This window comes from Cornus florida, unplaced genomic scaffold (assembly GCF_030987335.1).
Source record: "Cornus florida cultivar Cherokee Brave unplaced genomic scaffold, ASM3098733v1 CherokeeBrave_3.0.0_Hap2_Chr06, whole genome shotgun sequence".
Classification (NCBI taxonomy): Eukaryota; Viridiplantae; Streptophyta; class Magnoliopsida; order Cornales; family Cornaceae; genus Cornus; species Cornus florida.
In genome coordinates, this window is record NW_026775576.1 from 96,749,209 (window position 1) to 96,884,128 (window position 134,920).

At 35.2% G+C, this 134,920-nt stretch overlaps 10 protein-coding genes across 13 annotated transcripts; 4 read left to right on the forward strand and 6 right to left on the reverse strand.

Moving 5' to 3' along the window:
- Nucleotides 1-901: 901 nt before the first annotated feature.
- Nucleotides 902-2,170, reverse strand: LOC132313138 (histone H2A). The gene is made up of 2 exons (XM_059811811.1): nucleotides 1,845-2,170; nucleotides 902-1,325 (listed from the first exon to the last, which is right to left on the reverse strand). The coding sequence occupies exons 1-2, from the start codon at nucleotides 2,052-2,054 to the stop codon at nucleotides 1,086-1,088; spliced, it is 450 nt and encodes a 149-aa protein (XP_059667794.1). The 5' UTR covers nucleotides 2,055-2,170; the 3' UTR covers nucleotides 902-1,085.
- Nucleotides 2,171-17,664: 15,494 nt separating this feature from the next.
- LOC132313141 (uncharacterized) lies at nucleotides 17,665-24,090 on the forward strand. Its single transcript, XM_059811813.1, has 3 exons — nucleotides 17,665-17,877; nucleotides 20,678-21,199; nucleotides 23,208-24,090. Exons 2-3 carry the CDS (start codon nucleotides 20,735-20,737, stop codon nucleotides 23,622-23,624), a joined length of 882 nt encoding a protein of 293 aa, XP_059667796.1. The 5' UTR covers nucleotides 17,665-17,877; nucleotides 20,678-20,734; the 3' UTR covers nucleotides 23,625-24,090.
- Nucleotides 24,091-24,516: 426 nt separating this feature from the next.
- Nucleotides 24,517-36,476, reverse strand: LOC132313139 (arginine biosynthesis bifunctional protein ArgJ, chloroplastic). Its single transcript, XM_059811812.1, has 17 exons — nucleotides 36,279-36,476; nucleotides 35,698-35,823; nucleotides 34,923-35,046; nucleotides 34,644-34,717; nucleotides 33,524-33,568; nucleotides 33,195-33,245; nucleotides 33,026-33,094; nucleotides 32,785-32,843; nucleotides 32,446-32,515; nucleotides 30,330-30,410; nucleotides 30,160-30,246; nucleotides 27,831-27,953; nucleotides 27,650-27,712; nucleotides 26,981-27,058; nucleotides 26,730-26,875; nucleotides 25,573-25,643; nucleotides 24,517-24,834 (listed from the first exon to the last, which is right to left on the reverse strand). The coding sequence occupies exons 1-17, from the start codon at nucleotides 36,339-36,341 to the stop codon at nucleotides 24,752-24,754; spliced, it is 1,413 nt and encodes a 470-aa protein (XP_059667795.1). The 5' UTR covers nucleotides 36,342-36,476; the 3' UTR covers nucleotides 24,517-24,751.
- A 2,460-nt stretch (nucleotides 36,477-38,936) lies between these two features.
- LOC132313142 (actin-depolymerizing factor 1) lies at nucleotides 38,937-41,032 on the forward strand. 2 transcript variants are annotated; one of them, XM_059811815.1, is made up of 3 exons: nucleotides 38,937-39,093; nucleotides 40,181-40,446; nucleotides 40,540-41,032. In XM_059811815.1, the coding sequence occupies exons 1-3, from the start codon at nucleotides 39,091-39,093 to the stop codon at nucleotides 40,688-40,690; spliced, it is 420 nt and encodes a 139-aa protein (XP_059667798.1). In that variant the 5' UTR covers nucleotides 38,937-39,090; the 3' UTR covers nucleotides 40,691-41,032. The 2 variants fall into 2 exon arrangements, with proteins under 2 accessions (XP_059667798.1, XP_059667797.1); XM_059811814.1 differs by lacking the exon at nucleotides 38,937-39,093 and having other exon boundaries at nucleotides 40,159-40,446.
- Nucleotides 41,033-43,277: 2,245 nt separating this feature from the next.
- LOC132313143 (short-chain dehydrogenase TIC 32 B, chloroplastic-like) lies at nucleotides 43,278-48,166 on the reverse strand. Its single transcript, XM_059811816.1, has 8 exons — nucleotides 47,809-48,166; nucleotides 45,946-46,177; nucleotides 45,761-45,840; nucleotides 45,513-45,666; nucleotides 45,238-45,316; nucleotides 44,614-44,698; nucleotides 44,479-44,525; nucleotides 43,278-43,702 (listed from the first exon to the last, which is right to left on the reverse strand). The coding sequence occupies exons 1-8, from the start codon at nucleotides 47,924-47,926 to the stop codon at nucleotides 43,529-43,531; spliced, it is 969 nt and encodes a 322-aa protein (XP_059667799.1). The 5' UTR covers nucleotides 47,927-48,166; the 3' UTR covers nucleotides 43,278-43,528.
- Nucleotides 48,167-68,330: 20,164 nt separating this feature from the next.
- LOC132313145 (probable ADP-ribosylation factor GTPase-activating protein AGD6) lies at nucleotides 68,331-77,380 on the forward strand. The gene is made up of 3 exons (XM_059811819.1): nucleotides 68,331-69,525; nucleotides 69,633-69,722; nucleotides 76,636-77,380. The coding sequence occupies exons 1-3, from the start codon at nucleotides 68,725-68,727 to the stop codon at nucleotides 77,137-77,139; spliced, it is 1,395 nt and encodes a 464-aa protein (XP_059667802.1). The 5' UTR covers nucleotides 68,331-68,724; the 3' UTR covers nucleotides 77,140-77,380.
- An 844-nt stretch (nucleotides 77,381-78,224) lies between these two features.
- Nucleotides 78,225-83,009, reverse strand: LOC132313144 (cation/H(+) antiporter 20). Its single transcript, XM_059811818.1, has 4 exons — nucleotides 82,624-83,009; nucleotides 81,340-82,362; nucleotides 79,005-79,928; nucleotides 78,225-78,902 (listed from the first exon to the last, which is right to left on the reverse strand). Exons 1-4 carry the CDS (start codon nucleotides 82,801-82,803, stop codon nucleotides 78,531-78,533), a joined length of 2,499 nt encoding a protein of 832 aa, XP_059667801.1. The 5' UTR covers nucleotides 82,804-83,009; the 3' UTR covers nucleotides 78,225-78,530.
- Nucleotides 83,010-92,406: 9,397 nt separating this feature from the next.
- Nucleotides 92,407-103,607, forward strand: LOC132314670 (mitochondrial inner membrane protease ATP23-like; the record flags this gene model as incomplete). The annotated part of the gene is made up of 5 exons (XM_059813501.1): nucleotides 92,407-92,431; nucleotides 100,798-100,910; nucleotides 101,771-101,908; nucleotides 101,998-102,081; nucleotides 103,599-103,607. Coding segments are annotated over 5 exons (369 nt in total), but the record flags the coding sequence as incomplete, so codon positions are not given.
- A 2,395-nt stretch (nucleotides 103,608-106,002) lies between these two features.
- On the reverse strand, nucleotides 106,003-106,558 carry LOC132313146 (histone H4). The gene has a single exon (XM_059811820.1). It carries the CDS (start codon nucleotides 106,473-106,475, stop codon nucleotides 106,164-106,166), a length of 312 nt encoding a protein of 103 aa, XP_059667803.1. The 5' UTR covers nucleotides 106,476-106,558; the 3' UTR covers nucleotides 106,003-106,163.
- A 2,196-nt stretch (nucleotides 106,559-108,754) lies between these two features.
- LOC132313147 (kinetochore-associated protein KNL-2 homolog) lies at nucleotides 108,755-119,340 on the reverse strand. 3 transcript variants are annotated; one of them, XR_009483394.1, is made up of 11 exons: nucleotides 118,902-119,339; nucleotides 118,714-118,799; nucleotides 117,592-117,736; nucleotides 115,526-115,661; nucleotides 114,914-115,401; nucleotides 114,654-114,800; nucleotides 112,901-112,982; nucleotides 112,439-112,497; nucleotides 110,825-110,879; nucleotides 110,302-110,395; nucleotides 108,755-108,989 (listed from the first exon to the last, which is right to left on the reverse strand). XR_009483394.1 is itself a non-coding variant. In XM_059811822.1 (11 exons), the coding sequence occupies exons 1-10, from the start codon at nucleotides 118,971-118,973 to the stop codon at nucleotides 110,352-110,354; spliced, it is 1,314 nt and encodes a 437-aa protein (XP_059667805.1). In that variant the 5' UTR covers nucleotides 118,974-119,340; the 3' UTR covers nucleotides 108,755-108,989; nucleotides 110,316-110,351. The 3 variants fall into 3 exon arrangements, 2 of the variants coding, with proteins under 2 accessions (XP_059667805.1, XP_059667804.1); XM_059811822.1 differs by having other exon boundaries at nucleotides 110,316-110,395; nucleotides 118,902-119,340; XM_059811821.1 differs by having other exon boundaries at nucleotides 108,755-110,395.
- Between the last annotated feature and the right edge of the window lie 15,580 nt (nucleotides 119,341-134,920).

Here is a 134,920-nt window from a genome sequence, read left to right on the forward strand (position 1 = left end):
CCGTATAGCAGGTCGCCAAAGACGGCTCAGTACAACTTATGGGCATCTCTTCCCTTGAGAAAATGAAGTGATGGTGAACAGCTATTGTTGCAGTCAAATCCTCTTGTTTCACATGGGCACATTATCAAACTTTCCTCCTGTAGTTAACAAAGTTCAAACCATCTTTGCTTCCAATTTTCACAACTTATCCTCCGGCTCCCAACACATCTCACTTTTAGTTGCAATTGAAAAACCTTATAAGTAATGTTTGAGAGCATTGAATTAGTGCTTGGAGGGAATTTGGTTCAAACTTTGAAATTTATTAAAAAAAATTTCCAATTTCAAATTCAAATTCCCAATTCAAAACTTTCAAATCCAATATTAGAATATTGCTATGGTTGCCGATCAGTTTTTAAAATAGTCTCTCCTTTCAAAATATTTAAATTAATGAAAACAAATTAATAAGTTTTTAAGATAGTATCTCCTCTCAAAATATTTAAATTAATGAAGACAAATCAATAAGTAAATACGTATCTTTTTATCATTTTTCCAAACTTCAATATTTATCAATCTGAAAGCAAAGTGATTGATAGATAGATACCAATGAAATTATACATGCGAGACATACATGTTTATTGATTGTTGGTCATTTTATGAGACCGTGAATATGTTTATTTATTATTGGTCATTTTCTTCAATTCACATTTTATGGTCAACAGATTTTGTCAAACTGAAAAAGTCTCTCCCCTTGAACATGTACCAATAAATGGTAAAGAACTTGTACGTTTCTCCATAATTACCTTACCCATCCCTCCAAAACCAAGAGAAATTTCTTCATTCCATGTTTAGTATGAACCATCCCCGATTAACATCAAACAACAGTGCCCAACCACACTAATAATCTAATTGACAACAAATGGGATTTGAGATTGAAACCAACAATTTCATTTCCTTCAAACCAATATAAGTTCTAACAAGTTCGTGGAAACAAGAAGAGTTCAATCAACCTAAACACTACCCACATAAAGCTTTTTCCTACACAACAACAACACATAATCAAATTACATACAAAGAGAGAAAACACTTTCTTCCACACTACAAGAACCCTAAGCCTTCTTAGGGGACTTGGTGGCCTTGGAAGGAGACTTGGGTTCCTTTCCGGGCTTCTCAGACTTCTTTGGCAGGAGAACAGGGTTGATGTTTGGTAGCACACCTCCATGAGCAATCGTCACTCCAGCGAGAAGCTTCCCAAGCTCTTCATCATTCCTCACTGCCAATAGCAAATGCCTTGGTATTATCCTGTTCTTCTTGTTGTCCCTAGCTGCGTTCCCAGCCAACTCTAGCACCTGAACACATTACAAATTTTCAAACCCACCACAGTCAGCATAAATCACATGATACCAAACCAAAATCCACAATTAACTTCTGTTTGATTGCTCAGAAAATGTATGAAAGGAAAAAAAAGGACTAAGATTCGTCCATCATGTACTGTCAAAATTTGCAGAGAACACCAAATTAAAGAACAAAATTTAGCTCTCATCATCAATAGAAGTACTAAAACACAAATAGAGTATATCGTGTTCAGAAATCCAATAAGTATCAAATACTTTTGTCTTATTTTCCTTTGCTTTCTCGGTAACCAAACGAAGGTTTAGGGCTTCAAATGATTTGAATATAATTAAAGAAAATAGAAGCATGATACATAACAAACTAAAACTGGTAAAAAAATCAATTTTACGTACGAACAACAGAAATTGCTGCACAGGAAATCTAGAAGTTCGACAAAATTATACCAAAGCCAGAAGCTGAGATGCACATACATACATGAAAAAGATGCGTATACGTATCTAGAGAGAGTGAGTTACCTCAGCAGCGAGGTATTCGAGTACGGCGGCGAGGTAAACCGGAGCGCCAGTTCCGACGCGCCGAGAGTATCGGCCTTTCTTCAGGTACCGGCCGATTCTTCCGACCGGGAACTGCAAGCCAGCTTTGACGGACCTGGAAACCGGTTTCTTCTTTGGACCGCCCCCTTTCCTGCCTCCGGCACCTTTCTTCGCCTTTCCACCGGTATCCATTTTAGCAGAACGAGTGTCTGGAGAAAAGAAAACGATTTTCTCGAGAAGCAAACACACTGAATGAGGAGATAAGCAAGTCGTGTTGTCCGGACCCAGCGCAGGATTGAGTGCTCGGGGTGTTGGTTATAAATGGTGAGGCAATGAGGTGTTGGTTTTGGTATTGATGGAGTGTTGAAATAGTGACCGTTCGATGGGGATATGATCGACGGCTGTGGGTGATTATTTTCGCGATCCGTGTGCTTTGAGAAGGACCAATAAGATGAAGACACGATAGCATAGTAGCTTATAAACAATGTTGAATGGTGAAAAGTAAAAGTAAATAAAAGTGGAGTAAATAAAAGAAAATTATATTTGGAAAAATTACCTCCTCCTACTTTTTAATCATAAAGCCAAGTAAGCCTTAAATTTTTTTGATTAAGATAAAAGAATTCTTGCTTTTGAAATTTATTTTCAATAAATTTTATGAAAAATATAATACCTCTTCCACCCTTTTCATATATTATTGGGTGGATTGTATTGGGTGGATTGTTTTGGTTGGCGTTCTTCATTTTTATCGACAACATTAGTTGAATTATAGTTTACTAATTAGCTCACTGTTGTTCATAATTTTTTTTTTTTCTTATTTCAGTTTTTTTTTTTTTTTTTTTTTTTTGGTAAGTACAGCTTCATCCAACATATTAGTTATAGCGAAAAAAAAAAAATCTCCTTTTTTATCTTTCCTAGGTGAAATTTCAATTCTACTTTCAAAGTCATGTTTTCATTAGATCCTCTTATAGAATTTTTATTTTTTTAAAATTTTTTTTTAAAGGTGCATGTTTTTCTTATATATGGATATTTCACACATAAGTTTCTTTAACTAACAAAATTTAAATCATTAGATGGATAATTGTTCCATTTTTCCACTTCAAATTATATTTGAACTTTATCGTGACGTTCCGAATTTTCGCAAACCTGGATAGTCGATGTGACCTGATAACAGATCCCGAATGCGGAAGCGGAAAAAAAAAAAAAAAAAAAAATGCAGAAACAAAAAGGTGAAAATAGACCAAGTATGTCCCTGAGGGCAAAATGGTCATTTCACATGCAAACAAAGTCTCAAGAGTTGTACGTCATCCTTAAGACACAAACATGGCTTCCCATGAAACCACGGAACTTAAAAGAAAACAAAATGTGGAAACGAAGTTTTAAAAACGGACACGTTTAGCCTAAGGGCAAAATCATAATTTTCAAAAGGGTATGGGTGCCACCATTAGATAGATGGCGAAAAATTAACGAAGTTGGACTCAAAAATCACTTGATTCGGAGACCAAACAGAAGAGGACAAGCGAAAACAAAATCGGGCGTTGTCACGGCCGAGAGCACCAGGGCTAAGCCCCATGCGCTTGCGTATGCTGAAGTTGCCAGTGACGTATTTTGAATCCTAGACATGTTTTGAAACCCGGGCATGTTTTAAAAAAAAAATTGATGAAAACAGAAAGCGTTTTGTACCCCGAAACAACCTTTTTTGGGAAAACACGAAGAATAAACCCCTTAAAATAATTTTTTCAAACTGACCATATCGAAAGAAAATTTTATTTTTGACCTGAAATGCCCAAAATACCCCTGAGGTCAGTTTTGAAGAAAAATGTCAAAATGCAACTTTGCTTCAAGTGTTCAAATGACCAAATATGAAGTTGTGGACTAAAACAATTGTGCACGCAAGCGTAATAAATGTTTTAAAACATGCAGAAATGGTCTGTGACCCCCAAATATACCCGATACAAAATTCGATCTATTAAACCTAAAAAATGCCTTAAAATGAAAATTTTGAAGTCTAACATCAACCATAACATGCAACCATGATATTTTGTGCAAAGTAAACATTCTCGCAAACGTAATATACATAATAAAATGCGTCCCAATGGTCCATGATCTCAAAATACACCATATGTAAAAATATGACATGCTTGAACCCCCAAATCATGAAAAATACCCTTTTAAGCACTTTGTGAAGTCAATCATTATAGATGCATTCAAAAGACCGTTTGACCCTTGACCACGCGTCACATATGATACAAGAACATTATGAAAAAAGATAAAACGTATTTCCCACCATCTAAACTGAAATTGACTTGTTAAAGTTTCGCATTTTCCAATTTAATACATTTTTAAGCATAATTTCAAATAACATAAAAGTAAAGCATGAGGTTCTTGACCCTTGGCCTCATCACATACATGTCAAATAGGTATCAAATGATGCATTTAGGTGCTTCTTACATATTCCAAATAGAAGTTACAAGTTTTGACATATTTAATCGAAAATAAGGCAAAATCATGCAAGTAAGTGCATGTAAGGAAATACGCCAACTCATTAAGCCACAAGTAAGTTCTAAGGATATTGTGCATCCCTAAAGTACGGTTCCTTACCTAAAAAATGTCCCAAACAATGAGAGTGAATAAACAAGTTACTCGTAGGAAATGAACATGCGTATAACCTAAAGTTTTGCAAGTTTTTATAAGTTGATATAAATTAATCTATGTGATTCATGCAACCTAACGTTTATGTCCAATGTGAGACTAAAGGATTATCCTAAGTTACATTAGAACATCCACATCATAAACCACAATAAATAAGCAATTAAACAACCTTGAAATATCAAATACAAGGAAAACAAATTATAAATTCACAAAGCAAGTAACTTGAATTTTAAATGCGAAATCAAATAAGTGGAAAGGTTAGGACATGCGGTCACAAGACCGAACAAGTTATTTTGGGTAATTACAACCCTCAAGGAACTACCCAGTGCACACTTTGTGACTAAGGAAGACTTTTATCTCCGTACTAATGCCGAGCCCTAGCCATCACATAAATTATGTCCTTATACGCTTTACAAAATCAACAAATAGTGCACAACAAATATGTACACATATACTAAATGCACATAATTAAATACCACACACAATCAAAATGTAGAAACACACAAGACATGCCCTAGGTCATCAACTACCATAGCATATAACATAATAGGCATTGAAAATATCAAAAGTGTAAATAAATCATAATTTCATTAAATGGAAACTAATTAAATAAAAATTAATTTATTTATTTAGATAGCAAAATATCACCAAATAACATGAAATTAACACATAATAAGTAACATACCATGAATAACTCAAATATCAAATCAAAAGTCTAATTAAACCACTAAAACACTTAATTAATTTTTAATTAACTTAATTAATTAAAAATCTTTAGATTTCAAAAGTCATCTAAAAATTTCAAAAATAATATATGATAAACTACAAGCCATGGGCTCTCCAAATATCATATTATTAATTTCATCTAAGCATGCTTCAACTATGAAATTAAATCATCATTTAATTAAAATAAAAATTATTTCTAAATCTAAACTTTAAACATGCATATAAGTTATATAAATCTCAAAAATATGTAAAATACTAAGATTATAAACATGAAATACCCTCTATCCCACTTTGAGATGAAATCTCAAATTCCACCAAAATCAAATTCCACAAAATGCGACGAAACTTCGGGGTTTTGATAGGAACAACAATGAGAGCAAAAAATCCTCAAGAGACAAGACCCAAATCCAAATTTGAACTCACAACCCAAAAATCAAAGTGCTGCAAATCGAAAACCGATCAGATAGAAATGACTACGTCATCGAGAAAATCAAAAAAGCCTAAACCGCGAAAATGAAAAATCAAAGAGGAAATAGAAGAAAAGAGGAGAGAGAAAGTGGTAGCCTCCAAGCTCCTTCAACGGTGGCTGGTCTGCTTTTACATGGAAGAAAAAGTGAAATAACTTTCTCTCTCATCCACCTACCCTAAATAGGCAAAAAAATGTGTCCCGAACGAGCCCCGCCAGAGTCCAAAAAGTGAAATCAGTGAAGACATGCTCAAATGCAGATGATCCATGAACAAAAACGTTTTGAAATAGAATTCTAAGATCAACGGAAGAAACGAGATCGAAAACCGAGCCCCGAGCGAAAAGTTATGCCCCGAACAAGACTGACGATTAACAAGATTCGAAAATTCAAAATAAATGAAATAAAAATTCAAAAAAAACTCCAAAAGCCTAGAGTTAATAAAAAGTGAAAATAAAATCCTCATAAAATTTTGAACCCAAAACGAGAAACTTTTTCAAAAACTTTCCATAATTACACAAATGCCCCCGACTGAATAATTCAAAAAGTGAATTTCTCAGAAAGTCCAAAATGAAGTGTCATTCAAAAGGTACATTTAAAAGAATCTTAAATACAAAATTTTATCAAAAGATAATTACGAAAAATACCCCAAGTAAAGAAATACAATTTTCAAGAATATTTGCATTTATACCCCTACGGGCAAAAGTAAACATCTAGCATGCTTTTCTACAAAAGTAAAAATGTGGATCACATAGAAATCAAATAAAATGAATGCATGTACGGTCGGAATCAAATCCGAGCACGACCCAAAAGGTTACGCAAAATGAAAAAACAGTGAAAAATGATAAAAAAAAAAATAAATCAGCGGAAAAAAGTTATCAGTAAAATTTGAGAAAATAGAAATGAAGAAAAATGACCAGGTCATTACATTTTATTGTTTGTTTTAATTGCACTAATTTTTGAAACCATGATGACATAATTTGTATTTCATAAAGATGCACACTCCAAGGAAGTAAAGGTGAGTTAACATTAAAAAAATAAAAATAAAAAAGGAAGGTGAGTTAACATAAATTTAATAGTTTGATAAATTGACAACAGTTTTATTAGTATATGACATTTTTTTAATATGTGAAAAAAGAAGAAGGAAATATGGATGAGTTTCATAAATTTTTGTACTCTAGTAATAATAAGGATAATATTGGAAAAAAAAGTTATATTTGAACTTATTTTGAAATAGATCTCAAAAGCAGGACATATTTGTCATACCAAATTTTTATAGGACTTAATTGTTTTTTAAGTGCAAGACTAGGGTGTAATTTTTTCAATATATTTTTCAGTATATATAATTAATAAGAAAAAAAAAATTATAAAAATTACCATTTTATTGTTTGAGTAGTATAAAACTTACCCCCAAAAATGACATTGTTGTAAGTTTATAAAACTTTTTTAAGAAATCAAACAAAATTTGTGTTTTTTATAAACAAAATTTAAGGCAAGTTAGTTGGTTATGAAAAATAAAATATATGAAATCTAAAATAAATAATAATGATTCGACCCCTAAATCATTATTCTTTGTTCAAACATAAAAATAAGATTTCAGTTCAAATCTAATTATTTCCTTTTTCATTTTTTATAACTCAATCCATATACATTGTTGAATTTTAATATTTAATAGTTTAAAAGGGTTCTATTTAAAGAAGCACATGGTTTAATTTTATTTTGTTTGGCTGTAGATATAAAAAAAAAAAAAAAATTAGGAGCCTAACTAATGTAATAATTTCTTGAAGATTCAAACAATCCGAACCTCCGGTCCGAAGACCCACCATATGAGTTCCCAGTCGGAGGTTTCCGCTCCCACTCCGAACCAAGAAAGATTTTCATATAGTCATCATTTTCTCCTTCCAAAAGGTATGAAACCAACTTTCTCAGTTAACATTTGTGAGCTCTTTAACGGATAAAGAAGGTTGGTCGTAGATCTAATAAAGAAATATGGGTCGAAAGTAATAGAACAAGTCTGCCTGGAAGCGATTGCTATTTCAATGAGAGCATGTGTACATTTACTAATATATACTATTCTAATTAATGTATTAAAAATTTTATTCGTTAAATATTATTTTTTGTTGACTTTTGTAATATAAAGCTATTTAAAATTAATCAGGTATTTATTTATTATTTTGCTTTATTAAGTAAAGCTAAGAAGTAGTTATATATTTAAATTGTGGGAAATGAAACACAACCAAAAGTTGGCATTTTAGTAGATTTTCTTCTTAGGTCTCAATAAAACTTTTTATAAATAATGCCAACACACAATCATGCTCACAATAAGCTTGATGGGTCAAAATTCGGCACATCTGGCCATCATGTAATCATTATTGTGCTCACAAAAGGGGAATTCGGCCCATATGGCCCAATCCGCAGATTACAAATTAGAATCGACGAACTCAAATTTCGAGTATGCGGATTTTTGGCGAATTTGCTCAAAAAACGTGGATCCGCGTGCGGAGCTTGGATTCGTGGACCATTTCCACGATTCATGTGACTTAGATCCGAATTAGTTTTATTTTGTTTTGTTTGACTATAGATAATAAAAAAATATATAAAAAATAATAATAATAATAAATAATAAATAATAAATTAGAGCTTAACTGAACACGTTGATTTATTAACTATTCAAAACAATTTGAATAAATCTTTCTTTCTTTCTTTCTTTTTTTAAAAAAAAAACAATTTGAATAAATCATTTAAGCCAAATTTATTCGAATAGCTAAAGATAATTTAAGTCCATTTAGATTTACGAATCAGCTTATTTGAAATACATTATCAATTAGCATTTAGTCTCGTTAGAAGGTAATGACTAAATATCGGATTGAGGTTGTGATACCTAATTTCCATATATAAGTTGGTCAAGTTTATACATAAAAATTAAGAGATAATGAGATATCAAGTACCTAGTAATAAATAAGTACACAATACAATAATGAAATAAATAATGGCGGAGGTCAATACCATCATTAAATGAAGCTTAAATTCATAATCATTATTTACAACCCAAGGATCCTTAAATCCAAATCTATAAATATCCATTATCTATAAAGTATGAAAGAGTAACAAAACAAACGCTGAGATAAAACTGGAAAACAGTGGATGATCCTCGCCAAACTATGGTGAGCTGAATCTTCAACCTTCCTGTCTGGGACCTGGAATATCAATAAAATGTGAGTTAATCCCACAAGCAAGTCCCCTTTACTACATCCCAACAGATAACCCATAAACCTAATTCTCAAATGAAACAACACGAATAATAGGTAGGACATCGATTGATTACCTCCCTCGATAAAATAAATATACACCACCATAATCCATGACATGAACTCCAAACACTAAGGAGTGATCTACTACGTACCGTAATACCCCCAGAAGATCACCTCATTTACATAAACATGTAATCAGCATTTAAATACATAAGGAAATAAGCAACTCAATTATGCTTACAACCAAACCACATACCCAACAACTCAACCATGTTTTAACAAATCAACCATGTCAATAGATACTTGTGAGACTACATAAATAGTCAGCCCTGGTGGTTCTATAACATATTCCTATGCTCATAAACATAGTAGACTTGTTCACATATCAAGCCACCAAAACCATAAAAAGTGTGATAAATATAATTATAACACAAATAACCCAATCCCATCGATAATTCTGGTGTAGCACTAAGGTTCACGCAAATAATTTAACGTCGAGCCTGGGTCAGGGGGCGGCACGATACAGGAACCAGATTTTACCAATAATTATTATGTCAGTTACTAATGCTATAAGAGTTTAATCGAGTTTTACCATATGAAAAATAATCCCCAGATAAAGTGATCATATTATAGAACAAGGTTTTTACTCATCAAAACTTAAAAATTAAAGACATAAACCTTAAACACAATAATTAATCAAAATTGGAAAAATCCCTTATCAATTATGAATAACATATTAAATCATACGAATAAGAAATAATAGAAATGTATACAGATTTTAAACCAGACATGTCAAAACCGAGGTAATAATAAAAATATTGGAGTTTCTTATCAGAGGTATACAGGATTCCAACCAAAAAACATGGGCAACCGAAATATTAATATCCGAAACATTATTATTTTATACGGTTCAGAATAACATGGGCATTTTCAGGTTTAATCTATAAATTTCACAATCGAATCATAGTTTTTAATAGTGTTTATGTTAACGATTTCGTTTCACATAGTTGAAATGTTTATGGATTCAAGGGGAAGAGAATAATAGTACTTGCCTCACGATTATAGAGCAAAAATACAAATCCACCAGCCAAGAATTTGCAGCCTTATCCTGATTTCTCTTCCAAGATTTAGAACGCACACAGACGAATCTAGACTAAAGTTTTTGTCTCGCTGTTTTTTTTTTTTCTCTCTCTCTATGTATAGTTATCTGCCTTTTCCCCCCATCTAACTAACCAAATAGTATAGCTAATGTTAACAAAATAAGCCCATCAATTAAGCCCAAATCAGATTCATAACTTCCCATGGAATCCCATGACCTGATAGCATAAATCTCAACCCAAAAAACTAGACCCAATGCATTAAAAGTCATAAAATTTAACAAAGTATCACACGAATGCACATAAGCAAATACATAAACAATTAATCTAACCCCAATTTAAAAATTATTAATCCCATTTATTTAATTCATAAAGTCACGGGGTATTACATAAGTGATATCTAGAAGCGACTCAAAGAGATATGGTTACAAATTAAAGTGTGAGATATAAGTCACTACCAACCCCTCTTATGCTCTACTCAGTAAGAAAGAAGGAAGAGGGGTGGAAGGAAAATAGGAGGGAAGGAACAAAATTCATTTGTTCGATAGGAAAGAGATATGGAGAGAAAGGATAATAGGAGAGATGCCTTATTCCTTATTCTTTACAAATTTTTATCCACCCAAATTTGGGTGGAAGACATAAGAGAAAACAAGTGGAGCTATTATAAAAATACTAAATTACAATATTATCCTTCCTAAATATTTTGTTTAAAAGACACAGAAGATTTTGTATTTGGTTTAATATCGTTGACATCATCATCCTCTGTCTTCTATTCCTGTTCGTTGGAAAGCATTACCTTATAGTCCTCTTTACTTCCATAGCTATAAGGAAGCAGAAACACCATTTCCTTACGTTTGCTCCCCTTTATTATATTAGTAGAGTTTCAGGGACTACGTTGAAGGGGCCAGGCATACTTTTAAGTTTCAGAGACTAATCGTTCTGAAGTCCGTAATCATAGTTTGAAGCCGAAAATACACGATTTGCTTAATTTGTATCAAATTAATCTAACTGCTAGGAGTGACATCAAGTTTTACAAACCAGAAAAACAATTCTAGACTATTTAACTAAGGACCTGCCTATGAGTCCCTTGAGTTGAGTGCCACCAGTTGGGGTACTTTTTTTTATATTATTATTATTAATAATAAAATATGATTATATATATATATATATATATATATATATATATAAAACAAGCAACAAATTAGAGTGAAATTAATGGTACTATTCAAATGAGTAGTAAAGATGAAAAAAAAAAAAATTTAATGAAGGGTATAATGGTAAAAATAATTTTAAATTATCTCTTTCATTCTCTCGTAACGAACAAAGAAATTTGGTAGGTTCTTCTCTTCTCTTCCATCCAATCGAATAAAACGAAGGAAGTTCATAATTTCTTTCCTAGTGATGTCTCATCCTTCCCTTCTTCTCTCCCTTCCATCCAATTTTCTTCCTTCTTAACGAACGGAGCCTTAGGGTTAAAAGAATATAAAAGAAAAATAAATTAATATGGATGAAGTTATTAAATGAATTAAAATAACAAAATCCCCTTGCACTATCCAAAATAATCATATAACCCCAACATTATAAAATAGCACCATAACTAATAAAAATGGTCATATTACCCATTCTGTTCCAGATCCGTTAACTCAAATGTGAAAATGACAAAAATGATCTTACTATTTAATAATACAATAAAAAATAATTTTTTTCCCAGAAAGTAAAACGAAAATTATTTTTATAAAATGATATTTTTAACCGATCCATTCTAAATTAATGACACCACTTCATTTGGTCACCAAACCATGATGTCCTTCTTCCTTCGATTTGATACACTAGAATCCCACGCTCACACACACACACACACACATAAGGCGCGAGCTTTAATTTTCTAACGGGCGGGCCTAAATCCATTTTAGAGAGCCCAAGCCCGGCCCTTGGGCTTGACACGCGGGCTTAAAATGAACCGGGCTACGGGCTTTTTATTATTATTATTTTCTTTGTAAAGTAATCCATTATGTTATTAATGCATGAATTTGAATGTTACTTAATTTATGAAACAATCTATTGTAAAACATAAGTCTACAAACTTTACTTTGGTTACTGGGACTTTAAAACTTAAGCATGAAAATTTAAAACAATAAACTTAAGTCTTGTGTAAACTTAACATATGTCTTATATAAAATCCAGTAACTTAAGTCTTATAATTTTTAAAACAGTTAACTTATATTTCAAAGCCTAAACTAATTAATGTTTGAATCCAGTAAAAGGATATGGGACCATGAATAAAAAAAAATTATATATATATTGTTTATATAGTTAGTTTGGAATTTCAATAGTAAAAGAATAAAAATTAAAAAACAGTGAAAAACTTAACACAAGTAACTTAAGTATATAAATATAAACTAATAAAAAGTATCACCGGCTTTGTTGGGCAGTCAAGAGGTGGGGGAAGGGAGAAAAACAAGGGTAAGGTGAGAGGAAATTGGTGGCAAAAACTTGTTATTTCATATGTTTAGAAAGACTAAAATGGTAGTTTCATAATTTTAATTGGTCATCAAAGGGTAATAATATTCATTTGCATGGGTTTGGGGTGTCTTTTTAAACTTAAACCAAAATTAGGGGGTGTCATTGTCCAAATTGTATCTGGGTGCCTTTAACCCCACTTGGAGGGGTGTGAGTGCAATTATTATTATTATTTATTTATTTTATGTTATTGGCAATAAACTCACACACACCACACTATTCACACACCCATTTTGCTCGTTTGGAGAGTCAAACCCTCACCATTCACTTTTAAAGGTAGAGAAGATACCATTGGACTACAAAACTCTGGTATAGTTACTTAAAAAGGATGTATGACTATATGAGATATAACATATGTTCTAAAATTGAAAATATCATAATTTTGTTTTTCTAGACAAGGCTTAATGTCACGGGCTTAGAGTTTTAGCACCACTCTAGCTGCTCCCGTGCGGCACCAAGACGTTGCTTCTACTCTCGCAAGTACTTGGTCAGCCTAACTCCCGTGCACACCTTAACCAACACACTCCCTTCGTGCGCTTACTAGTGTTATAGTTGCCCCCGCCCTCTCCTCACTTGGCTTGCACACTCACATACACTAAGGCACTTAAGTTGGCAAGGAAATAACACTTCTATTACTTCAAAGAATGCTTTGTACAAGGCTAGCACTCAAGCTCTCTACAAGGCTCTCAAAACTCACTCCAGGACTTGTTGGTTGCAAAATGAAGTCCTACTCCTATTTATAGGCATCCACATCCCTAATGGATGGCTAGGATGCATTCTAACCAACGGTGGAGATTGATTCTCTAGAATCTTCTTCCACCTTCTACACATCTCCTTACATATCTACAACATTCTAGAACCCTCCATACTACTCCACACAATTCTGGAGAATTCTAGAACCTTCCACACACTTCTAGAATATACTACACATATCTAGAATCTTCCACACAACTTTAGAATACTCTGGAAGACTCTAGAAACTCCACTTGCCATACAGTTGCCATGCAGCGTCCTCCTCAGCGTCTGCGTGTCGCCTGCGTGGCACAACCTTCATAGGTGGGGCGTGACATTCTCCCCCACCCATTTTCGTGACGCCCTCGTCACGGTTTCTTCAGCTGACCCAGCCTCTCGCAGGTCATCAGCACTTGCGCATATGTCCTTGGCCCAAATGTACGCGCACCCTTCGGGAGATGTAAGGTCCTCACGAGCTCCATCGTGTTGATTGCCACCTCTGGACTCTCCTTCCTGCCCACGAGCGGCACCATGCATGCGGCCTTGCCTTCCTCGCCTCCAAGTATCATCAACGCACCAAGGCATGGTAGTGGCGCGGCGTTGTTCCTATCCATGAACTCCAGCCCCAGCACCATGTCGTGGTCGTCCATCTCCGCAACCTGGAAGTCAGCCTTGCCCTTCCATCCTTGCATGCATAGCTCCACCTCCTTGCACATTCTACTCACGCGTGCCTCCTCGGAGTTAACGGCCTTGATCCAGCCCTCCGTCTTATGCATCTCCAAGCCAAGTCGTTGTGCCTCCTTCGGGGTAATGAAGTTGTGTGTAGCGCCCGTGTCTACCAACGCTTACACGGCTTTGCCACCAACCTGCGCATCCACATAGCGCATCCCAGCTACCTTCTTTGCCTTGCCCTTCTTCTTGGTGTCATGCACTATGCTACTCAGCCTCTGCATAGCCCCCATGCACCTATCTTCATCGCTGCCCACATCGTCCACCCTGCCCTTGTCCTTATCCTTCACAAGGGCGCTCATGGTCTTCTTGTTGGGGCAGTGTCGCAATATGTGCGGCCCTTCACACAAGTAGCACTTCGGCTCCCACTTACCCTTATCGCGGCGCTCCCATTTGCCACTAGCCTTGGACCTCTCTCCATGGTCCTTGCCCTTATCATGGCGCGGGCGTCTCTCCTCATCGCTGTGCTCATCATCACTGGACTTGGGCGAGCCCCGTTTCTTGAAGCGCTGGTCTCCCCACATTTGCCGTGGTCTCTCCTGGGAGACGTGGCCCTCTTGTCATCGCGCCTAAAGTCTTCAAGGCGCTCCGCTATAGCCATTGCGGATGCCAAGTCTCTAAGCTCCCTCCTCCTCAGCTCCGTGGCCACCCAAGACTGCAACCCATCAATGAACAAGCACACGCGTTGCCGCTCTGGCATCTCTGGGATCTCCAGCATCAAGTTGGAGTACTTCTTCACATACTCCCTTATGCTGCCCTTCTGCTTCAGGCGCCTTAGGTTGATCATGGCGAGGTCCTCAACGCACTCGGGATAGAACTGCCTCTTGAGCTGCCTCTTGAACTCCTCCTATGTGTCAACTGCTCTTGCGCCTCTACCGGTGAAGCGCTGCCTCCACCATAGAGCAGCAGTGCCCGTGAGGTACATAGTGCCTGTCTGCACTTTCTCCTGATCATCCTCGATCTCCATGCACTCGAAGTACCGCTCCATGTGCCAGAAGAAGTTGTCAATCTGGCGCGCATTCCTTGCCCCATCGTACTCCTTGGGCTCCGGCGCCTTCTTCTTCCTTGGCTTCACCACGACCTCGCGCGCCTGGGAGAGCTCCTTCTTGCACTCGGCAATCTCCATGCGCAAGTCGTCTACCTAATCATACAAGTCCCTTTCCTTCTCTCACGCCTTGTTGGCAATGCCGTCAATCAGCTCATAGAGTTCCGCCATCTTTCTCTCGAGCCTGTTAAACTTGGTCTCTGTGTAGACTAAGTGTGTGGCAAGCTTCTTCTCCAAGCTCTGCTCCAAGACGTGGACTTGGTGGTCTCCTCCGCTAGCCATGTCTACTCCAACAAAGCTCCCTTGACGAACCTGCTCTGATACCAAATGTCACGGGCTTAGAGTTTTAGCACCACTCTAGCTGCTCCCGTGCGGCATCAAGACGTTGCTTCCACTCTCGCAAGTACTTGGTCAGCCTAACTCCCGTGCACACCTTAGCTAACACACTCCCTTCGTGCGCTTACTAGTGTTGTAGTTACCCCTGCCCTCTCCTCACTTGACTTGCACACTCACACACACTAAGACACTTAAGTTGGCAAGGAAAGAACACTTCTATTACTTCAAAGAATACTTTGTACAAGGCTAGCACTCAAGCTCTCTACAAAGCTCTCAAAACTCACTCTAGGACTTGTTGGTTGCAAAATGAAGTCCTACTCCTATTTATAGGCATCCCCATCCGTAATGGATGGCTAGGATGCATTCTAACCAACGGTGGAGATTGATTCTCTAGAATCTTCTTCCACCTTCTACACATCTCCCTACATATCTACAACATTCTAGAACCCTCCATACTACTCCACACAATTCTGGAGAATTCTAGAACCTTCCACACACTTTTAGAATATACTACACATATCTAGAATCTTTCACACAACTCTAGACTACTCCGAAAGACTCTAGAAACTCCACTTGCCATGCAGTTGCCATGCAGCGTCCTCCTCAGCGTCTGCGTGTCGCCTGCGTGGCACAACCTTCATAGGTGGGGCGTGACATTAAGCTCTGGACCCTTCTATTTTTAAAAGAGAAGATTTAAAATTGGGGATGGAAATTAGGTAAGTAAACAATGTTAAAGGGCCTCACTAACATGGGGTGTCTGATTTTTTTATTTTTTATTTTTGGTTTAATATAAAGGTTATCCTTTCAATAACCTATTATATGATCTTAATTATATGTTTGGAAGTATCAAATTAGCAATTTAGATTCATTTTTTCAACTCTTTTAAAAATTTTCTCAATAATTATTAATTAATCGTTGGTAGTTATGAAATTGATTCATTTTATAATTACGAAGAAGTCATAAAAATTTGAACTTCTTAAAGTTTTAATTTGTCAATTTTGTTTTAATATGCAAGAAAAAGAAAACAGTGAGCAATATATGAATTCCATAAAAACATATACAAAATGGGTACATTTGTTTGTTTGGTTTTTTCTAAGGCAAGAACAACTATCATTAAATCAACTTAAGAGTTAATACAATCTATATTAGCCCTCTTTCAATGAAAGAACAAAAAAGGGAGTAGCAAGAACGACTCTCTTTGCACAGTGCGCTCCTATTTGGTTAATATTCTTAAAATTACACGTTAATTAATTACAGGACTACTATGAGATATTTAAAATATAAATTTCTAAGATAAAAATATTATTTTAATTATTTATTCTATACTAAATTGATCCGTATAGATATGTAAACACGCGTGTATTCAATAATATTCTGAAAATGAATTATTATTATTTTTATTTTTTTTGATTGTTGTTGAGAATGGATTATTTTCTTTAATTGTGAAATATATATATATATATATATATACTATATTTGGATTCATAACAAAGAGATAAGATGGTTTGACTAGCAAATATTACAAACAGATACTTTTCTTTATTTATATATATATATATATATAATATGTAAGTCACAAATATTAAAAACGACATTTAATTCGAGACTGGGATAGTAACACTTTCCTCTTTCTCTCACGATTACCCACCCAATCAGCAAATCAATGCTAATTATTCCATTTCCTTTTTCTCTTTATCCAAACACACACCAAGCCTAATTTGATCACGACCTGTCTTAATTTAAACAGCAAATATCTTGTTCCGAGTCTTCCGATTTTAGCTTTTTCCGTTGACCCGGCTCTATGTGATCTATAAATAATCTACATATTACACACACGAATACATATAATACAGTACAAAATAAATTAAATATATATAGTCCATCACAAGCCTTAGTTACGCTAGTCTCTTCGTTGCAAATCCACATCTGTTTCTCATCATTTTAGTTTCTCATCAACGGCGATCGATTCCCATGGGCTGATACAAAGCGACCGCTCTGTGTTCTGTTTCTATTATCGAAATCGACCTGCTTTCTTCGTAGTATGTGCATTGATCTCTCTGATTAGGGTTAGGGTTTTCGCGTGATTTGGGGGTTTTTGGGGTTCAAGGAGCATCGAAAAATGCCTTCGGTGCTCGCTCTTGATTTGCGTACTGGACCTGGTATTCCGTATCTGACGTCTTTTTACGGTGGTTTGTGTTCTCATCGTCTGAAACGTATGGAAAAAAGTGATCGTCGTGGTAATCTTAGTTAACATCTTACTTTCTTGTACTGTTACTTTAGGGCTTCCTTTTCTCTCCACTGTCGTTCACGATCTACACTAGTAGAGAATCCGATTAGTTGCTAAGAATTAAGAATCAGAAATCGAGCCATTTCGAAGTGTGAACTGTTTCTCTCAGTATTGATTTCGTCAGCGAGGTCCCAAGAATTCTGAATTGCTTGGAGGGTTTGTTTGATATTGCTTCAAAGGTAATTTCATTCCCCTGATTTTGTTTCTGATTATTTATAGTTTTTTTACCATCAGGTAGTGTGTGTATAAGGCACAAGTGAAAAACAAATTGGTGTATCCTAAAAGTATATGCACCGTCAGCAGAACTTTAAAAACACATTAGATCTTGGCAACAGTCAACACAGTCCGACAAAATGCCTCTAGATTTAACCTTCTCTCCATGTTCAACATCAATGGACTGTTTGGACGTGGGAGAAGAGAAGGAAGAAAGGGACGGAAACAAAAGGAAAGGTTATGTCATGCTTATTTTGAAGTTCTGCTGATGGTGCATATACTTTTAGAATACACAGATTCGTTTTTCACTTGTGCATTATGTAGCTATATTGACTTGTTGACCATATTTACATGGGCTCTTTACCAAGTCCAAAATTTATAGATTCTATGATATTTGCACATTCAAAAAAGGAAGTCTCTATTGAGATTCAACTCAACTCAGGTCGGCTCAGGAATCCAATTTTTCCATTCCGAATTAAGTCTGTATTGTTATAGTTTTTTTTCCCTTCTCATTTTTTTTTTTCACTGACAATTCAAATGTATGATTTTTGGAATGCTGCTATATGCTCCTCGAGCTGCTAGGAGGTTCTTGTTTACTTGATACAGCCTTTGAAAATAATCTCATGCATATTTTGAAATGTTTGTACGTACTTGTCAACTCTTGTACTTCATCTTGTGATTTAAAATGTACTACATTTGGCTATGTGGCTTCTGTGATCAGTTATTATGTTTTTTTTCATTGAACATAATGCGAAAAAGTTGTTACTTATTACTTTTCTTTCATTGAACATAATGCGAAAAAGTTGTTACTTTAGAGGTTAAAAGTCAAATGTAGGAGTTCTACATCGAGTGTAGCAATGTTTTGCATCAGATAAGAATCCTAAATCCTTGCTAGTATTAGGAAATATTTCACCTTCAACAAATGCACAACCTTGTGCTTGTGTTTTAGCTGCACATGGATTTCATTCAAAACAGTAATTTTTATTCAGATTACTGATCTTCAGAATATATATTGATAAATACTTGAAAGAAACTTTGTCAACCTTCATCCACTGAAATTTGATTTTATACTAGTCTGTGCGCGGATGCATTCATATATTCCTGGTGTGGGACTTGTGAAATATGTGAACTCTGGGTGGCTAATTTAATACAACAGATTCATCCATACCGTATACAGGATTTGTAATATATATATACATATTGGGAAGGAGTGGCTATAGGATATTGTCCAAGAAACATTCATGTGATGGGTTTCATTTCCAGATAAGGAAGGTTTCATTATAGCTGTTGGCAAGGAAGGTTTTTAGAAGTTTCCTTATTCTTGCTGGCCAGGGATGTTCTGGAAGCGTCATGGTGGCATTGTGTACAATTGTTCTAGGTGTTTCTAAAGGAATGGGACAATGACATCATTATTTAAGTATTAAAAGTGAAAATTTATAAGAATGAATTTTTTTATATTTTATTTATTTATTTATTTTTTAAGTTATGAAAATGAGAAATTTGGCTTTCAAAAAGGAGGTTTTAGAAGAAACTCTTTATTGCTTCTTTTGAACAAACTTCCTAAAGATGGACTTCATGAAGAAGTCATTCCTATATGTGAAGCCAAATGTCACATTTTTCTATAGAATGAATTTTGAGGTTGAGAAGGTCTTTTGAGGCTTTAGGAAGCCCTCCAATGAATTTTGAAGTTGAGGAGGACTTTTGAGTCGTTAAAAGGCCCTCCAAACTCCTATCATATATTAAGGAGCTTATTTCCCAATTATATACTAGCTTTTGTTGCCAGCTAGTATTTTGTACCCATGGTAGTACTTTTAAAGGTGAAACTGTTGAAGATACATTATTTACTAATGCCTGGCTTGTCTTAGTAAGAGTGGAAAAAACAGTGTATTTATCTCTTCTTTGCCTCTTTGAACTGGAGAACTTGCTAATATGCTTTCTAAATGCACCTAATCACGTCCGTGCATTGTTACAAGGTGGCATAGTTAGCAAATCGAAAGTGAGTTTGGCTTTTGGCCTTGATTGATTTACTTGCACTCGGTCACAAGAAAAAGAAAGTGAGTTGGGGTCTTTTGGGCTCACTCAGACTGAGTCTGAATCCTAAGAAATAGATGGTCTGGAATAGTGCTTTGGCTTGGTGATAATGTGGGTTAGTTCCAGTTAACACCCACACTTCTTTCTCATCCAGTTGTAATTTCTTACTGTTTGTGATGGGTTCTGTTTAAGCAAAATTATGAACTAATATAGATTGATCTCATAAACAGGGCAGTTGTTATCTCTATCGCTACTTCACATATGGTTCATCTACATTGGTAAAGAAAATCCACAAGGTAGACCATTGGTTTGGTCTGCTACCAAAAATATCATGATCAAATATTGGACCATCCAAAATAAGAATCTTATTGTTTCTTTTCTTTTTCCCCCTCAACAAAGGTCAAGACAGATAGTTTAATGATACTTACTGGAAAAAAAGAAGAAGATAGTATAATGATAAATGACAAGGCCTAAATACTAAGGTATATCAATTGATGGATTAATTTTTATTTATTTATTTTTACCTTCTTCCATTTTATTGTTGAAAATTGCCATCTGACATTTAACAAGTTTGTCCACTTTTTTAGATGTGAAATTTCTTGAATAATTTGAATTACCTGCTTCGCTTATAAAAGCTTGGTCACCTTTTAGATGGACAACTTTTTTTTTGGTCCGTATTTATTTGATTCTTGCTCACTAATGTGTTCTCACCTTTGAATTTATCTGCTTTTGCAGTTTCACCTTTTGGCTTCTGCTTTCGCAGTTTCTCCTTTTGGCTTCTGCTTTCCATCAATGGACATCAGCTGTCCTTTGGACATGTCAGTTTCAGAAGATTTAAACAGGTCTCATGACTTGAAGCAGTTGTCTCTGAATCGAGCACTATGTAATTATGGTGACAGGGGAGGCCTCTCTTGGAATGATATCAGTGATGGTTTAACCGAGTTTTTACATATTCAAGATGATCACAAATCAGCATCAAGCTCCATTTCGGTTCCACATTCTGACAAGAATGATATCAGCAATGCGGAGAAGAAGGATTCATGTGAAAAGGCTTGTAGTACTAAATTGACCTTTGTTATCTCTGACAAGTGCTTGAGCAAATGTGCCAAGTTTTCATGTTCTTGTGAGAAAACTTCCTTCGCTGTGTCTGTGCACAAGGAAGATGAAGGTGATTTAAATGAGATAACAGCTGCAGTGTTGAAAGAAGACGGTAATGAATCTGCTAAGCTGACTTATTCGCAGCCCATACCTTCTCCTGTAAGTTTGCACTTCAATTTTTCTTGAAATTTGTCATTGAACAATATCACTATATTATCGTATGCTGTTCTTTAGATTTCCATCAAGTTATTCTGATGTAAGACAGAGAGTTGAGTTTTATGTTCTAGTATCATCTGTCACTTTCAGTTCAGTCTTTAAAATAGTGAGGCTTTGCTAAACAGTGTATATTCTTTTAGGATAATATGATCATGATGTTGTTAGATGTGGTACTATAAAGCTGTTAGTGGGTTTGCTTCTTGTTTTCTGTTTGTCGGAGGTACATGTCTCTCAGTTTTTTATCGACTTGTAGGGGCACTGAGAGGTGTGTTTGCTAGTGCCGTGTTTTCAGATTTTATTGGAAGCTTGTACGTGCGACGACTGTCTTTTAAATTTTGCATTGACAGAGTGAGGGGCACTGAGAGGTGTGCTCGCTAGTGCCGTGTTCTCTTTTGCTTCTTATGTCTTTTTGCATTTTGGGGAAGGTGTAAATTCTCCCTCACTCTGTCAATACAAACTGAAAAAAGGACAAATCAAGTGCATGAGGGTACCGCCATTGCAGGGTCTGGGGAGGGTGTTAGATGTATGTTGCCTTACCTCCATATGTGGAGAGGCAGGTTCCTTGTTTCGAACTCGTGATCTTTAGGTTGCAATAGAGCACCCTTACTGTTGGGTCAAGGCTTTCCCTCTCTCTCAATACAAACTAAGAATGGAAAATATAAACAAGTATGGAGTTCCAATAGAAATAAGTGCACTGGGAAAATACCAATCCAGCCATAAGCAAACATATATGAAGATTGCATGCCAATAATTACTACCGCTAATATACAAAAACCACAAATCACTGAGCATAAAGAAATGAAGATCAAAAGCACAACTACAATTAGGGAAAAATTCCAAAGTTTATAGCATTTCAAGCCAATGATTGTGAGTTTGTGACCCACTAATAAATTCTTTGAACAGTAGGTTTTATCTATCGGGAAACCCTAGCCATCAGATGAGATGTGTTGAAAAGCCTAATTACAGAGAATATTCCTTGTGGGAGCAAGAGCCAGGCAAGATACAATGCAAAAGAAGAGTCATAAAGTCCCTAGCTGACCATTTTCGGACCCCTTTGGCTTCAACTGGCAAGCTCTCAGCCCTCCTAAGTGCATCCACCTCCTTCAACAAATCGATTTGATTCCTTTTCTCTTGAACTCCTCAACGCATCTGACCAATAGCTTAGAAGATTTGGTGGTGGGAGCTCGTCGGAAAATGCAGCCGATGAGCTCCGGCATCTCGTCGGACCAAGATTTGCCAGAACGCTGCAAGGTGAGGGTTGTCGGTATGTGTGTGAGAGAGTCTGGTGAGAGAGAGCGTGTAAATAGAGAATGGACAGAAAGAAATGAGAGGCAAAAGGGGCGTTTGACGGACAAAATTTATACCCCTTCACTTAACTGCGCAGTAACCCACTAAATTCAAGTCCCATGTTTCTGATCTTTTTACTCAAAACATATGAAAGAACCGTTTTTTGCTTTCATTTTTCTACCTTGTGTTACTTACCAAAAAAAAAAAAAAATTCTACCTTGTGTTGTGATTTGTTTTGGACTAAAATAAAACAAAAAAGTGCACCCCAAACTTGTTTTTGTTGCCATTTCTATGTTTTGCAACAAAACAACACTGCATGCGCAAACGAGGCCCCTTTTGTCTAATGATTATGCTATTGTTATTGTTCTAGAATACCTGCATTTTGATATTTAAGACTGGCAAGGCATCTATAAGTAGAATGTCTAATACAAGATCAAAGTATCAAACATGTCTAGTCTCTGTATTGAATTCAAATGTTTGTGGATATGACTTATGGAAGTATCTTTGTTTCTTAGCCTTTTAGTGGTGAAATATATCATGGTAATCTCGAGCAGATAATTACATTTAAACGTACAAGATGCCCCATTTTGAGAAGAATATGTGGTAGATGAACTACGTTAACAGCTGCATCTGGTCCTTTCCTTCATGTTTTATTTTCTTACAGACTACTTTGAAGCTTGTATCTGCCATGAAAGGTAGCCGTGAGAAACAGGGGATACCACCGAAGAAGCTGACTGTTACATGGGACCCTGATGTGTACGATCCTCCTCCTACATCAGTGTCACATGTTCCAACAAACAAGAAACAACGGCAGAGGAGAGGTGGTAAGAAGAATGGAAAGAACAGACAGAAGGGCAAGGGCAAACCTACCCGAGAAGACAGAAAGCAGGTTCAGAAATCTGGTGGGAGTTCTAAGAAGTGTTTCAAATCGTTCAATAACAATGGCAGATTGGTTGAATGTGATGAGACTTCTGTGGACTTTGTGGATTTTGATGTTGGCATTCCAGATTCACACTGTGGCAGTAGTTTTCTCAAGAAATCAGTCACAAATATGCATTTCTCTGTTGCAGAGGCTATGTAATCCATCATTTGCAGTATGTCGTTAGTTCTAAGAAGTGTTTCAAATCGTTCAATAGCAATGGCAGATTGGTTGAATGTGATGAGACTTGTGTGGCCCCTGTGGATTTTGATGTTGGCATTCCAGATTCACACTGGCAGTAGTTTTCTCAAGAAATCAGTCACAAAGATGCATTTCTCTGTTGCAGAGGCCTTGTAATCCATTATTTACAGTATGCTGTTTTTTTCCCCCTTTCGTGTGTCATCCTTTTGACCGGCAGTGTAGATTCGTAAATTTGTGGTTGGAGTGATCTTGTCATCCGTTTTCACACGCAGTGTAGATAAATAATTGTGCGTTGTAAGGCATTATTTTCTGTTCAACGGTGGTACCGGTGCTTCGAAGGCTTGACTATCTTCCTATGCAGTGCTTTTGTTGATAACTATGAAACTTTGTCATATTTAAGTTCTAAATTACTACTCCGTTTACTGTTCGACTGTTCCTATGCGGTGCTCTTGTTTTGTTGTTTTTTTGGTTTTGAAAGGTATGCAGTGCTTTAGTTGATAACCGTGAAACTGTCATATTAAGTTTTAAATTACTCAACCGTTTACTTATAGCATGCAGGTAAATTATTTGTCTATGTGGCTTTGATTGAGAGAGGTTTTTTATTTTTATTTTTTTATTTTTATTTTTTATTTATTTTTTATTTTATAATTTGAATAATAGTTTTGTGTTTATTTTTTCCTACCATTAACCCCACATATAACAGGGGAAGCACACTGTCTAACACTCAATGGTAACATGAAATGGTTCTTAAGTTGCACTGCTGAAAGAAGTGTAGTGCAGATGACAACTGGGGGTCAACAACAGAATTGCGACTAACATCTATAAATCAGATAAGATTATCGTCGCAGTTGCATTAATTAATCTAAAAGCATTTTTTATTAGAAGAGAGACAATCATTAGCTAATAGCTTTGAAGTCGAGAAACCTCGCTTTTACAATTTGCAGTACCAGAAGCGTCCTGTTGTTATCATAACATGAAAGGAAAGCCAGAACACGTGATAGAAATCTTCTAAGTCAAGGAAAGCCAGAACACGTGATAGAAATCTTCTAAGTCATGAAATGAAAGCCAGAACACATAATAGAAATCTTCTAAGTTGTGTACTCAGCATTTATTTTTACATAATCATAACTTAAATCACAGCCCCATGCTAGCCCACTTCCTGGCCCATCACCTGAAAAAGAGTAGACATTGTAAATTAAGAAAAAATCATTAAAAAAAATAAAAATTGCAAAAACATTACAACCATCTCAACTCACTACAAAATGATGGAAAAAAGAGATACATAACACTATGCAAATCACTGAGCCTCTCAAGTGGTATATCCCCTCATCCCATCATGTGGGATGTGGTGGATTTTGAGCATGTGATTTTACTTTTAAAAAAAAAACTACAATGGAAATTGACGATTACAAAATCATAGATCATGCAAATCTCAAACTCGGGAGTAAAACCAATTACTGGGTAAGAAAGCAACCATACTGAAGCAGACATCAGGAGATGAGCTTCACCAATGATCCACCTCTTCTATCCCCCGCACCCACTCGAGGAACCACCACCTCAACAATAGTGATGGGTGGGTGTAATACATCTAACATTATATACATACACACACACACACACACATATATATATATATAATGGTTAAGAACACAATATATTTGTCAGATATCTTCATGGACCAATGCAAACTTCCCAAGATCACCACGTGGATGAAATTCTTTGTCAGATTGCAATTATCATGAAGCAAAGGAGAGCAGTAGTACTTGGATAACTGAGTGATTAGGCAGGCCTAAAGCCTTTTTTGTGATTATTAAGCATCTTACTTGGTACTTGATAATAATCTATGCTGTCCTTAAAATAAACATGCAACTTTCTATCCTTCATGTCAGCATGTTTCTTGGAAACTTACCAATAGAGATTTGAATTTTGACTGTACCATGGGTCTCACCAGCCTTTCTAAGGTAGTTACTAGCTGCAGCCCTGGAAATTCTCAACATTCTTAGATTATGGAAAAGAAAAAAGAAAAGAAAAAAAGAAAAACCTTAAACAGATAAAAGGAAGACAAAAAAGAAACGAGAAATAAAATAGCTCAGTATTAATTCAGGGAAAAAACAAATTGCTCATATGAGTTGTTATCTCTCTTGTAAAGATGACATTGCGAAAGAAATGAAAAACTGGTCTCTTCAGTTAGCTAGCTTGTATTTTGACAGAATAAAAAACTAAGAAGCCTGCTATATCTTGCAGGGATACATATAATCAAAGAGGTATGGGGGCTTCCAGATTTGTCAAGTTTCAGATCAGAAGATGAATGAAGAGATAAATAAATATGTGGCTTTGTTTCTGGACTGATAATCATAATGAGATTCCAACATCCAAATGTTCCAGATGACATAGAATTGATTGCAACTGATCAGAATTCCTTGCAGCATGCAATTCATTCATTGTCAGAACGGTTTCTAACTGAGGTGAAATGCTCGGGCCAAACAGGCTGGTTCAGAATGGAATTGATAGAGTTGGTCAAAACTAAAATTAGAATGGACAGCAAGGTTGAGTTTAATAATTCAGTAGGAAAGAGCAACAAATTGATCATGAATCAAGTCAAACCACATCTTTTGTACGTAAAACTGATTTAAGAAGTGTGTCCTTAACCTGTGGAAAGAATATACCATCCAAAAAATCCAGAGGCTTGGAATCCCAGCTTGACACAAGGATGGGAAGATGGAGACTTATTCACAGTTCTCAAGAAAATATGGCATAAATGCCACTGGAAATAAAGCAGTCACCCTTCCACCTACAGTGAAACGGTGGATAATATCCTTCCATTGAAATCTCAAAAACCGGTGTGTGCTGCAAAGGTTTTGGACAGAGTGGCTAGGGTCTGGAGTCTCAATATTGCAGGTAAATTTAAAAACAAAAATTAATAAATAAACATTTAAAAGATCAAAAGTCACAATCACACACTCTCCCCTAACAACTTTATCCTTCTACCAACATTTTTGGAAATAAAATAAAATTACTTATTATGCCAAAGAATAAGAGCAAATCGAGGTGGAGCCTCATTCTTACCTGTCAAATGGAAGAGGTTGCCCAGCATTCATAAGCAGAATATCACCAAGTGATATTCGGAGCTTGGTTGGGTCAAAAAGAATCCCTGCATAGCCAGCAGCACAAGCAATGCGTCCCCAATTTGGATCCCTGCCATATATAGCAGCCTAACAACATGATTCACAGAAAATATAATTAGCTAAACAGAAACATCAAATACATGAAATTACATCAGATAAGGAGGGATACTTATGTGAGTACACATATCATGCCTTGGTAAGTGAAGAAGATGCCACTGAACGTGCAATCTTTGCAGCTTCAGCTTCACTGCCTGCACCATTTACGTTGACCTGCACATCTAATTTAAAATTAGCTGGCTAATTTAGTATCCTCCTGATGATATATATTAGAAGTTTAGAACTTGAGCCCAACTTCCTAATAAACAAAAGCCGTATCAATAATAATGTCCAGTTACTCATGTCCAACAACAACATAACCGACAGATGAAATTTCAATTATAACAGAACTAAAAAGATTAGAAATGCTTGCAGGATCATAGCCTTCAAATACCGAAATTTAAATTGCAGGATGTTAAAAGTTATCCAGAGCACTCAATAATCAAACACAAAAGAGAGAGAGATTAAAGATATGGAAGGATCACCTAACATATTTGAGAGGGAAAACAATAAAGGATAATATAAATTTGAGCTTTTCATGCTTATTTCTAAGATAATCAATGCTGTTTCAGTAATTTGAACTTAATTGCCGGGGGTTATGACTTGACTTTGCATTTGCATATCCCGTGCCAGTTGCAACTCTCAAGAAAAAAGAACTGAACAAGTGACTCATACTTGGGTGTTATAGTTTGTTCTTGGAGTAAAAATGAATGATATGGGTTAGGGTTAACTTTGCATGAATGAATTTTAGAAAAAGATGCAGACCTCAATCAAACATGTTGCTCCTTCTCCATCCCAAGCAATTGATTTTGCAAGACCCTGCATTACCTGGAAAAGAGAGGTATGTTAATTTTTCTGTAAATTCTGCTGGAGGGAAGGTCAAAACCGGAAAATTCTGGCCTCTAAGCTAGTTGTAAGAATGAAGTTAAAAAGTCAACTGACATACTGCATCAAGGCACAGTTGCAATTGATTTGCCTCACGACTGTTCAAAGAAGTAATTATATTCGATCCAGAGAGCCCACTAGCTAAAGCAACCACAGTATCATTGGTACTTGTATCTCCGTCCACCTGCAGCATATCCAGAACAGCTTTAGGCCTACTAACTCAAAATAAGTCACATGCCTACCATGTGGGATTAACTAAACTACGTCCAAAGGGCAAAGAGTTACATGCATTTTCTAACACTTCCTGGGCACTAATTTGCATGCAGAGAAGACATAATTATGAAAACAAACCAGACTATACACGTGCAAATATGTTACAAGGATATTAGAGGTTTCAACAATGGTTCTTGTATCAGGGCATACCATTGAAAATACTTAATCATGATTCTGAGACTAAATGCTTTCTCAAGATTTGGCTATGGTGATCAAGAGAATAACTGTTGCATCCCAAGATTTATGAACCATATGAAATTAAAAACATAAATTGTAAAATATAACACCCACCCTGAGACTTCCTTACTTCCTCGCCTTCTAAAGTAGAAGGTCAAGAGTTCAAGTCCCAACATGGGTCAAGTAGGAGTGTGAGTTTCAACCAAGGGATAAAAAAGAAGAAGAAGAAGAAGAAGAACCATTCCCCATTTCTGACAGTCCCTAAATACAGCCAACGTTTGTGCAATCTAACACTCATCTGGCCTCTTAACTTTTCTAAGCGATAAAAAACATTTATTAAAAGTTTTTCCTGTCATGAAGAAGAAGTTTTACTTGAGTGACTGCATGTTATGACATTCTAAAGAATTAGCAAGAAGGGCCACTGAGGAGGGGGGCGCCCCCGCCGGGGGGGGGGGGGGGGGGGGGGGGAGGGTGGGGGGGGTGTGGGGTGGGGTTGGTGGGGGTTGTTTATGGTCTTACCTATAAAAAGAACATTAAGAATAATAATAATAAGGGTTAGTTACAACGACACCCCTTGAGGTTTGCCGTATTGACAAGCATATATAAGTTGTCCATTTTTTGAACACTCACACCCCTGTCAGAAATTTAAGCCAAACAAGCCCTTAAAAGTTGTGAAAAGACAAGATTGCCCTTCAATAAAATATCAAAAAATATATATATAACATAATTACCCTTTTAAAATTATATATATATATATATATATATATATTTTCCTGAATAAAATAATAGGTTTCTCTCTCTTCCCTCTGGCTCCAAAAAAAAAAAACCCAAAAAATCCATATTCGTCAAGCTCTTCACCAATCCTCCCGAATTGGTACACAATTGTGAGGTGAATCTTCTTCAATCGGATCGGCACGGCAAGGTCCACAGGTGGAACGCTTAGCATCTGCTTAATTGAGGCTCCTAATGCTCTGAGTTCATTGGGCTCCTTGATCGACTGTTTGGAGAAATATATGATCCCAAAATTCCTATTCTTCGCTTTCTGATCTGTTGTCGTCTCATGGGGAGACCCGATCCCAGTCCGGCTTCTTTGCTTGATTCTCTCGCGCTGATTTGGCTTTTCAGTTGGACAAAGTTTGTGACAGCGAGCGACACCTTTCTGAAATCCAAAAATGGTTGGTGTTTGGTAAGCTTCTTCCTCAATTTCTTAGGTTTCACATCTATATTCGACTAAAGTTTTTCAAAAAGAGACATCGGCTAAATCCCTAGTGGCAGGGATGTGATGTGGTGGTGGTGGGAGTGGGTGTGGCGGCGCCGTGAAGATGAGAGAGTAGAGAGAGAGGCGTTGGTGGAGGTGGCGGTATGGTGATGGTGGCTATGGTGGTGTGACGCCAATGAAGGTGGCAACCACCCTCTTCTTCTCCCATTCTCTCTCTAAATATATATCTATATATATATAAGAGGAGATGATATATGTATATATACACACATATATGTATACGGTGTATGTATACAGTTGTAGTGATGACTGATGAATGGTAAGTTTGGTTAATTAAAATTAGTTAGAAGGTTAACTCTGTAATTTCAAAATCTAAATGATTTAATTGACAAGTCAAAGGATAAATTAGTCATGTTTTTTTTGTGTCAGGGTATAGGGGTGTTTTGTCAACTTTACCAAATTTCAGGGGGTCTCATTGTCAAAAAATGGGCTAACTTATATATACTTGTCAATACGGCAAACTTCAGGGGGTGTCGTTGTAATTAACCCTGATAATAATAATAAAGTTCTGACATTATTTCAACAAAAAAATAAAGAATCAAATAATAAGACTGGAAGGTTCTTAAATTCCTCTAATTATCATTTCAAGTAGCAAAATATGTATAAAAATACAAAGCTCTTTATGGTGATATCACCAATTAAAACAACTAAGGTAGCTTACAGTAATTTGGTTAAAACTTCGGTTAACAGCAATATACACCATCTTCCTCCAAACATCACTGCTAACCACGGCATCAGTTGTTATAACCTGGAGGATATAATATCATTTTAAAATGGAATACGAATAGACACTTTGTAGATCAACTAGAGAAAATAATCAAAGAAACATACGCCAAGCAACGTAGCCATATTAGGATGGATCATCCCAGAACCTTTTGCCATTCCACCGACTCTAATATGGGTTCCTCCAACCTGAACAATCCACCAAAGCCGAGAAGAATAAGACAAACAGATTTGTACCTGGAGAGAACGCTTACTCATACATAAAAAAAATGTTAGAATTGGATACATAGTGCTGAATTAAGGAATTTTGGCTAGTAAAATGTGGCCTAACAATATGGGTTTCAAAGACAACAAAGGTGAACTCATTTGTCATTAATGTCAACTTTCACTTGTTGCAGATTTCAAGAATTTGAATTTTGAGAAAATTTAAAGTCCTGAAAGTTTAATAAATGCATCATAAATAGGCGACAATAAAAGATAGAACTCTTAATACTGTCTGTGACTGTATATACCAAACAATGACAAAATGTAGTGAACGAAGAACATTAATATGATTAAATAGAGTATTTTAGAACTAATTATTCCCAAACACAGTATACAACTCTCCCTTGCACTGCCGTGGATGAGCAAATATCTATCTACATGAACTATATATTAAACTAAAGTGCACAATTTTGTATTAGAATTAAGGGTAATTTACCCTGACCTCCCCTGGGGTTTGAGCTTATTACCCTAAGATGAAAGTTCCGACAAAAATTGAATCAACCTCCCTTGAGGTATGATGAAATTGCAGCCAACCCCAAATTTGTTAGTGGACAGTCAATGTTGTTAGACAAAAATTTTAAAATACCAAAAATGCCCTTCAATTAAAGAGTTACTTTTTCATTCATATTATTCATCGGATACATGTTTAGAAGATGTTATATGTGTGTGTGTGTGTGTGTGTGTGTGTGTGTGTGGGTGTGTGTGGGTGTGTATATATATATGCACACAAATACAGTGTATTACTGTTGACACTATAGTCTCGATCCTTCGACGACGATTACATCAGATACTCTGACGACCTTCCTTTTTTGGCCGATTACCAAGAGTTCTCAGTTGTTCACGTGACGACGACATCACCATCGAACGTACCTCGTATACCCTTGAAACCGACACTACATACCAGCAACTCCTCTGCAACCATTCCCTCCTCCGCCGCCACCATCACCTCTCTCCTCCGTCACCAATTCCCACCCCCACCACCGCCTCAAATCTCCTTCCTCACCCACCATCACCTCTCTGCTCTCGCTCTCTCATCCACCACCAACTCCAAGATTTTTTTTTTTGAAATTTAGGTTAATGGCCTTTCAGAACCAGTGATCCACATTCTCCACTCCTACCCCCCGCCTCTTTCTCCACCACAACCACCATCACTCCTTTGGGCAATTACAGATCCAACTCATCCGTGCAATAGTTTCTTCAGTTCTTTTTATTCCCCAATTGAAAATTGTATTCTCTATATAAAGCTCACTTTATCTCTTCAAACCCAAATTTTCTGCCAAAATCCAATTCCCTCACTTTGAATTAGATAGGTTGGTGAAAATCATTCTTTTCCTCTGAAAATAAAAAACCAAATTTTGGGGTCATGCGGGCAACCAATAGAGGGCTACAATTATATATATATGAGAGAAAATAAAGTGTGGGGATGGCAGAGAAGTGGTGGTCATGGCAGCCAGGAGGAGAGAGAGGTGTTGTGGAGGAGGGGGTGAGTTTGGCAGTGGTGGTGTGATTCGGTAAATTCATTTTATTAAAGATTTCATAAGCAACAAAGGGAAAATAAATACTCATATAATAATGATGAGGGTAGTATGGTAAAATCCCAAGGGACATTTGGATAGTCACTCAAATAAGGGGGTGTCAGAGTAATTTTTTAAAAACTTTCATCTATAGGTAATAAGCCTAAACCTCAGGGGTGGTCAGGGTAATTTACCCTAGAATTAAAGTATATAACAAGAAATCAATAAATTTGACAAGTAAAATTCACATTGCTTTGGTGCTGGATATCAATATTGTATCTGTATTACCCCCAATAAATAAGAAAATCAAGTGTTTTGCTTATGAAACCATAGCAGATTGCTTCCCAGTATCAGTAACAATATTAACTGATACAGATGATCACATCGCTTGATAATTGAAATTATAGCATGCGCACATGAACATGTAAAGATTGTTTCATGTATACCTTAGACTCAACTGCCACACTCTTGCTCACAAGGTCAGTGGTTGTAATAGCCACAGCGGCAGAATCTGCCCTGCAAATCCGCTAATGAGATTCAAGAATGTTTGAACAGAAGAGGACATAAAAGGATACAAAAAGATGATCAAAATTGAAACGGAAAATTAAGGCTGCATCATTCCAGTGAAATAAAAATGAGAATATTAAAAAGAGAAGCCATAAAAGAAAATCAAATTCTCATCACAGATCCTAATAGGTAAAACAGATAAATCCAAGTTCCTTCTTGAGCATGGAATCATATCAAATTGCCAAACAAGACTTTAATGATAGAAGTACCAGAATTACCCCTCAGTAGTTGATGACAGCAAATTAACTAGTTTTGGAAGTGAATTGAGAAGGGCCTCCTGCATACAATATAAATATTATGATGTTAAAAATGTTCAGAAGGAACAAAGCATGAATATGTCAGTTCAAACAAGCATTATGTTTTAACCATCAGCTTAGTTGTTTTACAAGAAAGTAAGACACATAAGTTTGAATTTATGATTATTATCGCAGGAAACATGTACACTTTTCCCTTGTTAACCTTCTTTATTCTTTGACCTATTACACCGGTGGATTCAATCAACACTTCCTCTGGCTTCAGCTGGAGTAGCTGCAATAATAGTACACTGGTATTAACAAGTGTATACAAGTTCATGCCTGTACAGGTTCCCAATAAGAATGAGGCAATCAACAACATTCAGAGTGCATACCCCAGCAAGGGCGTTTGAACATTCTATTACATCTTGGTAACCAGCATCCCCCTGGAAATCATTTCAAGGTCTCTTAGCCACATAACAGTCAGTTCTCTATTACAGTAATAGCATGTTATCAAGGCGACTGACAGAAATCTGCTTGTTTACTTTAGCAGGTAAAACTTAAAGAAAGGAAAACATTCTACATTTGTTACTGCTAAGCTTTATATAAATTGAAACAACCAAAAAAAAAAAGAACACATTAATATTAATTCTTTGACAGACAGTCCTTGCCAGAATGATGAATGTGTAATATCAAGCTATTTCGAGTCTCTGATACAGCTTACCGTTGCTGCATTTGCTTGACCAGCATTTATTAATATTGCACGTGCCTGACAAAAATTGCAATCAAGTCATTAGAAGACAATCGAGAGAATTGACCATTCAAGAGAACCCAAACTTTAATGAAAAATAGATTTAACTAATTTATCAGCATTCAGCCATGAGGACCAGATTTTATATAATTTTTAATACAAACTCACGGTACAGATGTACTTGAATTTTTTAATTAGCTACTTCAAATAGCTGCTTCAGAAAAACATGAACTCAACAAACCTTAATCCTGACTTATAGGATCTGCAATATGAATCCATCTTCTCCAGAAACCTCTTGTAGGGAACACATAAAGGTAGGGGAAGAAAACTGGGGAGGGGGGAACCAAAAAGATGAACAAAATAACAGACAACACTTTATTCATTGGTTCTCTACCATACAAGATTTCTTACCCCAGATAAGCAGAAATTTTAGGTTGCTTGGATGGAAATCATTGAACCTTCATTGCATTATATTCATGCTCTGATAATAGAGAGGAAGACGGTTAAACACACAAATCACCGTCAGCTTTTTATTTTTTTATTTAAAGAAATGTAATGCACCTCGTTTTCACAACAAAGAACATGTACAAAATCTGATGTCACAAAATCACTTAAAAAATTATACGCATACTGCAAATACGGAGTTTTAAGATTACAGAATTAAGGCAAGGATGATGATGATGATGGTGGTGGTGATGATGAAAAACGGAGTTTTAAGATGATAGATGTGTTTAAAGAATCATCACATGGTGGATTAGAACTATTATATCTCCCATGTAAAAGTCGACCTATCAGATAATTCTAACCATCCAATCTGACAAAGGAAAATTATTGTGTTTGTAGGAGAAAGCAATACAACCACGGTATCTGATTGTTAAAATCATACCTGATATAACATGCTCAGTACTTAATTTAACATAAATAATTGGGATGGAACTAAAGGTATGTTGAATGAGTTGAGTTGTGTTATTTGCATGTGACGTTTTTTTTTTTTTTTTTTTTTTTATGACAAGTTAATCCAATACTTTCCACAAGTTCACCATTTCAAACAAAATAATTGAATCAAATAGGCCAATGCATCACTTTGACCCACCGTTGTTGAAATGTTTAATGCGTTTTTGCAGTATAATACTGGTGCAGCTGCAACCACATTTGTAGTAAATGCCCCTGGAAAATATTGTATATAAAAGGGTTAAGAGATGGAATATCACATGTTATTTCCCTTAATATCTTCCTTGATGTGCTGTAAAATTTCAAAAGCATAAAACTCGTGGGAGGTCAAATTGCAGGAAGATATAATCACTGTGAGCCAAAATAAATGCAAGTTAAGATATGATGTCCACATTAGGGTACCATCAAAACGAACAATGACCTGCAGATATGGCATCCACATCACAAGTGATGAGCGCAAGATCAGGCTTCTCCCCTTTGGCACGCAATCCACCATACATCCCTGCAGCTTTGAATCCTTTTGCAGCAGTAACTCCCCCAGGAATCTAGACAATTACAGCCCATATAACGGTAAATGGTTAATTTCTTTAAAAATAACCACGTAAAATCATATATCCTGACAGTCAAAATTTGGAGTCAGAAGCTGAGTATTTTCACAATATTAATGTAATATTAACAACGAAAAATTGCTAAACTTGTAAAAACCAAACCTAATTTGATCCTCCTACATGTAAGAAAGCTAATTCTCAAACTCTCTCTCTCTCTGTACACACGTACAAAACACACACACACACACACACATCAATTTGATAAACTAGTTTTAGAATGCAGCCACCAACACTTAACTTGTGTTTCGCCGATGCCATGGAAACGGCTAGGCCCATAACATGTACTACTTAGTTATCGAAGGTACAAATTCATCATCATACATGGTGGTGCCAGTAGAAAATGGTAGCAATCATAAAAAGAGAGTTAATAATATGAAATGCTGCCTTTCATGGAATCCTAACAAGCTAACTCCATGCAGTTTCTATTTATAAATGTACTATAACAACCATTTTTTTCCTAAATGGCCCCATTATTTGTAGTTTCAGATGCTATGTTGATTATGATTGAGCCAACTAATTGCAAAATAAGGGAAAAAATAACTAAATAAAACTCTAATCATACGAAACTAAAACATCACCGAAATTTACCTGCTTCCATGGCCCTTCGGGCAGAAAAATTGGAGCTGCTGGTATGTGATTTGACATCTCATTTGCAGTTGACGAAATGGTGAATACCCTATACTCCCTCCGAGAAGAACCAAAGGAGCGCAAGTTCTGTAAAATAACATTCCTCTTATATACATATATATGTATAAATAATTAATAAAACCACATGCTACTGGTTTAACCTGACCTACCTTCCATTTGTTTGCTAAGAAAGAAAACAAGAGATAGTAAAAAAAATATTTGAGAATATGAGCAACTCAATTCGAATAGACCAAAATACTCAAAATATATGCTTCCAAACAATTCAAATTTTAATAATTCAATCTCTTGTTTTACTGGAAAGCCCAAAGCTGACAACTTGAAAGCAGAAACCACCCAAAACTCAACAAAACCACTCAGTTGAATTAAGATCAGTTAACTGAAGCAATTTTAGTTCTTTTCGTCCCAAACAATGAAAAATAAAAGGGTCAAGATTTTATCTTATTTTATTTTTATCAGCATTTCTCGGGAACCAAACGGAAAGTGGAAGAAATCAGAAAGAATTTTGGGAAACTAACACTGACCTTTCGACAGTTGTTGAGTTCTGTGAATCTGATGGAGGGGTAGTAAGTAGCACATTGAGACATTGGGTTTGTGAGGATTGAGGAGTGAGAGAGTAATTAGGGTTTTCACAGTGGCTGTGAGAGTAGGGAGAGTTGAGAGAAGTGAGCACTACGATCAGCGAATCAAAATGCACGTGTAGTGTCTTAAAAAAATAAAAGGGTAAAGTGCAACCAAAAAAAACTGCTCTATATACAGAACCTACAAATAGGGTGTTAACAAAAATCTCTTTCATTTTTCAAATTGAGTAAATATGAATAATTCTCCAATTTGAAAGGATGAAATAATTAAAATTTCTTTAAGATAAAATAAAATATGTAAAAAAAATACTAAAAAAGGAAAATTAAAATATAAATAAATAAATAATAAAAATAATTGCATTTTTTTAAAAGTTTATAAAACACCAAAAAAAAAAATTATTTTTTGTTCTTTGTTTTTTGTTTTTTTTTTTCATTTTTAAAAAAATGCCTAAATTTCCCTTAAGGGTATTTTGGAATTTATATATATATAAAAAAAATTTGATTAAAATTTACAATCAACGACAATTTGCTATCAATTTTTTAAATACAGAAATTTATATGCATTTTATAAAAAAGGGGTTATTTCTTGCACATTTTTATATATATATATATAATAGATGTTTTTTTTGCACATTTTTTATATAATGATGATTTTTTTTTCACTTTACCCAAAATAAAAAATAAAGCACATGATTCAATGTGTTTGATATCCAATTGGTGATCAATTGTGGACAGTGGGGTAATCGTGCATACAACAACTACTATTCTTTTAAAGATAAATTTGTTTTGAAATTAAAAATAATTTTTTTTATTCATTAAAGAATAATTTAAGAAAGAACTCATATAATTTATTTGACTAGTACGATAGAGTTGTTTGATAGTTTGAACAAATTGTATACGAATAGATCGTTTATTACTTTAATATCCGCTAAATTCATTCATTGATTATTAAAAGACGACTTTGAATGTAAAAGATAACAATACCCAACTTTTTGACAAAATTTTCATACAAGATAATGGTAAAATTGTCATTCTCATAAAATTTGGTCAAAAAGTTACAAAAGAAAACGTTATGAATATAATTGAACATACCGAGGGTAACATTTTTGACAGTAAAGGTTGGATTTCCAAGCAATTTAGAAGGTCTTGAATACCACTTGCTTATATTATGTGTCACGCCAACTAATTATATTTCGTCAAATAAAATAAAAATGTATCTATTTTAGTAGTCATATGTGTGAGTGATTAATTAATTAATGATACCATGTTATTATATTATCACGATACTTTAAGAGAACTTTTTTGTTGTCAATTTGTATTAGGTGCCTGTTTGAATGTATGTATAAGAGGCCACGTGAGGTAGACCAAGGGGAGGCTAAATTTAGAATTTTGGTGGAACAATTAACAATCACAAGCAGCCAAAAAAAAAAAAAAATCAGTTGTCTTCTTATAATTTTAAAAATACAAAACAAAATTCTAAATGAAGGAATTTGATTATTTGGCTGAAAAACAATGCATGCTACAAGAAAAGACTAGTATGTATTCATGGTTGATTTATTTTTTATTGAGAATGGATCTCCAAAAGTTAAAATGGGCCCGTGAAACTACACAAAAAATAATAATAATAATAATAAAATAATGTATCAACATCTTTGCTTCGGCCGTTACCAGTTGCAATGCTTAATTTTGAAAGTTCGGACTGTGAAACCAAATATATGGCATGGTTTTGGGCTGTTAGTATAAAGTATAAACATTCTCAAAGGACTACATTTATGCCATTTAATATTTGTATTTTAGGTTAGTACTTAGTGGTGGAGAAATTTATACATTGCACGACAATAAGGGTAAAATGGTAAATGTTTTTTGCAATGATTAACAATCCCAATTTTGATCAAATTTTATAGGTGCAAAAAAAAAAATGTCACAGTAATTTATCCTATTTTATAATAATACCGGAGCCTAACTTTGTATTTGAATTTTAACTAGTCCCCTTAACTAAAATGTTCTATTTAGTTAAAATGTCATGTTTGTGTAAAAATTGATTTAAAAAATATCGTTTCAAGTCTTGATTCATTTATAAAATACCGTTTCGTGTTACGTTACTCATATATTAATCGTGTTATGTTCATGTCAAGATTTTTTGACACGTGTCGTATTCTTGTCGACCTATTTAAAAAAATACTCATATATTGACACCACAATAATACAATCCGCCAATATATGAATTGCCATCCTTAATTCATTTAATTATTTTTAGAACAGTTAGTTTTATTATATATATAAATCATTCTTTTTTTTTATTTCCACTATTTTAGTTTTGCAAGCATGGAGTTAACATTTTTCTCAAAATTATGTGTTGCAATTTATTTATTTTTCGGCAAAGATAAAAATCATATAGTGATGATTAGCTGAAGGAAAATGCTACACGATATCATATTCTCGGCATTCGAATGATACGTGACAAAATTTCAAAAAAGAACACAAAAGTGGACTTTTCTATTTATTTATTGAATTTACGACGTCGTGTCTCACCATCTCAACCCTCATCAGCCGATTTCGTAAAAGCCGACTCCTCCAAACTCTGTCATCGGTCCAGATTTCACTCACACCATTCTTTATCTACAACCGGAATCACGATATAAATTGGGGTACAATTTTTATTCACGGAGCCCTCGTTCTCGGAGTCTCTCTCACAATTTTCTCCTCTTCCGCGTATCTGTAGATAGTTCTCTCTACTCCACGTTAAGTCCACAAAATGGTGAGTCTTCAAGCTCTCTCTACATATTTTTAAATTTCTCTGTATATATTTGTACATTGAATTCGGTGTTTGATAGATCGATCTAATTATAAAGCTAATTTTAGCTTAAATTCAAGCGATTTATGTGGATTTTTAGTTGATCGTTATTCTTATTGGTTTTGTTTTGCTAATCTTCGGATCTGATTTGATTTTTGTTTTGATTTTATATACCTGATACCCGATTACATGTATCTGATAACGGTAATAAATACACCTGGAAATGTTGTGGATATATATAATCAATAATCAACTGGTTGGTTTTAACGTTTTTTTTTTTTAATTTATAATTTTCTGGAATTTTTAATTAATTGTTGCTGCTGATTGCTGATGTAATATGGATTTGAAGCATTTGTGATCTGGATGTAAATGAAAAGAATTTGTTCAGCAGGTCTAGTAATAAATTATCTTTCAGGAATTGTGAAAAATGTAGTGGAATGATCTTGTTATCTATTCAGTTCATATTTCCAAGAGGAAAATCCCACTCCAATAGCTTGTAATAAATTAAATATGTGCATTAGGATACAAAGGCTTCTTATTTAAAAGCAGTAGAAGCACTTGTGCATCAAATTGGATCTAATGTCTATGCTAGATTTTTCCTATTCTATTGAGCTTTTTGACAATGTTTGGTGGCTGCGAATGGAGGAAAAGGAAGGGCATGGAATTAAGTTTTGGATTGTTTCTCTTAGTCACTACAAAAAGGAAAGATTCTACCCATCTAAGCCAGATAAGGAGGCATAGACTTTAGTTAAATTTACATTAGTGTTTTTTTTAGTCCTATGTGTATTTAGGAAAATGATGACATTTTTTTCAGCGACCAAGTTACCCAACTGAGTAGTAGTTACATGGATCTGTTTAAGGGAAGAATTACAGCTTCTACTGAGCTTTATGGTCAAATATTTTGAATGGGTTCTTGTTTATGAATGAATTTATGCTCTTGTACTCATTTGTTTAATATAGTTGGTTTTGATATGTTCTCTTCTATTAATGATCAAGAAAAAGATAAATTCACGAGAGTTGATTCACCTTGGCGATGATCATCAATTTACAGGCCAATGCAGCATCTGGGATGGCAGTGCATGACGATTGCAAGTTAAGGTTTTTGGAACTAAAGGCAAAAAGAACTTACCGCTTCATAGTTTTCAAGATAGAGGAGAAGCAGAAGCAAGTTGTCGTGGAAAAGGTTGGTGAACCGGCCCAAAGCTATGAGGATTTCACTGCCAGTCTTCCTGCTGACGAATGTCGATATGCTGTCTATGATTTTGATTTCGTGACTGCGGAGAATTGCCAGAAAAGCAGGATTTTCTTCATTGCATGGTAAAGGAATATTCCAGCAATTCAATTAATTCATCAGACTCCCCTTACGATCATAGTCAATTAAGTTATATTTGTTTTTCTTGTTTGATGAAGGTCTCCTGATACATCAAGGGTCAGAAGCAAGATGATTTATGCTAGCTCCAAGGACAGATTCAAAAGAGAGCTAGATGGAATCCAGGTAGAACTGCAAGCTACCGATCCAACTGAGATGGGCCTTGACGTTATCAGAAGCCGTGCTTGTTAAATATGGTTGCCTATGCATTGTGAATTTGCAATAGGGTATTCCTTGATGCGATCTTATGGGAGTGAAATGTTTATAGTCTGTGGGATGGAGAACCTGTTTAGATATCATATTTGATAAGCAGGTGCTACCATACAGTGTTCTATTACTTTGAATGACATTTGCGGTTTATGGTATATCTTGTGATTTGATATCTGTAGAACCTATGCATTGAGCGGCTTACTTGTAGTCTGACGTCTACAAGCTAATACGTAACAGTTTGTGGGGGAGTAAATGGTGCCTTTAGATTTTGTTTTTCCTTTTTCTTTTTCTTTGTTAAAAATAAATGGATATTTGACCCTCTTATTTTCCTTTTTGGTATGATAAAAATGGCATGTTTTTTTCCCCTGCCAAGTGCTGATATTTGTATGTGCATATTGAGAACCAGATCCGTTGCTCTATTCTTCGTCTTTGTAGTGTTTTATTTTCTAGATGAGATCATCCCTTTGGATACTTTTAAGCAATTTTTTCCAATTTTTTCTGCGATGGAACTTGGAGGAGTGTTAATAACAAGTTGGGTGAGCTTTCTATGCTTTATCATATACTAGTATCTAATGAAATATTTGACCATTTGTCCATATTGATCGACATATTCTCTAAAATATATATAGCTAGCTTATTACTTGATGAGGATTCTAAACCAAGAGACTTCATCACTGTTGAAATTTCCACCAATTTTTTTCGTTATAACTCGTGGAGTTATGCTTAGGCGATTCTCTTCCTTGACGTGCATTTGAGTTCTGATTTTCAAATCTTACAGCTTCCTTTACGTGTTACTTCTCCCTTTTCTTTCTTTCGTCCGTCTTCTTCATCTGATGCTACAACCCAGCTTCCTTTACGTGTTAATTTCTCTCTCTTTGGCCTATCTTCTTCATCAGATTCTACAACCCAGCTTCCTTTACGTGTTGATTTATCCCCCTCTCTCGCCTATCTTCATCAGATTCTACTACCCAGCTTCCTTTACGTGTTGGTTTATCCCCCTCTTTCGCCTATCTTTACGTGTTGGTTCATCAGATTCTACAACCCAGCTTCCTTTACGTGTTAATTTATCCCCCTCTTTCGCCTATCTTCTTCATCAGATTCTACAACAAGACCAATATTTTTTTGTTGTGTGTATTTGAGGTTTGGTGTACACCTTGGTGTATTTGGTGGTTAAATCAACTCCTAATGATTTTTTCTTCTTAAGAAAAAGAGATTCTCTGCTGCGTCTGTGGTTAACTTTCAGGTTGCTGTTAACTCTTTTGAGCAGCCATGTTTGTGTTTTTACAAGATTAAACAGTAAATTGGGATAGTAGATGCTAGCAGTTAACTGAAAAGTGTTGTGGCACCGCAACCCTTAACATCTTCTATTTAATTCCCATTTTGGTCTTGTTTACATTCTTTTCTTGTTTCTTCCATTATATTCTATACCCTATTGGTATGTTTGGGAGCACCAAATATGTCTAGAAGTACCGAAGCGGCTTGAATTTGGGGTCGGAAGCACAGTGCTCCCAAACCTAACATATATGATTTCATTACAATTCTTCCATTGTTTTAGCCTTAGGTATCCTAATTTGATCAGGAGAACATGAGATTCTGATTGAGTTATACACTTGGAGAAGGATGTTGGGGCAATTATAATAGGTGGTGGTGATTTTTGTGCCTCATGATTAAGATGCAACATTGTGGATGGTATGTTAAAAGGGAATGTTGAGAATTGGAGCCCAACAAGGGGCCCTTGTGGGTGTGCCTGTTTGCTTCAACTTTTGAAGAAAAGAAAAATCATTTCAAATTAACATATTTTACGCCGTTGAATTTTATATTATTACTTTTGTCATCTACTTGTAGTCGTTGTTCTGTCATTTAATTAAAATATTAGCTATTTTTTAACAACTAAAGTTAAATAGGCCAACCATTAAGTAAAATCAAATTATTAGGATATTATTTTACCTTAAATCAATTCTTCATTTCTAGGTTAGTTGGCCAAATTTGTTGTGTTTTATATTCTTCCCTTTTTCTTATCCGCAACTTTTTACTATAAAAAAAGGTGGTCATTGGTAGCTCGCTCGCTGACTCTTCTTTCTTTTTGGCTCGTAAAATAAGTCCCTAAGCACAGGCTAATCCTTCCTCCCCCCCCCCCCCCCCCCCCCCCCCCCCCCTTCAGCACTGTCTCTCTCTCTCCCTCTCACTCTCTCATGAAGCACTCTATAGTTTTATTCATTAACTTATAGGTGTTTCTCATAGTTTGTGTGTGTGTGTGTGTGTTTTGGAGAGACAGGAAGGGTGGTGGTGGCAGTGGCAAATTTCCTTCCGTTTTCTTGGTTTCAAATTATAATTGCACTACTTGAAACAAGTGACTATTCACCAACTTAGGCCAAACCAATCCAATTAATTTTGCCTCGGCTCAAATGTGATGTAAAATCCACCACCACAGCATAATCCTCCATAGCTCAGCCAATCCAAAAGTTTGAATACTGTAAGGTAAAGATGTGTTGCTAAACTAGGTGTGTTTTATCCACACACAACAACAATAGATAGGCAAAAATTTCATGTAAACTTTGCCCAATCTCCATAGTTAGTAACTATAGTTGCATGTAATTTCACAAACAGTTTACAGAGCTTGTAGACAAACATACAGATTCACAAACATTTTAAATTTTAAGGAGCTTGTAAACAAACACGCAGATTCTTATACAGAAACCAAATTAAACGGAGACTGAAGCGACACCCAGTAAGTGAATGATGGGAAGTAGTAGGCCTGCTATTTTCACTGCAGATATAAAAAGGGAAATTCCAGAGAGTATAGCAGGCAAGCATGTAATTTTAGTTGTTTTGAGCCGAGTTAACCAACTTGTTGCTGAAGTCCCAGAGTTTCTTAGCTAGCACCTCATCTGTAGCGAGCTTGCTCGGTGTATACTCATTACAGTCCAAGAAATACTTTCCGGTTACACCTTTCAACTTTGGGTGAAGTGCTACATAGCACGTCGTGGCTGCACCCTGGAAATAAAATCACCAAATTTTAGCATCATTTATTCAAATACTTAAAGCATGTAGGTTACCGGAATATCCCTAATCCATAACTTGCTAGTATTGCCGGTATGGTCTTGTCATTACCATTAAAAGCTGATATGAAGTTGGTGATCAGAAAAGGACTAGAACCGGTGTGTAAACTCAGCAACATGGTATCACTATTTACAAAATAGTTCACTTGGAATAAATTTAAAAAATCCATAAAATTGTCGTTATCCAATGTCAAAGTGCAATTACTGATCTTGTTCAATTCTCGTCAACTATTTATTGGATTTAACAAATATATATATATATATATATATTAGATGGTAATGACAGAGCATACGAACTGGAGCACTTCAAGAAAGAAAGAATGATAGATGGTGAATTTAATGACCTAAAAGGTGAAGTGAAAAGGTAATGCTAATGGTACTCTTTCCTTCAAGTGCCTTTGTATGATGTCTCCTTGGAAGAACTAGGTGTTGCATATCATTCAAAGGAACCACTTTATGATGAGCTACTATGAGAAATTTTTAGATGGTCCCCGCCTATCACCGTTGGACAAGTAAGCAAAAAGATGAAAAAAGCTTGCACATTTCCGATACAAATGCTTATGTGTCCAATGGTGATTGGCCCAGGACCCGGGACCAAGTAATAACTCCTGGAGCTACTAAAAAATTAAAGATAATTTTAGCAATCAATAGAAAGCATTCTTGTGCAGAACAACTCTTTTTTTCTTTTCTCGACTAGAGATGATTGATTACCTGTGGGACGTTTTTCCACATGGGACAAGTGAATACCTTCAAAACTCCTGCAGAAAGAACAAAATTGGAACAAGAAAACTTTAGACTCTTCGTTCTGTAGACCATTTTTCCAAAGCAGAACATTGGAGTACATACTCATCAAAAGGGCAGAATGTCTCATGAGATTTGTCATTATTAACCCTGGATGCACTGAGTTGACTGTAATATTTGCACCCTCCTCCTGTCAAGTGAAGAAATATGATACAAAAACTAAAAGCTACAAGATAAATGTTAGGCACCAAAACAATGTTATTTAGAAACTACCACTAGAAAATATTCGGTATTTAGCCTTTTTTCTCAGAAAAATTCTCCAACCATATTATTGTGAACCAACATAGCACAATCATCACCTTTTAAATCTGTAGACCATATTGCCATTATCGAAATTTAGTTGATGACCTTTTGTTTTTCTTATCAGTTAAGGTTATAGGTCAGGGCCTCAACCACCGAAGTTGAAAGCTATGGCACAATTTAGTGAAAAGAAAGAAAAGAAAAGAAGTCCTTTAAGTTTGTACCCTATGATTAACTTCACTGACTTAAATATTCATTTACTGCCACATGATATTCCCCTACTAGAAATTCTGGTAGTCAGAATTTAGGATTTTACATCAAGTTTGTGTTTATCTGTCATAATAAGTAAGATGAATGCTTGAAGAATTATAATTCCTAAGTTCTCCAGTGGGCACTCCCACTTTTAAGAAACAGAGGCAGCAGAATCACCTGCAAACGACGAGATAGCTCGTTGGCATGCAATATGTTGGCTAATTTGGATTGTCCATATGCCTTTTTGTCAGAATAGCTGTTTTGAGAAAACAATGGAAGAGAAAGAACATGTTAAACTTCATATATATATATATATATATATATATATATATATATGTATGTATGTATGTATGTATGTATGTATGTATATTTATGAACAACAAATGGTTCGTACTAATATATTAGACAATGAATAATGACAAGAAAAGGAACCACTTCTCAAGTGGTCGTACCTCCTTTGATCATTAATCTTATCAAATGATATCCCTCCTTCGTAGGTGTGGAGGTGGGCTATAGACGACAAGTTCACAATCCTACCCTCAATACCAGTAGCTTTTGCTGTCCCCTTCATTTTGTCAAGAAGAAGGTTCGTTAAGAGGAAATGACCTGATATAAGCAACCATTTTGAAAAAATCAATCATGAGATGAAGAGCAGACATGAGAGCTCCGGAAATTTTAATCAACACTTCCTAGCACCCACCAAGGTGATTTGTTGCAAATTGCATTTCTATTCCATCTTCTGAAAGCTGGTAGGGACAGAACATTACACCAGCATTGTTACTGAAAACACAATCCTCAATGATTTTAATAAACCAAAACAGATTATTTGCCTTAACACGCTATGCCACACACAAACACAGAGAGAGAGAGAGAGAGAGAGATCACATCAAGACATTGAGGGGAAGATTAAGAGCATGGAACTTGTCAGCAAATGCTCTAATTGACTTCATGGAGCAAAGGTCTAGTTTTAGGACATCCACACGAGCAGTTTCGTTGTCTTTAAGAATGAGATGTTTTGCTTCATTTGCAGCGTCGATGTTCCTCGCGGCAATAACGACATGAGCCTTCCGAAGAGCTAAAACTCTTGCCGTTTCCAAGCCAATCCCACTTGCCCCTCCTAAAATGGCAACAAAATTTTCATTTCTATTTGGTATTTAAAATAAATAAATAAATAAAAATGAACCAAGATATGCCTGAAACAAAATTAAAATGCTTTAATTAACAACATCTGAAATTTCTATCCCAGAACATGTAATGAGTGACAATGGCTTAAACTTGAAGACAAACAAAAGATAACATTGCAGGCCACCACAATTATTATAATCAAATTAGCTATGCAGATCTTTTTCCACCCATCCACTCTATTTGGTCTTGTGCTTCCCCTTGGTAGCATTCCATGCACAACTTCTATTCGATTTCAGTTCTTGTTCTTAAAGTTTCAACACATTCTTAGTAACCTACTTATTGTTGGATATATGAGCCTATATCTTGATAAATGCAACATACCTGAAGCTAATCACAATCTATGCCCATAAACTTATTCCAATTATTTGGGATCATCTCATAACCTATTCATTGTGTCACTTCATATTCGGGTACAGCTTTCTCAAATTAGAGTGTCTTGTGCCGGCTTTCCATAATACTCTTCCTCCAATTGTTGCAACCAGAAATTTCAACAATCAGCTGCAAGTCTTGTCCAACAAAATCTTTTGGCAAAAAAACTTTAATATATAATTCAAATTTAATATATAGGCCATCAAGATAGGATCAGAGGTCAACCTGTTCAACTTGCAAATCAATACTTATCTACCTTAAGCTGCATTACAACCTAAATTTGAAATATTGCTTTGAATCAACTTAAATTTGAACCAAAACCATATTGTTATGTTCAAAGAGAAAAAAATTGAAAATTTTGTTTTTCATCTTAGGAAAAAAAAATGCTGAAGATAATCAGGAGGTAAAATTTTATTACAATAAGGGGCTTCTTAAGGAATTTGGTATAAAGCAGAGTAAGAAAGCTAAATCACCACCCATCTACATCTAGAATGACTTACCACAAGCTAAGTACTCTGCTGGTTTTCATCCTAAATGTGGAGGCTCAAGTCCTCTTATTGCCTTTCAAAAGAGGAGCATCTAAAAGGACTTAAACCTTCTTTTGCCCAATATACTTGCAATTACCGAGAAGAAACATGCCTAAAATGGAATTTCAGAAACCAAAAATAAATCCATGTAAACCCCAAAGATGCAGGGTACAAAGCCCAAACCAATTTGGGGGTTGAGAGAGAGATGGAAAGTAATTTAAAGATGGTTAGATGAAGAATCTAATGTTTGTGAGTTGTGATGAAAAAATCATTTCATCAGAGGTTATGAATCTCATTAGTCACAAATCATGAAATCTAGCAATCTTTTCCTTTTATTTTTGGGCTGAATCAAACTAACAATTAAAAAATAAAAAAACAAATAAAAACCAGCATTCAGGGTCTCTGTTCAGAAAATGATACAGAAACGAATTTTTGAAACACAACAAAATCCGAATCATATGATTATGAAATCATTCCATAACCCAGTCACACCCAAATACAAACATCAGCCATGCAAGAGAGAATGAACTATATACACATTTAAAAACAAAAACAATTTGTTTTCTGAGTTACTTTTCTCAAATTCTAATTTTAATGTTATCATATGAATATAAAATACAAAAAGAAAAAAAAAGAAAAAGAAAAAGAAAAAAAAAAAAGGTCTAACCCGTAATAATAGCAGTGAGATTGGTAGCATCAATCCCATCTGTGACCTGTTCAGCAGTTGAAGCTGATCCAAACCCACTTGGGCCTGCTATTCCAGTCAACAATGAGAAAATACCCATTTCCTAAAATCGCGTAACTATTAGAGAACTTGCTCTTCTCTTTTGCAACACCAGTCAGTGACTACTCTATGTGCAATACACAGAGAGAGCAATATGTAGTATATATAGGGGGAGAGAGCTGTAACTTTTCTCAGTCAAGGGACTAAAAGAGAAATACAGAAGATGTGGGTGGGGAGAGAGAGAGAGAGAGAGATTGGATACTGACACCAATTTGATAAAAAGGTAAAAGAAATTATGAGAGACAGTTGAGCAGAGAGAGAGAGAGAGTGAATGAATTAGAAGAAAAATGAGAAATTATGGTTTGGCGGGTGCTTGGTGGTTGATAAATTCGTTTCACAGGGACAATATGCCCATTAAATGCCACGTCGGTGACCGGCTTTAAATACCCTGACCCTCTTTTTACTGTTTAAAATAAAAACAAATTAGCCTCACCAAACCTCCAACCAACCATCTTTAATCCCCAAACAAGTAACTAAACCCATAATCCGTATATACATATACGCGTAGTCGTATATATACATAGAGAGAGAAAGTAAATGTATATATGCATATATAGACACATGGTTAAACAAGTGATGATGGTATGACTCGTTTGTAACAATCGACGTGTTGCGATTTCCCACTTTGGCTTTAGAGTATATTACCCTGCTAAGAGGGTTTTTTATTTATTTATTTTTATTTATTTATTTTTAGCATATTTTCATTGTTGACGAAGACTAGTCTTATTATTTGGTCCCCTAATGACAATTGTTATGACATCTACATCGTGATGTAGACAATATTAAAACATCTCACTGCAAAAAAAAAAAAAAGCAAAATATTCCGTATATGAGATGATCAAAGAATAATTTAACTTTTGTTATAAAGAATATTTTTTGTGGAATTAAATTTAAAGTGAGAGAATGTAAAAATTTAAGTGGTTTATTCATATTTACACTAAATAAATTTTGATATAAAGAGTAATTTTTGTATGATTAAATGTGTTAAAAAAATTTACAGGATGGACATAACTTATGTTAAGAGGTTGATTGAGTAAATAAATGTTCCTTTTAAAGAATATAACTTTTTAAGATGATGAGTTTTGTTATTTTTTATTGTAATTTATTCATTGTGACTATATAAAATGTGATGATTTAAATTTAAATTTAAATTGGTAATATTATAAAAAATGATACTTTTAATTTTTAAATAAGACATTTATTTTAGAATAATAAAAAAATAAAAAGTTACACGGGTATTAGGAACCGGGAGTGTTTTGAAAAAAAAAACGAAGAGGATGAGCTTGGCTTGTTTTGGCGAGACAATCCAGCTGCATTAATCGGTGACTTAAGGCTTCCCGTCTGACCATTCCTAAAGTGCAATAAATGCATTATTTGGCTTTTCTAATTTCAGTTATGAATCTTCATAGCCCTCATTAATAGCCTGATACGAGTATATCTCAGTTACACGCAGAAGTAGAAATACAACAAAACCCTTGCCAAGAGACAAAACATCTCTAGTTTGAATTGGAAAAATGATATTACTTCTTTAACTAAAAAAAAAAAAAAATGATATTACTTGTAGTTTACTTTTTTGTACTTTATTTTGAAAACTAAATTTGCCACTTCTATTAAAAAAAAAAAAATCAAGCGGAGCGTGAATATATATAAAAAGGTGTAGTATGTGAAGTCCCTCTTTTTCGATAAATTTTTTTTTTTTTTTTTTAAATAAAAAAAAAATGAAGGGACAAAAAAGTCCAGATTGAATTGGGTTAAAAAAAGCCTCCATACTCCACTATTTTTTTTATCATATAAGAAAACAATATTTACATATGTTTTTTTAAAACAATTGGGGTTGTTTTGGAGTTAGACAGATTTTAAACTTTTAAATCAGTCACTAATTCTATTAGGATAATTTCAAACTCATTTTAATTGAAAGGGGCGAATTAAATTGACATCTTAGACAAAATGAAGTTTATTTTTATTATTATTATTATTATTATCTTATCGATAGATGAGGCTTAAATGAATAAGCCCAATAACCCTTTACTTTAACATAATTATTTAAAGGGAAAAAATCACAAAACTCGCTATATTATTAAATTGGTGTAAAAAAATCTCACTAAAATTAAAAATCCCCTTAAACTAAAAAATGTTATCAAGTTACTCCCAAATCGGTATAAAATGACCAAATTGTTCTGATAATTTAATTATTAAAGGGTAAAGTGCAACAAACCCTCATGAACTTTACTCTCTTTCCCAAGAAACCCCCCTGAACTTTTATTTTTAAGTTAAAACTCCCGAACTATCCATTTTTTGGCCAAAAAGGACCAGGCGACACTGTTTCGTCACGTGACCTGAGATATATTTTCAAAATGACAGTATTACCCTTTATTCCTATAAGGATAATATAAAATGGATAAAAGGCCTTTTTCGTGGCAAAAAATTAAAGGAAATACAACACACACACATATATATATATAGCACAATCATTACAGAGGAGTATTGGTCGTGTGCTTTATATATATCATATATGTAATACGTATATGTTATATTGGGCATAAAGTTACAAACCCTCAAATCTTACAATTCATAAATACACACATAATCTGAATGGATATCTTAAGTCTTTAACCCAAATTGTTGATCGCCATCGCCATGTATGTTTATATATATATATATATCATATATGTAATACGCATATGGTATATTGGATATGTTATATTGGGCATAAAGTTACAAACCCTCAAATCTTACAATTGATAAATACACACATAATCTGAATGGATATCTTAAGTCTTTAAATCATTCTTTTGGCTCAATTTTTCAAAAGATGAGAATGGCGGAATCATTTGTCACTGAAGGAAAAAAAAAAACCCAACAATTTTAGTAACATAAAATAGAACATCAAAAGAACCATAACATGAAAATTATCCTCAAATTAATGTAAACAAAAGAACGTGATTATGATAAGAGGACGATGTGTACATAAGGGGGTGTTTGGTGCTAAAATAAGAAGTGGGTAGAACGTGATTATGATAAGAGGACGATGTGTCACACTGCTATTGGGTTTTGAGATTGAATTTGACAAATCATCAACACCAGTTAGTAATGCAATAAGACGTTGTCGTTCTACAAAATGATACATTAGTAATTTTGTATCTCCGGTTACCTCCGGCAATAATAACTTTTGATTTTGTCCTTAAAATTCACTTTTTAAATTGTTTACGGGGCATTACTTAGTTTAGGAGGGTTTTCTGTTTTTTGTTGAAAGTTCAGGGGGTTTATTACCCTTTACCCATTATTAAATTTAGAACTTACAATATTATTGTAAAATTATAAAAATACCCCTTAGTCTCTTTCTAAAATATCCTGTGTTGCTCCGACCTGGAAAACGCGGACACTTATCTTCCACACATCGATAGCTTAAAAACTACACCAAATATAAGAAAAACACAGCTATCTAAAATTCCTCAAATCAAATTTCACGAAAAATTCATAGTGATTGACTCATATATCAAGAATTTGAAAGTTTCATTAACATTGAAAGCCTTTCAACTAAAGAGTTCTGGATCTTCAAAATTAACAAAACTATGAGCAAATCGGAGTAAAGAATTGAAAGCAAAACAGAAAGTACTAATTAGATTAAAATTTAAACTCCGCTTCAATTTTGAACAATTCTAGCTATTTTACATAATATGTAGAGAAAAACAAAAGCAACCAAAAAAAAAAAAAAAATTCCAAAAAGCACTTGAAAGAAACTAAAGAGTTTGAGATTTCGCTATATATAATTGCATAGTTTTGTTGTCTTCTTAACCTTCAAATTTTTCTGACTAAATTTGCATCTTTTGACCCCATCAAAGAAGACCCGGATAAATTTGCCCTACTTATATTTCTAGAACTTAATCTTTGCTTTGCTTGTCCAACTTTCTTGATCCTCTATTATTTAATATCCTTCACTATTGAACTGACATTGTTTTTCACATATTTTTTGTCCAACCTTCTATATTTAGTCCGAAAAGGAGAAAACCCCAAAAAACTTTCTTCAGTAATTTTGTGGTTCATGGTGTTCTTCGATAGTTCTTCGTCTGTGCTAGACAACTTGGTGTCTATGTGATTGACATGTGCTCTAACTACAAGTGAAAATATTAGTTGAAGTGTGTTTGGTTGGTGAGAAAATGAGATAAGAAGTGGAATTTAAAGGAATTAAGAGTTGATGGGCACTTACAATGTTACGAGAGATGGTGTTGAGGAAGAAAACTATGAAATATTTTTGTAATCTTACAATAACATTATAAGTTTTAAATTTAATCATTAAATTATAAGGGCAGTTTTGTCATTTTATACTGATTTGGAGGCAACTTGATAACCATTTTTTAGTTTAGGGGGGTTTTTAATTTTAGTGGGTTATTTTTGCACCAATTTGATAATATAGGAGAGTTTTATGATTTTTTTCCTTATTTAAATAATATAATGATAAATTTGATTTGCTAAATATGAAAGCAAAACCATTTGTTTACCAAAGAAAATAAAATAAAAAATTACAACCATTTCATTTAAATGTCATCAAAAAAAAAAAATATGTATTCCGTCTATCTGTCCACATGACAATGACTCTTTAAACGGTGTGGAAAATGACGATCTATGTGAACAAAAGTATACGTGGACACAGGTGGAAAACAACAATAAATTATCTATGCGTGCACAGTAAATTTCAAGTCACCGTACACAGTAGGAGTGAGAATTATTTACATTGGAGTCTACACTGGGAAATTCTTAGGGGAAGCACCCAAAATTTGTATTAATATGGTGATAGGTTATGGGGTACGTGATAAGTCTATTGAAAGGGGCATCCCAAAGCAATTGTCCCTTGTTTTACCAACATTACTGGAGTAACAATGGCCCATTTTTTTAATTGAATACCTACTTCGTACGATTTACATTATGGGGTGATGGGCATGTGTGAAGCTCATTTTTCTCCGAGCCATAGGCCATTTAATAATCAAATTATTTTGTACGTCTCTCACATCAAATGCCCATTAATTTTACCATGTGCAATTATTTGTTAACTTTTTTGCCATCGAAAAGAGATGATATTTTTTCAAGAATGACATTAAAGATTCACATAGTAATATGTTCTGTACTTTTCATTACTCTAGGAGAATATTTTCTCGAGAAGGAGTGTTAAGAATTCACATGACCATGGAGTTCATGCATTCTATCAAGCCCTATACACCATCAAAAAGAAAACAAAAGAAAACAAGTTCCTTTCACTATAAATGCTTAATCCAAATTGCATGTGAGGTGGAGATTAAATTTGCTATTGTCATGATCGACACTGTCACCAAGTGGTACAAATCAGATGTCGTCTCTAGTCTCTACCATCATCAAAAGAGGTAAAAATTAGATGTACACATTTAAGTAGTCGTTTTCTGGTCGTCAATTCTTAGTACTTGTCCTTAGCAAACAGGGTAATGCCCCAAACATTACAATGTGTACATGAACAAAAGATAAATTATTGAAAGTACGAATACACGACATGGAATGATCAATTCACGCTTTAGTTACCAAAAATAATTGTACACGGTGGATATTGACTTGACATATTATGTCATACCCTATTTTACACAATTTAAATCATCTCATGTGAAATTTGAAGTCCCGTACATTATAAATTGACCATACAACACCTATTTAACGTTTTCATATAATTTATAAAATACATTTACATCGAGAATATAGGCATATGAGCAAAATAAGTTAGTCACTGATTGCAAGACAAGCTAAAATGTATGTTGTTGAAGGGTCCATGGTCCACTCAAGATATGATTCTCTTCTCGCGACTTTGTCTTTAAATGTGGTATTGCTTAAATTACATAATTCTTGTAAACATGTATATTTACTTAAATTTTATGACTTTTACACGCTCACGATTGACTTATTACACAACTCCAACCTTAAATGTGTTTCTAAATAATATTTGAGCATATTCAAACAAGAAGAAACATTGTTTATTAGACAATATTTAGGTCCTCACCAATGATGATTTATATCGTCCTCAGCATTGATATAAACTAATAACAAATAGATAGTATTATTTCATTAAAGATTATGTACCCCCACCATCACTAATTTGGTAAGTGAATATGTGACTAATTTTATAGTTAAAAAAAGATTGCATCCATTTATTATTGATCCACGTCAACCTCTTAATAACTTTTTTTTTTTTTTTTTAAAAAAAAGGAAAAAAAAAAAAAAAAAAAGCTGCTAATAACTTGGTTTATTTGGTTTTGTTTGTCCACATTTAATTGCAATCGTTTCAAACATGGTCCCTTTCGAACCTATACTGGCCAATTCCAAACCCGCCGTATTATATGATTAGTGGCAGTAGCCTTTCCTCCTAAGCCCAGTAGATGTTTTCTCAAGCCCAAATCAGACTGGACGGATGACCCAACCTGAAACAGACTCAGTATTGTTCTTACAAAGGATCGGACTAATGACGTATACCAATTCTTGAATTCTCAATGTAGATGTTACATAGTTGGTTTTCATCCATTAGACACTGGAGTGTGTAATAGGAGCATCTATCGATGGTGGTGTCGGGCCTCTTGAGGTATTGGACTATCCAAATTGGGCTGAAGCAATTCCACCCATGGCTTTGAGTTGGGCTATTGCTATCTAAATTGGGCTGAAGCAGTTCAGCCCATGGTTGTGAGTGGGCAATGATGGGTGGAGTGACAGTGACTTGGACTTTGGTGGTGCTGCAAAGGAGGGTGGTGATTATGTTGGTTAATGTGGGTGCAATGAGGGGGGTAGATGATGGTTCAGACTAAGGTGAACATGGTGGTGAAACATGTTGGGTGGTGTTCGGCAATGGTGGAGCTCATCGTGAATGGTGGTTGATAGCGGCGTTGTCTGGTTAGATTTTAACTCAAATGGCAATTACTGAATAAATCTCTCACAACCAGATGAATCGGTTGGGCCACTAAGAATGCGAAGGATCAATGAAATGAGTTTGTTTCATGAGTAATTTACATGCCTTGTGAGTTGTGACTCTTTAAAGCGATCTTTGCTCAGTGCAAAAAGTAAAAATTTGGACTATGAAATTAATAGAACGTTTAAGGAGGATACATAAAAATGAGAAAAATGAGAAAAATGAGAGTATGTTAAAAATAATGTTGGAGTATGAGCGAGTTGAGCTGGGTCGAGTTCAAACTTGAATCAAGTCAATTCATGAATGTTTAAGAACTTTTGCAAAGTACAAGATGAGCTTGTTATAATTCCAGATTTTATTCTTTATCTTGAGCTCAAACTGACTTGAGTAAGATTTGATAAAAAGAAAAAAAAAATGACAGAATTGAATTACAAAAATGACAATATATTCGATGGTACTATGTACCTAGACATGGGATATTACATAAATATAAATATATGATAAATAATTCTATTATGAAAACATAAATAAAAAAAATTAAACACTATTTTAAATTTAGATTTAGAGGCACGTAATTACTTATAGTTGAGGTCATTCAGAATGTCAAATGACAATACTGTCTTCGGGATTCAATTAAGCCAGATTTAACAATAAAGTAATGATAAGGAATTCGACAATTGGACAAATTCAACTAATTTGTTGTGTGTGGATGCCCATGACATCATAAATATTAATGATATTATCAATCCTTACTCACATAAATCAATTAGAGTTGTTTGACTTTCAAACTTCATATCATTATTCATGCGTCCATAGGGTGAAACTCTCTGTGAACCAACATATTCCCCCATTCAATCATTTGTCCATAATAAAATATAATTTTAAAAATTATATCAGTATATAAATTGGGGTTTAAAAGTTGAAAACATTACCGTGGTGAAATTCCTAAATTTCCCATTATATTACTAGAAAATTGATCGGAATTCAGATATGTTGTCAAAATTCCATCGGAATCTTTCTGGAATCATAAGTTTGACCACCAAAAATTTATTAGAATCTAGCCGAATTCAAAACTTGGTCACCTGAAACTTGATTATCCCATTCGCTACAATATTGGATGGCTTCAAAAATATGACCATGCCCCTTTTTACAAGCTTCTTATTAATGGGTAATCAAATAATGGGCTTAATGATGGAAGTCCAAGACAAGAGTTACACATGTTATTTATGAATGATTAATTAATGTATTTAATTTATTTAAAGAAATTAATGTATTTAATGTATTTATTTATACATGCAACTCAAAAGTTACAAGTTAGGAACAATTTGTCAATCATTATGCGGTTTAACAATCTAAATTACTTCGTCAAGTACTGACCAAGCAACCCAATAGATCAATTATTGATAATTCGATCATGTAACGGATCAAATAATACAATTATTCAGGAGATTAAAAGCGAAATATATAATTTTGAAACACGACCTAACAAAAGTTTGATTATTTGAGCTCAATTCGTTCATTTACCGGAGAAACTTGAAAAAGAATTTAAACTTATTCATTTACTTAATAAGTGAGTTCAAACTGAATTTTAAAATGAGTTTGAAATAGATTTATTCGTAAGTCTACTTGTGAAGAAATAAGAAGAGTACATCATAGTGAAAACAGACTGGTTCATTATGTAAGTTTGTTTATTTAATTGTGACCCATATGATTTGGACATGTAACATATTACTTGGTGGCTAAGTAAATAAATATCAGATTAATATTATATTATATTTTTTGGTCAACTTATAATTACTTTTTTGATAATTACTTATCGGAGTAGTGTTTTTCTTTCATATTCCTTACTTTGATGGAAAGTATAATTATGTTACTAAAAGGAAAACTGGTCCTCTCTCTGCCTTTATAAAAGTGCATATACTCTATCAATTATGTACGCTAATGAAAACAACAAGTAAAAGTTTTATGTATGTAAAAGGCCAAGAGAGATAAACCAGTTTCCACCTTTGCCTGTTGATCAGAGTTACAGATTAGTTCGTGACTAAAGAATCTGGACGTTGGATTTAATCTCAACAAGATTTGATATCGTGAATCGAAGTATTTATATCTAACTAGTATTTATTTATGCATTATAGATATGTAAAAATCATAAAATTCTAAGTTATGAGATTCATGTAAATTTGTGATTAATGGCTTAACACGAATTATTATAATTTAAATATGGTACCAGAACTTATGGTTTAGGAACTCATTATTTTTCATTAATGTTGCATAAATAATATGTTCAAATATAAAATTAAATAATTGTACTACAATTTAGTTTCTTGGAATTGTGTATATACTTAGACGCTTGCAATATGTGTTTATTTATTCTGTCTGATGGGACTATTTGTGAAGTATAAGGGTATTGTCATTCATGCTTATGTGAGATTCTGTTGTAAACTTGTACTTTATATATATATATATATATATATACATATATATATATTTTATTCGAATGTGCTCATATAGTTGATCCATTAACAAAGCCATCATTGATTGACTGATATGCTTTTGCATTCTTTATGTAAATTATTGTGCAGTAATTTAGTTTTGATCAGAGCCTCGGTTTTTGAACATAGTTGAATTGGTTAAAGTTAATTAATGATATATGTATACATACATATGTATAAATAAGACAAACATATTAAATTCATATATTTGTTTTTATTTCCATACATGATAGAAATTGAAAAGTATTTATTCTGTTTGTTATTCTTTTAATGAAGCCAATCTGTATATCAATTACTGTTGGATGATTACACAGATTCTATTTTATTAATTATAAAAAATAAAAATAAAAATATTTAATAAATTATTAAATACATAAAATATATGTATTGATTTATTTATTTTAGGAATTTGAATTTCTAGAATAATTTGTGAATTTAGAAATTTAATTTAATTTTTATTAGACATAATAAATAATTATTTTGTACCCATATATACATACATTAATTGATTCAGTTATGGCGTCCGAGTCTGAAAATAAAAATAATAATAATAATATGTTTTATTATATATATATAAAGTAAAAATAATATTTTTATTGAATTTTTGGACTATTAAGTTTCTGGGATCGAATCTATATTTCTAAACTTGGATTGATCAGCATGAGTATGTGTGTATAATGTTAAATGAGTAACTTAATGATGAATATGTCACTAGATAATTTAATATTCATATTATGTGAAGATTGGTAGCTACCAAAGTGGTCCAATCATAATGATTGATGAATATTAATTTTTGTAGTAGACATAATTAATCATAAATTTGTTACTAACTAATTTAATATTCATATTATGTAAAGGTTGGTAGCTATCAAAGTGGCCTAACTATAATGGTTGATGAATATTAATTTTAGTAGTAAACATAATTGCAATATTTCATGAATTATGATACTTATAATTTTTTGTGATATTCGTGAATATTGAGTTTATTTGATCATAAGAAATAATTCTCCAAAGAGAATTAATTTCCAAGTGATTAAATAAAAATTAAGGGGTTGTATGTATTTTTTAATTAGGTAAATAAAGGATATCCAAAAGTAACTTATTTGTTTAATTAAATAATGCATCACCAATAAAGGTATACATATAAATACATGTAAGCATTATTATTAGTATTTTATAGTTGCCATCCAAAGGAGTACTATAGTTATACATTGTATTTATATTTTTAAGTTATATATATGTGTTGTTAACTAAAAGTATTATTGTTGTGAGCATTTTATCTTATTATATCTCTTCATGCGCATATATGCTACATCTGTTCTGATACTCAATATGACTAACTTCTCATAATGGAATGAGTAAGTTGAGTTCAAAATTTAGATATGTCAAATATTGATTTAGTATTTTAAATTGAGAAACCTACTGTTATTACTGATAAAAGCAGTGAGAGTAAAAAGATTCTCCATAAAGCTTGGGAGAGATCGAACAGATTAAGCATTATAATTATGTGAATAATTGTTTCCCACAGTGATAGTGCTAAAGAATATTTTGACTAGAAGAATGTTTTCGTATTGTAGATAAACATCTAAAATGAAAATTATTAATTTATATCACTACTATGCATTTTTTGTTGGTACTCTTACCATGTATGGGTATGTTTTTTTTTTCCAGATAACTAATGTTGTTACAAAATTGAGAACCTTATGGATGATTGTGAATGAGAATTTTCTGATTCAATTTATTCTCAATTTCTTATTTATTCAATATGGATCATTTAGAGAATTAACATTATTAAGACAAGTTGAAAGTGATTTAATTGACAATTATGTTAATTTAGGAGGATACAAGGCTTAAGTAGCAAGGTAATCATTATGGTCATCTAATTACTCAAGAAGTTATAAATAAATTTTAGGAATAAGTTTAAAAATGCATTAAGTGAGCAACACCCAAAATTAAAAGATTTAGGTCAATCTACTAAAAGAAAGAATGTAATAATGAAAAAGTGTCATTAATGTATTGAACACTTTTATAAATAGTACATGAAATATAAAGAATAATTCAAAAAAGAATGGTAAACTTTTGGCTTTTGTATATTTCAAATTACTTATTGAAATTCTTTATAATACATGATAGGTTGATTTAAGTACTAATGTTTATATTTCTAATAGATACACGAATTTCTTATGGCCTAAATCACAAATTTAAATAAGAATTTCTTATTTATGATAATTGGGAAAAAGTTTTGTTCAAACCATTGTGACATTATGTCTAATGTTAGACAGTGGATTTTATTTAAACTATTTTAAACTTTTTATGTTTATTCAATTTCCCATAATTTGATTTTATTTCAAAACTTTATGTTAATGATTTTTCTTTTAAATTTGATAATGATGTTTATTCAAGAAATTTTAATTTGTGAGTTATGGTATTATTGTTGATGATTTCTGTAAATTAAACTTGATAATTTATTTATTAAAATTTTTTTAATCTTGCATCACAATTTTAGAATTAAGCGTAGCTCAATTAATAGAAAATTTATCTTTCTTGTGGCATAAAAGATTATGTCAATATCTAGTGAAATGTTAGAAAAATTAGTAAAGGATGTAATTCTGCTGAATCTAAACTTTACTGATTTTGGAATGTGTAGATTGTATTAAGGGTAAACAAACCAAACACATAAAGAAATGAGCTACAATAAGTACATAACTTCTTAAAATTATTCATACAGACATTTATAAACCTTCTGATATTCCATCTTTTGGAGGAGAAAAGTATTTTATCGTCTTTATAGTTGATTTTTCACGTTATGGATATATCTATTTGTTGTATGAAATATCTCAAACAGTGGGTACTCTCGAAGTATACATAAATGAGGTTGAAAAACGATTAAATAGAAAAATGAAAATCACAAGGTGGTGAATATTATGGAAAGTATGATGAAACGGGTTAATACTCTAACCGTTTACTAAATTCCTTGAAATGTATGACATTTGTGCTCAACACACTTTGCTATACATGCTACAACAGAAGAGTGTAGCTGCAAAGCATAATCGTACTCTTATGAAATTGGTTAGAAGTGTGTTAAGTAATTCCTCGTTACTCATAATGTTGTGGATGTTAAGTAATCTAAATGATACAAGTTTTACTATCCTAAATATAATACGATAATTATTGAAATCGGTAATGTCAAATTCATTAAGAATGGTGAAGTCAGTGGGAGTGATAAAAATAAGAATGTGATCATTTAAGAAGTTATGATACATATTTATTTACCCATAACTTCTAAAGAAATAATTGTTTCTTTAGTTGTTGAACTGTATAACAACGAAGAATAATTGAATGATCAATAACTCCATGATGAGATTGTTATCAATGAATATATTATAAAAGAATCACATGGAATAACATTAAGACGATCTTAAAAAGGAAATCTGCTATTTCGGATGACTATATGGTATATCTGTAAAAATTTGATTTTGATTGATTTTCTGAATGAGAGTTTAAAAAGAGGCGGTCTATATGGAACAACCTGAAGGCTTTACATTATAAAATAAAGAATACATGGTCTGTAAACTTAATATGTCAATATATGAACTTAAACAAGCTTCCTAACAATTGTATATTAAGTTTAATGATACTATTATTTCTTTTGATTTTAAGGAAAACACTATTGATTAGTGTATATACTAGAAGGTTAGTGAGAGTAAGTTTATATTTCTGATTCTATATATTGATGATATTTTATTTGCTAATAGTGATATTAATTTATTATATGAAACTAAAAGTTATTTTTAAGAACTTTGAAATGAAAAATATGGATGAGACATCATACGTGATAGGAATAGAAATATTTCATGATAGATCACGTGAATTTTTAAGATTGTCTCAGAAAGTATATATTGAAAAAGTTCTAGAAAGATTTGGTATGGAACATTATTAAATCAGTATTATTCCATACATAAAAGGGGATAAATTCAGCCTAATACAATTCTAAAGAATGAGTTAGTTAGAAGGTAAAGAAACGAAAAATATTCCTTATGCATATATTGTGGAGTTTGATGTATATACAAGTTGGTATGGGATAAAAGATTATATGCTCACACTTAGGAAGACATTTTTTAATTGGTTATTTGTTTATTTTGGCTGGAAGAACAATATTATGAAAAAGTACAAAGTAATTTTTTATTACTTTGTCTACTATGAATTTTTAGTTTGTAGCATGTTTTGAGGTTACAATTTATTATTGCAGAATTTATTTCAGGATTTGGAGTTATGGGTACCATTTTCAGATTGCTGAAAATTTATGCTGCAATTGTTGATCTTCTTGTATGAAAAATGATAGGTATTCTAAAGTTGAAATACTTTATCATTAAAGAAAATGTTTAGAAACAACGAATGTCTATTGAATATATAAGCACACAACTTATGATTGCAATCCATTAACGAATGGACTACCACCCAAGACATTTATGGAACATATTAAAAGAATGAGTTTTGAACGTAATTAATGATGATTATTTTTTTATTGTGGATTGCTTAATAGTACTTATATATATATTTGACATTTTGCGTTCATTAAATGTGCTTCTAATATTTCTTATTAATTAATATACATGTACGCATTGCTTTAATAAGTGGTAATAGGAATAGCCTTGGAAAAAATATTATTGTTAGATCATTATTGAAACTTCTCATTTATAGACTATGTTGAATAGGTTACTGGTGTTGTGGTATATAAAAGGGACTGTGTTATTTAGGGACATACAACTGTTATGACTCACATTGGTAGTTTGTTTACCATGGTATTTATGATGACCAACTTAATACCTTAATCTGATTTATGGTGCACACTAATGACTATTTTATTAAACCACTACAGAAATTATCATATGTGCCAAGTGGAAAAATGTAAGATTATTTATTTAATTGTGGCCCACATGATTTGGACATGTAACATATTACTTGGTGGCTAAGTAAATAGATATCAGATTAATATTATATTATATTTTTTGGTCAACTTATAATTATCTTTTTGGTAATTACTTATTGGAGTAGTGTTTTCCTTTCATATTCCATACTTTGATGGAAAGTAAAATTATGTTACTAAAAGGAAAATTGGTCATCTCTCTACCTTTATAAAAGTGCATATACTCTATCAATTATGTACGTTAATAAAAACAACATGTAAAAGTTTTATGTGTGCAAAAGGCTAAGAGAGAGAAACCAGTTTCCCCCTTTGCCTATTGATCAGAGTTGCAGATTAGTTCGTGACTAAAGGATCTAGACGTTGGACTTAATCTCAACAAGATTTGATATCGTGAATCGAAATATTTATATCTAACTAGTATTTATTTATGCATTATAGATATGTGAAAATCATGAAGTTCCAAGATATGGGATTCATGTAAATTTGTGATTAATTGCTTAACACGAATTATTATAATTTACACATTACCGATGATTTAAATTCAAAATCTCTTTAGGAAGATAGTAGTTTGTATGTTGTTATGCATATGCTTTAAAAAAGAAAAGAAAAAAATGCATTGGGCTTTACTATGTATTTGTTAATTGTTACCATATAAGCGAAATGAATATGATACTAATACTTTGCTTTCACTTTCTGACCATTGCAATTTACTTTTTAAATAAGTTTTGTTTGAAAAAACAAAATAACAAATTATTTTGAGAAATAAAAGTTTCTTTGGATGTGTTTGGCAAAGCGGAAATAATTTGGGCATTATAATCAAGGCATAAATTTAACTCATAAAACCCCTCTTGTTTTAAAAAAGTCATATAATCCCCTTAATTATCAAATAACCCCTTGAACTAACAAAAGTTTTTTTCGTGATGATCCGTTAAGTTATTGTAAAATGATAATAATGCACTTGATAGTATATTAATATTTTATTAAATTGAAATTATAGTGTGAGAAAGCCAATTTTGTCATTGTGAATTATAATGTTATTTTGGTTAGCAAAATGATACAACTGTTGCACGTGATACAATTCTGTTAGTTTTAGAGGAAAAACTAATAGGAAATGGGTGATATGATAGACTTTTTAAAATATCAAAATCTAATATTTAGTTGAAGGGGTTAATTGATAGTTTTTAAAAACATGAGGGGGTTATGATTTTAGGCCTATAGTTGATTTGGATATATAAATTTTGATAACTTGAAGATTGGGATGGTTAAAAAATGATATTTAAATAATTTTTTGCATTCTCAATAAAAGAAAGTAACAATAATAACAGTAATAATAAAATGATTAAAATCGTAAAACCCTCTTACATTATTTTTATATGTTACACAACGCCTGTACTATTAAATAACCACCATAATTAACAAAAATAATCATTTTACTCTTATTTTGTAATAAGGCTGTTAACTAAACTAATACGTGAAATGGTAAAATTGATCTCCATGAATAAAATAATTAAACCCTATTAGACTATCCCAAATCAATCAAATAACTCCCTATATCAAAAAAAATATCTAAAAATTTCGTTACTTTTAAAAAAATTATCATTTCACCCTTTTTTTATTTTTTTATTTTTGCTTTCAAATGGTAACGGGACATTAGCACATTCAGGGCCAACCAAGATTTAACAATACACAATTATAAAATCTCAAATCGCAAATACATAACAGAGTATAGATAATACTATATTTATTTTGTTAAAATCTATTTGATAATACTGTATAGTTAAGAATGTTTGTACGGTTAAAATAATTTGATATATTCAAAAACTGTATAGTTATATGAATTTGTATTTTGTAAATTTAGATTTATGGAATATGGATAATTATTTCTTTTGCTCTATCTCATTTTGAAAGTTTTTAATTTACTGTTTTTGGGAAAGAGGAAACACCATGTTTTTTTTTTTCCTTTCTTTTTTCTCCCTTTCAGTTATACTATGTAGGAGGGCTTTTTCTTTTTTAACTCTATCGTAGTAACGTGGCCTATGAAGTTAGATTCAGGGAGTATAAACATATCAAGTGTCAAAGTTTTCACGTTTTCTCTTTTACGTTGTTTATCATTACTATATAATATCATTATTGTTCTTGGTCGTGTAAGCAGAATTAATAGTCTAACATTTATTTCACATAGATCAATAAGTATCCATATATTTAAGAGGGGTTGCACCATATTTAATTGATGTGCATTACATCATATTAATTCCTAAAGTTGTCTCGTGAATAGTAACATATGAAGTGGTGTATTGGTTGATAGAATCAACACAACTCTTTATATGTAATGGAACTGTCCCAACCCTCGTCTATATATATGTGTGTTAAAATTCTGAAATCCATCATCTAGTACGCAGAGAGAAGATTAGAGGGTTGAAGGTCGTCTCCAATCAGAATATGTCCAGAACGTTGTAATTTGCTAAAATAAAGTTTCATATCGAGTCGGTCTCCTAATTGAATTTATGCATTTAGGTTCATGAGTTGATTTGTAAAAGATATTTCTTACACGTGGTATCAGAGCCCACATGGACTCTAATGCATAAATTTATTTTACGTATGAAATTTATGTACAATATATATATATATATATATATATATATATATATATATAATTGCGATATATATATATATATAAACCAAGAGACATGTCTTTTTGGGTTTAAACCAAACAGACAGACAGACACACACACACACACATATAGGATTTGAACCACGTGTCTTTGTACTTATAGAGTCATGCATGTTGCATGCACCGGTACGTAGGCTTATGGTCCATGCACCAAGAGTTATGCGCATGATATTTTAGAGAAGTTTTACTATAAACTCAATTAGAGTGTGGGTGATTATTCTAAAAAATAATTACATGACTGGTATAAGATTAATAATTTAATTTTAGTCCCAATATTCTTTTTATAGCATGTATAATTGTATAAAGCTTCAAATCTAATTTTGTGCATTAGTAATCTTTCATAAATATTAATTAGTTATGTCATGCATCACTATTTAAATATTTTATATCTTTAATGATATACATGACATAATTAATGATTACATATTTGGTCTCATAGTATATATGATTTATAAAATTATACATGTTATTGAAATTATATACATAATTATGCATGTGCCTCATGTTTCGTATTATTGCATAATATGTATATGGTATTTTGATTCATTCGGAAAAATTGAATCATTTTGCAATCCTAAGCACAAGTGTCGTTAAGTTTGATCGAGTGTTTAGTTACCAAAGTGGCACACTCATGAAAATTTTATTGATATTTGTAACTAGTGGCAAAATTATTATTTTGTTAAAGTTAAAGGATTGTGTTGGCGTTTAGTAGAGACGAGCAACGATCAAGCCCAAAGGTAGGTCATTGAGTTTGTCCAACTAAGCGGATTGAAGTAATTAGTGTAGAAGACACAATTGATGACTCACTATGCCCAAAGAAGTATAAGTAATTATTGTGTTTTCTATGATTATTTAGCTTCAAATGTGAAAGTTATTTCACCAGTGGGAGACTAATATATGATAATTTTGGCCCAAATGAAATATTATTATATGTTATGTTGATCCCATTTAGAGTTAATTGTTTTGAGGCATTATTTAATTAACTCTGGAAAGTTTAATTGATCTTCCTATCAATTAAACTATAAATGTGTGGCCTTAGTTATTCTCAAAGTCAGTGGGAGTAAAATTAATCTTTAGTGTTAAATGTGGATGACAGTGATACTATTGTACATGAGATTAAACAATTTAACTTCTCAAACATTTGAGATGAAGGTGTTGATGACGCTTTTTTATTGGCATTAAGTTTCACCTAAATCAATCTTGTGAAATTATCGGATTGTCACAAAGAACCTACTTAGATAGAGTTCTAAAAGTACTTGACACATAACACTATAAAGGTGAAATTACACTCATTGTAAATGTGAGAATTTGATATTCCAATGGTCGAAAAATACTTAGAGCAAGATTAGATAAAAGGCATTGCATATGCCTTTGGAAACCTAATGTATGCTCAGGTTTTGTATATGGTTAACTATAATATAGCATATGCTAGACAGATATCACAGTGATCTTGGTTTGGACCTATAGTGAGTGGCAAATAAATTTATAAGATATTTGCAAAGGATTGAGAACAGTATACTTTATAATAGGACCTGATAAGTTTGGCGTGGTAGAAAAACTGACTATGGTGCTTGTCATGACAGTACAAAATCCATTTTAAGTATTGTTTTATTATTTTGATAAGTGATAGAAGCGTAGTTTATTTGCATGTTATAAGGCCACATTTCATGTTTTATAAAATATCAGTTTTGGACTTCAGGTCAATACCGCTACAGTCTTGTATTAAAGAAACAACAAGAGTTCAAGTTGGTCTAAAATATGACCGTTAATACCTTGTTGTGAAATAGAGGATACAGAACCAGCTAGTGTCTGATTGAGCACATTGATACCCAACAAAAGATTGTTGATCTCATAACTAAGGGTTTGCTGCTAATGTTGTATAGTAAGCATGCAAATTTCTCTTTGACAACATTAATTTACTTAGTTAGTGGGAGGTTGTATTTGGCTCAGGTAAAGACAATTTTATTTTGTGATCACAATTATTATCCTCATTTACTTTTTTCATATTAGTGCACATGTGTATGAAAAATTTGTGACTGAAGTGTCCAGTTTTGAGACACGGTGTGTCCTTATTGAGACACGGTAGAGCCGATGCATGGCATGAATATTGTATTGAATAGATGCACATGCAAAATATATGTGACGTTGGAGTTGAGTTTATTAGTATCGGTGACCATTGGTGTCTTATATCATTGATGATATAATGACGCCCTTAATCTCATATTAGTAGACTCGAAGGTACTCCAAATTGAATGGTAGATGTGTTTCTTATAAATATATGGATTAACTTTTGTAGTACACCCAATGATCATTTTGATCTTGAAGTGATCAGAATTAATTATTGTTAGACTAAGTGGGAGAATGTAAGCAAAATTAATAATCTAACATTAATTTCACACAGATTAATAACTATTCGAATATTTAAGAGGGGTTGCACCATATTTAATTGATGTGCATTAAATCATATTAATTCCTAAAGGTGTCTCATGAATAATCACATATGAAGTGGTGTATTGGTTAATGGAACCAACACAACTCTTCATATATAATGGAACGGTCTCAACTCTCGTCTATATATATGTGTTAAAATTATGAAATTCAACATTCAGTACGCAGAGAGAAGATTAGAGGGTTAAAGGTCGTCAGAATATATCTAGAACGTTGTAATTTCTCTTAAATAGAGTTTCATATCGGGTATGTCTCCTAATTGAATTTGTGCATTTAAATCCATGAGTTGATTTTGTATAAGATATTTCTTACAGGTTGCGCACTCATAATACATTAGTTTTTCTTTTTTTAATATCCTCAATACTGGCAATTGAGATTAATAATATAACTATAAATATATATATATTTTAAACTCCATCTAAACAAAATGTCTGAAAATGAGAGTAGAATTTAGTCTTGGAAGTTATTTATTAATATAAAGGGGTAATGTGATCAAATTAAATAGTATAAGTGATTTTAATCCTTAAAATAACATATTGATCACGGGTTAAAAAGGGTATTTTCATTACAAAACATTTGATTACTCCTTAAAGGCAAACAAATGGAATACAAGTGATGCAATGGATTTTAAGATTTTAATTGAGTTTTTAGATAATTTTTTATTTTACTTATATATATAAGTTTATATAACAATTTAAAAATAGTATAGGGTTTTTAAGTGATGCAATGGATTTTAAGATTTTAATTGAGTTTTTAGATAATTTTTTATTTTATTTATATATATAAGTTTATATAACAATTTAAAAATAGTATAGGGTTTTTAAGTGATGCAATGGATTTTAAGATTTTAATTGAGTTTTTAGATAATTTTTTAATTTTATTTATATGTATAAGTTTATATAACAATTTAAAAATAGTATAGGGTTTTTAACAGAAACAAAAATAAAAATAACGAATCCCTTCCCAATCCCAACAGGAGAGAGCACATCTGAACAGCAGTTAATCCAACCCCAAACGGTTCTAGTAGTGGGTGTCGACCATCCCCGCAATTTCTCACATTCTTTCCAACACAAAGGTCGTACCCCAGACGCCTCTCTTTCTCTTTCTAGTTTCCTCATTTTCTCTCTCTAGATTTCTCACTCTCTCTCGATCACATCTGAAAACCTATATCTTCAATCTATTCCTCTACATATCCAATCTCCACTTCGCAACACAATGATCTAATCACCTCTCTCTGTCTATCTATTTATATATATTTATATATATCAGTTCTGTTCACTTCTCTCAAACTCACAGATCCGATCCCGAATCTCCCGATCGGATCGGATCGGATCGGAGCGTGTGAACAATGGCGGCATCGCGACGCCTACGAGACCTGCAATCGCAACCGGGCAACAAGATCTGCGTCGATTGCGCCCAGAAGAATCCCCAATGGGCGTCGGTGTCGTACGGCGTCTTCATGTGCTTAGAGTGCTCCGGCAAGCACCGAGGCCTCGGTGTGCACATCAGCTTCGTCCGATCCGTCACCATGGACTCCTGGTCCGAGATCCAGCTCAAGAAGATGGAGTCTGGTGGAAATGAACAGCTCAACGCCTTCCTCGCCCAATACGGGGTCGCGAAAGAAACCGATATCGTCACCAAGTACAACACCAATGCTGCGTCCGTCTACCGGGACCGAATCCAAGCCCTAGCCGAGGGTAGGCCGTGGCGGGATCCACCGGTGGTGAAGGAAACCCTAGGGGCTAGCAAGAAGAAGCCGCCTTTGAGCGGTGGGGGCGGCGGCAGGAATGGTAGTTCGGGGGGAAATGGAGGGTGGGATAATTGGGATAGTTTTGATGACGGTGGGTTCAGATCATCCTCATCGGACATGAGGCGGAACCACTCGACGGGTAATGTTAGGAGCGGTTCAGGCAGTGGAGGTGCCCCGGCCAGGTCAAGGTCGACAGAGGATATGCATACGCGGTCGCAATTGGAGGCTTCGGCGGCAAATAAGGAAGATTTTTTTGCGAGGAAGATTGCGGAGAATGAAACGCGGCCAGAGGGGTTACCCCCATCACAGGGGGGAAAGTATGTTGGATTCGGATCAACACCAGCAGCCCCCGTGCCGCGGAATAATTCGCAGGGGGATGTTCTTTCAGCTGTTTCTCAGGTAAATTATGTGTATATCTACATATATAAATATAGGTGTGGTTTAGTAGTCATGAATTTGAATTATTTATCTTTTTATTGATTGCATTGTCCATTTGTCATATATAGGGATTTGGTAGGTTATCCATGGTTGCTGCATCTGCGGCACAATCGGCTGCTACTGTTGTTCAAGCAGGCACAAAGGAACTCACTTCCAAGGTATTTGGTTTTTTATTTTGTTCAACTTTGTGGGCTAGTATGTAGAACTAGGTTTCTTTCCCTAAACAAACTCTTCTTGTTAGATGGTTTTGTATCAATTATCAAACTTTTGGATAACACTGATCATTATGTAATATAGGTACAAACTTATTAAATTTTCTATATCAACTGGGGCGAAGTTGTTAGAATGAAAAAAAAATTTTTTTTTTTGAAGTTTTAGTTTTTATATTTCAGAAATGTACAAAGAAGTTGGCAGCAGTGCAATAAGGTGTGAATTATGAAGGTACTAAGCTACTAAATGGGGAGAAAAGCTGAGAAGATGGATGGGGAATTGGTTAAAAGAGATTTAAAGATCTCATTCTTCACAACATACAGTTTGATGACTGGTACTAACTACTAAACTGCTAAATGGGGAGAGAGCTGAGACAATGGATGGTGGTTTGCTTAAAAGAGAAATAAATATCTCATTTTTGACAGCTTATAGTGTGATAACTGAGTAGTTGTTAGGACCTATGGGCTGACATGGTGGGTGTGATGACTGAATAGTTGTTAGGACCTATGGGCTGACATAGTGGCAAAAGCTTTTACTTATCAAAAAAAAAAAAAAAATAGTGGCAAAGGCTTTTAGAGTACTAACAATACAAGTTTTTTTTTGTCAACCAATAAAATGGAATTGTAAGTTATAACATAACATGGTTCAAGAGTTCTAGAAGACATATGCAGTGCATTAAGGTCAACCATTCCAATCTTATACTTCGTAAGGTCCACTCTTAAAGAACCTATTTTAATGGCTAATGGCCCATTAAGGGCTTGTTTGAGTTCACTCATGAATTTGAATGAACAAAACTTGGCTCAATTTTAGCTTTATAGAATTTGTGAACATTTAATTTACCTAAGAATTGTTACAGATAGAAACAGAGTCCGATAAGGCCATCCTTTTGTGATTCTAGTCATAGAAAAGAATTCAACAAGCGATACTGTCAACAAAGGTTTACTTCAAAAGCTCATGCACCCACACAACCAAACAAACAAGCTAGCAACGAGGGTGAATATTACCCAACATAATACTTATTAAAAAAAAAATTTATTAGGCAACATAATCCTTTTTTAAAAGGTGACAAGCAAGCTGTTGTGACGTCTCTGTTATAACACGCTCATTGGCTTGTTGTATTCCAAGTTCATAGTTGGTGGCACTTTTGTAGATAGTTGGTGGCACTTTTGTAGATATTGTTTTTAAGTATTATGTTATAGAGAAAGGTGATTTTTTTGCATAATAATTATCACATGCTAACATTTCATTTTTTACTAACTTTACCCACGTTAACTTTGATCTTTTAGTCTTCCTCTTCCCCCAGTATTACCTTCAATGTGGACTATGTCACTTTTTCTAACTGGCACACTTAAAGGTCTTCTTTGCACATGTCCAAACCATCTTAATTTATTTTATCCCATTTTATCTCCCAAATGTGATAATTTTTAATTCTATCCTTTCTAGTCTTACCGTGCATCCATCTCAACATTCACATTTCTGCCACACTCGCTTTATGCAAATGTTGTTTCCTAGCTGCCCAACATTCGGTACCATAAAGTATTACTGGTCTAATAGTTATTATATAGAATTCCCCTTTCAATCATAGGGGAATATGCCTATCACACAATATACTAGATGCACAATTTTCTTTATTTGTCCTCCCCATTCTAATTGAAATTTGGAATTAGTGCCAAGTGTCAACGGCCCTGTGCCATCATTGTAGGTTTGTTGCTTGTAAACAAGGGGATCGTTTGGCCCTCATTGCAACCTGTTACTTGATTATACATTTGTGTGTAAATTTTAGGTAAACCTCCACTGGTGGGCTTACTTAGTGCTAATTAAATACTAGATGACTACTCCTTCGCATGGTCACAGACTATGACAGTAGTGTTGCTAAAAGCACTAGCCAGTTGTGACGTGCCTTGCAAGATCGTACCTTTTCTCTTTATTGTCTTAAAGGCTAGTAGACATGATCCCTTACAAGTCCAACAATAATAAAAGACCATTGTTTTTCATTTGGGCAAGGTTGGTTGGGGGAGTGTTCTCTATTTCAACATCTGCATTTAAGCCATATTCATTTTACGAACATGTTTCTTAACCACCAACATTATGTCACATAAAGGGTGATTGGTTTAACAGCTGTTTTATGTGATCTACATTTTTATATTAGGTATATATGTTTATTTTACAATATGCCAGAAGTACTTCTTTATTTATTCATCTTGCTTTAGTACTATTACTCCATTTGTTTGGACGTAATTTTTTTTTTTTCTTCTGGTGGTGTTGTCGTAAAATATTTACGAAGAAAAAAATTATTAAAATTTAACAAAAATAACTTATCCATCAATTTTTTGATACCCCCCCCCCCCCCCCCCCCCCCCCCCCCCCCCCGGCGATGGACTCAGCCTCGACATAGACCTTTGCGAAGCACCAACAAATAAAGATGATTGGTAGGAGTAATTAGGAAAGATAAGATTAATAACCAAAGGATTAAGGAGAAATTAGGTGTGACGCCCATTAGCAAGAAAATAAGAGAGAGTAGACTTAGCCATTTAGGTGGTATGGACATATTTGACACCAACCTATAGATGCACCAGCGAGGAGAGGAATATTGATTTGCATAGAATATAAGAGATAAAGAGGTCACCCAAACTAATATGGACTGAAGTGATAAAAAATGATTAGCAGGACAGTAGAAATGGCTTATGATAGAAAAGATTAGGAAAATAGAATCCGTGTAGCCGACCCCCTTTTTGTACGGGATAAAGGCAAGGGTGATGATGATGAAGACAATTTACAACCATTATACGTATATTATTTACTTCAATATATATATATTTGTGACCTATTCTTTTCTAGAACCATATAAAAATCTGTTTTCAACATCTTTCTGTTAGTCTCCTCAATGTTTATATAACTTTCATTATCGGCTACCTTTGACATAAATCCAAATTGATCTTCTAACATTGTTTTTTTCAGCCTAAGTTTGATGCCCAATCATTCTCTTCCAAAGATCTATAGTTTGACTTATCAATTTTATGCTGTGCTGACTTGTACAACTTTAGATAATTTCTATATGTAACTACTAAATTAATTTTTTGTCTCTCATCTAGCATTTTCTTAATTAGTACAATCTTGTTAAATGCCATCATCTCCTAAACACTTACAAGTTTAATTATGAATATTGTTTCCTTAAAACAAAATTTTGTATTCATTGTTCGTAATTTTATTTTTACCTGGCACACCAACCCGATCCCACGAGAAATTTGTTTTCATAATCTTCACGAGGTTACCATATTCTTAAAACTTGTACTTCATATATATAATTTTCATCCAACATTTTTTCAAAGTAACCCTTTCTATTTATTATTTTATTTATTTATTTATATATATATATTTATCTTTGGCCAAGATCCTTAGATCTTTGGTCCTAGCTTAATGTGATTAAAACAAATTTATAGTTTATTTAATACACACGTAATGTGATTAAAACCTCTAGCTTTCCTTTACTTTATGTAGTTAGGTATATACATTCTTCTCTCTAATCTTTTGTACCTAATTTAGAATACTGGGTTTGTATGGAATTCAGTGTATGCATGCTTACCTACCATATTTCTTTTTGGTAAATCATCATGCACTCTATAGTTCGCATTTTTTATTGCTTTTTTAGCTTCTTTGTAAATTTGATTTTTCAAGCATTTCTTCATATTTAGTTTTGGCCAAATTTTTTTGGTACTCCCTTTATTTATTATTATTTTTACTATGGTTTGGACATCCTCATCCCACCAACAAGATTCTTCATCCACCAATCTCTCTCTTATATTTGCCACAAATCTTTACATGATCATTTAAGTCTTGTATAAGTAATCTTCTTGGAGTATTTTTGAGTTAACACATCTATATGTTTTCAAAATTGTACTTTAATATACTTATAAAAAAAAAAAAAATGTACTTTAATATGATAGTCTTGTCCTGTTGGGGTGAATAAGCTTTCTTGGGGATATAAGTTTTATTATCTCATTTTCTTGTAAATATTGCAATTTCTTTTAAATTCATGTTATTATCCTACTCCATAATAAATTTTATACCATGCATTTTCAATTATCCTAGCCCTCTCCTACTCGCTTATTATTATTAATATTATTCACATGATTTATTAATCTTCTTTTTAATAATAGTGTTTGCCAGCTTTACTTTGTTCCAAGCCTACCATCTTGGAATAGTTTCTTTAACCTATGTGTTAAATATTAAAAATATAATTCTGTGGAATTGGGAAACACGTAGGGCTGCAAATGAACCGAACTGAGCCGAGCCGAGCTTTGGCTTGCTCGGGCTCAGCTCGCCAAGTGTAGAATGGTGCTCGGGCTCGGCTCGGGCTTGGTCGAGCTTGACTTAGGTAAGCTCGAGCTCGGCTCGCCAATATTTGAATGAGCTTGGGCTCAGCTCGGTTCAAGCTCTCATTTCAGAAATTTTCTTAATCATCTGCAAATCATCTTCTGCAAATCAGTCTATATCATCTCTACAAACCAGTCTATATTCTTCACCGTCTCATAACTCCATCAAAAGTAAGAAAAAAAAAGGGTATGAAGAAAAAGAACATGGTTGAGAGAGATGAAGACATTTCTCAAAGAGGAGTTGTTGTTGGAGCAAGTTTATCGCATCAATCACTCCTAGATTAAGTGGATCTGTGATTGAGAGGTCTCCTGTAATCATGGCGTTACCCAATACCAAGCTTACTGCCCTAACAGCAGGTCTTGGCTAGAGAGATTGAGAGAGAGAATGTGAAAGTGTAATGGCTGATCTATGAAACTTGGTAAAGTGATGGGTCGTAGTCTGATGCTTCATTTGCTAGATTGCCAAGTTGGAATAAAGGTGGATAAGGACATAGCATAGAGATTGCGCAGAGATAAGGTTAGCATTTGGTAAGGTGAAACGATTTTTTAAAGATAAGGCTTCCAAATTTGATTTGTATATTATTAATTTATTATTTTAAAAAATAAGTTGATGTATTTTAGTGATTTATGTATTCATAAGAGTTTGTGATTTACAATGTATACTAGCTTTATACGAACTTGTGTTCACAAACACAAATGAGCTCATGTTCACGAGCTTATACGAGCCGAGCTCAACACTGTTCGGGCTCGGCTTGTTTAATAAACGAGTCTAAAAATTGAGCTCGAGCTCGGCTCGTTTGCTTAACAAACGAGCCCGAACCGAGCCAGAACTGTTCATGAACAGCTCGGTTCATTTGCGGCCTTAGAAACACGCTTTGCATTGTAATTCCAAAAATAGGAAAAATAAATTGTTTCATGTTCCCTTGCATGTATCTATTGACAAAAAGGTTTGACATTAGCATCAAAGCATCACTGTCATGTAAGTGTAGTTTGACATCTCTCTCTCACACACACACAAACACACAGCTCTTGTAACTAAAAGTGTTGAAATTTTTAAGTGACATATAGTATAATTACTTGAGGGCATAAGACATTCCTGGTTTTTTAGAGTTAAAAACAATTTTGCTTTCTCCTCTGGGACAAATTAACTGGCACTCTGTCTCAATTCTTTAATGTTTTCAGAACCTTGGTGCAGGATGTAATAACTAGGAAATATATCATGAGAAACTTATTAGGTTCAAGTGTGGTCTTTGAGATGGAAATATTATTGCAAATTTTAAAATTTACATTAGAGTAGTAGATCGCAAGGATGTGTGTCAAGTATTCTAGATACATTTTGTCATTTTCCGTTTCCCCCTAAAGTTCTACATATTGTACTAATTTTGGCTACTTACTCTTGATGGGCTTGTGGACCATCATACTCGGCATGCCAAAGAATTCGCGTCATTCATTGCCTTTGGCCTATTTATGGAATTGTAGGGAATTGTAGGGAAAACGTTGTCTGGTTTTGGTTTTTGATAGATATATTTAATAGGGTAAAGTGCAAAAAAACCTCTTGAACTATGCTTGAATTTGCAAAGAACCCCCCTTAACAACACTTTGTGCATGATACCCCTTGAACTATCACATTTTGTTCCAAAATGCCCCAATGCCTAAATTATATTTTATTAACTGGCCATAATGCCTATCACATTTTGTTGAAAAATGTCCCAATGCCTAAACTATATTTTATTAAATGGCCATAATACCTTTTCTTATTGAATTACACTTAATCTATTTTTCTTATGGAAATAAATTATGAAATAAGTTCATACTAATTTGATGACATAGTCTCCATTAAATTTGCATAAATTTACCTTTAATTTTTAAAATTAGTTGTTTAAATAAAAATCTTAAGTAATTTTTTTTAAATAGTTTAATTATTTTCTTAATTTTTCATGAATATATTACATGAAAAAGAAGGTATTTTTTATTTAAGTAATTTATTAATTTTTTGTCAATATATTGTATGAAAAAGAAGGTTCTACGGTAAAAAAGTTTAAAATGGGTATAATAAGTTTTATTATAAATAATTAAATTTTAATAATAAGTTAATCATTTTAGAAAATGGTAGTTACAAATCTTTTTATTTTTTTCATTTTTATGATAAATTGATACTAATAATAAAATTAAGGTAAATAGTATAATTAATATTTAGATAAGAGAAAAGATGATAAACATAATTTAATAAGAAATGACAAATTTATTGAAAAATGGTAAAATAGTCTTTTGCGATGGGTTTGTACTTAATTGTAACAAATCAATAGTTCAGGGGGCAGTTTTTAGTTTAAGGGGGTTATTTGCAAAAGGGCAATAGTTCAAGGGGTTTTCTTTGCACTCTACCCTATTTAATATTTAGTTATTCTGTTATGTCGTTATAACTTTGTTGTAGTGAACTTCGGAATGCTCAGTGGTGAAGCAAGATGTTTGGATTTACCTCTTCTTACAGGTGAAAGAGGGGGGCTATGATCACAAGGTGAATGAAACTGTCAACGTTGTCACTGCAAAAACAACAGAGATTGGACAGAAGACATGGGGGATAATGAAAGGTGTCATGGCGATGGCTTCGCAGAAGGTTGAGGAGTACACGAAGGAAAGCGGTGGCTGGAAGAGCGATGGCTGGCAACAAAATGAAACTGAAAGAAATGGGTATTATCAGGACTTTGGACAGGAATCCAAAGGATGGAATTCTTCTGGAGGAGGTCAACCCTCATCTGGTGGGAATTTTAATTCTGTAAACTCAGGCTCCTGGGATGATTGGGATAGCACAGACAATCGGAAGCAAGAATCCACAAAGGGGACAGCATCCCATAATGGGGATAATAGCTGGGCAGGCTGGGACGATGCCAAGGATGATGGATACGATAATTTTTACCAGAGTGCACCTGACAATAAGACGATGAGTCACAATGGGAAATCAGATACCAATTGGACCGAGGGAGGCTTTCTCTAAGGTCAGTATATTAACCCAAGCATTTTTATTGTTCTTTTTACTTCCAAAATTAAATTTTCCGTATATCTGGTCGGGAAGGGCTTGTGTGTTTGAAAATAGTTTAAATATGTACAATTGTCAGAAGGGCGCGGTAATTGCCGATTTAAAAGAGAATTGTTGCTCTGTGTTTGTGAGGAACATTGTCTGTGGCTGAAAATTTAGATTGCCTTCGGAAATGTAATAACTTAGCTGTTTTATTTCATTTCGTTTGTACTTCTATCTTATGTACTTCAACTTCTTTGTAATCATTGAATTTTTTGGGATTCAAATTTTCATTGAAATCTTTTGATTTGTACCACGTTAAAAAACATTTAAAGTTTTCACCAAAATCTGTGTGTCCCTACAAATTATAGATATAACGTGTAGTTCTCAGGAACTGATGGTTTTTAGAATTACTGTTCGGTATCATGGTTTAGCAGCTTTATTTGTATGGGATGAAGGCAAAGATTATGATGATGATCTGCCCAAACTGCCTCGTCGTCTGGAGAATTAGGGGTTGTCTACCAATTCTCCACTGGGTGGGTTCGAACCATATACAAAAGGTTTTAGCTTTTTGACAAGGGAAAAATGTGGATTTATGTGACTCCTTACAAAAATCAGCTGAGCTCGGGGTGGCTCCTAATGGAATAGAAAACAAAAAAAGTACCCTTTATGGTCAAAAATAAAAAAATTGTTGTGCTTTCATGATATAATGTTGTGGTATAGATGCATTAGCTTTTTTTTGGCTTTGTTTTGTTTTGTTTTGGTGGGCATTAAACAATGCTAAATTGCTTTTTTTTAGTATATAGGACTTTTGCTGGATGTGTTCCACATAGGATTGGGAATTGAAATGGGTATTGGTCGAGTATGTAGCACTATCCAATAGTTTAAGTTTTTGGGTCAACGGGCAAACGTTCACCCGTCACAACTTTATTCTGATATCTGCAAATGCATATACCCGAAGAAGCCCCCTATGTTTGACTTGAACAAGGGCCATTCCCATTTAAATTAATAGCTCCAGCCTACACAGTTTAAGTCATGATCAGGCTTTTGGCAAGAGGCAGTGATCAACCAGAAACAATTTTAACTACCATTTTTTTTTTTGTCAAACGAAACATCAACTTCTGCTATGCACAATTAATATACTCGTTACACGCTGCAATTTCTTATCCATATAGACACAAGGCAGTGGGTCTTATTTGCAACTTTCTTGTATCTATGGATAAGAAAAATATAGCAGTTCAGACCTATAGAGTATCTCAAGGTACCTATAGCGATATATCCCTGGATTTTTGGACTGAACTGAAACTTATAAGCGACAAACAATTATGCATCCAATTTATTTATGTCACATTTTAAGTCCTTGGTGATCTCTATACCATACTGGATGACCCATTGGCTGCGACTCTGTCATCTTCTCTTTGAAACCTTTTTGACACTGGAGCCTCCTCTACATGGGCTACATCATGTTCTTGAATCACAAGCACTGAAGAAACAATCCCTTGGTTTGATGAGGCCAGCAGGTCTCCAATGGGCCCTAGCTCGGCGTGCTCAGCTTGGCAGTCCGCCAGCTCTGCCACCATCGTCGATGGGAACCGACCCTTCCCTACAACGATAAGGTCATAGTCCCTTCTTCTCCCTATCTCCAACACTGCCTCCATGACATTGCTTGCCACCTTCTCTATGTACTCCACCATTCCCTCATTCTTCCTTTGGAACTCCACCACCGCCCCTGCGTCCAACTCCTATATACATTTTATGATCAAATGAAAATAAATCAGTTCCATGTTGTTTAATTATAATCAAATAGTTTATTCTGTGATGCTCAACTATATAGAGAGGATTACCTTCTCCTTCTCGCGGTTAATGTTGATGGTGGCAGTTGAGAAGCTATAACTCTTCTCTCTACACTTGTTTGGCGATGGGCGCAACACAATGCCATTACCTTCCAACCCTTCTTTCTCAATGAACCTTATAACGGTCACTTTAACAGCCGGATGTTCTGCCATCCGACCACCCAACACCAAGGCCTCCCTGTCGTCCGGACCACCAAAGAACACCACACACACCCTCTGTGCCACTGTGGCTGTGGGTCCTGGTGTCTGTTGGGACCCACCGCCGAATCCACGGTCCACAAGCAACGCCACGGAACACGGTGCGTTCTTCAGCACCCTCTGATTGATGCCTCTCCACCCGTGTCCCATGTTCTCTACCTCAACCTCACCCATCTCTTTCCTCCATTGTTTGTGGAAAGGCAATATGATCATTGTCACCCCCTTGTCTTCCGCCACATGGCATATGTCCTCGTCCATTGTGGGCAATGCTGATATGGCAGTTATGGGTCGGACGTTAACTCGGCCGAGTTGTCCGTATGCTTGGAACGCCACCCCGACTCGGTCGTGTAACTCACCCTGACGGAAGCGGTTTATGAACGGAAAGCCGTTCTTTCGGAAGCGTTGGACCATCACGATTGACGATGACCGTTCTGTGAGCTCAACGAGGTGCATGATGTATAGTTTGAGTCCGGACTTGTTGGTAGACCGAGTTGACTCAATGAGGTTGATGAGTGAGGGTACGTTCCCTGGTCCGTGAACGCATGCGAGGATCTTTAGCTCATCTTTGATGCTTTCAGAGGCAGATTGTAGGCGGCGGAAGGTCCGGGAGGGGATGTTCCGGGCAGGTTTGTAGATGGCCATCACCGTTGGGGTTGTCATGAAGGTGGTGAACAATGCCATGAGGACTAATATAGCAAACACCTCATCGTTAAGCACCTGAAGAACAATTCATCACATTAATCAATTTTGCTACTGCCATCACTATTATTATGTAAAGAAGATTGCCAAAAATAAATGGAAATGATAAGTTGAATATTAAGAATTAGAATGAGTCAATTTTTTTAAGGTGTCTCGTAAGAATTAGTCATTCGGTAGACACACTTGATTGCTTAATCGGAGTGCTAGTACAACTCTTGGTATCAACCTGATCTTTAATATTATTTATGCGAAGTGATCGTTTTTGTGGTAAAACTCAATTTCTTTCTCTTGGTAGTCTGAATTCTTTCAACAGTATTGCTACGTTATATAAGTTAAGGATTCCCCTCTACGTACACATTCTTTGGGGTTCATAATGTTACAGTATTTTTTAAAAATTTTAAAATTTTGAAATACTTGAAACAAATGAAAGAATTTGCAACCCAAGTTTGTTGCGGAAAGAGAGAAGCAAACTCTACAATATTATTAATAATAAATTAAGAATGAGACATCCAAGACTTATATATATATATATATATCATTTTCCATGTATGTGTCATTCTTGTGACTTTCATCTCTGGAAAGGTAGAACAAGAGGATGGTCATGGACCCATGGTGTGACCCTACATCCCCAAATATAAAAAACCTGGACGTCTAGATCCTTAGACTGGCCGGGGAACCACCTACCCTAGAAAAAAGATGTTTTTTAATATATTTTATTGAAAAAGGCCATGCCAAAATTGACTACTCAAAATAAAAATAGTGTCTTTTGTTATTCGGCGATATGACAGATCATGGAGGGATTATTTGACATTTTGCTGAGTCGCCAAAGAGGAACAAAGTGGTGGTGGCTTTTCTCTTGAATTTATAATAATGGACTATTTTGACTTCACTTACTACAACTCAATGACACTACTTCTTGTTGACTTTGTGGAGTATAAAAGAACAAAAGTGAGTACCTTCCGTTGCGTGGGACACTATTTCTTGTTTCTTTTTTTCTTTTGGCCAGTCAAACTGAAACACTCACATTTTACTGTGAGTGTCTTAACGTTAAAAATGGATTTGGATCTGGAGAGTCCTCTCTCCTATTTGTCGTGAAATTGGATTTAAAGGTTAAAAAAAACGTCATTTAATAACACACAAAATATATATATATATATATTCTTACAGAACGAATCTGGTATCACGAGAAATGAATAAGAGATCAGCTAAATTTATATAGGCACATAATGTAAATTAAAAAAAAATCAGAATCATTAACCTTTAAATCACATAAATCGAATTGACAAATAGGTCTAAGTATTACTATTATTTTTTCGTATTCATTTCAACTAGCTATAGTTGGCATTCTATTGTGAGCTTGTGGCACAGTTTATCGTGTTATAATTTAGCAAAAAAACCATAAGAAAATGCTGAAATGCGCATGACTAACCTTTTTCTCCTTGCCGATGTTGAGCACAATAAGCTCCACCAATCCTTTGGTATTCATGAGCACCCCCAGCGTCAACGCCTCCCTCGCCGGAATCTTACATATCATTGCCACCGCGAAGGTACCGGTTATCTTCCCGGCACACGCCGTCGTGATCACGAGCGCCAACAGCCCCCACGCCTTTCCGCCACTTATCTTCGCCACGTCGGTCTTCAACCCGCTGGACGCAAAGTAAAGCGGCAAAAGCAACCCGGACACAAAATCTTCTATCCTCTCAATCAATCTCTCAGCAAACTCTCCTTTCGGAATGGTCAGACCGAAAACAAACGCTCCGAATATCGAATGAATGCCTATGAAGTCTGTCATGAACCCGGACACCATCACAGCGCCTAGAGTCAAGCATATATATGCTTCGTCGATGGTGTCATGATCGGGCGAACACCGTTTAGCGACCCGGTCCATGACGGGTCTGATAAAGACCATCATGAAGGCAACAAAAGCAACACCTGATAGTAGTACCCATAAAGATATGATGGGGCTCTTTTGGGGTCCACCCGCACCGTTTCCCGCCAAGGCTACGGCCAGGGCTAGTAGGATCCATGCGGCCACGTCGTTGAATGCGGCCGCGGCCATGGCCGTCTCGCCGATGCGTGTCGTGAGCAGCTTGAGCTCTGCCAAGATGCGGGCCAGCACCGGGAAGGCAGTGATGGAGAGAGCCACTCCCATGAAGACTAGGTATTGACCGAAGCCGACTTTGTCGGCTCCTTCAACTGTTTTTCGGAGGACTACGGCGACTCCAACACCGGAGATGAACGGTAGTGAGATTCCGGCTGCAGCGATAGCAAAAGCTCTTCTGCCACTACGGCCGATCGAGCTTAGGTCGAGCTCGAGGCCGACAAGGAAGAGGAAGAAGAGGAGGCCGATGCTCGCGACCGACTCGAGGATCGGAGTACTCCATGACGGGAAAATCCTGTGCAAGTATTCTTTGTTTCGGCCTAAAGCTGATGGTCCGAGAATAATTCCACCCTGAAATGAAAAATAAATAAATAATCATTACCTCATTTTTTTTTTCAAAAAATACTTTCAACCAAAGAAAATTTTCAATAAATTTTCTACTTTTCAGTAATTTTAAAATATATTTTTATTGTTAGAAAACTGAACCAAATAAACACCGCGGTTCTTGTTTAGTTTGGTTGAGTTTTTGTTTATAATTTTCTTGAAGTTGTGAGTTTAATTTCTAGGCAACCAAACAGTGGTTAGGTATGATGATGGATGGAGGGAACATACAACTATCTCTGCAATGACTTTGGGTTGGCGCATGGGCTTGAGAAGGAAGGCAAGAGAGCGACTGAGGACGAGGACTAAGGTGGTTTGGACTATCAACAATGGGAAGGCATAGTGTAGGGGGTTATCACCTTGCCAAACTCCATTGGATGATGTCTTAATGGAGGTTATATTGAACACCATGATTTGTAGTTGATGATCAACTGTGTGCTAAAGTGCACAGACTCTACTCAATGTTGAAGACTATATATGTAACGTATGTGTGTGTGTGTGTGTGTGTGTGTGTGTGTGTATTCAGTACTCTATAGAATTCACTGGAAATTTTTGAGGGAGCCAAACCCTGTATGGTGAACTACAAAAGTGAGAAAGGGGTCTTGTTATTGTGCTTGCGGTCTGTGTATAATATAAATAGGATCGAGGTGCATGTATTATTGAGTGACTAAAAAGGTAATTTACTATTACATTAATAGTGGTCAACTAAGGGTACTATTTTAATTTTGTGCAGCTTTGGGTCTTTATTTATTTATTATTTTATTTGTAGCTTTGGGTCTGTTGACTGAGGTTTTATTGCACCTTGAATTATAGTCTTGGCAAATTTTTAAAATGGTCTACATTCCTTTGGCTTTTCTTAAAATGCCTTACCATGCAACAAATGTACATTCTTTTTAGAAAGTGGCGCACAATACCATTAAATATCTGTTAATTTTTTTTTCTTTGACAATTGCCATTCTAATAATTACACTAACGATATGATATTTTTTTTTATAGAAGATGCATAAAAAAAACCAAAGAATATAAAGTGATGAACACTTAAATATATTGGTTTATTACTCGGACATCAATTAGGCCTTTTACTGATAAAAGTGTTGATTTACACCATTATCCTTCACCGGATGATGGCGAATTATATATATATATATATATATATATTCTATTTCTGTTGAAAGAAGCAACCAACATTAAAAGCATTCAGTATGCATCATACACTTTGTCTATCTATGTTTTTTAAAAATAGAATACCACATAAGCATTGTTTAATAAAAAATACTTATGTGGTACTTTACTTTTTTTATTAAAAATTTTTCTCGAATGTGCAACATTAATATCTCATTATCTATTTATTATTAAATTAATTTAATTAAAAAATTAAATTTCAAAGGTGTGCCATCCACCGACTAAAGATGTTGAGAAAAGAAAGCAAAATCTAACGAAGAAAATATTAAAATATTATCCATGTGATTGTCTAACTATGAAAAATAAAATAGATAATAATAAGTGAGGATCACTAATTAAGGACTCTAACATTCATCTATACCAGCCCCTTCTTTCTCTACTTTACAAAAAATTACCTACGTTTAACCCTACCCCGGATGTTCTAAGGGCGACTTTAATTTCAAGACGTCTCTTGTAATAATGACCACGTTTTATTAATTTATATATATATATGAAAAAAGAGGTCGGTATGTCGTCGACTTTGAAGGTGGAAGGAGTTGTACATTTCTTTATAAACATGAAGATACAAGAAATTCCTTCTCCCACTCTCTCTCTAGAATTCCTATATCTCAACCAAAAAGATCCCCCTTTCTTTACCTTACTCCTCCTATTTATAGAGATTTACAAATGTCGATGGACTGCTGGATCTAGGCCCGTTCCTTCATGAGTCCCGGTCCTCTTTGATGGGCCTATGCGCGTTCGGCCCATATGGTAGTGCCTTTTTATGGGCCTGACCCACCTGTACGGACTCAATGCCACGTTTGCAAGTCATATCCGGCCCATGTCCTATCGGGCCTCCTCAACTGCCCCCATAATTACCCCTTGTTTAATAAGGGGGTAATTATTGAAGGCGTCTCATCATGACGCTGACGGTTCGAGAAACCCACATGGGGGAACGGACGGTCAGATCCAGAATCAATGTTCCGGGGCTCGATGAAGTTCTCACCTTCCTGACGCTTCGGCCCTCGGGTCCCCCTCGCCTTTATAAGGCTCTAGAATGCCACTCCATGCCTTTTTACCGTCTCCATCATCAGTCAAATCTTTCTCTTTTTAGAACAGCGCTAAGCTTTTTCCGGTGAAATCCTTCAAGAGTCGTTCTTCCAGCGGTCTTGCAGTGCTCTTTGTTGCTTTCTGCCTCAGAGGTTAGTTTTGTTCCTTTTTACTTTCGGCAGGCTTCTTTTTACCCCTTTTAGATCCTTCAAACACTTCCACCATGGTTGTAGATCTAGATGTTCTTCGTATGAGACTTTGACTTCCTGACAACATCGAAGTTAGGGTTTGCCCTAAGGATGTTAATATTATGACCGGTGCCGGCCTCCTGCCCGACGAAGTTTTATTCACGAACCTTCAATTGAATGTCGTTAGGTTCCCTCTGCATCCCTTCTTTAGTTATGTCTTCAATAGACTGGGGATATCCCCCCTGCAGGTAAACCCCAATTTCTTTAGAATCATATCCGTTATGCTTCTGTTGATTCGTGACAGAAATCTGGACCTTGACCTCATAGATCTTCTTCTGTCCTATAAGGTCAGTAAGATCCGAACTAACGAGCCCTTCTACCACCTCTACCCGTTCGAGAAGATGTCCATATGTACGGACACAATAAAATCTGAAAAGGGTTGGAGGGATAACATCGTGGGCATTAGTGGGGCTTGGTCTTCGCCGGCTGCAAAGGGTTACCCAATCCCGAGCGCCTTTGGCGTCTGTTCTGTTTCCTCATATAAGAAATTCAAATCTCACAAACATGATTGCCCCTGCGAAACATGCGTTCCCCGCTTTTGTACTTTCTTATGCCGTTCCTTAGGAATACCTTGTGATGACTTGAGCTACAGTATTTGCAGGGATAGGAGTAATTACTTGAAGAAATACGTTCTGAACGATATTCCTTCCTGCTCAGACCTCCTCACTTCAGACAACCTCCTAGCGCTCTCATCCCTCGGCTATAACATGAGCAGGCTTCAAATTCCTTCTTTTGGCAGGAAGAAAAATACTCCCCCAGCCACTCCTGCTGCTGGGGCAACCTCCTCTCCAGCATCAGCCTCTTCCTCAGCCACCTTCTCTGACACTATCCCGAGCACGGTGGCTATTGACTCTGTTGTCAGCACCCCTGCTGCCAACCCGAGCACGTCCCCCCAAATTACCACAGCCCCTGCTGCCGCGGGGGGCGCTCGGGACAAAGAACGAGGCAAAAGGCCTCATCCTGACAGTGGAGTCGATCCTGAGGAGGAACCTCTCATAAGAAGGACCCGGGTCTCCGGGCCGGGTGCTCTCTTGCATCGCCCGGTCAGAGCTCCTGCCCCCTCCGGGCCTATTGCAGCTGGTGCCTCTGCTTCTGCTTCAGGCTCCCCTTCTCTTCCCACCTTACCACCATGGGCCCCTCGGTACACCCGAACGGATGGGACGTTCGTGAAACCGAACGAGACCATGCTGAGGGATGGCCAGACCGCCATGGCGTACTATAGGAGCATGTGGACTCCGAAAGACCTTGAGGCGGCGAAAGGCCTATCCCAGAAGGATGTGTTCAGCCGCTTTCCCCAATCTACCATGGAGGTGACTTTTATTTTCCAACTCATGAATTCTCTCATATTATTTGGTCTTGCCTTCGCCCGACCTTACTATTGGCTTAACCGTTATTAATGTACATCTATGCAGACTTTGTTCGGAATGATGGCTATGCAGAAGCAGGTAGAGATGGGGAACGCCAGGGCTCGTAAGTTTTCTGATAGCTTGGAGGTGGCCAATAAAGAAAACGACCTTCTCGCCAGCAAGAATACCGAGGTATTGGCTCGGCTTGAAAAAACTGAACAAGAGAGAGATGTCCTGAAGAAGGAGAACGACTCTCTTCAGGATGAGAAGGATGCCCTCCAGCTTGAAAAGAGCGTCTGGCAGACTGAGCGTGATTCAATCAGAGACGAAAAGGCAGAGCTCCAGCGCCTTCTGGCTGATGAACAGTCTGCTCGGATGGCTTTTGAGAAGAGAGCTCTGGACGAGCGTACCGCTCTGATTGATGCAATCAGCAGAGTGAACGGTGGGATGCTGGCTCTTCATGCTCGGTTCTTAAAGGTCAGTGCTCTTAGATATGCTCAAGGATTCCGAGAAGGTTTCTCCGACCGAGTTCCGGATGAGGGACAGACCAGCTCCACTCCAGATGAGGTCGACAAGGATTTAGGGATCGACCCTCTGGGGGTCTATGTTGACCCAGAACCCACCGAAGCGGAGCGCATATTTGATGAGTGCCAGGACATTGCTTCCTCAAGGATCATTACAGCTCCTCCTACCGCTCTGCCTCTAACCGCTCCTCAATCGTCAACTGTGGTACCTCCCATAGCCACTGCTGACATTGACCCCCAGCAGAACGATTCTGTCATTCATCTTGATTCCCCACCTCGTGAGGGTGAGACGGCTGATGGGACCGAGGAGGCGGGTCGACACAACCAGGATGCTGTCGGTACTGAGGCAGCTAGCTGGGACTCCTCCGGACTCTTTGATTCCATACTTTTTTGTAACAATGTGACTTGAATATCTCATTTTTTGTAAACTCAATGCTTATTATGAATGAAATGACAGAACTCTTTTTCCCTTTTTCCTTTGTGTTGTGCTCTGTTCAACCTATTTTCAATACATATATACCTTTTCTCTCTTTTCTTTTATATTAACTTTGTCGTGTGCTTGTTTATGGCAAGTGCTTGGCGTTCGGCTTATGGTGCCAGCTGCCACTTGTCTTGCTTAAGTGCCTGGCGCTCGGCTAGAATGCCACTTGCCACTTGGCTTTAAATTTTTAGCAAGTGTCTGGCGTTCGGCTTATGGTGCCAGCTACCACTTATCTTGCTTAAGTGCCTAGCGCTCGGCTAGAATGCCACTTGCCACTTGGCTTTAAATTTTTAGCAAGTGTCTGGCGTTCGGCTAATGGTGCCAGCTGCCACTTATCTTGCTTAAGTGCCTGGCGCTCGGCTAGAATGCCACTTGCCACTTGGCTTTAAATTTTTAGCAAGTGTTTGGCGTTCGGCTTGTGGTGCCAGCTGCCACTTATCTTGCTTAAGTGCCTGGCGCTCGGCTAGAATGCCACTTGCCACTTGGCTTTAAATTTTTAGCAACCCATTGAAGAGGAAAGTTATTTTTGTAAACTTCAGTAATTTGCACATTCATACGTACTTGATTGACAACAAATAACATCCAATTAAAGCCGAAACTTAGCTTTTATTGGTAGTACCTCTTCAGAGACGTGGCGTTCCAGGGCTTGCTGACCAACCTTCCCGCCATGGTTTCCAACGTATATGCTCCCTTGCCTATGACTTCTGCAATTCTGTATGGGCCTTCCCAGGGTGGCATCATTTTTTTGACTATCCCCACCTTTCTTTTCAGAACCAGATCGCCAGGGGCAAAATTCCTGTATTTCACTCTTTTGTTGTGACTATTCGCCAATACTTGCTGATATGATGCTAACCTTATAGCTGCAGCGTCCCTCCTTTCGTCTATCACATCGAGGTTCAATCTTAACATCTTGTCGTTCTGATCTCGACTCCATGCTAAGCTTCTGATAGTGGGGACCAAGTGCTCAACCGGTATAACTGCCTCGGTACCATATGCCATTGCAAACGGGCTCTCCCCAGTAGGCCGCCTTGGGGTGGTTCTGTAAGCCCATAGGACGTTCGGGAGCTCATCCAACCACTTCCCTTTATGTCTTCCAGCTTCTTCTTAATGCAGGCGAAAATGGTTCTGTTTGTGATTTCTGCTTGTCTTTTGGCTTGAGGATGGCTTACTGCAGCCAACTTCTGGTTGATTCCATACTCCTCCAGCAGCTCTCTTACTTGCCTGCTGTCGAGGTTCGTGCCATTATCAATGACTATTGATCTTGGAACGCCGAAACGGCAGATAATATTGTTCCAAATAAATCGTCTCACATGAGTCTGAGTCACGCTAGGATATGGTTCTGCTTCCACCCACTTAGTGAAGTAATCCGTGGCCAGTAACACATACTTGTTCTGAGCTCTTGCAGTTGGCAGAGGACCGACCACATCCATCCCCCATTGCGCGAAAGGCCATGGCGAGGCCATTACGTGCAATTCCTCAGGTGGTTGGTGGATCAATGGTCCATATCGTTGGCATTTATCGCACCTTCGAGAGAACTCCTCCGCATCTCTTGACATGTTTGGCCAGAAATACCCTTGTGTCATTGCTTTATGCGCTATCGATCTTCCCCCAGAATGATTGCCACACACACCCTCATGAATAGCTCGCAATACCTGCTGCGACTCCGCGGGGGTGACACACTTCAAGTATGGGCCAGAGTAGGATCTTCTGTACAGCTGGTTATGCACGATGGCGTACTTTGCAGCATTCTTTTTGAGTTTCCTAACTTCATCCCTTTGCATAGGCAAAACGCCATCTCGAATATAAGTAATGATGGGGTCAATCCAACTCGGTTCATACGGTATGACGTTGACTTGCCAAGGGTCAGAGTCCAAGGGTTCTTCGAAAATAGATGGCTGGGTCAATATTCCTACTGGAATCACCCTCGCCAATGTTTCACCGGAACTCGAAGCACTACATGCTAACCGGTCCGCATCTGCATTCTGTTCCCTCGGTAACTGTATGAATTCAATTTTTGCAAAGTCCTTGGCTTTATGCAGAACGGCAGAACGATATGCCCCCATCGTGTCATCCTTGGTCGCGTACTCACCATTTACCTGCCGAACAATCAACTGCGAGTCACTATAAACAGTCAAACTTTTGACCTGTAGCTCTCTGGCCAACTTTAACCCATTCAGCAACGCCTCGTATTCCGTTTCATTATTGGTGGCTCGGAACTCAAGTCTGAGTGCTTGACTCAAAGAAGTACCCTCTGGGGTTTGCAGTTTGACCCCAATTCCCGCCCCCATCTGGTTAGAGGAGCCATCCACAAAAAGTTTCTAAGAGCCGCATCTAAGGTCTTCTTCCGTATCCTCGGAATCACATTCTAGCAGGAAATCGGCTACCGCTTGCCCTTTGACAGCTGTTCTCGGCTCATACGTTATGTCAAATGAACTTAACTCTATGGCCCACTTTGTCATTTTACCCGAGAGCTCTGGCTTGTGCATAAGCGTTCTGATTGGAAAAGTTGTTAGAACAGCTATAGGGTGGGATTCGAAATAATGCCTCAACTTTCTTTTTGCATTTACAAGTGCAAGTATCACCCGTTCGGCCTTTGAGTATCTTTGTTCTGCCTCTGTCATTGTTTTGCTTACATAAAATACCGGGTATTGCACCCTTTCCTTGCAACGAATCAGAACGGCACTTGTCGCGACACCAGATACTCCAAGGTATAAAAATAACTTTTCTTCTGGATCCGGGGCTGACAGGACTGGTGGATTCTGCATATATTCCTTCAAATGGGTCAATGCTTGTCGTTGCTTATCCCCCCAGACCTGTCTTCCATGGCTCCGAATCGTGTCAAAGAACGGCTTGCAGCGATCTGACAATTTTGAAATGAATCGACTTAATGCAGCTATTCGTCCTATGAGGGCTTGCACTTCTCTGATCGTCTTTGGCTCGGCATTCTTAATCAAAGCCTCTGCTTGAGCGGGGCTAACTTCGATGCCTCTGCGATTGACCACGTGTCCCAAAAACTGACCGGAACTCACATCGAACGAGCACTTGGTTGGGTTGAGCCTCATCCCATATCGCTTTAGTACATCAAATACATCTTGCAGATGTTTCAGATGATCATCCTTCTTCCTACTCTTTACCACCATATCATCAATATAGGCTTCCACAATCTTTCCTATTTGATTCTTGAAAATTTTGCTAACAAGTCTTTGATAAGTTGCTCCCGCATTCTTTAGTCCGAAAGGCATAACTTTGTAGCAGTATGTTCCTCGCTCGGTTACAAAAGAAGTTTTTTCTTCATCTGCGGGGTCCATAGGGATCTGATTATAACCTGAATAAGCGTCCAGAAAGGTTAAACGCTCATACCCGGTGGTGGCATCCACCATTTGATCAATCTTAGGCAGCGGGAAGCTGTCCTTCGGACAGGCTTTGTTCAAATTGGTGAAATCAATGCATACTCGCCATTTCCCATTCTTCTTCTGCACGACAACGACGTTGGACAACCAATCAGGGTAGTGTACTTCTCTGATAAATCCCGCATCAAGCAGCCTATCAACTTCTTCCGCTATGATTTGATTGCGTTCTGGAGCAAATCTTCGTTGCTTCTGTTTCACTGGTTTGAAATTGGGATTGACATTCAGGGAATGACAGGATACGGAGGGATTAATTCCAGGCATGTCTAGGTGACTCCATGCAAATACGTCGGCATTGCGGGACAAGAAGTCCACTAGCTCTTGCTGCTCTTCTCTGGTCAGTCTTATTCCTACTCTGGTAGTTCGTTCTGGCCTGGACTGATCGATCTGCACATCCAGAAGGGGCTCTTCGGTCAAGTCAACTGACTCCTCCACCCTGTTTTGCTCGGGCGGAGGTTCCTGTAATTGCTATCTGGGGCTTGCCGGTCGGACGGACGCCTTCCCTTTCCCAGCATACTTTAGTGTGACGGAATAACACTCTTTGGCTGCAACCTGATCCCCCCGAATGTCTATCACTTTATTTCCATCGGGTCCGAGGCACCTCATGACCTGATGCAGAGTTGAGGGTACACCTTGGATTCTGTGAATCCATCCTCTTCCCATCAGGAGATTATACGAGGGGTGAATTTCTACAACTACAAAAGTTTCCATAAGAGCCCGTTCTGCAGCTTGAACTTCTACTTCCACCATTCCGACGGGCTCCACCCTCTTGCCATCGAACCCTAACAGGGGATTTCCAGTGGGCTTGAGCCTCTCTGGTTTAATCTCGAGCCGATCAAATGTGTTCCTCGGCATGACATTCGCACTGCTCCCGGGATCGATCAGAACTCTGCGCACCAAGCAGTCTGCCACTGTCAAACTGACTACCAACGGGTCTTCATGGGGGAGTTGAACACGCTGCAGGTCTGTCTAGTCGAACTTTATCTGCATCGACGAGATCTGCTGGTGTAGAGTATTCACACTGCTGACCCTTTTCTTCATCTGCGCCTGCCGTAGGCGCGTTCGAAGTAGCTCATCTGACTCTTCGCTAGGCTCGGGTCGACCATGGATAGCATTGATTATACGAACTGGTTGTGAATTGTGGGAGCTTTGTTTATGACTCCTTTTTATTTGTTCCACCGGTCGATTCTGCTCTATCGCCGAGCCTTGAACATAACTCGCGAACTCCCCTCTAGCTATCAACATCTCCACTTGCCTCCTCAAATTCCTGCATTCGTTAGTCTGATGACCGAAATCGGAATGGAAAGCACAATGTTTAGTCTGATCCCTCTGTTCGAGGGGTTGCCTAATTGGCAGTGGTGGATGAAACTTATCTTTGTTCTCCTGATATAGCCTCGCCAGAGTGACCTTCAGCGGAGTAATCAGCTCTTCCTCCCTGGACCTTTTTTCTGCCTTCCAGGAGGTCTGACGTTGCGGCTGAGCCTGCTTCTGCCTGATCTTTGCCTTGGACTTTTCCTCGGTCGACACGAGCGACGCTGTCCGAGCATTAGCTGCCTCCTCTTCTTCTAGGCGCACAAAGCCATCGGCTCTTTCATTGAGTTCATCCATAGTCGTCGGCGTGTTTACTACCAGACTGGTGTGAAACGGAGTTCCACGTGTCATGGCTAACTTGAAGGCTTGAACTGCTGTAGAAGGGTGGCATTCGATCACCATACTCTTAGTGAGATTAAACCTGGTGAGAAAAGCCTGGAGACGTTCATCTTTGTGCTGTCTCATTGTGAATAGGCTCGAGATGTCCTTCGGCGGACGCTTGTTCCCATAGTACTGGCTTATAAACCGATCGCACAGGTTTCTGAAGCTACCAATGGAGCTCCTAGGCAAGTTTTTGAACCAGCTGAGCGCCGGTCCGGCTAGGCTTGTAGGGAAACATTTGCACACTAAAGAGTCGTTTTCCGTATTCAGGGCCATTTTCAACTGGATATGGTACACATGATCGATCGGATCGGTTGTTCCGTCAAACAGAATAAAGACTGGCATAGCAAACTTCCTTGGATGCGGGGCATTCAGGATCTTGTCGGTGAATGGTGAATCAACCGTCCGAGCTGCGGATCGGAGAGCTTCATTCTCTCTCTGGAGTCCAGCGGTAGCTCTGTGAGTTACGGTTCTGCCCTCCGAACCGCGATGAGTGATTGTAGCCATGGAGGGCCGGTAAGACGGATCGAACGACCGTTCCTCTATGAACTCTCTTTGCCAAGACGACGCTACTCGACGGCGATCAACCTCTATCGCTTCCTCTCGGTCGAACCTTTCCCGATGCGGATCGAAGGTTATGGCTTCATTCTGTCTAATCTGCTCATGTCGCGGATCAACGTGAGTCGATCCTTCGTGATCCTCAACTCGACGAACATTTGGCGGCAAATTGTCCATCATCCTTTCATCACGGTGGTGAGCTGACTGATTGTTCTCGTCCTGCTCGCCTTGACGCGCGATATTAGATTGAACACCTCCTTCACCGACCGGAAGTGGATGCGAAACCACAGGTATTTGCTGATGTTGCATTCCAGCTTTCAATTCTGCATTCTCTTTTTTGAGAGCTGCGATCAAGTTCATCAACTCCTCAAGCTTTGTTTGCTGGACAGCCTCCATCGGATTGGAGCTTTCACCTATCATTATTCCTGAACGGAGTAAAGGCATTAATCTCAAGTTCGCGAGTAGATCCGAGCTTCGTGAGTGGGAATTTTTCAGATCTGGTTTCGAATTCTCCGAATTATGCTCACCGTTGACGAGATCTGAATTGTCTGAATTCTAAATCCGTCAGATCCTACCACAATCGAATAACTCGTTGTTGCGTAGATCTAAAGCCACTTCTGCCAAAGCTTCAAGAACTGAAATTCCTCCAGAGTAGGTCACAATCGCTCAGATCTGGATCCAACTCCCAAAGATCGAGTCTCGATCAACCGAATTGGTCTGAATCCACTCGATATTCCTCATTGATCAACCAAACTTCCATGCGATTCCCACAGACGGCGCCAATTGAAGATACAAGAAATTCCTTCTCCCACTCTCTCTCTAGAATTCCTATATCTCAACCAAAAAGATCCCCCTTTCTTTACCTTACTCCTCCTATTTATAGAGATTTACAAATGTCGATGGACTGCTGGATCTAGGCCCGTTCCTTCATGAGTCCCGGTCCTCTTTGATGGACCTATGCGCGTTCGGCCCATATGGTAGTGCCTTTTTATGGACCTGACCCACCTGTACGGACTCAATGCCGCGTTTGCAAGTCATATCCGGCCCATGTCCTATCGGGCCTCCTCAGAACATAACTAGGAGTCTCAGACTTTGAGAGTGATTTTAAATGCCCTTTCTTTACTACTCCCCCGTTACGGTCAACCTGCGACTAATATGTTTGGGACGTACGTGTCATCTTGCCAAGTCCTTTACTGGACACATGTTCGGCTAAAAAACAACTGCTTGTGTGTGAACTCCATTACTAAGAGTACCCACTAACGTTTTCCATTATTATTATTATTATTATTTATTTTTCTTTTTCTTTTTCTCCACAAACAGCAGACTGATGCATTTTGTTTCTACGATAACTTAAATTCTGAGAAATAAAAAAAAATTAAGAAAAAGTACGTTTGTATAATACTCTGTATATGATATAAATTATTATTTTTAAAAAGTTGAATGTTCGATCATGTAAAAGCAAAACATATGATGAATGCAGAGTGGTGTGGCACTATCTTTATGTCAATACATTTATACGTGTTAACTTCGTCATTGTACGTTAAAATTAGTGTGATTTTTAAATCTTTTAGTGTAATTCAAACCACAACCACACAAATCCCCAACTTGTTACATTGTTGCAGATAAAACCATGTAAATTCTGACCTTAAAGCATTGTAAACATAGAAATCACGAGGGGCAATTCAAGCTTTTTATTTTATTTTTTTATTTTATAGTAAAAGTACAATTCACAAGATCCTCGGTGGAGAGTGTCAGTGGTCCTTGCCGTCCACATTCATTATCAAACAATCCCTATTGAAATAAAAAGTTCCAAACCCTTAAACCATCACCTCTCTATAACTCAAATCATCACCACACAAAACACTTCCAAACCCTTAAACCATAGTAGTGCTTTTTTTTTTTTGGGTTCAATTGTCAACTACCCTATTGAAAATATAAATTACATATTTGAGTTATAGAACATGATTTCATAAAACTGTACAATTTTTTCAATTCAAATCATGCAAGTTGCATGAAGAAGATCTGGTTCAACATGTTCTATTTGATACAAGTAGGAGAAGAACCCCACTTAGAGTCCGAGGGATTCGATAAAAAGTTTCCTTGACCGCATGTAGATGGAGAAAAAAATTGACATGGATTTAGTTTGTTTCACATGAATCACATGCCGTAGCAAACTTTTGGGATCCTGCCGTGACTATTATAGAGAGGTGATAAGTAGTCAAAATTCACTCGTGTTTGTGAACCACAAAGGCTATTTTATCATATTAATCACACTTCTTTTTTTCTTTTTGGGTTCATCTTATGGTTGAGAGAGTTCCATATGATGGCACACCAATTGCATAAAATAATTGTGAGATTGGCCACAAAATCAAAGAAAGGTTTTCTTCAATGGTTAATATGAGCATTCCCATTGGAGCATTTCACTGATTTACAGGAGCATTTCACTCACACAACTCAGCCTATTTTGATGAAACAATAGTCACTTCTCATATACTATGAGAAATTATAAGATAGTTTTGATCATTAAAACTTGATAAATCATTTAAATTTAGATTCTCAAATTGAAAAAATAATCATATAAAAGTGTATTAATATATTACAAAATGTCATGATCAAAAGGCTACTATTGAATTAGTCCACCAAATATCAAATAAATCAAGATTATTTAATAATATTTTAATATTCTATCTCGGTCGCAAATTAAATATCACTTTTTGAGATTATAACCTTTTGAAGATAATTGTAATCAAGAGCTAATATTGTTTCCGTGCCTAAAACAAATGTTAACGGTGACAAACTCTGTTGACTGGGCGGCTATATACCTTTGTATGGTACAGATACATATAATTGTGAAAAACAAAGACCTCCAATAGGAGTCATCTGTCAACATGAGTTGGCCTGCACACATTCCAAAAAATTTCAATATGTATATATATATCAATATATATATACATATATACATATCCTTTGTTTTGTCAGTTTTATTGGAGATTACTTCACAAAAAAAATTCGCAAATTGATGGAAAATTGTCATCAATTGATGTTGAAATATTGACTTATTTGACACGCTGTAAAGAAATGTGTGTACGCATTCACATAAGAATGGAGGCTCAAATTGCATTCATAATACACACATAAATAGGTACGAAACTTCTCAAATTACACAAACAACAACAATAATAATAAATAATTGAATTATTGTTATAGTAATTTAACAAAACCAACTCATTGTTTAGGGTAGTTTGGCTTCTGCTTTATGTGGCATTTGAACACCTCAAAACAGAAACAATTTGTTTCTGATTCAAATTAAAGCAAAAACAATACACGTCAATTATGATTGTCAAATGACCCCCTAGGCTTTGAACTCATCTCATTTACTTAATAAACTAACATCAATAGATCAATCATATGGATCGAACTATTAACTCACCAATAAGTCAATCCATAAAATTTTTAAAACGCAATAAGCTTACAATGAGGTTTTGTCTCCATCATGAAAAATTATTTTTATGACATCTAACCATTACAATTACATCATAATTTACCATATATTAATTTAAAACAAGAGTTAATATATAAAAGGCAATCATATATATATTCTTTTTATCTGCCTTGCCAACGCATCTGCATTATCCAAAACATGTCCAGAATCTCCCAGTAAGCTTCTTCAGATGTCCTGATAATTCCTTATCCATAGTTTTCAACGTATGCATGTCCAATTCATGTGAGTGAGTCAATTATGCAATCACGACAGGAAGATTTATCTATATATTAATTATTGCACACGTTTGTCTTAATGTATACTACGGACGCAGATTTGTTGCAATAATGTGTGTGTGTGTGTATATATATATACACATATGTATATAGTAGGATGACGTGTTTCATGCATGAATATATAAATATACGTATATATATTATATGTATGCGTACGATTATTATCATAGAATGTGATGTTTTGATACAATCAAGGATAGGATAAAGATGAAATCAATGAGATAAACCCGCAGTTTAAATTGTGTTTTGGTTTGTGATTATACTTGATTAATATAACACTAATAATAGGCCAAAGATGTAAAAGTTATCTCATGCATGCACGATACGTCGTATTGTCAATGAAGTTTTATGAGAGCACTTAGTGGCAAGTATATACCAAAAAAAAAGGGTTAAATAATTAAACATGATTCTATTTAATCCAGAGTTTTTGCAGGGGAGGTCATCAGCAAAGTACATTCCAAGTTTTTTTGGGGGGTAAGGTAGTATATTCCATGATGTTATCATTGATTTGATGCAGAAGAAATAAATGAATGAATATTGCGTGCAAAGAGTTTGTATTATTCAAGAATAGATGGGAAATCTAGACATACACAGTGTACATATATTTCTAGTGCCCAATTGGTAAAAAAGTCAGACACTAAGTGCCCTATTGGTAAAAAAACTTTCTTAGCCACACACTTATTGTGCCCAATTGGTAAAAAAGTCAGACATTAAGGGCCTGTTTGGAGGCTCATATCTGTTATTATTTTCATGTTTTGGTTTTATTTTTGGGCCAATATCATGTTTGGAGTGAGCTGATGTGATATTGAACAGTGTAAAAACATTATGAGATTTGGGCCAAAACCCATATCAAAGAATTGTTGATATTGGGTGATATGGTATACTGTAGTGGCCGTATCAACCAAAACCAAAACCATATCAACCCTTGTTTAACTGTAGCGGTGATATCAAGTATAAAAAATCACATATCAGAAAACCTACCATTTTTCATCGTCATTTTCTCTCTCATCACGTAGCTCCTTTGGAGGCGATTTCATGGGCGACAAGTATTCGACATCCTTTTCCTTACACCTTCGTAGCTAGTTAGATCTATCTCAACCTTCCTTACATCGTCGTTGCTAGGATGCAGATCGATCAACCCTCCCGTACTTGGTTTTCAGCTCAATCCTCTCTTTGTTATGTATTTCTGTGACCCGAATCTGAAACCCTAAAGTTGTTCGTAACCACAGATCGACGCTCTTTCAGGTGCTGTAATACCCCTACTTTAAAAAGGGATAATATTGGAATTTAAGTGTTATTTTATGTGCATTTTTTTATTTTATTTAGTAATTTTATGATTAAGTGCTTATGTGGCAAATTGTTTATTTGTGTGTATTAATTGATTTTTTTGTTAATTATTTATTTGCGTTTATTATTTTGGTTTAATTGCCTTAGTTGAATTATTTAACATTATTTGCATTAATTGACTTAATTGGATAATTTGATTTAATTGATTTATTATTGTTTTATTTAAATGGAATTTAATTGTAGGTTTTGATATGGGCCAACTCGGATTAAGTTTAGGGCTCTATCTTCCTCTTTCCCTTTGGGCCGTGTTCTGTGCACCTAGATGATCTCTAGGGAATAACTAATCAATGATTGAAACCTACATGTTTATTATATGCTTAGGTGATAGTCTGTTTGTTTTAAAATCCAATATATTTACAGTTCGTGTATATTTATTTCAGTATCCTGTACGTTAGGTATATTGATTCTGTTGTAAATTTAGTCTCTGTATTTGATTGCAACTTTTGTAAACACAATATAGGAACACTACTGGGGTTATACAAAGCTTATAGGGATGCTATTATTCTATTTTAAATACGTGTTGCAATCCGTTCCGCTTCAATTTGCATATGGTTCCAGTGTTCATACTAACAGTATGTTAAGTTGGGTAGCAAACTTAAGCTTTGTAATTGATTTAAATTGCTATAATCAAACCTTGGGGATGCTATCAGGAGGGTGTTAGATCCTTTAGATCAGTTTAAGAAACAAGCAGAGGGGTAGGAATTGATCGGAGAAGGAGCAGATTGGCGGAAACGGAGCAGAGATGAACTGGAGGCTCTCAAGAGGGAGAGAGCCGGCTCTAGAAAGTCAAGAGCCGGCTCCCCTTCAGCAAGAGCCGGCTCCAATTTGTTTTACGTCCAGAAATTGTTTTCTAGGGCTCTGTTTGGTGTTTTGAGCACTGTTTGAGCTTCTGAGTGATTCTAATGAACTGTAGGGACTTAACAGAGGATCTAAGTAGTTAATTCTAAGTGTTATTAAACTTATTGTTGCATAGTTTAAGTCTCTAAGATAAAGGATGTAGCAGTGTAAAAATATACAACGGTGTATGCTACTAACAGAAGAAAGGAACTAATTGGCTTGATTAAATTTTAGAAATTTAATGAGACTTCACGGAGGGATTAAATAGTTAATTTTTGGGTGTTATTAAGACCCTAAATTGATTTAAGGTTAGTTCTAAATTAACGGATCAAACTGTATAACACTTATGTACATTGTATACGGTTAGTGGATAGATGAAGTTTTAAATACTTAAACTTATTTTTAGGCATTCCAGTGGGATTTAATATATTTATAAAATGGTTTTAAATATATTATAGGGTCATTGATGTGTTAGATGTGATCTATGCAGGCTCTGGATGTTAGTGGTTGAATTATGAAATCATTCCTTACAACTATATGGTTTAAATACTTGGATTTAATTGCAAATACTTGGATATTGGTTTTGGATTATAAATCGCTAAACGATTATATATATATGTGGAATTTTAATTGCTGAATTAATAGATTCTGTCAATTACATGGTTGTGGAGGATGGTATGAATCGGTATGGGACGGTGTCATACTAGGGATGGTTTAGCTCAAAACGCATAAACCTAACCTATTGGATTTAAGGGAAGGATTGTAAAATATTGAATCCTAAACCTTGTTTAGTCAGATCGACTGATTAAGTTGAAAGACTATCTGGATTAATTGTGTTTGTGTGTAGTCGGATCGACTGATTAAGTTGAATGACTACCTGGATTAAATGTTGGTTGTGTTTAAGTCAGGTCGACTGATTAAGTTGAATGACTAAACTGGATTAAAATTCTTATGTCAATTCAATAAACAATAAAATGGCATACCTTGGGTTAGACGGACTTTATATATATGTTATGGCACCACGATATGGGCATGAGTCTCAGAGTCGTTGGTTAGGGAGCGTATGTGCATTGGGATGCATAGCTGGATATGATGGTTGAGGTGTACCCTGTTAGGACTAGGTATTCATGCCCACCTTTGGGTACGTTTTTGCATGTTGCCTTCTACTCAGGTTGAGACCCCATTATAGTCCAGTGAAGGTCCTCTAGTGTGGATATATTTATGTATGGACTAGATAGATATTGTGAGGTATTTAAGTGTATCTGCGTATTGGGTCACTGTATGGATTGCAGTTAGATTAGAACTTGTTCGTGGGCCTGACCCACCCTTCTATTATTTTTTTTCAGGTGTTCGTTAGCTTCAGTCATAGAGCTGGATCGTGCTGAACAGATACAGTCATTCACTCCACCGTTGGCATAGGATTGTATTTCATGTGGTAGAATTGAGTTTTATTTCCAGTTCTTTTGAATACAGTTGGGATTTGAATAGGGGTCCACTAGGTGGATTCTCGAGTTGTATATAGAGGATCAGTTGTATCATAAAGGTTATTTATTAATGAAATTTTATTTCGGGATTTCATTCAATGGATTATCATTTTAGTTTTCTATTCAGCAAATTTTATTTATTCTTATTTACTTTAAAATTGTACTCTGTGTTCATCAATTGCTAATTTGTTTGATATCCTCGGGTAATCGGGCGTGGGCCTGGCTAACCCGCATCCGGAAATTCGGGGGTATCACAGGTGCTCTTTCCCTCTGTCTCTGTCTCTCTATATATATACAGTAGCAAAATCCAGATTCTCGATTCTCAGATCTATGTCTGTTGTATGATTTGTCTCTATTTTCGCGCATCTCTTTGATGCGATTTTGGGGTTTCAACTTCAACCCTTCTCAGTTCATCAGTCGTTGTGCGAGGTAGTTCGAGGCTTTTGTATACTCTTATATCAATGTACACATTTTTGTATGCGATTTTGGGGTTTCAAATTATTGAAGGAACATTTGGAGAAATCTGGATGCAGCATTGGGGATAAGTTCATCAAGCCCGTTCATTGTGACAAGCATATCAGTGGCGGTTACGTCCGGGCCGAGGGGGTAATGATTCTCTCTGTTATACTCTTATATCGATGTACACATTTCTGTTTAACTGAACAAATAAATTTCAATGTCAAAGACTCATTTATAGGTGTGAATTTAATCTTTTAGTATAGGTTTCAAATACTTATCAAAAACCAAGCTCAAATTATAACCCCAGTCACTTCTTAGTGATTACAAGTTGTTTCTGATTACATCATGACGATTTTAAAGTTTTTGTGCCTGAAACTTATTTGATCCAAAGACCTGAATTGAAAGATTAATTTTGGAAAGCACAAATCTTATAGTGAATTATTAATTAATTGTTCATCCACTCTCCAAATTTTGTGGTACCTTTGAAACTCACACATTTAAATTTAGGCCAAAGTATAACTTACTTTTCAAATTTCATCTGAATTTTCGTGTGTGATAAAAGTTGCTTAACTAAATACATACTTCAATATGTTAAAGGTGGAGTCTAAATAATGAAATAATACTATTTTTCTGTTTATTCCCTTAAACCTGGTGGTTTAGTGTGTGAATGATCACTTACAATGTCAATGAGATATGGTTGGCACTGGAGCTGAATTATCATCAAGTATAACTATCTTTTGATTGAACAATTTTAGTAAACTTTTGGCACCTTTTCTTTCTAAAGTCATCTTGATTGATCAAGTTATCTTTTGTCAATTATCAAGATCGATAGTAAAATTTGTTCTCTTTTAAAAATCCTTTTTCTTTTTTCTTTTTTCTTTTTTCTTTTTCAATTTTGTGTCTGCCTTCATCAGAGTGTTTCATACTGATCTGTGTTGTCTTCTTTTTGTTGGATGACATTTTGACATACTTATGCCATTTCTTTTTCTATATTTTGTGGTTTTCAGATAGTGGTATGTAGTAATCACATGAACATTCAAGATGAGGTCAATAAAGTTGTTATTTATGAGCTCATTCATGCATATGATGACTGTCGTGCTGCAAACTTGGACTGTTATAATTGTGCTCATCGTGCCTGTAGCGAGGTTTGCGTCCCTATGCCAGCAGACTATTTTCTTGCAGTTTGTTTGTTGGAGTTTCTGTAATTCATTTTTCTATATTCCATGTGAAACAGATTCGTGCTGGTCATCTAAGTGGTGATTGCCACTACAAGCGGGAATTGTTGCGGGGTTTTGTGAAGATAAGAGGTCATGAGCAGGTGATTTCATTTTCTTTAAAAAAATTATAAAGTTATATTACGAATCTTCTTTCTGAACATCCACCATTTTGGAAGGTAAACTTGTCAATCTAATCTCTCGCTAAGCTTATGATGTACTTTAGTTTATTAGCAGATACACATATATTTCTGGTGGGTACCCCATCAACATATATTCATTACATAAGTTATATGTACAGTTATTTAAAGTTAATGAGAAAAAGACGCAACTTTAGAGAGAGGTGGGAGTTTAATGTTTTAAGATTCAAGACTTCTAATTTTTCTTCCCCCCTCCCCCTCTTTAATTCAATGTTTAATATATTGATTCTTTTTTTAAGATTTATGCTAATTTTATGTTATTCGACAATTTTTAAGCCTAACCTTTATTTTCAATTAAAATTGCAATTAGTAAGATATGCAGTAGTACTCTTTTTCAGCCATGGTTTATTCTCTTTTTCCAGAAAAGCAGAAAACACATATTGTTGAAAGTGACTAAAATATTCTTGGCATCCCTATTGGGTGAATTTTTGTACATATCTTTTCATCTATTTTTCTCTCTTGTCAAAGGCAAAGCTATGCAGTAGTGCAGTACATGCACATGCTACGTATTTCTGAATAAAATGTCACTTGTGAATTTAAAAGGACATAGCTGAATGATTCTAGGATGGGCAAAGTTTGGAAAGAAGTGGATCATAACACAACTGATTGTTTCATGCATTGGGTTTTAGATGCAAAGCATTTATTCATCTCACCATTAGCCTTTGCACTTGTGTTTCTTTGAATTGTGTGTGCTTGTCTGCATGTTAGATTTGCATATGATAGTTGCACTATTTTAAATAACTTTTCCTTTTCAGTTAAAGAAGTGAGAGTAAAATAATCATTTGAGAAGGTAATTTTGGGTTATTTTTTCCTTGCAAAATCCTGAGAGCCAATGATCACTTGCTCTTTGAAGGAATCACATCAAAGGCAATTCAATACTGTACGACCATGGTTTCAAAATCAAAAATCAAATTTGTTATTTGTTATTTTTATTTTCTTTCTCTAGGTAATCGCACACACCCATTTGTCCAATTGCATGAGGTCATTTACACTTTAAATTTATAACTTAGCCTGAAAAAAGGTCAGATATATCTTACTTACTACTTCATAATTATTTCATTCCTACCGTATGTTATTTTGTTTTTCTCTAATGTTGTTCATGTGTTTTGTTTTGCATGAGGTCATTTACACTCTAAATTTGCAGCTTAGCCTGAAAAAAGGTTAGATATATCTTGCTTGAATTAAATTTGTGGACGGTCTCCCTTGTTAAATGAATTTTGTGGGTGGTGTCCCTTGTTGAAATGAATTTTGTGGGCGGTGTCCCTTGTTGAATTAATTTTGTGGGCGGTGTCCCTTGTGTATATTGTGTTTTGGAATTTTGGAAATGTCCATTTTTAAGGAGAAATCATGCCGAATTTTTTATAAAAAAAAAATTAAAAAAATTGAATTTAACTCTGCTTTATATTTTATGGAATGTCCAGTGGGATTGATAGGAAGCATTTTCCAGTTGCTGCAACTCCAGGAAGCTAGTGATCTCTAAGTTAATCAAATGGAGGCCTATGCAAGTATAAAGAAGTGGGTGTACATTTTATGGAATGAATATTAGTGATCTCCAGTTTTGTGCACATTTTAAGTTAGTGTAATGAAGTGTATATGTACACATATACTATTTTTAAGGAATGTCTAGCTCCTTATATGTGGAAGTATATATGTGAATGGTGCAACACTCAAGTTTTTAAGATTGTGATGTACAAAGCAAAACTATAAGTGGAAGTATATATGTGAATGTTGTTCAGTCTTGTAAGAGAGGGATCTTCCTTGATTGCATGTTTTTAATCTTTATTCATATTTATCAATTCTGCTTATGGTTGGAGATTGTATGAAATATTCAGAAGTCGGTTATCAAAATAAATACTCAAGAAAAGGGGAAATGGTCTCGTGACTAAACAAAAAAAATATTACCAATTTGAAGGACCTCCAATACAAAATTTTAAACTAATCTAAGTGAAGTAAAACTATTCACAAGCTTCACTGTCCATCAAATCTCAACTCTAACTAATTCAAGAAGATCAATGTTTTGGCTTTTCTTGTTAGTTTCAATTACAAGGATCTTTCTCTTACATTCATCATGAATTTATATAATATATATATATATATATATATGAAACAAAACAAAACAAAGTTAAATGGAATGTAAGTCAAAAGAAAAAGATAAATGGAATGCAAAGATCTCCTAAGTGGCTTTGTTTTTTTTAGTTTGGTTGCCACTATACATATAAATTTATTCATAATTTTTTTTTTCAACTTTAATGTAGAATATATATATATTTTTTAATTTTAACAAATTATCTCAAATCATAAAGAAAAATAGACTATTTATATATAAACTTATAATTATATTCATATATATAATTTTTCAAAACAAAAACAAAACTGTTATTAATTCAAAATTTTTGATAACAAAACTAACCTCCCAAACGTGTTTTGTTTTCGGATTCTTTAAAATGCATGACAATACCAAACGTGTTATTATGTTTCTGATATACAATTATCAAAAACAAAACAATCGTTACCAAATATGGATCCGATTTCTACTAAAAACATACCAATACCAAAACGATTGTTTTCATATCATACCAAACCATAACATATAACGTTATCGCCATCCAAACGGACCCGCCCCATTCTATATGTTTTTGGTTTGAATTTCATTGCACCCAACCTCCACTAACTCCTAAGTCCTAACTGATCGTTGCCAGGTAAAAAATAAATAAATAAAGTAAAAAAAAAAATTACATGACGTCTAGCACTACTAATATATAATGTTTTAGTAAGTATTATTTTTTTATTATAAAATATGGGTTTAATTTTTCATTTAGTAATAAATAGTGTTCAATAAAAAAAAATTCTTTATATTTAGACAAGATAACCTTCTAAGGGTCTGTTTGAAAAGTATTATGATATATATATTTTTAATATTTGTATTCAAATTTTGGTTCATATTATGTTTGGAATAGTTCATAATATATAATTTTTTGGCCTAAACACATATCATCAAATAAATGATATTGTCTGTTTTGATACTGTAGCTGAGAAACTTAAAACAAAATTTTGAATTTTTCTATACAAATTTTTATTAGTGTTCCGGTTTTTACCCAAAACACATGACCCTAAGGTGTTTATCTCGAACGAATAGGTAACAAAAATTGATGTGTAAATTTATGTTTTACCTTTTCCAATTATACGAGCACACTTTGATCTTGTTTAAAAGGTCTTCTCAATAGATGAGCCCCCCACCCTTATCAGCTCCATGAACACTCTGATTGTTGCTATTCTATTTTTGTATTTTTGAGGCATTGGGCCTCTATTCGGCTTGTTGCACTTCTATTTTTGTATATTTGAGACATTGTGCCTCCGTTCGATCTGTGTTTGTGGTTCCCCTGGGTCATTTTGGGCCGCGTTTGTTTTCCTTTGTTGCCAATTGGTCTCTTCCTGTTGTATATTTTTCTTCTAATAAATACTCCGTAATTTTTAATTACCAAAAAGCTCATTTTTAGCTATCAATTTCAAGCTACAGAGTAATATTTTTATTTAACCGTATTTGATTAAAAATTCTAAATTATAAAATAAATGAATAAAAATTATATATATATGGAAATAACTAGGAGTATTATATTTTTAATCAATCAGAGTTTTCACCATCTCTTCACTGAATTGCAACCGTTAATATACAGTTTACATATAACTTCAAACACCAAGAAGAAGCTTTTGTGTTTCATGAAACAAATCCCAACACATCAACCACTTTTAATAAAATGAAGCAAGGACAACTCAATCAAATCAACAGAGATTGGGATTTTAAATAAAATTGAACTGAAAGCACAATTGGAGTTAAAAACATGACAATTTCATTAAAAACCAGATATTTGCAATCCCATGACAGAATCACAATTACAGCAATTCAAAACACCTAATATTGCTAACTTCTAAAACCAACATTTACAGAAACAACTTACTTCTAAAAACCCCCATATTACAACTGATAATCAACCACCGAATCCATACAGAGTCCTACCCTGCCTCTTCAAAGCATAAACCACGTCCATGGCGGTCACCGTCTTCCTCCTGGCATGCTCGGTGTAGGTCACGGCATCGCGAATGACGTTCTCGAGGAAGATCTTGAGAACTCCACGAGTCTCCTCGTAGATCAGCCCGCTGATCCTCTTCACACCACCTCTTCTGGCCAGACGGCGGATCGCCGGCTTCGTAATGCCCTGGATGTTGTCCCGGAGAACTTTCCGGTGACGCTTGGCACCTCCCTTGCCCAAGCCCTTCCCGCCCTTGCCTCTTCCGGACATTTTTAGAGAGAGAGAGTGAGATCTAGGGTTTTCGAATTGAAGGACTGAGTTCCGATTCGGTGTGTTGTGGGAGTGAATAGTGAGGGTATCTGGTATTATAAGGAGGGAGGGTTTGTGTTTTGCACTGGTCGAGGAGAATTAAGACCGTTGGATTTAGAATGTTTATCGACGGCTGAGACAATGATCCGTGTGGAGCGGTTTAGATAGTTTTGGTCCGTCGATAGTGATAATATCGACGGTTGATAATGCTTAGTTGCATGACGCCAAGGATCATGGTTTTTTTGTGCGCTATATGTGTTTTCGACATTGTGACGAGGTCCGGATTGAATTTGAATTTGAAATTTTAAAGCATGGAGATGGAGCGCCATCAAAGGCTCAAAATTTTCAGTTTCCTTAAACGAATTCCGAATTAAATACGATACTTTCAAATGCAATATAAATGAGTATATTTCATACCTTTCGGATTGTACGCATCTTGTTGAACTCGTGTAATCGAATGACTGAAATTGTTCAAACTTTTGTTTTGTGTGTGCATTTTTTATTTATTTATTTATTTTTTTTATCAGTGGCATGCGTTCATTATGGAACACATACAATCTCAGTAGTGAACCAAATAATTGTATGATATTTGTTGAGAAGCACATATATAGATATAAAAATATGGCATGACAAAGTATAGTATGGCAATACAGCAAATTTTAAAACATAGGATAGAATACAGATATGAAACAACAATACAAAAATAAAAAAAATTATATTTTTATATATACAAAAAAAATATATTTTTTTTTTCAATTTTTTAAAAAATTAGGAATCTAAATGTAATTATTAATACAACAAAAGAGTTAATTTTATAAGAAGTAAAACATGTATCATTTGGTCTAACACTTAATATATTTTCAATTTTCTTAACAATTATTCTACAATATTGTTGTTCGAAAAATTGCATTTTAAAATATAACTTTACCATAAAAAAATAACATTTTACATTGAAGATCCTCTAAGCATCACAAGTTCAAATGAGAAAAACAACCATGGATTTGAAAATGGGTATGTAGATTGTGAAATTATTATATTTGAAAAGGGTATGATATTTTTGTTATTGCCCATCACATAATAAAGGATAAAATAGTCTTTTTCTTCTAACAAAGAGCAATATTGATATTTTACTAATACAAATATCAAGCATATGAGCAAAAATTTTTGTTACTCCTTCTGCCCCATTTTACCGTGACTCACAATTTTTTTATAATTATCTAAAAATAATTTTTATTTTATTTTTTATTGTCTGAGTTCTTAAAAATTGTTTTAAAAGTTATAAATTCATACCCTTAATTTAATTTTGCAAGTATTTATAAAAAAAATATCTCATTTACCATTCATCCATTCCAGAATACTCTTCCTCAAGGCCTACACTAGTTAAAAAGGCTTCAATCATAATAGATCTACTAGACTACTATAGGCGTCAAATGGCAGAACTGTTGGTTCCATAAGAAAAGAAAAGATCCACACAAAGTACACTAAAAAAAATAATTTGGACATAATCCTTCCTTCTCTCTTTTTGCCACGACAAATTTGATACATTGCCTAGTATATAATCATAAATGACATCTTGACTCGACTCAACATTACCTACAGAAATGAGAATCATAGGCTCACGCCCCATAGCATGATGCAGAAACTGAGAACACACACCATCTCAGGTGTCTGCTTACATGTAAACTGAAATACCTACAAATAAGTGAAGATAGAAATGAGAATCATAGACTCATAGCATGAATACCCTTCTTATTCAGAACCTGAAAACACACACCATCTCAAGTGTATCCTTACATGTGAACTAAAATTTTTCATGTTGTTTTCACCAAAATTTGAAGGGGAAAACGCCTCAATAAATAAAGTTGGTCGTTGTGAAGACAAAATAAGCTCTTATAAAGCATAAACTAGTACTCTAAGAAGCACCTTTTATGTGGAAACTTAAACAAAGACCTGCTAGATATCCAAAACAAATTCGCATGTTATGGAAAGCAAAATGGATTGATGGAACTTCTCCACGCCTCAAAAAGCAGCCACATCAGAAAGGAAAGGTACTCAGCATGTTCTTCCTTACACAAAATAAGTAAACCCTAATTTAAGCTGAAACATTCAGAATTTTAAATGCATTTGCAGATTGCACATTGACAGAATCATGCAATATATTTCCACTTTACCTGTTGACATTTTCCTTGAAAAATGTCATTACGCCATTACTTGCAAGATGCATCAGTGGCTGGATAAGATTAACTCTACAAAATCATATGCATTTAAATAAACAAAATCAACTATACATAGAGGAGAGCCACAAGATTCCAAAAGAAAAAAAGAAAAAAAAAAGAGAGAGAGTAAACATACACATACAACTACCCCAACCAAAAGAATACATTATAGATACAAGTGCACAAAAGATGGGAAGCAAACTAAGGTTTCAATTCCATCTCTGATGGCAATGGAAATCTTGATCAACTTGATGCAAACCTGCTAACAAGAGGAACTGTTTAATGTGAGAAAAAACATAAAATCAAGTTAAAAATAATAGTGAGTGTCCGCAGAATATTTAATTTATATTGTTCGGTAAGTTAGCAACCGAAGTTCTCTGGCTATTGCAATCACCTGAGCTGTGCTGTCACCATAAGATGTTCATGATTCATAAACTATTTCTCTTAGTTATGCCATCAGATTTAGAACTAGCCCACACAAATGACCACAGTTTTCTTCATTTCTAATTGAATTTGTATCAAACGCTCTTCTGTAAATATATTGTTAGGTAACTTCTCTTCCGATTTTCTACATAGGAACAAAGTGATGCTACTTTGCGAGCTCCTAGGGCTTAGAGGGGGGCGAGGCAGGGGGAGAGGATATCTTATGTTTTTTGCTGCTATTCTTTTTATAAAAACTTGTCCTCTCTAATTATGCATATAATGCTCACAGTCAAGATTCATCTTTACTGCACAATGATTTGTGCAAGACTGCAGTGGTTCCATGGCCATCAAAGAAGACACTCTGACACAAGCAGGTGCAATACATTAAATTCAGTTGACTACCGTAATGAATGAGTTGGCAGCACAAGAAAATCCCCATGGAATGTGGTGGAATCAGAAGAAGTGTTCCCCCTATAGTCTGAAGAGACTAACCAACATGATCCCTAATTTACATGCAAAGATCAACTACGACAAAAAGATTTAATCAACAATCTAGAGATTTCTCTTCTTGAAACTTGTATTTACTGCGGATGTTATATTATATTACCATAAAAACACAATAAACACTAAGAAATGCACACTTTTTGTTAGGGACTACCCGTTTACATGTATGTCTCAACAAGCTTAATTGATAAAATGGGCACTACACAAAGAGATTTAATCAACAATCTAGAGATTTCTCTTCTTGAAACTTGTATTTACTGTGGATGTTATATTATATTAACATAAAAACACACTAAACACTAAGAAATGCACACTTTTTGTTAGGGACTACCCGTTTACATGTATGTCTCAACAAGCTTAATTGATAAAATGGGCAATCCAACCAGTCACTTCTAGTTCAGCAGATATGCATCAAAAACTGTAAAGGGGGAATATTTTTGGTGAGTAAGCACGTTATCATAACTGAAAATGCAAATTCTTTTCACCAAGAGGAGGATGAAATGCTCTAAGATTCTTAGCCTTTTAAATGGTTTACACCCTTGAGCTAATCTTACATTTGTGGTCACCCAATATTCCTAAATCTCAACCCATCTTGTTTATAAATGCTCTCAGCTCGTCAGAAGGTCAAATCAAAATTAGTGTACCTTTAGAGGATCACCTATTTTAACAACGGATGAGATGCCACCCCTGGCAATCACCTGAGTTGCTTTCGCTTTCTCTGAGGTTCAGATCTACTCCCTATCAAAAAATAAAAATAAAAAATTTATCGTTAAAATTCGGATAGCACATATTCAATGATAAATGGTGAAAATTGGACATGTATATACAATTCAAACAACATAGTGTACGTAGTAAAAATAGTAGGCAGCCTTGTGTACACGGGTATAACTCTTTAAAAAGGAACTACAATCTTATGTCTTAATGTAAATATGCTTATAAAAGAAGATCACATCCCATCAGGATGTATGTTCCCACCGCAAATGAGGGGTAAAAAATTTAAAGGAAGTCTTCATTTTTTTTTCTTTATTTTCCTATTTTCCTTCCGCACCAAATCTTCTATTTGAAAAGAAAGAAGATCATGGCTCCCCAGTACTGCATTCATCCCCACTCTAGTTTTTAATAAATAGGTAAACCTACAACTTGTTTATAATTTTTTAAGCAACAAACCTCTAGATGATTTTACTGCAAGCAGTCCTTCCTGGATTCCAGTAATATGACGATCCTGAGGCCAAAAAAAAATCTTAATTTTGAAATATTCATTTCCTAATTAGCAGCAACTGTTGAATCAAAACAAATTCATAGAATGTATAGGACAATGTAAAACAATGATTGAACTGAGAGAGCATTTCACAACTTGATCTGAGGAGCTTCTGGTTAACTAACGTTTCATTTGAAATTGTTGAAGGGAAAAAAGACAACTTTATAGGGTTGAGCATTAGAAACCCATTAACATTAATTAGATAACAGGTAGGGGTGGCAATTCATGTTTCAGTGTAGTGACAAGACATGGGTATCCTATCCTATTATATGGGTCCATACGAAAACGTCAAAGAACCTTGAGTCCTTGACATAAACACAACACGATTGTTAAATAGGTAGCCCGACCCGACCAGCACAATCCGTTTAAAAAATGGGTCAAGACCTAACATGACACATTTAATTAAAATTTCATACTTTTAGGGCCATTTCTAACACGACACGTTTAGTTAAACTGGTTATTTCTAACACAAACATGACATAATTAGTAAACAGGTTTAATCAGGTTATAAACAGATGGGCAAGTTACACGACACATTTAATTAGCGTGTCAATTCGGGTTGACATGACTATGATCTGAACACGATTGAGCCAAACCGAAACACCCACTTATCCCTTTGTTGTGTTAGCATGTCATGTCCAGTATTGCCACCCCTAGTAACACGCCTGCTGCATAACCTCCACAGTTTGAATAGAACAGCAAGACCAACGCAGAATCCTAAATATAAAAAGTTATGATTTGCATGCTAGCCTTCTTGTAATCATTGCTTTAAATCCTAATGAGATATTTTATCAGATGCAAAAACCAATGCATAATGACCGTGAAATGTAGTTCAGCAGATGCACAGTTCAAATATGTTTGGAAAGATTAAAAGTAAAAAAACAGAGATTCATATAATAAATATGAAAAAAAAAAAATTGCGCTACCAATTGTGGAAGCATTCTGGATTTTTAGTTTTGTAAAGAAAATTTGAATAACCAAGGCAGGTTAACAATACCATAGCAGTAAGTTGACTACGGTTGTCAAGCCTCCAGGTACTAACCGGTCCAACTTAAAGACCAGAAGAACCACTAAATTCAAACCTACAGTGTCCATCCAGGTTTTCACGCTTTTAATTGTTCAAAAAAGTTGTGGAAAATTTCTAGTACAATAACAATAAGTTGATGATTTACCTTGGCCATTACAATGTTACATAGACACGTTAGAACATTTTACAGGTACATGTGAAAGGGAAATTATATCTAGATATACAAAGACTGGCATCTTTTTCAACTAATATGAACTTTTAATTAGGCAGAGTAAAAATGTCAACAACCACTACATCCAAATATACCGGATGGATATATACGTTTGTGTTTGTAGGTGTATGGGGATGTTGGTGTGTGGTGGATGTGTGGAGGTCTCAGTGCATGGGGCTGTATGTGTGCGAGCGACTGGGCAAATTTAGTTGCCTGATTGGATCTGTAGAATCCATACAAATAAAAGTTAAATGCCAATGCAAAAGCTAAAAAGTTATTACAAACCGCATCATATATTGCTGTTTGGTTGCGCCAGAATTCTAGTGTGGGTAGAAGTAGTCTCCCTGCAAAATATCCATCAACAATGAGCAAATGGATGAAAACCAAAGTCAAAGTAACATTAGTCATCTTATTTAGGGAGTATCGAAACACTGATCATCATTTTGTTTCCCAGAAATTATTCACCCAAACCCATACAACATGAAATGCAGGAAAAGAAACTCATTCATCAAAATTCAAAATGCACCCTCCTATATACACAACAACAACAACAAAAAGACCTGCTATGATAGAGAAATTGTGAATCATGACAACATCAGTTACTTGATTATAGAAAAAAATCTACACTGAGAACAAAAGAGATAAGGAAGGGGGGGAAGATAAAAAACATACAGGCAAGACTTATATCGTTGCACGAGACCTGGAGCAGGACATTGCATGAGCTATTAAACCAGATGTCAAGCTTACCTGATCGAGATCTTTTGAAACTCAAAGATCCAGGAGAGACAACAGATTCTTTCTCTTTTTGCTCCCGAATGATAGGACTTCCCTAAATAAAGAAGTAAGAAAATGATATTTTAAACAAACTCAACAAATATTTGAAGATAAACCTGGACAAATTAATAAATTGCCAACAAAACAAAATATATAGAATCACAAACAAAAAATTAATCATCCGGAGAATGTATAAAACCAACTGAAGATATAAGCAGTACTCAATACCCTTCCTGCACCTAAATCAAAATAAACAGCAAAAGCAAGCATTGGTAAGATTTAACTAGGAAGAAGATGCAACTAGAGCACCAAGGTTACTAAAATGCCCACATAACAGATCTCACTTATCAGCTTGAATATTCTAATGTAAACCTAGATGCTGATGCTACCCCGATGTCTTGCGCTGTGCATGTCATTCACAACAACATACCATAAAACAACATAGATAGACTCTTATAAGAGATTAATTAGAAGATACTAATTTCTAACATGGCTAAGCAATGTAGAAGTACCAGAAACAGTGACTATATAGCATGAAACCATTACGCATAGAATAAATCTTTTCCTTTCATACATTATTTTAAGACATAATTTTACGAGAGATAATTTTGACCCCCTTTTACTTATAAAAACCATCTCAAAAACACTTGGAAACAGTATCATGTTCATCATAAGACACTAAAAGCCGATAGCACACCAAAACATAAGGTACCAGAACTAGTAAGAGCCCATTGCGATTGCTGTTAGAATGATGAAAGCACTTTTAGTAGTAGAGCTGTCACAAAACTGTTGTCAGTAACGAGCATGTCGTGTTTGGCAATGAATTGTATAAAGCATTTTTTATAATTAAAAGCACTTTTAAATTTGTTTGGTAACAATGTTACCTCAAAGCACTTTATTACTAATTTACTATATGGGTACACTAATTTACTATATTTTCACTCTACGCGGCCTATAGTATCTCTGCAGCTTACCAGATACGATGAGAACAGTGGCAGAGAAGCAGATCGGTGGCGGTACTGCAAATCAGCAGCAGAGTCCCAGACTAAACAGATTTTTTTTTTTTTTTTTTGCATAGTCAATATATAATACAAGGGATAGAATTATGTTTATATAAAAAACAGAGGGATTAGATGGTCTAAAAAAGGTAGTTACCTACCTCTACCTAGAACACAATTCGATTTCTAGTTTCAAGTAAATGCGCTTTTTTTACAAAATCTCTACCATCTAAAAGTACTTTTTTTGTCACCAAACAAATCTAACCGCAATTTTTTGAGATGAAAGCGCTTTTTAGTGGTAGGAGAGCAATCCCAAACGGGCTCTAAGTCTATGGTCCTGATGCATACTTAATTACTGACATAATAATTGCACTAGATTCTCAAATATTGATGTCCAATCACAGTGATAAAGAACAGGTCACGTCATTATTAGCAATGTCATTGGACATAGTCAATGGTGCCACTTGTATTATCTGCAATACAAATTCATCTTGATGAAGCGAAGACTGTTACTTTTGATTTCAGTTAAATAACTTTTCAAATAATCAATCTGTTGATTCTAGCTCATCATTTTTTCAGAGCTATGTTCCAATTTAGCAATATCAAATTCACATAATAAAAAATGACAATGCCACAATAAGGGAGGGCTTAATATTAGTAAGATAAGCTCATCAAAATAAAGGAGAACAAAATAATTTGAAAAACAAAAATAAGAACAGCTTACTAACATATGTCAATTTCCTTTTAGTCTTCTTCCTAGATGCATTTGCTTCTTTAGCATTGCTCTCTTTCTTGTCAACATCTTTACGGATTGCGCCATCAATCCTAATGGAGGACTTGACAGACTCTTTTGTGTTTTCGCCCTCCATACCATCCTGAAACATAATGTTTCCATGATTTTGTTCCCATTTTGGATCAATATCAATATGAGAAAGCCACAAATCATAACAGAACCATCTTTGATACACCCAGTATCTAAATTACTTACAGTTATATCATCTGTAGGCTCTTGAAATCCAGCATTAGAGACATTCAAGATACTTTTGCCTCCTGATTCACTCTCAACATTTGCTACAGCACTCTTTAATTGATCATCTTGGCCCTCATCTTTTGATGTTAAAGAACATCTTCCTATTGTACCTTTGACACCAATAGAAGAACTTGAACCAATATCAACAATTGTTTCATCTTCAACACAACTTAAGAAGTCAGTCACATTATTATGCAGGTCAGAACTTTTCAAGGCATCACCAATGATTATCTTAGGCACATCTTGAGAAGGACATGCTTTCGTAATTTCCAATGAAACTTTATTACAAGAACCATCCCTGAGGCTGTGTTGCTCCATTGCTGACAAGATTATTCCAGAGTCTTCTAATCCCACATCCATTTTATCACTGCCATGGCTTTCTTCACCAATAAGCTTCTCATTTTTCTTTGGAGTTGCTTCACTATAGTCTTTTGTGCCAGCAACAGCTGCAAATTTTCAGTATAACAGAAGAGAAAATGTTAACATAGGAATTTCAGAATTATCATGTCTAAGACAAAATTCTGCATGGTAACTCAACATCAACAAAACAAAATGGCATGTGAATAATACCTCCTGAATGTGTGGATAACTTGTCATGACTCAAGTTACTTCTTGAAACAGCCTCGTTGGTAAATCCTCCTCCAAAACACTTTTCAGCATATTCCTCCCAGTATGGAGGAAATCCAAAAACAAAATGATTGAAGACCTGTTCAGGGTAAGATTTAATATAGAAACTTCATTTGGAATTTTGACAAAATCAAATTGCAATATTGTATCCATGTCTAAGCTCTAAAATAAACATGTAAATGCAACCATAAAGTTCAAGGATCCAGGCGCGCAAACAGCAGGGCCAAATTTTGATGTATTTTACAACTCATCAGAGAAAGCTTCATCAAAATTTCAAAACTAAAAATATGACAAAGATAAATTATTTATAGATTTCGTTTTATTTGCCTTACAATAATTTCATATTTGACATACCATCCCTCACTAAATTAACTATGAACAAACTAATAAACATTATCATGTTTCTCAGAATCATAATTCTTTAGTTTCGCAGAGTCAATGCTTGTGCAACTGTCAGACTCCAACACACGAGTCTATAGATGAACTTTTGGTGCCAAGACTCCAAGAAAATATAAGCCATAAGTCATAAAAACTTAACCACAGGAATAGTTCATCTTTCAAGTAATGCATCTGAATTGTCACCTTAGTTACACAAATCAAACAGCACTTGGACAGCTTCTTGATTGCTTTGATTTCAAATCACCAAGGCTCCAGAACACAACTGTGGCACAGTGAAGCACTATGACACTACCACAAAAATGTTTTAACCACTAGAGTCAGTAACTGCAATTGGACAACTTTGCCACCGGTTGTCTCATCAACTTCCCCAACCATGCCAGCTTTCTAATTTCACATATTGAGCCATTTTCATGCACCTTCAATGATAAAGTGACAAATTTGCTCCAAGAGTCCAACTAAGCAGCAAAGATCTTAGTAAGGTATTTCATATATTAACATTTTATACTTAGTTTTGGCTACTTGTTTTTCTACATCAGTAGTTTAGTCACCTAAAACTTTGGTTTTCCATTATTAATAGAAAAAACTTGGCACCGATGAATGTTTCTTGTAACATTCTACACGCTTAGAAATTAGGGCCCCGTTTGGGAGAACTTTCTCATATTAAAAGTCCTTTGTTGATAAGGCCTTCGTGAAATGAATTTTGTTGGAAGGAATTCGTAAGAAAAAGACGACTGGCGAGCACATTTCTTAAATTTACCTTAACTTATAGATAATTTTTTTCTTGACAATAATATCCTTCATCCTAGACAATTATTGCAAGCCTCCAATAAAATGTGTGAAGGAAGCAATGGTGGAAGGCGATGGCAATGGTGGTGGTGGTGGACGGTGGCAGTGGTGGAATGAAGGACTAAGAAAGAATATAGGACAATATTGTCAATCTATCAAAAGTACATGGGCAAATTAGTAAAATGACAAATTTATCCTTAAAAAAAATTTGCTTCTTAAAAGGAGGTTTCAAAAGTAACATTTTCTTACTTCTCTGAAATGGGCTTTCTGACCATTAGCTTTTCGAGAAAGTCCTTTACATACGTGTAACCAAACATCACAATTTTTTTCAAATGGACTTTTCAAACTTGGAAGGACTTTTTGAGGCTTCAAGAAGCTCCCCCAAACGGGGCCTAGAAGTGTGGTCCCCACACTTGTCACGTGATAGTGATATGATGATTTAGTTGTATGGCACTTTGATATAAAATAAACTCAGGAACACCTCAAGCTAAAACGGATCTACAGCTAAGATTAATTAGTCTCTAACGAGTAAATAGAAAAAAGTTGGCAATTAAAAGGCATTTCATTGAACATTTTATATCCTTATGATGTGAGAATGAGGTCCCTACACTCGTCACATGATGATTTAGTTGTCTGGTAATTTTATAAAAAACAACAAGCACAGGAACACCTGTCACTAATTGAAGGGGAAAACATAAAATAAAATAAGGAAAATGCCCCCAATCCACATTCATATCCCTCTCATTGAAACTCTGACACCTGCCATTCATATAATCATATTCTTTACCTAACCTTTGATTAACTTAAAACCATGCTTATCATACCTCGGCAGGAAACCCATTTTCTTCTGTGCGGACCTTGTTTATGAAGCCCTTAATAATTATGAATATCCCATCAACTGTCTCAAGAGTGAAGACATCGAATCTCCTATGGATTGGTGCAGAAGAGAAAACTCGCCGAGCTTGTTGCCTACAGCAAGTAAATATATTCCAGAAAACAGAAATAATAGAATTTCCGTATCTGCTAGAAATCTAAAGCAAGTTAAAATGTGGAAGCTGCAGTAAGTTGTTAGTAAAGCTCGTTATAATCCAGAAAGTGCACCTGGCTTGTAATTTGAATAAACAGTGTATGGGAAGAAGAATAATGATATATCAATGAAATAACAAAACAACTGTAAAACTTTTGTCACCAACAGGCCAGGCCTAGCGGTTCCGGACCCCTACTTCCCAAAGGGAGGTCAGGGGTTCGAGTCTCAGTGGAGGCATGTGTGTGTGAGTACCAACTAAGAACGAAAAAAAAAACCTTAAACCTTTGTCCATTTATGCCAAAAATCTTGTATGCAAGACACTTCCACTGATACAGAATGGTCCAAGTGCGGGAAGCAAGGTTTCATATTATAGACTATCAGAGTTTAAAACCTAAAGAGTTTTAGAAAAACAAGAAAAGGAAATGTAACCAAAAATTGTGGACACAACTGAAGTAAAGAAAGTGGCCATCACATACTGCGTGCTCTTACTCTCACCATGTTTGAGGTCTTATGTTCTTCTAAATTCCTAGCTCTAATAAAGTCTCATGCAGCCCCCACGTGGGCTTCGCGCCATGGCACCATTTTGGTGCCTTTGGGGCACCGGATGGTCCATAGATCCCCTCCCTCGATCCAATCACAACTACTTGCCAAAGGCACAAGCATGAGGTAAGCATTGCACACCCCTTTAAAAGATGAGACACATAAATGCAACCCAATAAATCATATTAATCACGAAACCTCAAATTCGAAATGGTGTTCACAAGTACAGTGATGCCAAATATTACGAAATTACCACTCTAAGCTCAAAACATCAAAACCATATACAAGAAGCACAATTTCTCCTACTACCATGCATTTTGCCCAGCAACGTCACCATGAATCGTGAATATAAGATAACCCTAAGAAAGGAAGGCCTTACTCTCCAGAAGTAAACCCAGCAATAGCGAGTCTCTTCTCTCCGATGTCCGTTTCGACCTTAATCAACCACCAATCTTGCAAGCAAACCTTTTATTATCGGAAACAAGATGAAAATCAAAACAAAATCAAACATATATCATGGGATGAAATGGGTTTTTGATTTGAAAGTGTTTCGGAAATCAAACTTACTGTTTTTTGAAAATGAGATAACGAAGCATTGTTGCTGTCGATTGATTGATTCGATGTAGAAGCAGAGGCCATGGAGATAGAAACGTACTGTAGACACGGCTTCAGCAAGTTTCGCTTTTTTCTAGGGTTTTGAAGGGCACTGCTGAAAACTCAAATCCCGGAGGCGGTTGAGATGTAATGGCGCGGGAAAGTAAGTGAACGAGTGGACTCATTTGTGGCGCGATTGTTGGTTTCTTAGAATGGTCTGGTGTTCGAATCACAATAAGGACTATTATTATTATTATTTTTTTTTTTTTGGGATACTTCTTTTATTTCCACTGAAATTAGTCCCGTTATGACAATTTATTGTTAGTTTCCAAGTCAGTGAGGAGGAAACTATTATATGGTATTGGGCGATTGGTTCCATCAATTTATTGCTCACCTTCAAGCATAAAATTGAATAAAGTTTTGACAAATTTATTTATATGTCATTATATTCAAAATTATATAATAATTTTTCAATCGATTATAAGTCAATTTAATTTACAACAAAAATAAAATTAAATACACCACCCCATTCTCAATCGGGAATGTAGAGTTAATCTAAAATATGAAGAAACTAATTATTAATCTCAAATGATACCATGAAGCATTGCATTCCAACCCTAATATTTCATTCAGGTGATTTGAATTTTAAAAGTATCAAAACTAAGGCCAGCTCTTACTCATTGACTAAAAATAGTGAGTTGTTGTGGACTTCTTGTTATCAAATCATGACATAAAGTCCTAAAATTAGACAAATCCGAGAGGAGGCATGTACCCCATCACTACATCATGACTCTAATAAAAAGAGATAGCTTAATGTAAAATGTTTCTATTATTGAAGGGTCTCCAAGTTCACCTTCTCTCAAGTTTTACATCCCATTTTGTACATAAATAAGAAATCTTCGATTAAGGTGTGAGATATTGTAACTTATAACATCTCTTGTAAATTTTAAAGTGAAAGATTGATCGTGAAAGCAAATTGAATGTCTGAGATATTTGTTAAAAAAAAAATACAAATAAATTGAAGAAGAAAGGGAGTTCATTATAAAAATAGCATGGTGAATATAGTGATAAACTTGCACTTTTGAAATAATTGTTCTTTAATCGTATTGCTGAAAAGTAATTTTCGAATGAAAAAACAAAGAGTAATGACAAAAATTTTAGGATTCTAATAAATGGAGTCAAGCAATATTTTGTTGTCAATAAATAATAAAGGGTAAAATACAGTCACACCCTTTGAGATTTGGCAAAAAGGACACTCAGATGAAACTTACCTGTTTTTTGGATAAAGACACCCCCTGAAGGTTCAAAAATGAACAAAGACACCCCTTTACATGAAAAATTGACCAAATTACCTTTTGACTGTTTAGGAAACTTTTTTAACTTTACAATTTAATAAATTGGACTAATCTACCCTCATGAACAATTTATGCATAAAAAAAAGTAACCAAAAAAAAAAAAAAACCTTTATAATGTTCACCTTTTTTTTTTTTTTTAAATGTCCCAAATTCTTAAAAATGTAGACGTTTAAAATGATTTTTTTTATCCAATACATATATTTCAAATAAATTATATTTTGTTAATACTTATTTTCTTTTTCTTTTTTTAAATTAAGATGCTTAATTCTTTCATCTAAAAAAATTAAACCAATCTCTTTTCCTTAAAAATAAAAAATATGGTACCAGTATAACTTCATACATCTTAAATTATATATAAAATATTATGCATTTCCCAACATATGAATAAGGCTGCGTACGTTTGACCCTTGCTAGACCCCGCAATGGCGGGAGTCTCATGCACTAGGCTAACACTTTGAAAATAGTGGAAAAGAGAATTGATGTGGCCAACGTCATTGGTTGGCAAGGATGATGACGAAGTCAATCCCCGTTGGGGTTTGAATGGTTGAACCCACAACCTCCCCTTTAGGGGGTGGACATGCCACTTGATAGAGAAAAATATAAACCTACCATACCCTCGATAAGATTGATTAGATTTCATTATCAAGGATAATGAAATCAAATCTGACGTGATTCAACAAGTAAGAATAATCCTACTATAACTAGAGGAGGTCAAAAGGATTAAATCATATCCCGACAAATTTGGTAATATATCTCCTATGATTTCGCACAAGCGGAAGATAAGGTCAACCATCGATATCAGCGGAACGATTTTGATTCCAATCGACAGCCATAAATAGGGCATTAAGCCATTAAAGAAGGTACGACGTAAAAACTATTATTAATCCCTGCCTTCTTTTTAGACCTCCGTGACTAATTTGATCATCGGAGAACTCTTGGCAGGCACCACACCAATGCAGTCAAGGTTCATCGATCTTCTCCTCTCTTCCTTGTAGGAAAACGGTATCGTATCGAACTGCGCGAATTTCAACCTCAACACCACTCAAGTCAAGGCTTCGACATTTATGAAGGGCACTATACATACATATATATGTGTGTGTGTGTGTGTGTGTGTGTGTGTATATTGTCAATGATGGTGGTGTCAGGCCTTTTAAAACTTCCTATAGTACCACCGAGCACTATACATATAATAGCCCATCCCACATGCCCCTGGAATTGCTGAAAATATTTGCTGGGAGTGTCCCCAAGATATTCGAACCCCAAACCTCCAAGATGTGAGGTAAGAGTCTTGTCATTATGTTATCCCATTGGGGTCAAGGTAACTTAGAGTCGACTCAGCACATTTTGCTCCCCAACTTTTTTTTTTTTTTTGTAATATATTTTTATATTATTGTTTTTTGCAAAAACCATCTCATAAACAGTACTAGTCTAAAATAGAAGAATTAGAATGAGTATTTTAGCCTCTTTAAATGTGTGTCATGATAGAGATCAAATTGGTTAAGTTTTTTGAATGATCATAAGATAGTCAATTTGATCCTGTGATGTTAAGGATATACTTGTATGCATGCTGGTGTTGTATTATCTTGCAAACTTAAATTTCCCACCATTTTTTCCTTTTTTTTATTCCCCTTGGGGATGGGGGGAGGTTAAAGTTTGTGTTTCTAGACTCATGGATTGTTGCTTGACTAAAGCCTGATGGCTTCATTCTGTATTTATGCTTACAGGGCTGAACAAGAAAACTACATCAGAAAAACTAAATGAAGCATTCTGTAAATTTGGGGATGTTGAACATGGTAACTTTATTTTAAATATTTTCACTATTTGCTTGTTAGTTTGTTATTTCTGCTTTCTCTTTCTCTCTCTCTCTCTCACACACACACACACACAGAAGCATGTTATGCATACATATGCATAAGGAAATTGACTTGCTTGTTAACAGAAAACATCACACACATGGACATTTTCTTCTCATGTGGATTTTGCGGAACTTGCATTACGTAAGAAACATAGACACTTCTAAGTTCTTAATTTCGGACCATGACAACACTTATTGAAAATGTTATAACACGTGACTGATGAACGCTGAACATTGGATTAGTCTTTATTTAACATTAAAAGAATGTATAATTGTGAGAAAAATCAAACTGAAGGTTTATTTAAAATTTGTCCAAAGTTCAATAATTTTTCTGAAAAAATAAAACAAGTTAAGTTTTATGGAAGGGGTGGGTATGGAGTAGGGGAGGAGTAACCAGAGTACGTTTGTATACCTACCTATAATATATACATGCATAAACCAACACACACACGCAAATATGAGTTGTGTCCTTATTATGTCTTTCTCTCCATGACAGGGATAATTATAATTGTATGATTTGTAAGTTACAAATTCATGTAACAATCATATAATATTTATATCATATAAATTATGATTCTTATATAAAGAATATATGTTCTTTTGCCGTGTCTTTGCCTTGTTCATGTCCTACATTTTGTAGGATTTGCCATGTCTGCATGTCCATTTCCTGTGTCCATGCTAATTTACTGCTTTTAACTGTGGAGGAAAATTGTTACTGTTTTCAGAAACGTAAGATTTGTCTTTATAGAAGAATTGAATTTTACCTTCCAAAAAAAAAATAATAATAAAATAAAATTGAATTTTAGGAAAGTTGTGATGAATTCTAAATTGAATTACAAGTGAAGACGTGAAATAACGTCATTAATAATTATTCTGTCTTTTAGCCAGAGTAGTGACAGACCGGACATTTGGATGTTCAAAAAGATTTGGATTTGTGAGATATGCCACTTCTAGAAGGCGCAGAGGCAGGAATTAAGGGAATGGATTCACAGGTTAAACTACTAACTCCCTTGGTGGTTTAATTTTTTGATTGATAATGCAAACGCCAAGTATATCTTGATGATTGCCTAGCTGTCAGAATTTTTCTTTGTCCATCTCTTTCATTATTTTCAGCTGTTTTTAGCTGTATAGATTTCATTTGCAGCGTAGATAACAGAGATCTATATACATGGAGAAATGATCTTTAAGAAATAAAACGAGACACATCCACCAGAGAATCAACTTAGATGATGTTGGAGTACTTCAGTAAATATTTATTTGTTCTTTGTGAGAGTAGTGATTGGATTGGATAGTTGGTCAGAGCTTGCTCTGAAATCATGTTTCTGTTAGGATATGTGTGCCCTAGCATAGCAAATTCTAATTTTGGATTGTAAAAGTCATGGTTTCTTATTTGGATATTATTATTAAAGCATTATACAATTGGTGAATGGAATGTATTATTTTTCGATTCTTTATGGAATTGATGGTGTCTACTTGATTACAAAATATATTTATATATGTATGTAATGGCAATTAATACTATGATATAAATTAGTAATCATAAATGGTTTAAAGTCGGTAATTATGGATGGACATTTAATTAGTTAAGACTTAAACCGAGTCCACGATAGATTGAGATATATTGCGAGAGTTGTCGTATGCAATTGCTCTCTATCACAGTCATGGCTTTTGACTCTCAAGCATGAGAGAAGTATAGACTCTTTTATTAATTAATAATTACTTTGATTTGTTCGGCGGATACCTCAGGATCCTTAGATCGACATTTTGGGTAGTTATGTAATTAATAATTAGAGATCTATATTCTCAATATTTGTATCAGTGCTATTTGTATTTATTTTGTTTTGATTATGGTTGATCACAAATTAAATTCGAAGGCCTTCGTATGTTTTAGACAAATATTTTCTATATATATTTATTTAATAAATTATTATTATTTTTTGTCAAATAAATATTTTATTGTGATCGAGCCGGAAATAATCAAAGGTAACAAAATAATTATATTAATTATGTTGTCGGATTGATGGCTTTAATTATCCGATAAATAATTAAGCATAGAAGGGTCAAAGTGCAACATTGACTTAGAGGTTATTTACTATTTAATTGGGGTGCAATTAATTTCTTTTAGTGGAATAGAAATTAATTTATGAATTAATTGAATTGGGTCCATGGTTTAATGGACCGGACCAATTATTAATTTATAGGAGCTAAGAAAATAGTAAGCCCAAAAGGATTCTCACCAATAGCCCAAGTTGATATTGGAGTCATGTTAGGATTGAGAAAGTTGAATTAGAGATGGAAAATGATTTATTGTTTCCTTATTCTTATTTTTATTTTGCCTATATATACATGAGTTCATGTATATTTTAGGTGGGACTTGGAGAACAAGAAAAAAAGGAATACACTTTCTCTCTCTAGATTTTAGGGTTTTATTTTCTCTTCTAAAGGAGGCTACCACTAGTCTAGATTCCAAGGTCATTCATCAAGGCATATTGGTGATTCCTAAAGGGAAGATAATAATCGAACGGAAGGAGAAAGGATCTTGCTAAAAGGATTTACAATAAGTGAGAATATTCACTTTAGAGGAAAGTTCAAAAGGTTTACTCAGACCTTTGATGTAAGTATTCAATCTGTTTATTGAATTATGCATCATCTTTTATTTATCTTTGCATAAAACTTGTCTCTGTGTGATGAATCAAGATCCGTGATTGTAAATCCCTCAAAAGTTTTAAAAACTTACACGTTTCCCAATAGTGGTATCAAAGCACATGGTTTGATTCATTACTAGAGAACATATGTTTATAAAAATCATATTCATGGATCCAAATCGTATATACATATATAAAATTATTGATATATGTTGATGTATGATTTATTATGTTGATATATATTAATACATGATGATGTATGTATAATTGTGAATGGATGATGATGTGTGTTTGGGCTATGGATGAAGCTTATAGGTATATAGAATGTAATTTTATTTTTGGATGAATGTAATTAAGGCTTTGTTTTAGCCGTTTGAAAATTCAATAATGTAATTTAATTTTTTCATTGTATTTCAAATTGTAAGTATTTATTAAAGCCATGTAATATTCATCAAAGGATGCTATGAAGATTCAAGAGGGTCCGAAAGGGTTAAATTATGCTTCAGTAATTTTCTGGAATTTTTTCGAATTTTTCGGGAATTTTTTGAGGCTTAATTTAATTTTCTGGGATTTTTCCGAATTTTTTGGAATTTTTTCGGCGTTTTTCCGGTGGCCTGAGCTTCGCCGGCGGCGAGAAGGGGCGTCGGAGGTGGCCCGGATCAGGTGTGGCATGGATTTGGTAAGCCTGGCGCGTGTTCCACAAGCGTCAGGGAGTTGCATGGAGAGGACAAGTTGGCGCGTGGATCTCACGCGCCAGCCAAGGGTGTGTCACCCTCCACGCGCGTGGAGGCGCGCCCCACGTGCCCCAGGCGCGTGGGAGCGCGTGAGGGCACATCCCACGCACCCCAAGTGCGTGCTGGCGCATGGGGGCGCGTGGGAGCGCGTGCAGCTTGCCCTAGGCGCCTGCCAGCGCGTGTGGGGTCCTCCGGGCTCGTTCCAAGCGGTGTTTTGCTTCTCCTGATGCGTACAAGCTTCCTGTGGGTGTTTACAGACAGTTGAAGGACGGTCGTACAGCAAGAATAGTTTTTAAATGTTAAAAGCTGAATCAATTGGCCATTTATATTGCTTCTGTTTATTATTTGATGCATGGAATAATTTAATGCTTATTATAATTGTTCATGCATTGGATCCATGATTTTTAATTAAATGGCTTGATTTATATTAATTAAATTATGAAGATAAATTGGATTAGATTGCTAATTAATTTGAGAGCATTTATTGGGAAACAGAAAAATTATTTTTGTAAATTATTTTTTGCCTCAAATTAAAAATTAGTGAATCATTTAAAATCCATATATTTTCTAAATTTAATTGGATTAAAATCAAGGCGTTTTGCATGCATAAAATCATGAATTGAAAACCCTAGTTTTATATTATTAAAAATTGAGTGGGAGCGGGGATTTTTTATACATTACCCCATGGCCTTCGTAATTATAACCATTATGATTAGATCTTTAAAAATAAGGCTCCACGCATGATTTAAAGAATCTAGATTACAAGAATGGTTGTCTCACGAAAATATATTTATTAAACAACCATTATAATTAGATCTTTAAAAATAAGGCCCTACGCATGATTTAAAGAGTCTAAGCTATTAATGGCAATATATTTAATATTTGTTTTTCCGTTGGAGCATTAATTATGTTATATACTCAATCTAAAATCAATAGTATTAGCTCCCCAACGGAGTAGTCTATAATAGGTGATTTTAGAAAGGCTAAATCTAATCGGGAATTATTACATATATAGATAAGGCATTGTCTAAAGAGATATGGAAATAATGAGTTGTTCTCGTCAATAAGTAATAATGAATTCCGCCAACCGGATAAGTTATTGGCATATTAATTGTCCGATTTTTCATGCAATGTGGTTAAGGGACCCACAATTAATTAATTATTTTATACTTACATGATTATTATTATTCACTTTATTTATTGTATGAATGCTTTTATTTTCAGATTTATCATGACTAGTCCATTCAGTCCACTTGCAAACATACTAAAAGAAAATCGATTAACTGGACCTAATTATATCGATTGGAAAAGGCAACTAGATATTGTACTCACATATGAGGGGTTGAATTATGTGCTTACTACTCCTAGACCTTCTCCACCTTTGCCTGAGGAGCATGAAGTATTTAAGAAATGGAATAAAGCAGATGAGATGACTAAGTGCTACATTCTTGCTTCACTCTCGAATGTACTCCAAAGTCAACATCTTCAATATCTCACTTCTGCAGGCATCATGCTTAACCTTAAGGAAATGTTTGGGCAAATTGGTAAGAGCGCACGCCAAAATGCTATGACAAATTTGATGACCATTAAGATGGTCCAAGGTACTTCAGTTCGGGAACATGCTTTAAAAATGATTGGTTTTTTAAATGAACTGGAGATCCTTGGATGCAACTTGGATGGTGAACTTCAGGTTGACATGATTATCACTTCATTGCCAGACTCATTTAACTCTTTTAGGGTTAATTATTATATGAATAAGCTTGAGTACACACTCGCTGAACTATTGAATGAGTTGGTAACCTTTGAAGGGATAAACAAAAGTAAGGGTGCATCAATCAACTACACTCAGTCTGCTGGACCATCCACTTCTAGGCCCAAGAGGAGGGGCAAGAAAAAGAAGAAGGATGGTGCCAAAACTGTGGTTGTACCAAACAAAGTAATCCAAAAGGATAAGGGAAAGAAAAAAGTGCGGGTTGAAGGCGAAGGAAACTGCTTCCATTGCGGTCAACCGGGACACTGGAAACCTAACTGCCCAATACTTCACACACAAGGCAAAGGAAAAAGGTATATTCATTGTTGAGGCATGTAATGTGGTTGAATCTATAGATTCCTGGTGCATAGATTTTGGAGCCACTAATCATGTTTGCAATTCATTGCAGGGATTCCAGGAGTCCAGAAGCCTCAATGAAGGAGAAATATACTTGCATATGGGATCTAATGCCAAGGTGGAAGCTAAAGCAGTGGGAGTGGTTCATATGCAGTTTGATAGTGGGAGGAGTCTTATTTTAGAAGATTGTCTTTATGCGCCAAATGTTAGGCACAATTTAATTTCAGTTTATTCGTTGGTTTGCAAAAATTATATTTTTACTTTTGGAAAAAATGTTTTAATTAAATTAAATGGTTGTGTTATAACTTCTGGTGCATTGAAAGATAATCTATATGTTTTAACTCCTAGCTCATATCAAATGCAAAATTATGAATTAAATGCAACTTCATCTAGATTGAATGTTAAAAGAAAAGCAGTTTCTCCAAACTCATTGTATCATTGGCATCTACGATTGGGTCACATCAATCAAAATAGGATTCAAAGGTTGGTTAAAGAAGGTTTATTACCTTGTGAGGCAGAGGAGCCTATGCCAACTTATGAATCATATATTGAAGGAAAGATGACTCGAAGGGCTTACTCAGCCAAAGGATATAGAGCCAAAGAACAATTAGAGTTGGTGCACACAGACGTGTGTGGTCCCATGAACACCCAAGCGAGAGGAGGGTTTGAGTACTTCATCACTTTCATTGATGATTATTCACGTTTTGGATATATTTACCTAATGCGACACAAGTCAGAAGCTTATGGAAAATTCCGTGAGTTTCAGGCGGAAGTGGAGCGTAGATTAGGTAAACTTATCAAAACACTTCGATCTGATCGAGGAGGTGAATACCTCTTGGGGGAGTTCAAGGATCATATGGTCAATAAGGGTATTGTGCGCCAGTTATCCGCACCTGACTGCCCTCAACAGAATGGAGTGGCAGAAAGGAGAAACAGAACTTTACTTAACATGGTTAGATCTATGATGAGTTTTGCTACATTACCTCTATCATTTTGGGGATTAGCCTTAGAATCAGCGATGTATATTTTGAACTATGTTCCATCCAAGTCTGTTTCAGGAACGCCATATGAGCTGTGGTTTGGACAAAAACCTAGTTTAAATCATATGCATATATGGGAGTGTCCAGCACACGTACGAAAGAAACAGGCAGACAAGTTGGAAGCAAGATCAGATGCATGCTTGTTTGTTGGCTATCCTAAGGGCACTAGAGGTGGATTATTTTATGATCCCAGGGACAATAAGGTTATTGTCAGCACTCATGCTGTTTACCTAGAGGAGGATTATATTATGAACTACAGACCTAGTAGCCAGATAATGTTAGAGGAGATGGTTGGCACGTCAGATATACCCCATGTGGACACACCTAATATAAATACTGAGAATGATGAGACACAAGAAGTGCCTGTTGAATTACCATCATCTAGTACATCGATTCCTGCACCCGTCCTTCGGCGTAGTGGGAGGACTATCATCCAACCCGAAAAACTCACACTTTTGGGTGAGGTCTATGAGGCCGTCCCCGATAAGCATGAGTCGGACCCAGTAAGCTATGCGGAAGCGTTAACCGATATAGATGCGAATCGTTGGAAAGATGCCATGAGATCAGAGTTGGAATCGATGTATTCTAACAAAGTCTGGGATATTGTAGAACTTCCTAGTGGGGTTCAGCCCATTGGTTGTAAGTGGATCTACAAACGAAAGAGAGGAATGGATGGGAATGTTGAGACATTCAAAGCTAGACTGGTTGCCAAAGGCTTTACTCAACGTGAATGTATTGATTATGAGGATACATTCTCACCAGTTGCAATGCTTAAATCTATTCGCATTCTTTTGGCCATTAGTGCTTATTATGACTATGAGATATGGCAGATGGATGTTAAGACGGCATTTTTAAATGGCCATCTTGAACAAGACATCTACATGAGGCAACCAGACGGTTTCGTAGTTAAAGGTCGTGAGGACTGTGTATGTAAGTTGAATAGGTCTATTTATGGACTTAAGCAAGCTTCACGCACATGGAACATTTGTTTTGATCAGGCAGTCAAATTATTTGGCTTTGAACAAAACGTGTTTGAACCTTGCGTTTACAAGAAAAAACAGAGTAATGTCATCATGATTCTCGTTTTATATGTTGATGACATCTTGCTCATTGGTAATGATGTAGAAGCATTGTCATCAGTTAAAATGTGGTTGTTTAATAAATTTGAGATGAAAGATCTTGGAGAAGCAAGCTATATTCTTGGGATCAAGCTTATGCGAGATTGGGTTAAAAAGAAAATAGGCTTGTCTCAAGAGTTTTACATTGACAAAGTTCTGATCAGGTTTGGAATGGAAAACTCTAAGAAAGGGTTTTTGCCATTTAGACATGGGTTGGCTCTTTCTAATGACCAGTCTCCCAAGACTGATAAGGAAATTGAGCAAATGAGGCGGGTACCATACGCTTCGGCAGTTGGTAGTCTCATGTATACCATGGTCTGTACTAGACCGGACATCTGCTACTCTGTAGGGATTGTCAGTAGATATCAGTCCAATCCTGGACTTGATCATTGGTCAGCTGTGAAGAATATCTTAAAATACCTTAGAAGAACTAAGAAGCTAATACTCATTTATGGAGGTGATGATCTGGTTCCAGTCGGATATACGGATTCTGATTTTCAATCAGATCCTGATGCCAGGAGATCTACATCTGGATATGTGTTCAAGTTCAATGGAGGGGCAGTTAGTTGGAAGAGGGTCAAACAGGGTTGTACTGCTGACTCAACCATGGAAGCAGAATATATTGCAGCCTTTGAGGCAGCAAAAGAAGCTGTTTGGTTGAGAAACTTTCTAATTGAACTGGAGGTTGTGGAGCACATAGATCGGCCTATAACGCTTCATTGCGACAATAGTGCAGCTATAGCCCAAACCAAGGACCCAAAATTTCATAAAGGAACAAGACATATTCAGAGGAAACATCATGTGGTTCGTGATATAGTAAAGCGAGGAGATATACTTGTGGCTAAGATTGCATCGGAACATAACCTTGCTGATCCATTCACAAAGGCTTTACCGATTAAGATGTTTGATCGTCATATGGAGAACATGGGAGTTAGATGTGATTTGAATTGGCTATAAGTGCAAGTGGGAGCTGTTAGGATATGTGTGCCCTAGCATAGCAAATTCTAATTTTGGATTGTAAAAGTCATGGTTTCTTATTTGGATATTATTATTAAAGCATTATACAATTGGTGAATGGAATGTATTATTTTTCGATTCTTTATGGAATTGATGGTGTCTGCTTGATTACAAAATATATTTATATATGTATGTAATGGCAATTAATACTATGATATAAATTAGTAATCATAAATGATTTAAAGTTGGTAATTATGGATGGACATTTAATTAGTTAAGACTTAAACCGAGTCCACGATAGATTGAGATATATTGCAAGAGCTGTCGTATGCAATTGCTCTCTATCACAGTCATGGCTTTTGACTCTCAAGCATGAGAGAAGTATAGACTCTTTTATTAATTAATAATTACTTTGATTTGTTCGGCGGATACCTTGGGATCCTTAGATCGACACTTTGGGTAGTTATGTAATTAATAATTAGAGGTCTATATTCTCAATATTTGTATCAGTGCTATTTGTATTTATTTTGTTTTGATTATGATTGATCACAAATTAAATTCGAAGGCCTTCGTATGTTTTAGACAAATGTTTTCTATATATATTTATTTAATAAATTATTATTATTTTTTGTCAAATAAATATTTTATTGTGATCGAGCCGGAAATAATCAAAGGTAACAAAATAATTATATTAATTATGTTGTCGGATTGATGGCTTTAATTATCCGATAAATAATTAAGCATAGAGGGGTCAAAGTGCAACATTGACTTAGAGGTTATTTACTATTTAATTGGAGTGCAATTAATTTCTTTTAGTGGAGTAGAAATTAATTTATGAATTAATTGAATTGGGTCCATGGTTTAATGGACCGGACCAATTATTAATTTATAGGAGCTAAGAAAATAGTAAGGCCAAAATGATTTTCACCAATAGCCCAAGTTGATATTGGAGTCATGTTAGGATTGAGAAAGTTGAATTAGAGATGGAGAATGATTTATTGTTTCCTTATTCTTATTTTTATTTTGCCTATATATACATGAGTTCATGTATATTTTAGGTGGGACTTGGAGAACAAGAAAAAAAGGAATACACTTTCTCTCTCTAGATTTTAGGGTTTTGTTTTCTCTTCTAAAGGAGGCTACCACCAGTCTAGATTCCAAGGTCATTCATCAAGGTATATTGGTGATTCCTAAAGGGAAGATAATAATCGAACGGAAGGAGAAAGGATCTTGCTAAAAGGATCTACAATAAGTGAGAACATTCACTTTAGAGAAAAGTTCAAAAGGTTTACTCAGACCTTTGATGTAAGTATTCAATCTGTTTATTGAATTATGCATCATCTTTTATTTATCTTTAGCATAAAACTTGTCTCTGTGTGATGAATCAAGATCCGTGATTGCAAATCCCTCAAAAGTTTTAAAAACTTGCACGTTTCCCAACAGTTTCAACCAGTCTGGAACAAGCAAAATGGGAAAACTGGAGTATTATCTTCATTAGTTCGAAGGAATTAGTCTCCACTAGCGTCATTCAAAAAACAGACAAGAAAAAGGTTTCTGTGGTTAAATGGATGCCAAAGCTCTGCCTTGAATGGTCTCCCATGAATGAGTTCTAATTGGTGAACATATTAGTTTCATTAGTTGAACAGTAGTTAAAGGCCCTCCCATGAATGATTCACTCATATATATATATATATATATATTTTCGTATTGATGCAATTCTCATCAATATCTTCATGGCCCAATATATTGGATCAGTTAAATGGCTATTTCTGGTTTTGCAGTTCATTTATGGATGGGTAATTTTGCTGAATATGCAAGACCAAGAACTCCCCCGGGACCGGCAGCACCTCCAGGAACTGAACCAGCAAACTGACAGATGACATTCTGAAGCAGTTGATTACTATTTAAGTTGCAGGGCAAGTCAGAAAGGAATTTGTTGCTGCTGTTGTGAACATTTTTTTTTTTTGGCTGGAGATGACTGCATAATTTATTGCCTATTGGTTGAAGCTTATGCAGTTGCCTTCATGTATCAAAACTGACTAGGAGATTTATCTAAAGCTTGTCTCTGCACATTCTCATAATTAAAAACCAATATAAATCATGAATTTAATTCTCTTGAGCTGTACCTAAACACAAGTTGTAAATGCCCCACACCATCCAAGGTGTTTTTGTATTACCCTTTATCAAATTTTATTACATGATTATGGATAAATTATTGTCCGTTGCTGGACGATACTGTTGGTTCGGACCAATCACATGGTGACGAAACATAAGCAAAAAGTGGAATAAAATTAACCCAAAATTAATACATTTCTTGTGTGTCAACTAGTGATAATAAGCTCGAGATTGATGTTATAATTTTTCTGGATTGTGGCACTATAATATATTAAAAGAGAAGGGTATCTTCTTTTGGTGGAATGGATTTACTTAACTCCTCTCAGGCTATGTTTGGTTTGAGTGAACGGAATTAAATGAAGGTGGAATGAAATGCATTTGTTTTCATTCTCTTGTTTGGTGTGTTAAGTTAAAAGTGGAATGGCCATTCCATCAAAAAGGTGGAATGCCCATTCCTTCCACCAAGAATTAATAAAGTAATTTAAAGAGATAATTCAGGCATACACACACTATATAATATATAATATATATAATACGTATCTATATGCCGTTTGTTTCCTCTCTCCGATTTACACACACAAGGTTGAGACAAAAATAGTGTAATTGAACTTCTATGAGCTTTTGTACATTGTTATGCAACTTTCTCAGTCATTATCTAGCCCTCTGTTTTTTTTTTCTTTATTATCTATTTCCTTTTTATTTTTACAGTCATCGGAGAATCCTCTGTTTCTCTCTATCTCGTTTATTTTCTCTTTCTATTATCTCTTTCCCTTTTATTTTTGCAGATTAATTTTTTTAGTTAATTTTTTTTACTAATAATAAATTATAATTTAAAGAAATAATATAAATTCATTCTATTCCAATTTTTTTACTAAACATAGGAATGAGAATGAGATTCCATTTTTACACATTCTGTTTACAACCAAACGGTAGAATGAGAATCATTATTCTCATTCCATTCCATTCTCATTTCATTCCCACCTTTATTCTCATTCCATTCAAATTCATTCCACCACACCAAACATACCCTTACTGTTTCCTTTTAATAACCACAGAAAGGAAAAGTTCTTCATTTCCTTTTCATTCTTTCTCCTACAAAATGGACCATTTGTTGGATTATAAAGTGGTGAAACTAAAACTTTTTTATTTTTTGCCTTTTCAAGTATTCATTTCGTCTGAATTAAGCTAAGCTGTAAATTAGGTGTACTTTAGATCAAAATTTCTTTTTAGTGGGATTGATCTGTTCACTATAACCAAACTTTAAGCTAAAGGCTTATTTTAATACCGAATATTGATTTAACAATTATGATTATTCTTAACCACTGAAAAAGAACATAACTGTGCTATATAAATTCAAATTGTAAGTCGACTAAAATGTTCGATGAAGTTAAATTTATGAAATCATAGGTGAAGTTCAAATGGTCCGTCAGTATTTTAAAGAAAAAATCACACGGATTTTTCCTCGAATTTGGATAAATTACACATAGAGAGACTGTTCGTGTTTATCACTTTGACTTCCCCAAATATATTCGCCAAATGTCAAGTAATGAATTTGTGTGTGAAAAATCAGTAATGTCCTTATATTACAATAATATATTATATTGCAAATATTTGTTAATCTAAAAATTCATGTGACTCGTGTGTAATTTGTCCAAATCTTAGCGAGTGGTCAGTATAATTTACCTTATTGTCCCCATTGTCTTTTCATATAAGAGAATGGTAAAATTGTTATTTTATAAAATTTGGTCGACCAAAGAAAATATTAATATTTAAGGGAGAAACGATCTACCCGTGTATAATTTACCCTATTATAAAGGGGTAAGTGCAAAAAATACACCCTCCAAGTATACTCTGAGTAGCATTTTTACCCATTTATTTGAAAAAATGTGCAATAAACACCCCTAATCTTTTGAAATTGTGTAAAATTACCCTTCTGTCATAAATTTGACATAAATTATTGTTGTAATACCCATTTTGCCCTTTTAGTCTTCTGAAAATACCCATCATTTTCTATTTACTCTCTGCGATTCACCGACTCTTTCTCCCACCACCGTCAGCTCCTCCCG

Coding starts and splice junctions, on each gene's coding strand:
- LOC132313138 (XM_059811811.1), bottom strand. CDS start 2,054: ATGGATACCGGTGGAAAGGCGAAGAAAGGTGCCGGAGGCAGGAAAGGG. Junction 1,326..1,844: donor TCGAATACCTCGCTGCTGAG/GTAACTCACTCT, acceptor TAATGTGTTCAG/GTGCTAGAGTTGGCTGGGAA.
- LOC132313141 (XM_059811813.1), top strand. CDS start 20,735: ATGGACATCAGCTGTCCTTTGGACATGTCAGTTTCAGAAGATTTAAAC. Junction 21,200..23,207: donor CGCAGCCCATACCTTCTCCT/GTAAGTTTGCAC, acceptor ATTTTCTTACAG/ACTACTTTGAAGCTTGTATC.
- LOC132313139 (XM_059811812.1), bottom strand. CDS start 36,341: ATGTCTCAATGTGCTACTTACTACCCCTCCATCAGATTCACAGAACTC. Junction 33,569..34,643: donor CATTAAACATTTCAACAACG/GTGGGTCAAAGT, acceptor AATTTTTGTCAG/GCACGTGCAATATTAATAAA. Junction 32,516..32,784: donor CTGTCATCAACTACTGAGGG/GTAATTCTGGTA, acceptor GCGGATTTGCAG/GGCAGATTCTGCCGCTGTGG.
- LOC132313142 (XM_059811814.1), top strand. CDS start 40,163: ATGATCATCAATTTACAGGCCAATGCAGCATCTGGGATGGCAGTGCAT. Junction 40,447..40,539: donor AGGATTTTCTTCATTGCATG/GTAAAGGAATAT, acceptor TGTTTGATGAAG/GTCTCCTGATACATCAAGGG.
- LOC132313143 (XM_059811816.1), bottom strand. CDS start 47,926: ATGGGTATTTTCTCATTGTTGACTGGAATAGCAGGCCCAAGTGGGTTT. Junction 45,841..45,945: donor CTTCCCCTCAATGTCTTGAT/GTGATCTCTCTC, acceptor TTGTGTTTTCAG/TAACAATGCTGGTGTAATGT. Junction 45,317..45,512: donor AAGATTAATGATCAAAGGAG/GTACGACCACTT, acceptor TTCTCAAAACAG/CTATTCTGACAAAAAGGCAT.
- LOC132313145 (XM_059811819.1), top strand. CDS start 68,725: ATGGCGGCATCGCGACGCCTACGAGACCTGCAATCGCAACCGGGCAAC. Junction 69,526..69,632: donor TTCTTTCAGCTGTTTCTCAG/GTAAATTATGTG, acceptor TGTCATATATAG/GGATTTGGTAGGTTATCCAT. Junction 69,723..76,635: donor CAAAGGAACTCACTTCCAAG/GTATTTGGTTTT, acceptor CTCTTCTTACAG/GTGAAAGAGGGGGGCTATGA.
- LOC132313144 (XM_059811818.1), bottom strand. CDS start 82,803: ATGGTGTTCAATATAACCTCCATTAAGACATCATCCAATGGAGTTTGG. Junction 82,363..82,623: donor AAGTCATTGCAGAGATAGTT/GTATGTTCCCTC, acceptor TTTTCATTTCAG/GGTGGAATTATTCTCGGACC. Junction 79,929..81,339: donor ACATCGGCAAGGAGAAAAAG/GTTAGTCATGCG, acceptor ATTGTTCTTCAG/GTGCTTAACGATGAGGTGTT.
- LOC132313146 (XM_059811820.1), bottom strand. CDS start 106,475: ATGTCCGGAAGAGGCAAGGGCGGGAAGGGCTTGGGCAAGGGAGGTGCC.
- LOC132313147 (XM_059811822.1), bottom strand. CDS start 118,973: ATGGCCTCTGCTTCTACATCGAATCAATCAATCGACAGCAACAATGCT. Junction 117,737..118,713: donor GCTGGGTTTACTTCTGGAGA/GTAAGGCCTTCC, acceptor TACTTGCTGTAG/GCAACAAGCTCGGCGAGTTT. Junction 114,801..114,913: donor AGCCTACAGATGATATAACT/GTAAGTAATTTA, acceptor ATTATGTTTCAG/GATGGTATGGAGGGCGAAAA.